We start from the raw sequence: 144,179 nt of genomic DNA, 5'->3' as shown, positions 1-144,179 counted from the left end.
GAACTGACTGAGCCACCCAGGCGCCCCGAGATGGTGCCATTTTTAATCCTTTGGAATTCCTGGGCACCACTTTGGGCGCAGGAAGGATTGAAAATCATTTTGCAACAATAAAATAAAACGTTTGAATTTTCTGCTTTTTCCTAGTTATTGCAATCCCTTGCATCTGGAAAACTTTCACTGATCCAAATGAAAGATATTTCCAAAGAATCATTTGAGGTTGCTGAGATAGTTCATAGCTTAAATACCAAAAAGGAGGGCAGCCAGTGGAAGCAGGTGGGGAGTACCATGGAAGATAGGAAGCCCGTCTTCATGAAGAGCATTACAAGGGTATGGTTAGTACAAAATGATCAGTGCTGATGATGAGCCATCTCCCAAGAGGAAGAAACCATTCTTTTTTATGATCCATGAATAACAAGGCCAATCTGGAACCAGCAGCCTTTTCCACAATTGGTGCAGATGTCTCCGCGTTAGACTCTGGGGCTGGCACGTCTATCGGCAGTGTTTATCTTTCCCTATCATGGAAAAGGGTACCTGTTTCTGGAGCGTGTGAGCCCTCGACTCGTGTGCATTATATTAAGTGATATTTGGCGGCCTGATCTTATGAATAATCCACAGGTATTTGGTGCACAGCTGCTATGTGCCAGGCACCATAAGGTGGCAGGGAAGAAAGCACTGTCTCTCTTCTCAGGGGAGAGACAGATTATAAAGTAACGAACAACTCCATGTGCATGCCATGAACGAGACTTAGGATAATGGGGATGCTACTTTATCAAGGGTGGCCAGGAAAGGTGACCCTGGTGAGTGAGGTGGAATGTGAGCAGGCCTCTGAATGGAGCGAGGCGCAAGTCCTGCCAAATACGTGACTTCCAGGCAAAGGAGGATTTGGAGAAAGAGTAGGCCAGGCAAAGACACCGAGGAACATGCTTCTTGGGTTCAAAGCAATTTGGAATGTTTCTTATTTTATCCTTCGGTGCCGTTGAAGACCTCCCTTTGTTCACACAGAACACTATTTGCTTTGGGTGTTTAATACCTTAGTCCATGATTTGAGATGCCCAACTCAAAGAAGTGAATGTTGAAGAATTTCATTGCACATTATACAGCTGGGGATTCCTCCATTAAAATGACACGGCCATTTGGACAGCTGACTGATCTCTTACTTTGAATAACATTTTCCAAAAAACTTATTGATTGATACTTTCCCCTCAGCATTTTGTATACTTTTTTGTGTGATGCCTGAATCATTAATATAACCAGTACCATTTAGGGGTGCCTGGGTGGCTCAGTCAGTGAAAAGACCGACTTTGGCTCAGGTCATGATCTCATGGTCTATGAGTTCAAGCCCCGTGTCAGGCTCTGTGCTGACAGCTCAGAGCCTAGAGCTGCTTCCAATTCTCTGTGTCTCCTTTTCTCTCTGCCCCTTCCCTGCTCGTGCTCTGTCTCTCTCTCTCTTTTTTTTAAGTTTATTTATTCATTTTGAGAGAGAGAGACAGAGAGAGAGAGTGGGACAGAGACAGGGAGAGAGAGAATCCCAAGCAGACTCCACATCATATCAGCACAGAGTCCAATGCGGGACTCGAACCCACAAACCACGAGATCGTGACCTAAGCAGAAGTTGGACACTTAACTGACTGAGCCACCCAGGCACCCTGCTCTCTCTCTCTTAAAAAATTAAAAAAAAAAAAAAAAAACAACTGTAGTATTTAATTTATAATAGTAAAGCAATCATAGTATTTTAGGTTAGAAAATGTATGACTTTCAGGATTCGTGTCATAGGAAAGAGAAACAGGTAAAGATTAGAAACAGGTAAGCAAAGGAAATATGATTTATGAATGCAGAATTGTTCAGTCAAGATGAAATGCATATATATTGATTTAAAAGCTTTTTAATTTTTTGAAGTTTTTAAGTGAATAGCTCATCTTTCTTAATTCATGCTGTAGCAGTTTCATCTGCTAGATTAGAATTCATAAAAAGAAACTAAATGTCATTAGTATTTCTTTATAATGAGTATCTTGACTAAATGGTAAGGGGCAAGCAACAGTGTCTTCCTGGGCCTTAGCACTGTGGTATGTAAATACACACACACACACACACACACACACACCCCTCCTGTAATTAACAACACAATTGATTAATAACACCACTCTAGGGGCACCTGGGTGGCTCAGTCAGTTGAATGTCCAACTTCGGCTCAGGTCATGATCTCGTGGTTCGTGAGTTGGAACTCACATCGGGCTCCGTGCTGACAGCTCAGAGCCTAGAACCTGCTTTAGATTCTGTGTCTCCTCTCCCTGCCGCTCCCCGACTCATGCTCTGTCTGTCTCTGTCTCTCTCTCTCTCAAAAATACATAAACATTAAAAAATTTTAAAAAAATAACACCACTCTATGCTGACTTTATACTCTTAACCAGACAAGAAGCTTTTCTCTTTTTCCTAATCTAACCCTCAAACAATACCTCTGGGCAATGTCAGTACCATGCCCATGTTATTATCAAATTCTCTTTTTAAAGTAACGTAGACATTCTGAAACATGCTGACTTTGCGTGTGTGTATTCATGTATTCAGTCTAGTCATCAAATATTCATTGAATACCTACATCGTGCCTCTTCCACTCCCATCTGTTCTGCTGAAGGAGAATGATATAAGTACAACTTTTTGCAAATCGCCTTGAGATGGACTTCAAGATGGCTGCCCATTCTTTGTCTTCTCCCATCAAAAAATGGAGGTTATGGGGCGCCTGGGTGGCTCAGTCGGTTGAGTGTCCAACTTTGGCTCAGGTCATGATCTCACAGCTTGTGAGTTCGAGCCCTGTGTCAGGCTCTGTGCTGACAGTTCAGAGCCTGGAGCCTGCTTTGGATTCTGTGTGTGTGTGTCTCTCTCTCTGCCCCTAACCCACTCACATTCTGTCTCTGTCTCAAAAATAAATATACCTTAAAAAAAATTTTTTTAAATGGAGGTTATTTCTCCTTCCTTGAGTCTGCTTTACTGTGACTACTTTAACCAACAGAATGCAGCAGAAGCCAGGCTTTCCCAATTTCAGACCTGGCTTTTCAGAGCACTGCCAGTTACCATTTCCTCCCTCTTGGAACCCCAAAACCACTATGTATGAAGCCCCTCTCCTCTTCTGGAGAGACTGCTTGGAGAAGGCAGTTGGAGAGGAGAGGTACTGAAACTAATTGGCAATCCCAGTCCAGTGTTCCAGCTCAGCCTCCTGATGACTCTAGGCTCGGCATTATCTGACGACAACCATGAGAATTCCCAAGGAAGGCCCACAGAAGAGCTGCATACCTGAGCCCAGTCAACCCAAAGAACTGAGACAGAATGAAAGCGCTGCTGTTTTAAGCCCCTATGTTTAGGGACAGCTTATTATACAGTCATAACTAAACAAGTCTCAGTGGAATTTGAGGGCTCACCCATGGGACACTCCCACACACACACTGCACTTGGAATATTTCTGAGGTCAGTTTTCCAGAAGAGGCAACGTACAGCCAGATGATTGCAAAGGTCCTGCCTTTTTCCAGAAAAGAGGCACTAAAAAGAATTCATTCCCCTCCCTCCAGTCACGAACTGGTCATTCTGGGAGCTAGACAAAGGCAGCCCATTAAATATCCCCTGAGAGGGCGCCGGGGCAACTCACTCGGTGGGAAGAGGCCATGCAATGTCATGGCCAAGGCACTGCCAGTGTCTCTAGAGGTAGATGTTTCCGGTTCAGCTCCACTGCACTGCAGGGCTCACCCATAGCTCATCACCATCCATCTCCCTAAACACAACCAGACCGATAATAACCACCCGATACCCTAGAGAGCCACTAGAGTTGCCTTTCTTTCTGACATACAAATCAGACTGTATCACTTCCATCTTCAAGATCATCAATATTGCCTCTTCCACCCATCCCCCTGCTCCACACTCCTCAGCAAGATAGAACAGACTCTTCATATCCTCATGTATTAGTTTCTTGTAGTGGTCATAACAAATTACCATAAACTTTATGGCTTGAAACAACAGAAATGTATTCTCTCAGTTTCGGAGGCCAGGAGTCTGAAGTAAAGGGAGAACCCTTCTAGGGGAGAATCCTTCCTTGCTTCTTCCAGTTTCTGATATCTCCAGGTATCCCTCAGTTTGTGGCTACATCACTCCAATCTCTGCCTCTGTCTTCACATGGCCTTTTCTGTGTGTCTGTGTTCTCCTCTTCGTTTTTATTTATTGACTTTTCCACCCTCCCCCCATGCCCCTGCTTCTTATAAGGACACTTATTACTGGATGTAGGACCCACCTGGGTAATCCAATATCATCTCATTTCAAAATCCTTCATCTATTCACATCTGCAAAGACCCCTTTTCCAAATAAGGTCAGATCCACATGTTCCAGGTGGAAATATCTCTTGGGGGGGGGGGGCCACCATTTAATCGACTATACGCCACTTCTCCATGTCATTTCTTTCTCCCCATTGTCCCTGGCCCAGGGCATGCTGTGATCTGGACACTCTTTGCCACTTGGACTTCCCATGACACACTGTGTTCATTTGCGTTTCTACATGAGAGTAATAACGTGCCAGTGCCCTTCTGACTAGAATGCCATTGGCTACATGCCTTGGCAGAAGAAAAAGTCTTTGGGGCCAGTTCAGATGTCACCTCTTCCATACAATCTTCTTAATACCTCACAGGCAACATTAGCCACTCCTCACTTTCCACGGCACATTGTCCAGGGTCTTACGTGGGCCTAGCTAAGGGCTTAATAGATACTTACTGAACTAGCTGGGTCGAGCTTAGCTTATGAATGGATGCATATAGGTTCTATCCCCATCTATCAGGTAGGTTACTGGCATTTTATTCCTTTGGGGTTCACAAGGCTTTCTAATCTTTAAAAGTCCTTTTTTAAAACAAATATGTATCTAAAACTTTATGCCACTGTCAGTTAATACCCTGGGGGGTATTACTAACAGCTGGGAGAGAGGACCCTTCTCAGGAAGTAGACATTGAGGATAGATGCTTAAGCAGATGGTGACAAAATGCTCACCAATATTCCCTTTTCTGGGCATTCTGGAAAACTGTATTTCTTTTTTTTTTTTTAATTTTTTTTTTTAACGTTTATTTTTGAGACAGAAAGAGACAGAGCCTGAACGGGGGAGGGTCAGAGAGAGAGGGAGACACAGAATCTGAAACAGGCTCCAGGCTCTGAGCGGTCAGCACAGAGCCCGACGCGGGGCTTGAACTCACGGACCACGAGATCGTGACCTGAGCCGAAGTCGGCCGCTTAACCGACTGAGCCATCCAGGCACCCCTGGAAAACTGTATTTCTAAGCTTTCCTTACATTTAAGTTTGGACCATGAGATTAATTCTCGTCAACAAAAAAGAAGACAAGAGTGATATATTCCATTTCTAGGTCTGTCCACTAAATTCTCCCAAGAAACCATTGGCTTTCTCTTGCCTCCATCTGTACAGCTAGAAATGAGGACAAGATCACAGAACTCTATGATGCAAGGAGCTCAGATTCCTGAGACACTATTTGGAAAGAGAAACATAAAGGAGAGATATCCTTGGGGCGCCTGGGTGGCGCAGTCGGTTAAGCGTCCGACTTCAGCCAGGTCACGATTTCGCGGTCCGTGAGTTCGAGCCCCGCGTCGGGCTCTGGGCTGATGGCTCAGAGCCTGGAGCCTGTTTCCGATTCTGTGTCTCCCTCTCTCTCTGCCCCTCCCCCGTTCATGCTCTGTCTCTCTCTGTCCCAAAAATAAATAAACGTTGAAAAAAAAAAAAAAAAGGAGAGATATCCAACCTGCATTAGACTATAACTGAACAAGAAATACATTTTTTTAAGTTTGTTTATTTTGAGAGAGCGTGTTCGGTTGCACGTGCTTGCCTATGGGGGAGGGGCAGAGAGACAGAGAGAAAATCCCAAGCAGGCTCTGCAATGTTAGCACAGAGCCCAATGTGGGGCTCGATCTCACAGACTGTGAGATCATGACCTGAACTGAAATCAAGAGTTGGACACTTAACCAACAGCCACCCAGGCACCCCAAGAAATACATTTTTATGTTGTTACATGCATCAGCCAGTCTTTGTTAGGTTATGCTGTGGTAACTGCTCCCAAAGTCTCAGTAGCTTACGACAACAGATGTTTATTTATACTTCTTATTACACGATAACTGCTTTTTGGCTATGGCGGTGCTCCTTACATTTTATTTATTTCAGAATCCAGGCTGAAGGAGCCACTCCCATTTGGGAGAAAATGAGCCAACAGCAGAGCTGCCACACAAGGCTCTTCAACCTTCTGCTCAGATGTGGCAGCCATTACATTTGCTTGCATTCCATTGGCCAAAGCTGCTCATGTGGCCAAGCCTCAGTTACCAGGGTGGGAACTCTACTCACCCCTCGTCCCGCAAAACTCATAGGTTGAAGCCGTAACCATCGATGTGACTTTATTTGACCTTTATTATGGCCTTTAAAGAGGTAATTAAGGATAAATGAAGCCATAAAGGCGGGGTCCTAATCTGGTAAGACGGGTGCCCTTATACCAGGCAGAGACACCAGGAGTAGGTCATATGAGGACACAGTGAGAAGGTGGCCACTTGCAAACCAAGGAGAGAGGCCTCAGGGGAACCCAAACTTGCCAGCACCTTGATCTTGGACATCTAACCTCCAGAACTGTGAAACAAATAAATGTCTGTTGTTTAAGCCACTCAATCTGTGGCATTTTGTTGTGGCGGCTCTAGCAACCTAAAACACCCCCACAGAGGGGCATTACAAGTTACATGGTGATGGATGAGCATGACAGTCTTCTTACAAAGTAGGAGACTAAACAAACAATAGGGGACAATTAAACCATCTACTACATCATGCCACTAAAATCACGGGATGTTTGTTAAAGCAGTGAGTTAGTATTACCCTGACTTTTCAAATGCCCCGACAGGTCCAGATCAACACATGGAGAAAGGTAGTTTGGGGGGCACCAACAGCAAAACATTCTTTTCTCCATTTGTCCAGGGCTGACTCTGCTCCTAAACCTTACAGAATGAGCTGCTGTCCCAGTGGAAGAGATGGGTGTCATAGCTATAGCACTTTGTCCCTGGAACCTAATTTCAACTCACTGAGTTCTATTGTGTTTGCCAAATAGGAATAATGCTGCTTCTCAGGGTTGCTGTGAAAGGTAAATGAGAGAAAATCCTACCACACAGTAGGTTTTCAGCAAATGTTATTTTCCTCTCTTCCTACATTCTTCTTAGGAACTGAAGAAATCCATCCTGAAGGGAATTTAAAGCTTAATATGTATCAGTTTTATCAAAAGAGCCATTTTCCTTTGTTCCATAAATCATTATTTCAAATCAGAGCTCATCTTACAGGACTAATTACCGTACAGAAGATACCGTGATTAATTGTTTGGGGACTGGAGAGAGTGGAGATGGGAAAGGAAGAAGGGAGGCTGTTGGAGCCAACCTTCAGGCAAGAAGAAAGGTTCATTGCATTTATTTAATAGGCCACTATGCAGCTGACTGGTGTTTACTTGTCATAACAACACTGGCATTTAAATAAAGATGTTAGCATTAATCATCAATTGTGATTGAAGCCCATAGCTACTGCAAAAGCTGAAAACATGCTTCGCTTTTTTCTCTCCCTTATTTTCCGGCTGGTCTCAGCCATACAGAATCTCAATGGTCCAGAAGAAAAATACTCTGTTTTTATTAGAAACAAAAAGAGGGGGGTGGCTTTGGAAATTATAGGAATATAGATGGTGGGAAGGAGAAGAGTTTGGTGTGTTTGTGTAATGTTTCATAAAATGATGCCAGCTGTATTGTTTTTAATTCAGGAATTATAGGCCTAAAAAGAGATTTACTCACTAATAAATATCCATTTCCTTATTCTTCATTGCCACATTGTCCTTCAGTCATTCAGTACTCATTCCGGGAGAGTTTAATATGTATCCTGCAGAAAGTATGCAAAGCCATCAAGGATCCTGAGCTGTGTACCATGTATGAACAGATAATCTCTGAAGAGAAGCAAGGAGGAGGGAAGGCCTGTCTGAAAAGATGCTCTCTCTGTTCAGGCTTTAAAACCTAGAGAATTGACTAGAGTGATGTGGCTTCAATGACTAGCCTTGAATTAGAAACATGAACTAGTTTTCATGGTGAAATTCCTGACGAGGGTAGCATTTTCTCTGAACAGTCGTCCTCAAATGCAACTCTTGAAGTAGGAAGGAATTGTCGTTGGATCGATCCCTGCAATGGTAACTGTCAAGCATGATTTTATGGAGCCCACTATTGACTCTAACTCCCTAAGAATTCTGTGAAACATTCCAGCCAGACCAATCCTCCCTCCATAGCACCCATGATCTCACCCAGCCCACCTGACCCTTGTGCACAGCCTCCCACCATCCATGGGGGCTCTCCTCCCCACCAACCAATCCATTAGACTGATAGATTCTCAAGGACTCACCAGTAATTCATAACAGATATTTGTGTAGTCTCGATTATTTGCTCTTGAGATTTTGCCATATAACTAAAACATTTGCCTGGAACAGCGATCCTCAACTGGGGGAGAGTTGGCATCTAAGGGGACATATGTAAGACAACACCAATTGAAAGGGGATTTAAAAAGTGGTAGGAGGTGAGAGAAGAAGGGCAGTACCATGTTTGATCCAGGACCTCAACAATATCATGGTAGTCAGCTTCTTTGGTCTATTCAGATTTGCCTCGTTGTGACAGTATGGTGGCCAGAGCTCTGTAACATTTTCACAGAATAATGTCTTAAAGCATTCTGTTTTCCTCCTCTGTTAAACTTTCTCCTCTGTTAAAGAAGAAAGTTTTTGCCCAGACTCAGCTCCAATGGTTCCCTCAGTTCACACTGGCCAGGACTGAATCACTTGCCCACGTCCATGCCTTAGCGGCAAGGGAGGCTGGGAACACAGGTATCTGGTATTTTAGTGGGAGGGTGTGTGTTATATAGCAAGAAAGAGAATGTGGGACGTTCCACAAGAAGGCACAGGACAGTGCTCTCACTGCCTGGTCCTCTCTACGTGGAACTCACAGCCTATTGCAGAGAGAATCCGATTAGCACAGGGTAGCACTGGTGGCTGACAGCAGCTGCCAATTAAAGTTAGAATGTAAGGATGAGTGGAGACACCTGGGTAGCTTAGGCAGTTACGTGTCCAACTTTGGCTCAGCCCATGATCTCATGGTTCGGGAGTTCAAGCCCCACATTGGGCTCTCTTCTGTCAGTGCAGAGCCTGCTTTGGTCCTCTGACACTCTGTCTCAAAAGTAAATAAACATTAAAAAAATTTAAAAAAGAATGTAAGGATGGGGGTTTTGGTCCAACATGACAATATAGGAAGACTCTAAAACCACTTCCTCCACAGAATACACCAAAGTACACCTATATAAAAAAACAATTCCTCCTGCAGAAGGGCTAAGAGCCGACTGAACAGTTTCTGAACAACCAAAGAGAGAGAATAGTTTCTCAAATAAACCACTAAACCAGCCTTACAAGAAACATTAAAGGGACTTCTTAAGTGGAAAAGAAATGTCCATAATTAGACATAAAAAAACTGTGAATGGAAAGATGTAAAATATGACAACATATACGTAAAATGTGGAGGAGAAAGTAAAAAGGGAAAAGAAGAAAAAAACAGAAAGAAAGAAATGTTTTTTCCTTGTATTTTTTCTGTCCTTATTTTTATTTATTTTTTTAGAATGTGTTTGAACTTAAATGACCATCAATTTAATATAGACTGCTATTTACTTAGGATGTTGTATACGAACCACATGGTAACCACAAATCCAAAATTGACAACAGATTCACAAAAAAGAAAGAGAAAGAAAGTCAAATATAACACTATAGACACTCATCAATCACAAAGAAAGAGAGTAAGAAAAGAAGAACAAAGAATTATAAAAACAACCAGAAAACACATAACAAAATGACGATAAGTACATACTTACCAATAATTTTTTTTAATGTCTATTTATTTGAGAGAGAGAGAGTGCAAGCTGGAGAGGGGCAGAGAGAGAGAGGATCCCAAGCAGACTGTGCGCTGTCAGTGCAGAGCCTGATGTGGGGCTCGATCTCATGAACCATGAGATTATGACCTGAGCTGAAGTCAGATGCTTAACCGACTAAGCCACCAAGGCAACCCTCAATACTTATTTAAATGTAAATGGCCTAAATGCTCCAATCAAAAGACACAGGGTAGCAGAATGGATTAAAAACAAGACTCATCTATATGCTGCCTACAGGAGACCCACCTCAGACCTAAAGGCAAGTAAAGACTAAAAAGTGAAGAGAAAGAAAAACTTTCACCATGCAAATGGAAGCAAAAAAAAAAAAAAAAGGTCAAGGTGACAATGTTTATATCAGACAAAATAGATTTTAAAACAAAGACTGTAACAAGAGACAACAAAAGGGGCATTACATAATGAAAAAGGGATCAATCCCACAGGAGGACATGGTAAACTGTAAATATTGTACAATTTACAATTGTAAATATTTATGCACCCAACACTAGAGAACCTAAAAAATAAAACAAATATTAACAGACATAAAGAGAGAAATTGATGGTAAGACAATAATACTTAGGGAACTTTAACACCCCACTTACATCAATGGATAGATCATCTAGACAGAAAATCAATAAGGAAATCATGTCTTTGAATGACACATTGGACCAGATGGACATAACAGATATATATGGAATATTTCATCCAAAAACAACAGAATACACATTCTTTTCAAGTGCACGTGGAACATTCTCCAGAAAAAAATCACATATTAGGTCACAAAACAAGCCTCAATAAATTTAAGAAGACAGAAATCATATGCATCTTTTCTGAACATAATTGTATGAAACTACAAATAAATCACAAGAAAAAACTGGAAAAAACACAAATACATGGAGACTAAACAACATGACACTAAACAACCAACAGGCCAATGAAGCAATCAAAGAAGAAATTAAAAAAAAAATACATGGAGAGAAATGAAAATGGAAACATAACACGTAACAGTCCAAAATCTTTGGGACACAGCAAAAGCATTACTTAGAGGGAAGTATATAGTGATACAGGCTTACCTCAAAATACAAGAAAAAGCTCAATTAAACAATCTAATCTTACACACCTAAATGAACCAGAGAAAGAACAAACAAATCCAAGATGAATAGAAGAAAGTAAATAATAAATATCAGAGCAGAAATAAATGACATCGATACTAAAAAAAAAAAATAAAAATTAATGAAACCTTGGTTGAAAAGATGAAAGCCCTTAACAAGACTTACCAAGAAAAAAAAGAAAAAAGATCCTAATAAATATTTTTAGAAATGAGAGGAAATAATAACTGACATCACAGAAATACAAAGTATAAGAGAATATTATGAAAAATTATATACTAAAAAATTAGACAACCTAGACAAATTGGATAAATTCCTAGAAACATACAATCTTCTAAAAGTGCATTAGAAAGAAATAGAAAATTTGAACAGACTGATTACAACTAACAAAACTGAATTGGTAATCAAAAAAGTACCAAAATATAAAAGTCCAAAACCAAATAGATTCACAGGTGAATTCTACCAAACATATAAAGAAAAGTTAATACCTATTCTGTTTAAACTATACCAAAAAATAGAAAAGGAAAGCTACATTCTACGAGGCCAACAGCATCCTGATACCAAAACCAGACAGACACCACAAAAAAGAAACTATAGACCAATATCCCTGATGAACACAGATGCAAATTCCTTAGCAGAATATCACCAAACCACATACACAATACATTAGAAAGATCATTCACCATGATCAGGTGGGATTTATTCCAGAGATACAAAAAATGTTCAAGATTCACAAATCAATCAACATGATACATCATATCAACAGAACAAAGGATAAAAATCACATGATCATCTCAATAGATGCATAAAAAGCCTCTGACAAAATTCAACATGCATTCATGATAAAAACTCTCAACAAAGTAGAGTGAGAGGAAACATACCTCAACCTAATAAAGGCCATATATGAAAGACCCATAACTACCATCATACTCAACGGTGAAAAATGGAGAGTTTTCTCTCTAAGATTAGGAATAAGACAAGGACATCCACTCTTGCCAATTTTATTCAACAGAGTACTGGAAGTCTTACCCACAGCATTCAGGCAAGAAAACGAAATAAAAGGCATCTATATTGGTAATGAAGAAGTTAAACTGTCACTATATGCAGATGATGTGATACTATACATAGAAAATCCTAGACTCCACCAAGAAACTAATAGAAGTAATAAATGAATTCAGTAAAGATACAGGATACAAATTTAATACTCATAAATAGGTAGCATTTCGATAAACTAATAACAAAGTAGCAGAAAAAGAAATTAAGAAAACAATCCCAGGGGTACCTAGCTGGCTCAGTTGGAGGAACATGCACCTCTTGATTTTGGGGTCATGAATTCAAGCCCCACAATGGGTGTAGAGATTACTAAAAATAAATAAATGAATAAACTTAAAAAAGAAAGAAAGAAAGAAAACAATCCCATTTACAATAGCACCAAAAAGAATAACATACCTAGGAATAAAAACCAAAAATGTGAAAGACCTATACTCTGAAAACTATAATACATTGATGAAAGAAATGGAAGATGACACAAACATATGGAAAGATATTCCACGCTCATGGATTGGAAGAATTTATATTGTTAAAATGTCCATACTACCCAAAGCAATCTACAGATTCAACGCAGTCCCTATCAAAATACCAAATAGCATTTTTCACAGAACTGGAACAAATAATACTAACATTTGTATGGAACCACGGAAGACCCCAAATAGCCAAAGCAATCTTCAGAAAAAAGAACTAAGCTGGAGGTATCACAATTCCAGATATACTACAAAGCTGTAATCATCAAAACAGTATGGTACTGGCAAAAAATATGCACATAGTTCAACAGAACAGAACAGAGAGCCAAGAAATAAACCCACGCTTATATGGTCAATTAATCTATAACAAAGAAGTCAAGAGTATACAATGGGGAAAAGACAGTCTCTTCAATAAATGGTGCTGGGAAAACTGGACAACTACATATAAAAGAATGAAACTGGAGAGCATCTAACACTATACTCAAAAAACAAACTCAAAACGGATTAATGACCTAAATGTATGATCTGAAACCACAAAAATCCTAGAAGAGAACACAGGCAGTAATTTCTCTGACATTGACTATAGCAACATCTTTCTAGATATGTCTGCTAAGGCAAGGGAAATAAAAGCAAAAATAAACTATTGAGACTACATCAAAATAAAAAGTGTTTGCACAGCAAAGGAAACAATAAACAAGACAAAAAGACAACCTACTAAATGGTAGAAGATATTTTCAAATGATATTCGTGATAAGGGGTTAATTTCCAAAATATATAAAGAATTTATACAACCCAACACCAAAAAAAAAAAAAAAATTCTGATTAAAAAGTGGGCAGGGGACCTAAATAGACATTTTCTAAAGAAGACATACAGATGGCCAACAGACACACAAAAAGATGCTCAGTCTCACTAATCATCAGGTAAATGCACATCAGGTAAAACCACAATGAGCTATCACCTTACACCTGTTAGAATAGCTAAAATAGAAAAGACAAGAAATAAAAATTGTTGGCAAGGATGTGGAGAAAAAGGAACCCTTGTGCACTGTTGGTGGGAATATAAATTGGTACAGCCATGGTGGAAAACAGTATGCAGGTTCCTCAAAAAAATAAAAACAGAAATACCATATTATCCAATAATTACACTATTGAGTATTTACCTCTCCAAAATAAAAATGCTAATTCAAAAAGATATGTGCATCCCTATGTTTATTGCACCATTATTTACAATAGCTAACATATGAAAGCAACCTAAATGTCCATAAATAGATGAATGGATAAAGGGGTGCCTGGGTGGCTCAGTTGGTGAAGCATCCAACTTCGGCTGAGGTCATGATCTCACAGTTCGTGGGTTTGAGTCCCACATCAGGCTCTGTGTTGACAGCTCAGAGCCTGGAGCCTGCTTCGGATTCTGTGTCTCCCTCTCTCTTTGCCCCTCCCCTGCTCACACTCTGTCTCTCTCTCTCTCTCAAAAATAAATAAATATTAATAGATGAATGAATAAGAAAGATGTGGGGTATGTGTATGTATATACACATATATTTACATATATACATATAAACATAATGGAATGTTACACAGCCATAAAAAAGGATGAGAACACGCCATTTGAGATGACATGAAAGGACCTAAAGGGTATTACGCTAAGTAAAATAAGTCAGCCTGAGAAAGACAAATACCATATGATTCCACTCATAAGTAGAATCAGAAAAAAATGAATAAACAAAGCAGAATCTGACCTATAAACACAGAAAACAAACTGATGGTCACTGGTGGGTAGGAGGGGAGGTTGGACAAAACAGATGAAGGGGAGTGGGAGATACCACAGCCTTCCAGTTATGGAATGAATAAATCATGGGAATAAAAGGTACAGTATAAGAAATATAGCTGATATTGTAATAGCAATATTTCCAGACAGATGGTAGCTACACTTGTGGTAAACATAGAATGATGTATAAACCTATCAAATCGCTAAGTCGTATACCTGAAACTAATATAATATTGTGCGTCAACTATACACAAATAAAAAAAAATAGGGGTACCTGGCTGGCTCAGTTGGTGGAGCGTGCGACTCTTGATCTTGGGATTGTGGGTTCAAACCCCACATTGGGTGTAGAGATTACTTAAAAATAAAATCCTTAAAAAAGAAGGAAGGAAGGAAGGAAGGAAGGAAGGAAGGAAGGAAGGAAGGAAGGAAGGAAGGAAGGAAGGGGAGAGAAAGAGAAACACAAAACAGGAGCAGTCAGTGCTATCTGGAGAGGTTAAGGAAGGCTTCTTGGAAGATGCATGCCTGACCCCCATCTCCCCACATGTGATTCACCCCCAAGATTTATCAACATCCCTCTCTCCTTTACTTCCAGACTTTCAGCCTTAGTTCACAATTACATCATCTCCCTTTTCCCTTTCTGATTGTTGGACCCTCACTTTAATTCATCTTCCACAATATCACCATACTTATCTTTTCAAAACTTAGATGTGATGTCAAAATCCTTTGTTGGCCCCTTATTTTTAAAAAATATTTATTTATTTTGAGAGGGAGGGAGAGAGAGCGAGTGCATCTGTGAGCAGGGGAGAAGCAGACAGAGAGGGAGAGAGAAGCCCAAGCAGCCCCGTGCTGATAGTGCATAGAGCCTGATGCCACCAGGCTCCACCTCACAGTTGTGACATCATGACCTGAGCTGAAATCAGGAGTCACATGCTTAACTGACTGAGCCACCCAGGTCCCCCTCTTTATTTGTTTTTATAAAATAAAATCTGGCCTCCTTAGTGTGGCATGCAAGGCACACTGCACAGTCTTTCTTCACCTGCCTTCCTAATTTCACCTTCTGCTTTCCCTTTTTCCACACACAAGGTGGGCAATTTGCCATTACTTCAATGTGGCACAAAATTTCATGCCTCCATGCCTTTGCACAGCCTGAATACCCTGCCTCCCCATCCACTTCCCTTCTTCACTTGTTAAAATTGATCACTCTAGGTCCAACTTAACTGCCACCATTTCCATGAAGCTTTCTCAATCTCTGTGTCAGAATTTGCTGCCTCTTCTGGGAGTTCCGAAAGTTCTATTGAACCTCTACTGAGGTTCCTATTGTATACTTCCTGTGGGTGAGGTATTTATAAAAGAATTACATATGATAAACTCATTTAATCCTCACAGCAGCCCTCATAACTATTATCCCCATTTTACAGATGGGGATGCTGAGGCACAGTGATCTTTAGGAACTCTTCTTGGTTTCAAACCCAGTTAGGCTGACTCTAGAGATGAGTTCATGATTTCTACACTAGTGCTGTCCAATGGAACTCTGTGATAATGGACATGGTATATATATCTCTGTTCTCCAACATGGTAGCCACTAACCACATGTGGCTATTAAGCACTTGTAATGGGGCCATTGTGATGAAGGAACTGGAATCTTAATTTTATTTCATTTTAATTAATTTCATTTACATGTAAACAGCCGCATGTGGCTCTTGGTTACCATACTGGACAACACAGTTCTACATCATATTCATCTCCATATGAGGGCAGGGACTACAGCTTGTTCAGAATCCACTTTTGATGTTTGTTAGATTGAAACAGGCCTATTTCCTTTTTGGCCAGAAAAATGTAGGCCAGTTTTTTCTACCCCTACAACTGAGAGACAAGACCATTTTCCCGAGTTCCCATTTTGTAGCGTATGTGGAACAATCCCTATTATTGTAAAATCTGCTCAACCACTCTAACTGAAAATGCTTCTCAAAAAATTGTTTTATTACTTTTGATATTACAAGCAACTTCATGCAGCTTAGAGAAGAATCTGACTTCTGTGTTCACAAATACAATTCCACTTATTGACAATTCTTAGTTATATTTATAGATCAACAATAACATTTATAATGTCAGCACAATGTGCCTCAGAATAGGAAATAAAAGTTAACTACAGTAAAGACAAGCAAATCTTAAAAGCTATTTGTGTTGTGTTGCTATAAAGCTCTTTTTTTCTTTTATCCCTAAAAATACATACAGCCTGGGGCACCTGGGTGGCTCAGTCAGTTGAGTGTCCAACTTTGACTCAGGTCATGATCTCACAGTTTGTGGGTTTGAGCCCCATGTCGGGCTTTAAGCTGATAGCTCAGAGCCTGGAGCCTGCTTCAGATTCTGTGTCTCCCTCTCCCTCTGCCTCTCCTCTGTTCGTGCTCTGTGTCTCTCTCTCAAAAATAAACATTAAAAAAAAAAAAAAACATGCATCCTGGGGCACCTGGGTGATTCAGTCAGTTAAGCATCCGACTCTTGATTCTGGCTCAGGTCATGATCTCACAGTTCCATGGGTTTGAGCCCTGCATCATGCTCTGAGCTGACAATGTGGAGCCTGCTTGGGATTCTCTCTCCCCTCTCTCTATCCCTCCCCCTCTTGTGCACGTGCAGATGCACACACATTCTCTCTCAAAATAAATAAATAAACTTTTAAAAAAGTATAAAAAAAAATATGCCCTATGTAGATGTATGCTTAAAAACTTTGGCAGATATCTGTATCAAGAAGTTACATTAATATAAATTTCTGAACATTATTCACAACTCAGTGTAAAATATCTAAGTGACAAAGGCAATATATATTTTGTCTATATCATGTTATTTAACATATACCTTTTAAAAAGTTTATTTTTCTCCCCCATTTGGCACAGTGTGCAGAGAATGATAATATCCATAGAAATAATTTTCCCATATGTTTAGTCACCAGATGCTACAGTTTAAAGAACACACGGGGTTGTTTGTGTGTTTGGGGTTTTGTTTTCTTTCCCAGGGAGAGAAGAGAGCCTGGCAACAAAGTGGTATATTCAAAGTTGTAAAGAATTTTCAAATAATTCAAGGGATTACAGTCTTAAACCTATACAATATAAGCCCACGACCGGATACTAATTGGTTTTGCTTAGATCAGGGGTTGCAAAGTGGTGGCCCTTGAATGTGTTTTATTCTGCTTACACAATGTTTTTTCAGAAATGTATATTTGAATGCTTTCAGATAGGACTTGCATGTTCAAATATTCCATCGTTCCCATTATCCCTTCTTTTACATCTGCTTGGTATTCCTATCTCCGTTACCTGCCTGGATCCCCATAGACACTGGAGTTTGCAACCCGGGGTTAGGCAGCATTCCACAACAGGAACTCAGAGTGCTCAAGCGCTTTCCAAAATGTCATATTCCTACCTACTTATATTCAAATGACATCATAATTGAAAGACACTGTGCAATGTGCTGTTCACTTTACCATGGTAGATGTATTAATCCCTTAAACAAAAAGGACACATTCCCTTTATGCATCTATGAACCATTTATAAACTTGGAGAAATTAGTTCATCCAGGAAATACTTATGGATTACAGAGCTGTATTTATGGGATACGGAGGTGTAGACCTGTGTTCTTCAAGACAGAGAATTCTAGCAGAACTAGAATTCTAGGGTGTATTAGCAGCTCTCATAATCTACTGTAGTTAAAATGATTATAATTGCCAAATCTAAAAATACTGTCATTCTCTTTCCTCCATATTGGTTTTTCTCCAGAGTTTGGTGAGCATCCCATTGAAATGGGAAACTTGACCTGGGTTCACACCCTGCCTCTGCTCACTCACTCTATCTACCATCTTCAGCCCTGTCTTTCTTCTCCCATTCTATTTCATATCTTTGAGAAAATTCTTGATCTTCATTCTACAGGAAGTGTTGAAACAAAATCAGATTTCACCAGCAAATATTGTATTTCTCCTTATTTGCCAAAAGGAAAATGATATTTAAAATTTTAATTCCAGAAAACCATATATAGTATACTTGGAAGTTTTACTGAATGATGAACAATGCATCCAATATCAACTAGTGTTCCTCTAAGACCTGGTTTTCTGGAAGAGATCTTCAAGTTGGAGAGCCCATGTATTAGTCAGGGTTCTCCAGAGAAACAGAACCAATAGGATACAGAGAGATACATATAAGAGGAGATTTATAATAGGAATTGGTTCATGTGGTTATAGAGGTCAAGAATTTGCCCTTGCTGCACCTTTTTGTTCCATTTAGGCCTCCAGTGGATTGGATGATGCTCACCCTCATTGAGGAAGGCAGATCTTCTTTACTCAGTATACCGGTTTCAACGCAGATCTCTTCCAGAAACACCCCCACAGACGCAATTCAAAATAATGTTTCATTAGCTACCTGAGTATCCCTTAGCCTAGTCAAGTTGACACAAAATTAACTATCACGGCCTAATACCTTACGGAGGAGGAAGGACTATCAGTGATCATGAAATTACTCTAGAAACAGCTAGACCAGAGATTCACAACCCTCACCGTCTGTCAAAATGACCATGACCCAGAGGGGGCAGGGCTTCATTTTTACATACTAATGCCTGGGCCCCACTCCAGAGAATCTGGGGTAAGATGGCAAGCACTGGTACTTTGTCAACTTCCTACATGATCAGTGTGCAGCCAGCATGGACGACCTCAGGTCCAAACCAACACTCCTCCAAGTACTGTGTTCAGACAGTCAGCATTACCATCATAGGGCATGCTTAGAAAATGGGAATTTCTGACTGTACACCCTAAAAAGCAACAGAATTAGGATCTCTGGGGCCAGGGTTCAGGAATCTGCATATTCCCAGCTCCCTCTGAAATATGTAAGCCCAATAAAGACTGTGAGCCACAGGCTAGACAAAAGTACAGCACTACAAGGGCAACTGGCTTTGGAGGCAGATACAGATATTAAGTCCAACTTGGCCATGGGCCCCCTGTAAGTGTCAGTTTCTTAACCTTTAGCATTAGTTTGTTTGTTTGTTTTTTTAAAGTTTATTTATTTATTTATTTATTTTGAGGGGGGAGGGGCATAGGGAGAGAGAGCTGTCAGCACAGAGCCTGATGCAGGGCTCAATCTCATAACCATGAGATCATGACCTGAGCCCAAAATCACAAGTCAGGCATTTAAATGACCGAGCCACCCAGGTGCCCTAGTTTCTTTATCTCTAAAATGGAGTAGTGGTAATGACTTTAGATAGAAATGAAATAATATGAAGTAATAAAACTATAGCACCCAGTCCTATATCTGGGGCAGAATTCATGTTCCATTAATTCCCTTCCCTCTTTTGCTACTATCTAGAAGAAGCCTCTTTTTATTTTATTTTTTTTTTCAACGTTTATTTATTTTTGCGACAGAGAGAGACAGAGCATGAACGGGGGAGGGACAGAGAGAGAGGGAGACACAGAATCGGAAACAGGTTCCAGGCTCTGAGCCATCAGCCCAGAGCCCGACGCGGGGCTCGAACTCACGGACCGCGAGATCGTGACCTGGCTGAAGTCGGACGCTTAACCGACTGCGCCACCCAGGCGCCCCAAGAAGCCTCTTTTTAAAGTAAACTCTATAGATGCTGGAGAGGATGTGGAGAAATGAGAACCCTCTTACACTGTTGGCGGGAATGCAAACTGGTACAGCCGCTCTGGAAAACAGTGTGGAGGTTCCTCAAAAAATTAAAAACAGATCTACCCTATGACCCAGCAATAGCACTGCTAGGAATTTACCCAAGGGATACAAGAGTGCTGATGCATAGGGGCACTTGTACCCCAATGTTTATAGCAGCACTTTCAACAGTAGCCAAACTATGGAAAGAGCCTAAATGTCCATCAATTGATGAATGGATTAAGAAGTTGTGGTTTATATACACAATGGAATACTATTTGGCAATGAGGAAGAATGAAATGTGGCCTTTTGTAGCAACGGTGGATGGAACTGGAGAGTGTTATGCTAAGTGAAATAAGTCAGGCAGAGAAAGACAGATACCATATGTTTTCACTCATATGTGGATCCTGAGAAACTTAACAGAAGACCATGGGGGAGGGGAAAGGGGAAAAAAAGTTACAGAGAGGGAAGGAGGCAAACCATAAGAGACTCTTAAAAACTGAGAATAGGGGCGCCTGGGTGGCGCAGTCGGTTAAGCGTCCGACTTCAGCCAGGTCACGATCTCGCGGTCCGGGAGTTCGAGCCCCGCGTCAGGCTCTGGGCTGATGGCTCAGAGCCTGGAGCCTGTTTCCGATTCTGTGTCTCCCTCTCTCTCTGCCCCTCCCCCGTTCATGCTCTGTCTCTCTCTGTCCCAAAAATAAATAAACGTTGAAAAAAAAATTTAAAAAAAAAAAAAAAAACTGAGAATAAACTGAGGGTTGATGGAGGGTGGGAAGGAGGGGAAAGTGGGTGATGGGCATTGAGGAGGGCACCTGTTGGGATGAGCACTGGATGTTGTATGGAAACCAATTTGACAATAAATTTCATACAAAAAAAAATAATAAAGTAAACTCTACCCTCAACATGGGGCTCGAACTCACGACTCTGAGATCAAGAGTCACATGCTCTACTAACTGAGCCAGCCAGATGCCCCAGAAGCTTCTTGTTTTGTAATCTCATTTATTCTGCTATATCAGAAAATAAGCAATTTGGGGGCACCTGGGTGGCTCAGTCGGTTGAGCGTCTGACTTCGGCTCAGGTCATGATCTCACGGCTCGTGAGTTCGAGCCCCACATCGGCCTCTGTGCTGACAGCTCGGAGCCTGGAGCCTGCTTCGGATTCTGTGTCTCCCTCTCTCTGCCCCTCTTCTGCTCATGCTTTGTCTCTGTCTCTGTCTCTGTCTCTGTCTCTGTCTCTCTCTCTCTCTCAAAAATAAATTAACATTCAAAAAATTAAAAAAAAAAGAATTAAAAAAAAAGAAAGAAAATATGCAATTTGTTGTCATGTCCTACAATTGTGATTGGATAACAGAGTACCTCCACATATAAAAATATTACAAGAATTGATGGGGCATTTTAAAGTAGTGTGTTCGACCAAAAGGAAATCCTCAGGCAGAGTCCCAAATCTTGTTTTGTCATCATGTATACATAGGATTTTTTTTCTCCATAGGTCAGAATAAGTTCACTAGCTTGTCAGGCCAATGGACTCATCTGTCAAGTGGCGTTTTTGTCCTCAGAAGAATCTGAGCCTTTATATTTCTTTTATGTGTTATTATCCCAACAAGCCATTTGCTATGGAACCTACAAGAGCAGCAGTAAACTAAAATTATCTGTTCATTGTATCAGTCATTTAGAGGGAAGACAAGGAGGAAAATATATTTCTGGTAAGTGATCTCCTTTTTGATTTCTTTTTTTTTTTTTTATTTTTTTAATTTTTTTTTTTTTTTCCAACGTTTATTTATTTTTGGGACAGAGAGAGACAGAGCATGAACGGGCGAGGGGCAGAGAGAGAGAGGGAGACACAGAATCCGAAACAGGCTCCAGGCTCTGAGCTGTCAGCACAGAGCCCGACGCGGGGCTCGAACTCACGGACCGCGAGATCGTGACCTGGCTGAAGTCGGACGCTTAACCGACTGCGCCACCCAGGCGCCCCTCCTTTTTGATTTCTGAGAAAAGGACAATACAATTTGTCCTTTTTGTTAAGCAGGAGTTTCCATTTTCGAGGGTAACATCTTAAGGCTAAACTACGTAGAAAGATGTGAGGCCAATCTGGTTTTATTAAAACTTTGAAACTAAGAAGCAAAGAGTAAGACAAGAATCTGGGAGTAGCTCACAGAAACTCACTTTCTCCCTAACTACCAGCTTCAATGGAGAAGGCCAAGGGGCATGTTCTTCCTCTTCTTTGGGAGTTTTCGAGGAGGAAGAATCAGCTCCTGCAGCTCAAATAGCCAGTGAAAGCTTTTCCCTCTCCGTACTGTTAATCTCTTCCTGATAACCAGCCAGTCCGTTAAACCCACAAACGGAGCCCGAATATCTCCTCCGCGCTACCACCAAAAGCACCCTGAGGGAAAGTATATAGGTCTTCCCGGCCCATCTTCTCTTCTCTGGCCAAATCTGGCTGTGGCACCACTTTGCCTCATCTTGGCTCTTCCCTCTTATGGCTTACGTTTCTCCTGGCTCAATAACACTCACTCGTAAAGCAAGTGGACAGAAGTCCCAGCCCTCTCTCCTACCATTATCATCACAGTATCTCTCAGTTCTCAAGAGGATGCTTCCCCCGTGTCCACAAAAATGTCTGCCAGCTATAATCCAACTAAGATATCTACCCCGTCCTTCTTTCTTGTTTTTGTGAACCTGGTCTCCATCCCCTGTCGCCAAAAGTCTCCCTGCTGCCAGCACATATCAGGCCCCACCAAAATTAAACCACAGTCTCTCTCTGGATGCTCTCCAAAGTGCCAGAGTGGAATTGGAGTCCATTCAGAAGGACAGAGAAGTCCTTTGCCACAACACGGTGCCATACTTTGGCAGTTAGCACCCCAAAGCTTCTGCAATTGGGCTCAGGGTCTCCTAAAGTACTTGAATGATTTTGTTAGCCTTGGCATCTATATTGCTTTCACTGCAGGGATTTCAAAACCAGCCCAAGTTGCCATCCTAACCTCTTTCATCCTTCTGTCCTCTCTACCTGTCACCCTCCCTGAACAGTATATCTTCTTCCCTCTCTGTTACCAAATATACGTATGGAGATACACAAAGGCACTGTTTGAATTGAGGGAGGGGAAAGTCGATGTTATTGTCTACAGCAGAGACTGGCAAACCATGGCCCAATAGGCCAAATCAGGCCTACTACCTGTTTCTGTAAATAACGTATCAGAACACACCTGTGCTTATTCCTCCACATATTGTCTATGGTTGCTTTTGCACTACAGCAGCAGACTTGACTGGTTGAGAGAGACCGTAAAGCCTAGCATATTTCCTATTTGTCCCTTTACAGGAAGTGTTTGCTGACCCTTGTGCTAGACTAACAACAAGCCAAAAATATGCTGTTACAACATTTAAACAGAACAGACAGTCCCTCTACAGGGATTCTTGGCAGACTTTATTTGAGGGCTACATTTTCACTTCTTTTTAACAGCAAAATAAACTACATTGCTTTAAAAATAATGATGAAAATGGTTGATTCTGAATGTCTATTATGGATGTTTAATATTAAATAACAAAAGACAAACGCTTAAGTCCTACCAGGCATCACCCTGTGTCTTAACATGTTGCATACCTATGAAGAAGGCTTGATACTTTGGTAGGAGTATCATATTACAAATGCAAAGTTGTGTGTTCTATTACTATATTATTAAATTTGTGTGTTTATGCTTATGCAATGTTGGAAGGTGGGTATTAATGAGATAATACATTTACACAATGGTATATGGTTTACAATCCTCCTTCCTGATTTATCCATTTTAGTGAATACAGCAACCCTCTGAGGTGGGAAGAAAGAGAACTATTAGCATTTTAACCATGAAGAAACTGAGTCCCATGGGCTGAAGGGGTTTGTTTACAATCATGTAATTAATGAGAAGAGAAGCTTCACATCTTTAATATTAAGATTTCTTGAAATGGACATATCAAAAATTACAGTCCCAAGTTTCAAAATTTTTTGTCTTGGAAGTTGAACAGGTAAGCAGAAAATCAGTAGTGACATAAAAGCCTTGACAAACATTATCAACCAGCTTGATAGGATGGCCATTTATAGAACCTTCCATCCAACAACAAAAGGATACACATACTTTTAAAGTATGTAAGAATATTCACCAAAATAGACCATATTCTGGGACACAAGTCTCAGTAATTTTTAGATGATTGATTAAAAAGTATGTTCTCTGACTATGACAAAACAACACTAGAAATCAATAAGATAGATACTGGGAAAATCTCTCACATATTTCGTTAGGCAGCACCATCCCAAATAACTCGTAGGTTGAAGAAAAAAATCACAATGGAGGTCAGAAAATATTTTAAATTAAATTTTGAAAGTGAAGATACAACATATCAAAATTTGTGGGATGAAGCTAAAGCAGTGATTAGAAGGAGAATTGTACCATTAAATAAATACATTAACAAAAGAAGAAAGATCTCAAATCAGTATTGTAAGTTTCCACTCAAGGAAACCTGGCAGTAGAGGGGGAGGGGGGCAGAGAAAAGCAAATGAAACCCAAAGCAAGTAAAAGGAAATAATAAACTAAAAAAGACTGGAAATCAATTAAATAGAAAATAGACAATAAATAAATTCAATGAAACCATTACTGAAAAGTTAAATAAAATTGAAAAAAAGTTAGCCAGACTGATCAAGACAATAAGGGAATACAAATATTAACAATATCAGGAATGAAAAAGGAGATATCACCATAGATCCTACAGACATTAAAGGATATTACAGGATTATCATGACCAATGTTATAGCAATATATTTCAAAACTTGGATAAAATGGAAAAATCCCTTGAAAGACACAAACTACCAAAGCTCACTCAAGACGAAATGGAAGAGCAATTTGTAGTTTAAAAACCTTTGCCAAAAAGAAAGCCTCAGTGGAGGGAATTATAGGAGCCCAGTGCAGGCTTCTCTAAGATGGGCCACTTTGGCATAAAGATTATTTCAAATTGAAAGTAATCAAAACCCAGCAGATTCAGGAAAAGCTCTCTGCTTGCCCCTCAACTGCCTACATTTACATTGGAAAGGAGAACCTGTACTAGGACGTCAGCTATTAACAGACTCTCTCCTTTACCTAAGAGACTTATCTGCATAACAGGGCAAACTTTGTTTTGTAAAACATCTCTCACCTTTCAGTTAATTTCCTAACTCCCCTTTGTATACTCTGACTACACCTCTCCTTAGCTTATATAAGCCTCTTGTTGCCTCATTTTATTCAGAATTTTATGTCTGTGTGATTCCCCACACATATACCTATGAAATTAGATTGTCTCTTGTTTTTTTTTTTTTTAAAGAAACCTTCCCCCCAAATAAACTCTCGACCCAGATAGCTTCAATGGTGACTTCTACCTAATACTTGGAGAAGAAACAAGACAATTACACATGAACTTTTCCAAAAACTAGAAGATAGGGGAATGTTTCCAACTAACTTTTTGAGGTTAACATTACTCTGATACCAAAATAAACAAAGATAGTACAAGAAAAAAAAAACCCCTAGAGACAAATATCACTTATTGTTAGGGAAAAATCTGTTATATGATGGCCAACAGGACTGATAAGGGAATTTCAGTCCCTGCCTGAAGACTTCCCATCTGGGCTCTTCTTCCCACCCTGTATGCCTCAGGAACCAAGTTACTACTGTTGGGAAAGTAAGTAAAGTTCTGTACCATAAGGTGGCTGACAGGACTAAAACAAGCTCTATCTAGTTCCCAGCTTAGAGACTCCTCTTCCGGGTTCTTCCTGCCCTGTTTGCCACGCGCGAAAGCCTCCACGAATGAGGAAGATGACGCTATAAATTACCCTTGCCACCTGCATTCGGGGCTCAGATCTCTAGAGAATGATCTCCTCTGAGCCCACCGGTGTAAAATAAACCTCCTTCCTTCCAAGATCTCTGAGCGCCACTTGGTTCTCCTGCCGGGTGATCCAGACCAGTTTCCGCAATATTATGAACACAGATAGGAGATTCTTAATAAAATGTTAGTAAATCAAATACAGCAATATAAAGAAGTATAACATATCTTGACCAAGTAGGGTTTATTCTAGGAATGTAAGATCTAACATTAAAAAAACTAATCAATGTAAAAGCAAGACCTTCAGTGATAGCACAGTAAAGCAGTCAGCAAATCTCCTCCCAAAATCCAATTAGAAAACTGGACAATTGCCCAGAACAACCATTTTCAAAGCTCTCAAAATCAGTCAAAGGAAGGAAAAAAAATTGAGAGATATTTATTCATGAGAAACTGGTAAACTTTGAGTAGAATAATGGGAGCCATTGGCATTCTTGCCTGGAACGGATCACACACACCCCGATCTACTCATCCAGATTATTAAGCGAGACAGTAATACTCTGTAGTAGTATCAGGTGGGTTTGGTTGTATAAAACAAAACACTTATTGCTAGATGGAGCTGCCTTGATCTGGAGCAGAAGGTGGAAAACCCATGACCAACAGTGGTATTGTCAGTAAAAATTACAAGTATGGTAGGAAACCAAGAAGGAAAGTCCACAGCTATATTACCCTATAAACCCACTGAGAGTGAGTGACAGTCCAGCTGGAAAGCCAGAAATTGAACGGGGAGATCCGAAAAATTAAGGTGCGTAGAGGGGCTAGAATTGTGTACAAGCACGGGGACAATCTAAGTGGGTCTAAGCTCTCCATACATCCCTAGATGACCAGGAAGCTGCTTGCACATGCAGAGAAGGCCTAAGTGGACCCGGCCAAAAATTAAACAAGATTGAAAACTACCTAGACTCTGAAAGTGTTTCCATACGCGCACACATATCCATCAGCAGAAAGTTGAATCCTTACTGACGTAGGTTGTTCTAGCACAATTTCTATCCAATCACTGACTGAAAGCAAAGCTATACAGACAAAAGAGTGACTCATAGGAAGCCAGGTTAAAAATAAATGGGGTGCCCAGGGTGTCCATAGAGCATGCAACTCTTGATGTCAGGGTTGTGAGTTCAAGCCCCACATTGAGCATAAAATAAATAAATATATACATACATACAAAAATTTAGACAAGCATTGGCGAGGATGTGAAGAAAAAGGCACCCTCCTGTTCTGTTGGTGGGAATGCAAACTGGTACAGCCACTGGGGAAAACAGTATGGAGGCTCCTCAAAAAGTTAAAAATAGAATTACCACATGATACAGTAACCATGTTACTGGCTATTTACTAAAAACATTCAAAAACACTAATTCAAAGAGATACATGCACCTCTATATTTATAGCAGCACTATTTACAATAGCCAAATTATGGAAGCACCCATCAATAGATGAATGGATAAAGAAGATGTGGTACATATACACAATGGAATATTATTCAGCCATAAAAAAACAATGAAATCTTGCCATTTACAACAACATGGATGGAGCTACAGAGTGTAATGCTAAGCAAAATAAATCAGTCAGAGAAAAAGAAATACCATATGATTTCACTTGTATGTAGAATGTAAGAACCAAAACAAACGAGCAAAGGAAAAAAGAGTAACAGAAGCCAAGAAACAGACTCTTAACTATTGAGAACTGATGGTTACCACAGAGGAGGTAGGTGGTGGGATGGACACAATAGGTGATGGGGATTAAGGAGTGCACTGAGTGATGTATGGAATTGTTGAGTCACTACATTTTACACCTGAAACTAATATAACATGTTAATGACATTGGAATGAAAATAAAAGTTTTAAAAAAGTAAAATAAAAATAAAAATAAAACTGGGGTGCCTGGGTGGCTCAGCCAATTGAGCGTCTGACTTCGGCTCAGATCATGATGTAATGGTTAGTGGGTTCGAGCCCTGGGTCAGGTTCTGTGCTGACAGCTCAGAGCCTGGAGCCTGCTTCAGATTCTGTGTCTTCCTCTCACTCTGCCCCTTCCCCGCTCATGCTCTGTCTCTCTCTCAAAAATAAATAAACATTTAAAAAATAAAAATAAAAATAAAACTTAGAAGTGAAAAAACAAAACAACAGAGACATTGCAGCCACAAACAAGGGAAATAACAGGGGAGGAAAAGATTCCACAGATCACAGCAAAGCAAGTTACTAAATAAAATAAAGCTAAAAAAGATAAATTAGCAAAAACAAAAACCCTAAGAGCAAAAAATAGGGAACCCATAGTTTCTACAGTATATTACCTAAAACATCTAGCTTCCAATCCAGGCTTCAACAACAACAAAATGAGACCTACAAAGAAATAGGAAAGTATAACCCATACACAGGAAAACAAAAGGAGTTTAAAAAAAGGGGGGTGGGTGGGTTGAGGCTCTGAGTGGGTCCAGATGCTAGATTCAGTGAAGATTTCAAAGCAGTTATTATAAATGTGCTCAGTGAATTAAGAAAAACCATGTTTATTTAAGAATTAAACAAAAATGTAATGACTATGACTCAAAAAATGGGGAATTATCAATATAGCAATAGAAATCATATTAAGAATAACCAAATAAAAACTCTGGAGTTGAAAAGTACAATGACAGAAATGATAAATTTGCTAGATGGTCTTAGCAGCAGACTTGAGATGGCAGAAGAAAGCATTAATAAACTTGAAAATAGATCAGTAGAATTATCCAATCTGAATAAAGAGAGAAAAAAATGGAAGAAAAAATTAGCCAAGTATCAGAGACTTGGGGAACAATATCAAGTGTACCAATGTACATGGAATGGGAGTACCAGAAGGAAACGAAAGAGAGAAATAAATAGAATATTTGAAGAAGTAATTATTGCAACCTTCCCAAAGTTGAAAATACACATTAATCTAGAGACCCAACAAGGTGAACAAAACCCAAATCAGATACAGACAAAGAGATCTGTACCTAAACACACCATAGTCAAACTGTTAAAGGCCACAGAAGAAGAAAAATCTTGAAAGCGGCTAGAGAAAAACAACTCACTAGAGTAGGAATAAAATAACAAAAAGCTGACTTCTTATCATAAATAATGAAGACTAGAAAGCAGTGAGATAATATATTTAAAGTACAAAAAGAAAACTATAAACTAAGAATTCAAATTTGGCAAAATTAACCTTCAAAATGAGAGGGAACTAACCACATTAATTTGACATTCCAGAAAAGGCAAGATCGTGGGGACAAACTGAAAGCCAGTGTTTGCCAGGCTCAGAGGATTTGGGGACAGGATTAATTGCAAGGAACTTTTCAGAGTGATGTACATACTCTGTATCTTGAATTTGATGGCTGTTACACGACTGTACATAAAATGTACATTTAAAATTGGTGAATTTTGTTTGTAAATTATACCTTAATAAAACTTATTTAAAAAGAAAAATCAGCTTCTATTCAGAAGCTTTCTCTGTGCCTTACAAAATAGAGTCCATAATGCCAGCTTTCGCTCCAATAACTTCTAGTCGATACCTCTGTTGTTATACTTGACTCACTGTATCAAAATTATCTATTTAAAGGTGATATCTCCTACTTGTTTCTAAGATCCTTTGTGGTTAAGAGCACATAGTATCAATCTTAACATCCCCAATATGTAGCACAGAATCTGATGAATAGTCAGCATTCAAATATAAGTGTTCTAAGACTAGGGGCGCCTGGGTGGCTCAGTCGGTTAAGTGTCCCACTTCGGCTCAGGTCATGATCTCGCAGTCTATGAGTTTGAGCCCCACGTTGGGCTCTGTGCTGACAGCTCAGAGCCTGGAGCCTGTTTCAGATTCTGTGTCTCCCCTTCTCTCTCTCACCCTTTCCCGTTCATACTCTGTCTCTCTCTGTCTCAAAAATAAATAAACATTAAAAAAAAAAAAAGACTAGAGACCAAGTCTGGGCTAATTCAGGGCTCTCTTTAGTAGGCAAAACTTGCTTCTGCAAAATGGAGTATATGGGTAATTTGCCTGAAGAACACAACAGAAGCTGAATCAATAATAAGAAATGTTTCTTTTTTTTTAATTTTTTTTAAACGTTTATTCATTTTTGAGAGACACAGAGAGACAGAGCGTGAATGGGGGAAGGGCAGAGAGAGAGGGAGACACAGAATCTGAAGCAGGATCCAGGCTCCGAGCTGTCAGCACAGAGCCTGACATGGGGCTCGAACTCACAGACCGTGAGATCATGACTTTAGCTGAAGTCGGAAGCCCAATTGACTGAGCCACCGAGGCAACCCCAATAAGAAATGTTTCTTACTAAGGAAAAGAATTATTAACAATGTGGAAAACAAATATATTTTATTATCTCAAAATAAAGGAAGGCCGGGAGTTGCTGGTTTGCTGCCTTAAATCAACAAAATCACCAAGGTCTCAGGATTATTTTTACTTTTCCATTTCACAATCTTCAGCATTTTCCCTTAGTTTGTAACCTCGTAGTTTCAAGAGGGATGTTGCAAATCCAAGCATCACATAACCACATTCAAGGCAGGAAGAAGGGGGAAAGTGCAGTGCTGAGGAGGTGCTCTTCTAAACTCTCTTTTTTCAGGCAGTAGACTCTCTCCTGGATATCCCTCAGCAGTCTTCCCCGTAAGACTGTCTGCTTGGCCAAAAGTCACAGAACAGCCTAGTTTGCAGGAGGGGGTGGAAAAGGGAGTATTTGTCCAAGGGAAATGGAATGACCATGCACTTATTTAGACCACCAGTTTAGACCACTGGTTTAGATTCATCTTCCAGGGGGTGGGAATGTATATTGCCACCTAAATAAAATCGAGTTGCCGGTGGCAAGAGGAAAGGGGAAACGTGATTATGGGTAGAACTAACTTTGCCACAGAAAGAAATAGGAAAAAAATACAGTCTTGCTATTTGAGGAGCTCCTTCCATTATCACCAAAAATAGATTTATTCTCTACATGTCGATATTATGTTGTATCTTTAAAAATAATCATATTATAAAAGCTCCAGAGCTTATGGGGACAAGGTCAAGACTTCAGAATCCTAACATTAAAGTGAGAACAGTAATCAAAGGTCATTGTTGATATTCCTAAAAGGTGGCTGATGAGTATTGACCTCCCATGGGTCTGGGAAATCAAGGCTGACGCAGTCAATTCCAACTTGCTTCCTGAGAAGGGTGAAAGTGAGGACCAAGACAGGAAATTCGATATTGACTTCAGCTAATTGTGTAAAAACCACTTGACTCAATGATGGTTGGACAGAATTGAATGCTAAATTTAAAACCCAAATCAAGCTCTTATCTTCCTTGCAGCCAACATTTTAACAGTGTCCCTTGCCCTTCAATTGAAAAGGTCAAGGATCAACAGGATTTGGTGAAAGAGACAAATACCCTTCCTTCACCTCAAACTTAGTGGCAAAGTCTCCCCTCAGTTTCCTGAGTTCAGTGGGTAAAGCAGCACTTTATGAAGACTACCTTTCATGATGGAGGGTTCTATCTGCTTTTTCTAGAAAGACACTGTGAGACATAAAAGTGACAATGCTTTAAGCCAGATGATGACTATTTATATCCACCTATTTGAAAACAAAAGACAGAGGGGATAAATGTAACCGTTTCAAAATAAATGAACAATGCTTCTGCAATATCCAGATGTTTCACTTAATAGTCTCAAAATTGGACTCAAAACAGCAGGATATATTAAAACTCAAATAGCATAGGAATTAAAATAACAGTAATTGTTAAAAAGACAACTTGTAGGGCTACAAAGAGAAAATTCTATGGAATTTTGGCTGCAGAACATAAACTCTAAATTTACAACTATGATTCAAGTATTGGGATTCTAATATAATATAATGACTTTTAAATTTGTAACTTAACATTTCTTGGGGCGCCTGGATGGCTCAGTCGGTTAAGCATCCGACTTTGGCTCAGGTCATGATCTCACAGTTCGTGAGTTTGAGCCCCGTGTCGGGCTCTGTGCCGACAGCTCAGAGCCTGGAGCCTGCTTTGGATCCTGTGTCTCCCTCTCTCTCTCTGTCCCTCCCCCGCTCATGCTCTCTCAATCTCTCTCTCTCTCTCTTTCTCTCTCTTTCTCTCTCTCTTAAAAATAAATAAACGTTAAAAAAATTATTTACTTCAAACAAGAAAGCATGGAACTGAAAAGGTGGAACTTGAACAAAATGGAATTGTGATTTGGATTTAAATCGGAGAGGAGGAGGTAGGGCCTTAAAAATGAAGAGTGGGTTTCCAAGTGGTTTATTAATCAGCCTCATTATTTGCTGGATGTTCTGGCTCAAGGACTTTAGACTACATGTAAGCATTGTTTGCTTCAATTTGCTCTTCAAAGTTTGATTCAATTTTTCTTCAAAAAAGTATTATATATTAGCATAAATATTAAAGTTAAAAATATCACAGTTTAGAAAACTAGGGCAATATATTCCATTTTGGGGTTGAAGTCTATGCTCAATACTGACACATAAACACGCACCAGTTATCTTTCCCAGCATTTTTCATTTATTAGAAAGCTTTGGAAAGTGGCCAGTGGTAGATAAGACTAGTAATCACACTCAAAGACTGTAGACAAAATAAAAAATGGCAGCTCTTCCTGCCCAATGCCACTTCATTCTTCCAAATCCTGCCTTTCTCAGTTTCCTTTCTATAGGCCTCCAAGAACACCCTGCCTATTGACTTCATTCTTCCCGTAACTCGGGCCCGAAACTTCAGAGTTACCCTTGACCCACACCATATCTTCACCCCATCAGCAAATCCCATTAGCCCCGTATTTACAACACGTCCAGAATGTACCCATCTCCCGTAAGCTCCCCAGCTAAGCACAGTGGTGTGCCAGTCTGCCTCAGCACTCCCCTGGGTGACTGCAACAACCTCCCAACCAGTCTTCTGGCCCTCACCTTTGCTCTTGGCTCAGCCATTCATTTTCCTTCTGTGAATTCTCCCTCACGGTTGAGTGTGAGAGGAAAGTAAGAGGCTACCACCGTTTCCATGCCAATTCCATTCTAAGAGATAATTTCCCATGCCAAGTGTCAGCAGCCACAGAGCAGATTCCTAGGAATTGTATTTTTCTGAGGGGTGAGTTAAGTAACAGATCTCACTGAAAGGCAATTTGATACTCTGTCAAATTATTACATCTTTCATATAGTATTGCTTACAACTGGATGAAAAAGCAAAAGAGAAACAAGGAACTCAGCTCATGGCAGACCTGAAAGAAAATTGTTCAGAAACCTGGACCCCTGAATCAATGACTATTTTTCCAAAGACCACGCATCTGGATAGTTCTTTAATACCCAACACTTTTATATTATTGTGAGATTGTGATAATAGGAGAAAATGATTCAAGGAAATACGATGCCATGCTGATAGTGAATAACAAAGTGATGGGAAGGAAAGAATATCATCCATTTAGAACTGGGCATTCTATTGTTGGCGCAAAATGACCCAGTAGGCAGTGTAAAAATTCCTTCACATGATAGTCCATTTCAGTGAATGTGTACCTATATTCAAAACTCCTTATAAATATGAAAGTATTATTGGGTAACTCAGCGATCATGGCTAAGTAACCAATATTTATTCTATTACCTATCATTTAAACCTTAGTCCTTAACTCTCATGAGAAGAGAAAGGGGGGTGGCAATAAAAGGCAAAAACAAGAAAGAGAAGGCGGGTGGCCCCACAAAGCGTCAGCTGCAAGTCGACATTGCTCCTGAGTCACAGCAGTTGAAAATAAGATTAGGATTGATGTCAGGTTTTAGTCTACAATAAACCCTTCAACCATTTTCCTCTGTACTAACAAATTATTCTACAACGTTCCTCTTGCTACAGTCACCAGTCACATCCTGAAAAGAAGCAAATACAGTCTCAATCACCCAAGTGCATTCTAGGCATGAAAAATTAGGATGCTACAGAGAGGAATGTAGAGTATATTGCCATTAGCTGCTAGCATCACACAAAATGTCCCACAAATTTATAGTTCCCACATCATGCATTCCTCAATAACCTCTTCAAATCTGCTTTGATGGCAAAGCCACCTGGTAGTTTTTATGAGGCTATTGCACAAACATAAGTCTTTAAGGTAGTTAGATGCTATATTCACTAAAGAGTGGAGGGTATGTCAAGCAACCTTCAAACCCTCACTTGGACACCCAAAGCAGTCTTCCCATTTCAAAGGCAAGTCCATCTTCCTATTTACTCAAGCTTCAACCTTGGAGACATCCTTCACTCACTGGTACTCTCACAGTCCACATACGTTTGGTCAGGAAATCCTGTCGGCCCTACTTTCAACTTATTTCCAGAATTCAACTCTTCTCTCTACCTTGGGAGCTTTCATCTTGTCTGACTCTCCCATAGTCTCTCACTTGGATTAGTGATGGTTATCTCTTAGGCTCCTCCCGGGAGAGGCCGAGGCTGCTGGTCCAGGGAGCACACTTGGGTACTGAGGCTCTAGAGTGTGCTTCAAACTGAAGGATATATGAGAGGAGGAGAGAGACTAGAAAAGAGGAGAGCATCCTTGGCTGTGAATGATAGGATATGGAACCATCTACATGCAGCAAGTGAGAGAAAGCACTGGGGACAGACCAAGCGAGTGAAGTCTCCTGCCTGCCAGCCTCTCTTTCTTCCACCTCTGCCCCCGGGAGTTTGTTCTCAAGACAGCAGTCAGGGTCCTATCACTCATAGCTCAAAACTCTCAGGAGGCTGCCATTTCAGAATGAAAGTCAGTCATTACAGTGACTCATCTGGACCTGTCACCACCCTGATCTTCTTTCTGGCTGTGCCCTCTCCCCACCCCCCATTCAGTCACAAGGGCCTCTTCCTTTTTGCTTCAGTCTCTGGCTGCTCCACCCCGAGGCCTTCTCACTGGTTATTCTTTGCTTAGAATGTTCTCTCCGATCATCTGCATGGGCTAAATCCTTCACTTCCTTCAGGACTTGATGCAAATGAAATCTTCTCAGGAAGGCCTACCCTGAGCACCCAACTCCTCAAGGAGCCCTCACCTGTCTCTCTCACCCTCTTGCCCTGCCACCACTTGTGACCCCTCTTACTCTGTTCTAGTTTTCCCACAGCACTTGGTCTAACATACTAAATAATGTACATATTTATTACCTTAATCAGTCATGGCCTGACTTCTGCACCAGAGTACAAGTAATGTGGCTGTAGGAATTTTTTTGAGCTTCATTCATTGATGTATTCCCATTGCCTAACATAGCGCATGGAACATAGCAGGTGCCCAATGAATCTATGTTGAATGAATGAAAGCAGTCACTGGAGATAAGAACATCTCTTACCTTCGGAAAAGGCATTCATCATGACAGGAAACATCTCAACAGAAAATTGCCTTAAAAAAAAAAGTGTTCTGGTAATATACACACACGCACAGAAGTCGACAACAGTACACTGAAGGCCACATACCCAATATCCAGCTTCAACAATTATCAACACGTGACCACTCTTGTTTTATATACACCTCCACCCATTTCCCCCAGCAGATTATTTTAAAGCCGGTCCCAGGAATCATATCATTCATTTGTAAATATATCAGTATTACCTCTAAAATATAAGGACCATTATCACCTCCAACAAATTAGACAACCCCACCATCACTACCAACCCCAGCCCCAGGAAACCAGTGATCTAATTTATGTCACTCTAGATTAGCTTCATCTGTTCTAGAATTTCATGTAAATAAAATCACACTGTATGTTCTCTTTTGTGTCTAGCTTCCTTTGCTCAGCATAATGTTTTTGCAGTTCCTCCATGGTTCATACCATATCTTAAAGTAGAAAGCTGGAACAATAATTATCAAGGTTTTTGAGGAAAGTAAGGTGGGGTGAATATTAAACAATTTATACTCAGATTAATTCAAATACTGAATTTAGTAGTTTCCAAATCTCCAACCACAAGACCGGTTTAAATCCTCACTACTCCAAGTGTGGTCTGTCCCAGGGACTGGTAACATCAGCATCCCCGTGGAACTTGCTAGAAATGCAGAGTCCCACGTCCTGTCCCAGACTTACTGAATTGGCATCTGCATTTTAACAAAATGCCCAGGCAATTAGTGAGCACCTTCCGGTTTTTGAAGCACCTGTTAAAATACTCTTAGGAGGAGGGGCTCAGTAATGCAGCCGTCACGTCGCACTCTGGCTATTGTGCCCGGGTTCAGCTGGAACACGTTTCACTGCTGCTGGTCACTCGACATAAACTAAGCAACGGCTCCTAATATCAGCTTGGCCTCTTTACAAACATCAGTTTGGCACTAGAAGGTGGAAAGACAAGGAGGGAATACTGCAGTAGAAAGGAACGAATGTAGTCAAGTTTGAATTCCCTTTTTAAAAATTTGTTAATGTTTATTTATTTTTGAGAGGTGGGGAGGGAGAGAGGGAGACACAGAATCCAAACAGGCTCCAGGCTCTGAGCTGTCAGCACAGAGCCCCACGCGGGGCTCGAACTCACAGACTGTGAGATCATGACCTGAGCTGAAGTCAGATGCTTAACCGACTGAGTCACCCAGGCGCCCCTGAATTCCCTCTTAAAAACACACATGCCTCTGAGATCAGGGAAAGCTAATTGGATTATCTAAACTCCAATAGCCTAAAGAGCTCAAGAAGGATATCTGTGCAATTGCACAAGGGAAATCAGTCAGAACCCAATGGCTGGAAGTCCAAAATTGAGAAATCACATCGAAGAGCATCAATAAGGAATAGTTCCTCTAAAAGAGAGGACCCTTCAGCTCTCACGCATTCAACTAAACCAGAAGGGTAGCTTGATTAGAGGGCATTGGAAAATACTGGATCTTGGAACCTAGTGCAACAGCCCTGTGCTAATTTTCAGTCTATTCCAGTGGATCTCCACCAACCAGAGGCAATTTTGTCAGCCAGGGCACATTTGGCAATGTCTGGAGACATTTTTGGTCGTTACAACTAGGGGGTGCTACAGGTGTGGAGAGGACAGAAGCCAAGGATGCCATTCAACATCCTCCAATGCACAGGACAGCCCCACAGCAGAGAATCATCTGTCCCTAAATATCAATTAGTGCCGCTGTTAAGAAACCACGCTCTACTATAATCTGTTATACAAGCAAGGACAAGAATCATCTTGTCCAAATCAACCATTCAGGAATCGTTGCAGTCCTTTGAGTTCATATTTCTGGGGGGAAGCTCTAAGACCTTTCACCAATGAACCTCCCTGAGCCCCCAGCTCTCACATCCAGCCTGGGTCCAGCCATCAGACAGGTGACTCCACTTGCTTGGTCTGTCCCCAGTGCCCTCTCTCACATGCTCCATCTAGACTGCTCCATACCTATTATTCACAGCCAAGAATACCCTGCTCTTTTCTAGTCCCTCTCCTCTTCTCAAATATCCTTCTCTTTGAAGCACACTTAAGAGCCCTGCTCCCCAAATGCAGTCCCTGCACCAACAATATCATAATCCCCGGGGAAGAGCCTCTTACAAGATGCAGAAGCTGTACCCCTACCCAGGTGTACTGAGTTAGAACCTCCATTTTAACACCATGCCCAGGGGAGTCTCACACACATCAAAGTCTGAGATGTGCCGTTCTATGCTAGAGCAGTGATTCTAGAATTTGGCCGTGCACTGGAATCTTGTGGGGAACTTGAAAAACACTGATGCTTGGGCTTCACCTCCACAGAGCCTGATGTAATCAGTCTGGGGTTCACGCCAGGCATTGGGATGTCTACAACTTTCCATAAGATTCTAATGTTTGGCCCAGGTCGAGAACCACTACTCTGGATTAATCATTCTTCTTATGGTTGATACTGACTACTTTCAATTATACATTTCACAACCTGTAGAGGAGTCAGTATAATGTAGCAGTCAAGAGCTTGGCTTGGGGATTAAACTCCCTGGGTTTGAATTCCAACTGTCATTTACTGATTATGTGATCCTGGAAAAGTTATTTAATCTCTTCGTGCTTCGGCTTCTCCAGATGCACATGGGAATAACTACCTCATATGAAAAGGCTTCCCATCAGTCAGGGTTCAATCAGAGAAGCAGAGCCAGTAGGAGATTGTGTGTGTGTGTGTGTGTGTGTGTGTGTGTGTGTGTGTGTGTGTGTGTGTATTTTACAAGGAATTGGTTTATGCAGTTGTGAAGGCTGCTTATGAGGCCCGCTGTCTGTAGTGTAGGCAGTCAGGAAGGGAGGATCATAAGCAGGGTGCAGGCCCACGGGCACAAGCTTCAGCTGGTCCATAACATCTCCGACTCAGGGAAGCATAAGCTCTCTTTTAAAGACCTTCCAGGTGGCTAAGCCAGGCCCACCCAGGATAACTGCCCTTTGATTAACTTAAAATCAACTGATTGTGTGTCTTAATCACATCTTGAAAATCTTTTCACTGCAGCATCGAGACTAGTGTTTGAATAACTGGGATAAGACTTATGTGCTACAAAACAGTCACTGTGTCCCTTTCTTCCTTCGACGCCTTTGAGAATACCCCTGGTAGCCTGCCCTAACCAGAAGTACAATTCCCTTGAAGGGAACCCTTGGACTATAGTGGAGCCTAGCCAAGTTGACACATCTAAAGCTATCACAGAGTTAAATGCCTTACCATATCCAACTCACTGAGGACAGCACCTCATTCATAGCACTCAGTAAGTGATTACTGTCTTTTTTTAAAAATTTTTTTCTTTTTTTTTTTAATGTTTATTTTTGAGAGAGACAGAGCACAAGCAGGGGAGAGGCAGAGAGAGAGGGAGACACAGAATCCAAAGCAGGCTCCAGGCTCTGAGCTGTCAGCACAGAGCCTGACGTGGGGCTCAACCCCAGGAACTGTGAGATCATGACCTGAGCTGAAGTCGGCCGCTTAACGGACTGAGCCACCCAGGTGCCCCGGCCCTTTCTTTAACTGTGAAAAGTCCCTTCAGTTTCACCATCTCGGAACTCAATTATTGAACAGAGTAAATCCATTCTCTGCACAGCAGGTTTTTATGTACTTACTCATTCTTATGGCTCTGGTTGTATCCTAGTGCACATGTGTCTTTGTGCTTATCCTGTCTTCCTTGCAACTCATGTGGGAGTGAAGGAGCGGGTGGTTGTCAGAGCCTCATGGCCTTCAACAGGCCAAGACTGGGAGACGGCTCACAAACCCAAGGAGGACTGCAAAATGATTGCCCTGGCACTTGAATTACAACCGGTAAAAAGAAAATCATGGGCCCAAAATAGTATCACTTAAGGCCCCAAGTCAGTAAACTGAGACTTAATACCTAACCTAAGTCCAGTCTTAACCCCCACGCCCCAGGAATGTAACCTTTAACCCGTCAACATGGAATATTCCAATCAGTACTTGGAAATTTACTGACAGACCCCTTCCGTTCCCCTTAGAAGGGCAACCTTGCCTAACCAATGCATTCCTCACTAATAAATTTCTTTTTTTTTTTTTAATGCCTTCTCTCTGCCTTTAAAAACCTTTCTTTTGGGGCGCCTGGGTGGCGCAGTCGGTTAAGTGTCCGACTTCAGCCAGGTCACGATCTCGCGGTCCGGGAGTTCGAGCCCCGCGTCGGGCTCTGGGCTGATGGCTCAGATCCTGGAGCTTGTTTCCGATTCTGTGTCTCCCTCTCTCTCTGCCCCTCCCCCGTTCATGCTCTGTCTCTCTCTGTCCCAAAAATAAATAAACGTTGAAAAAAAAAAAATTAAAAAAAAAAAAAAAAAAAAAAAAAAAACCTTTCTTTTGTTTAGCTCAGTGGAGGTATCCTCTACTTGCTAAATGGGATGCTGACCAATTCACAAATCATTTAATAAAACAATTAAATTTCCAAATTTACTTGTTTGAATTCTGTTTAACAAAAGCAAGTGAGCACACTGTTGAAAGACCATCATCAGAGCAGAAAGGCTATAGTGTTTCACGTGGCAAAGACCTTGGGTGTACTGTGAGTATGAAAGCTATATATTTCGACAGGTTCTGAGGAAGGATTTTAACACCAAAGCCAAAATAAGAAAGAAAGAAAGAAAGAAAGAAAGAAAGAAAGAAAGAAAGAAAGAAAGAAAGAAAGAAAAAGAAAAAGAGGGGGCAGGTAGGGGGGGAGGGAAAGGAAGGAAGGGAAAAGAAAGGAAAGGAAAAAGAAAGGAAGAGAAGAGAGGAGAAGAGAAGAGGAAAGGAAAAGAAAAGAAGAGAAAAGAAAAGATGAAGCAAGTGCACGTGAGAGTGAGGGCAAGAGTACACAAGTGTGCAAGCATGCAAAGGGAAGAGGGGGACAGGAAGATAGCTATAGCTCCAGAAAAAAAGGGCCGTGTCATTTCTAACTAGGCAGCATCTGAAAAATCTCTATCCCATATACATACATATATACACCTGCTATGTATACATGTGCACAAACACAATCACACTCAACCGTTTACACTTAAAGCCATCGAGTCCTCTGATAAAGCACAAAAATAACTGTTAGACTGTCATAGAATACATTCATTAATTCGCTTAAGTCATCCATTCATTCACTCATTCCTTCATTCATCAAATAATTAACAAGTACCTACTATGTGCCAGAAACTGTTCTGGGAGCTGGGGATATGACAGCGAACAAGACAGTTTCTACCCTCATAAAAATTCTAACATTACCAAATAATATTTATCAAATATGTATTAAATGCCAGTTATTGGGCTATGAATCCCTTTACACGTATTTTCCCATTTACCCCTCACAGCAATCATATGAAGACAGAAAATTATTATTCCCAGTTTCCGGATGACAACCTTGAAACTTATCAAGTAACTTACCCAAAGAAAGCGAAAGCATGTAGATTTTACTCCAGACACGGTAATCACACTACCTAAGCTAGCTCACACTGCACTGTCAGCGTCAGATGGCAAGTGTTAACCTGCCCAGCGGTGGCACGAAGTGCTGACCGGACCAAAGCAAACATAAATATTGCTCTCTTTACTCCAAGATGGAAAGATTCTGGAGCTTTTGTCCTTGGCCCCCTCTTCCCTCAGCCCCCGGGTCTAGGAAGAGGAGTGCCCTTGCCTGCACTTGCTCCTCATTCCTGGAAAGGGAACAGCAAGGAGGAAATTGCCTTTCCATCCCACGCACAGCTGTCGGAAAGGAGCTCCGGCAGGCGCCAAGCTCTCCCGGACGCGGGAATCCAGGAGGAGCCCGGCCCTGTCCCCTGCTCCTTGCTTTGGCTGGCCCGCCTCGGGATGAGCTTCGTCCACATGCCACCTGTTATGTGCGGCTCAAGGTCTGGCCCGGGCTCCCCTTCAGTCCCCGAAGAGCACTCTCTGCTCTGGGTGGAGACCTAGAAGCAGAGGGAAGACAAGTCTAAAAGGGAAAGCAGAAAAAATGCTGGACTGCACTCTCTGAGCAACAGCCCTTGGAGACACTTCAAGAGGCAGCTGCCCAACTGGCAAGGTCTGTGTCAGGCAGCTGTGTGCCCAGGAACAGGGAGCAGGGCACATACGGCAGAGCAGGGTCTCGCCATCTGTCACATGCCCGTGCCAGCCTCTTCACTTTAGGCAAGGTGGGAGTGGGAGGCATCAGGAGAGAAGCAGCCGCTCACCAAGCTGAGCCACATGCCTCGGCTTCCCTCAAACAATCTCTTCCTCTAAACACTTAGACTCCTTCACAGCTGCTATACGGCACTTGCCAGTGTATACGGTCCTGTAATTAAGAGCACGGAGTTTGGAGTCGGAAAACCCTAGGTTTTAATTCAGCCCCACCATGGACGAGTGTGGGTCTCTAAGCATCAGTCTGCTCTTTTATAAAATGTAAATTATAATAATTACCCTTCAGAGCTATTGTGAGAATTAAATTCAATAATAATTTTAAAGAGCTAAGGGAAGTGCTTCAAAAAATATATATAACAGGTATTAAGTAAAACAAAACCTTTGTCGTGCTGAGTCAAGTCTCAGACGGTAAGACATTCTTATTTCATAACTAGGTCTTCTGTTTTCAGTTTTGGAAGTAAAAGGCGCAAAAGATCTTTTCAGCACAATTTGATGTGCATTCAGAGCCCCTGGGGATCCTGGGAAAAGGCAGATTCTGGTTCAACAAATCTGGGGTGGAGCCTGAGAGTCCGCATTTCCGGCGAGCTCCCGGTTTTGATGCTGTCGGTCCAGGGGCCACACTTGGTGTAACAAAGTTCTGGGAAAACAGCTATGGGACCTTGGGCAAGCCATCTCACTTCTCTAGGCTTCAGCTTTCTAAGCTGCAAAAATTTTAAAGTGTATCTGGATCATTTCACACTCCTACCACACTATCCTGTTGCGACAGATTATCTGCAAAAATGGCTGCCAACGATTCCCCCCTCCCTACCTGTCCTTCTGGGGTGTGACTTTGCTGCTGTTCCCAGTGAGAGGTGGAGCCCCTCCCCTTAAATCTGACTTGTCCTGTAACCTGTTCGGACAATGACAATGTGGCAGAAGTAAAGCTATGTGACTTCTAAGTCTAGGACTGAGGAAGCCTGGCAGTTTTCTTTTGTCTTCTTAGAACCCAGCTGCCATGTAAAAAAGGTTGAGCCAAGGGCATCTGGGTAGCTCAGTCGGTTAAGCGACTGACTCTTGATTTTAGCTCAGGTCATGATCTCACAGTTTGTGAGTTCGAGCCCCACACTGGGCTCCACACTGCCACTGCCAGTGTAGAGACTGCTTGGAATTCTCTCTCCTCCCTCTCTCTCTGCCTTTTCCCCATTTGCACTACTTCTCTCAAAATAAATAAATAAACTTAAAAAAAAAAAAAAAAGCTTGAGACAGACTGCTGAGTGGGAAAGAGGGAGAGGACTAGTTAGCCCTCAGCTCTAGGCACTGTAGCTGAGATGCCAGCTGAGATGTGAGCGTATCCATCTTGGACATTCCAGCCCCAGCTGACCTCCTGGCTTTCACAGGTGACCCCAGATAAGAGCTCCTGCAGCCAATGAACCACCGTGCTAAGCCCCGTCCACAGAAATTACAAAAAAAATAATAAGTCTCTGCTGTTTTAAGCTATTACGTTTTGGGTGGTTCATTACACAGCAATTGATAGCAAATATACATGTTCTGCTTGCATAGGAGATAACAGAAATTTTAAAAGCCAAAACACTTGAAAGAACTATTACAGAGGGGTGCCCGGGTGGCTCAGACAGTCAAGCGTCCGACTTCGGCTCAGGTCATGATCTCGCAGTTCACGGATTTGAGGCCTGCGTTGGGCTCCGTGCTGAAAGCTCAGAGCCTGGAGCCTGCTTCAGATTTTGCGTCTTCCTCTCTCTCTGCCCCTCCCTCACTCACACTCTGTCTCTCTCTCTCTCTGTCTCTCAAAAATAATACACATTAAAAAAAATTTTTTAAAGAACTATATAGAAACATGCCTACCAACTAGAAGGCAGAATATATGCAAAATCTGACTCACACATTTGGAGTAGATCTTCTTCATGAAAACCTCTTTTCTGTATTCAATTCCATTTAATACATATTTATTTAGAGCTGGTGGATAAGGTGAGAAAAGTTGGAGACATAATTCTAAGAAACTTGCAATAGATTTGGGAATACTAGTATTTTACAAAGAAAACAACTAGAAAATATGATTCAATCAGTAATAGTGCACTAAGCATATATTTGGGAATCAAAATATTTTAACATCAAAAACAAAATTCTGGGGCACCTGGGTAGCTCTGTCAGTTAAGCATCCAACTTCGGCTCAGGTCATGACCTCATGGTTTGTGAGTTCAAGCTCTGTGTGGGGCTCTGTGCTGACAGCTGGGAGCCTGGAACCTGCTTTGGATTCTGTGTCTCCCTGTTTCTCTGCCCTTCCCCTGCTCACATTCCGTCTCTCTCTCCCTCGAAACTAAATAAACATTAAAAAATTACAAAAACAAATTCTATGGACACCTAGAAAAAGTTCAGTTAGTATATTCTGGAGTTATCAGAGAACAGTCCCATAGAGGAAGTTCAACTTAAACATAGATAAATGGAGAAGTAAAAACAAGTGTGTAATGACTGAGCAATGGTGATCACATCTGGTAGAGAAAACTGAAAAAAGTCAGCCCTACCGATAAATACATCCTAGAAAGTTCTCCAAGTCCTTTATACAGAGGATGACAATTTTAAATAGATTCTTAAAATTATGAATTGCTATGGCACATGGCATATATTATTTCACTAACCTAGTGAATTGGGAGGATCAAGGATATTATAGAATATATTCTCCAGAAAGAGAAACAGTAGAATTTCAGAGATGTCATGGAGGTAAAAATTGTGAAGGTGTAGTGGTAAAGCCAAAAGACGACTACATAGAACTTTGAGGTGAAAGGCGTACACAAACTAGAATTGGGAAATAAAGGATTTGATGTACGTAGTAATCACCTTTAGGCCTCTCATCCACATATCAGTCATAATGTGCTTCATTTGGGAAAATACGCTGTATGAAATGGTTGCTATTTGTCATGTGAAACCTCAGAACTAACATTTTCCAAGAATATTCCAATAAAATGAGTTTAATATTTAAGAATAAGATGCAAGAAAATATAAAATCATACTTATTTTTATCATATTTATAAGCATTTCCTGTAAGGAAATTATACACTTACAAATCATGTTTTAACTTTACTGGATAATCAATCAATCAATCTACTTTTTTAGAACAAGAAATTAATCTTGTAGGCAACTTCTCAAAACTCCATTTATCTATGTTATCATTTTGCTACTTCTTTCCCCATGAAAACTCAAGGGGAAAAAAACACACTCCTGATACACTAGTAATGTGAGACCTCAGAACAGTACCCATTACAGATGAAAGTTTCAATCAAAAATCATAGTTGAGGGGCACCTGGGTGGCTCACTAGGTTGAGCGTCTGACTCTTGATTTCGGCCTGGGTCAGGGTCTCTAAGTTTGTCGGTTTGAGCCTCACATCAGGATCTGTGCTGACACCCCAGAGCCTGCTTGGGATTCTCTCTCTCCCTCTCTGCACCTCCCATGTGCTCTCTCTCTTTCTCAAAATAAATAAATAAACTTAAAAAAAAATCCTAGTCAAGTGTCTACATTTTCACAAAGAGACAGAAGACCAGCTCAGTAATGGTATAATGTTATGGCTCCACTAGCATATAGATCAGTGCCAGGTACAGTGTTAGTCAATAGAGTCATTAAATGAATGAATGTCAACGTGTGCATGCTTTCTCCAAAAAGGAGACATTTGAACACAGACGTGAATGATGAAACATTCCGGAAGAAGGGAACGATTTGCACAAAATGCTGAGTCAGAAAGGAAGGGTGATATTAAGAAATGATTATCACATGACAACAAAAATAGAGAAATAGAATAGTTAAAAATAGAGAAATAGAATAAGCAAAAAAGTAAAAGTAAACAACAAAAAATGAAAGATGTGATTACTGGAGCTGGCATTGTGTGTGAGTGTGCGTGCATGTTCCCTGCTTCGGGGTTTTGAGTTTTGTATTAGAAAGGGGAGACGGTATCCCCCCAGCAAATATATTAAACACACAGAACTTCCAACCCATTAGCCTCAGTCTCCTGGGAGGATTGTGTTCAATCCCATCAGCAATTATCTGTAATACAGGATAACCATCTTTACCTGAGAGTAGGCTCTGAAAGGGCAAAGCACAGTCCTTGTCCGAGAAGGGTCCTTCAAGTACATGTTGAATTGCCTGGAGAAGGACCTTCTGACATCTCTGTTTGCTTTTCAAAGCACTGAGTTTGTCTGTGCTTTGTAACCAGAATAAAAGTGGGGGGGGGGGGCGGTTGTCTAAATCGATCTCCTCTCTGTAATTCCAACATGTTTCCCAGCTGTTTCCTTCTAGAAATCCACTTTACTCAAAGAGTAGAAGACTCCCTAATTACCATCTTTAAAAACCTCAGAAAATAGAAGTGCATACTGGAGGAAAATTATGAATGGGGAGTACAAATCAGTGGGGTTTGAATCATTGATTACTGTTGGATACACCTTCTTGATGTGCATGAGAAAAGCTGAGAAACTAACAAATATGATTTCTCAGGGACGTATGCATCCTGTAGAGTAAGGCACCCTCTAAGCTGAGCATCTCACAAGGGCACTTTGGTTTTATAAGCATTTGGCCATAAATTCATCCCAGCCGCTGAAAGTTCAGATGGAATAATAAATCATGTAAATGAGCCTCAATAAGATGTTTTTTTTTTTCAAAGTAGGCTCCACGCCCAACATGGGGCTAGAACTCATGACTCTGAGATTAAGAGTCGTGTGCTCTACTGACTGAGCCAGCCAAGTGTCCCTCAATAAGATTTTGCTTTATTTGGGTATATATTCAACTCAAAACTTTGAAATAATTGCTTTTGTACATAATTAAGTTTATTGTATAGAGATAATTCATTGAGCAGCACTTCTAAGCCTTTTTGGGCGGGGACGAAGTCATATGCCTCTTTGAAGAACTGAAGAAAGCGATGGGCCCTTTAACGGAGAAGAATTCCCCCCTCCTCCCCCCCCCAGAAGAATTCTTAAATAGATAAGAATCTGCATCAGGGGGCTCCTGAGTGGCTCAGTCAGTTAAACATCTGACTCTTGATTTCAGCTCAGGTCATGATCTCACAGTTTGTGAGTTCAAGCCCTGCATTGGGCTCTGCACTGACAGCACAGAACCTGCTTGGGATTCTCTCTCTCTGCCCCTCCCCAGTGGGTCTTTCTCAAAATAAATAAATAAACTTAAAAAAAAAGACATCAATTCAAAGGAAATTTTTATAATATTAGTAATTCATTAGTAAATGAATTTTATATACAAAGAATGTATGTATTGTAATATAATATATATTAGATCTGTTAGAAATTTATTTGAAGATTTTCTGTGCAATATGGAGCTGAGAATGAATAAAGACAAACACATTCTTCCTCCTCTTTACTCTTAGTGTCCAACATAACACCAGTCAATAAAACTGAGTATACTCAAGAAGTCTTTAAATAGCAGAGGTGTGTATCCCTGAATTATCAAATGGAAAAGGAAATAAGTCACATTTTTAGTTGAGTACGTGTAATTCTTTGTTATATGTAAACAAGTAGAGCCACTGTAATTTTAAAGGTGAAATTAATTGACATGAGATGCAGACCATCCAAGCTGTCATGACAGCTCCAAAAATGAGTGGGCACTCAGCTCAGAATGACCAAAAGTCCTTTATGAGCTGTGGACAATGGTTAGCACGCGATTCCCGGTCATGGGTAGTTTGCCTGCCAGATGGTACCTGAACCTACCCTTTTGCCTCCCCACTTTTGACTCACACCTTATCCCAGACCCACCACAGGGAGATGAGGCCTTACGATGGAGAAAGGACATCCACTTGTTTATTTCCTGGTTGTCAGAACAGTCGGAATTTTAATGTTTTGGTTTGGGGGGCCACGTCAACGTATTCATGGTAGCATGAATACGTACCTGAGTCACAGCAGCTTTAACAACACAGCCGGGTTAAAACTATTTCACTAAAAGAATCTCTTCAAAATACCACGTGCCCATTTATGCTGTCCAAAGTCAAACCCAAGAATTTGGCCTATGTCATTCCAATTATTGCCAGTTCATCGATAACTGGCTTCAGAACATACTCCTTTTGGGGCGCCTGGGTGGCTCAGTCGGTTAAACATCCAACTTCGGCTCAGGCCATGATCTCACAGTCCATGAGTTTGAGCCCCATGTCAGGCACAATGCTGACAGCTCACAGCCTGGAGCCCGCTTCAGATTCTGTGTCTTCCTCTCTCTCTCTCTGCCCCTCCCCCACTCGTACTCTCTCACTCTCTCTCTCTCTCTCTCAAAACTAAATAAACATTAAAAAAATTTTTAAAAAAAAGAACATACTTCTTTTGAAAGTCACTGATGACTGCTTTACAACTCTGCCCGTGTATATATGTACTGTAAGATTCAGCACCCTGAGCCACCCAGAATTTCTATTTGTTTGCTTATGGCCATTCTCAAGCACCATGAGTACTTACAGAGGGTTAAGGAGCTAGCTCTCCCTGTAGACTTTCAGTGTTTTCAGAAGAGGGACCAGGTCTACTCTTTCTTTTCCATCCCCTCCCCATCCTAGAGCTTAGTATAATGTTCCACATGTCAGACACATCTGTTCATTGTAACACAGTCTCTTCTAGAAAGGTTAGAGAACCCTTTGCCAGGATGTCATAAAAAAGGAATCTGGGTGGATGAGCACCCTTGAGATTACAGCATAAGCTAGATGGATCCCTCCTCTTACAGAAGAACAAGTCTTAATGGCAAATCATTGAGAATTTGGGTGAAAAAAATGGGTTTTTTCCAGCTTTATTGAAGTATCAAAAGATGGATTATTCAATCAACTTCTAAGGCTCTGATATCTATCTTTGTACCAGTGACCACCAATTTGAATTTTCAGCTCAGACTGGTCTTTATAGCACGTGTCTACTAGGCATTATTACCTCAGAGCCCCTTTATACTTCAAAACTGTCCAAAGCTTAGCTCATTTAGCCCTGAAAATATCAGCTCCACAAGAGCTGGGACTTGATTTTGTTCACTGTTGGATCCCCGGGACCTAAAATAGTGCCTATCAGGCAGGTGGATGATTTGTTGAATGAATTGGTGGTGAACGAATGAGTGAAAAGATCTTCCCAGGAGGGAGAGTCTGCCATTAATGCTACACATGCTACAAGTGTGTTCTCGAACACTTGACAGTTAAGATCAAACCCTGTACTTCTTCCCATTATCCCACCCCTGCAGCCTCTTCTCGCTTTCATCAAATTGCTGTCTCTGCCGCCTCATCCCCCATGTGCCTCTAAATACGCCCAGAATCCACTATCATAAAACCAAATGTCCTTTTATTATACAAGGCTATCCAGAAATCTGTCCCCGGTCTCGGTTCTCCAGCCACACCTCACACTTCGTACTCTTGTCATCTTGGATACCCTAGAGCCCCCAACTTGTACTCACTTTCTCTCCTCTGTGCCTTTGTCAGGCAACAACTGGCTTGCTGGCTCTGCCTAGCTCTCTCTTTTTTACCCTTTATTCCCACTGCGGGCACCACCTCCCCTATGGAGGTTTCTCGGTACCTTCCTCCTCCCAGGCGACTAAGCAAAGGGGTCTCATCATACCCTAATCCAGGACCCCCCGAGACTTTTTCAGGTCTTGGTACACATAGAAGACGGTTGAGGGTACAGGGACAAGGCTGCACATGGCCATAAACAACTGGCCCGGGCCTCGGGACCCCACAATTCTTGCACAGCAATATCTGGGTACGCTTGTAACCCAGTCACATCAGACCAGTACGGCATGCCACACCAGGTGTTAGCTCTTCTCTCAGCGTGCTGCGATCACTGCATTCACCCCACTGCATTATAAGTATTTGTGTTTGTCCCTCGGTGCACCTATGAACTCCTCAAGGGCCAAAAGCTTGTATTCTCATTTTTCATGTTTTAAATTATCACATAGTAAATTTGACTTTTCGACATACTGTTGCATATAAATGTTATCACATGTATAGGTTCTTATAACCATGACCAAAATTAGGATACAAAATAGCTCCATTACAGAAGGTACTTTCACACACTTCTCCAACCCCTAACCCCTGGCACCCATCGATCTGTTCTCTGTCACTATAGCTTTGTCTTTTTGAGAATGTCATATAAATGGAATCGTACAGTATATAACCTTTTGAAACTGGCTTCCTGCACTCAACATAATGCCTCTGACATTTATCCAAAACTGTTGTGTGTATCAATAGTTTGTTCTTGTTTTTTTGCCGAGTGGTATTTCATTGTGAGGATTTAACACGGTTCGTTTATCCATGCATCCGTTGAAGGACATCTGGGGTGTTTCCGGTTTGGGGCAATTCTGAATACAGCTGCTCTAAACTTTTGTGACAGGTTTTTTCTGTGAACGTGAGTTTTCATTTCTCTAGGGGAAATATCCACGAGTGGGACTGCAGGGGTTTTACGGCAAATGTACATTTAGCTTTAGGAGAAGTTACCAAGTGCTCTCCAAAAGTGGCTCTACCATTTTGCGGGTACATAGTGCGGGCAATCCATGAGAGTTCCGGTCATTCCATACCCTGGCTAGCACTTGGCATTCTCAGTGTTATCCCTGTTTGCCATTCTAGTAGGTGAGGTTCCAAATGAATCCTTTTTCCTACTAGAAGATTAGGATCTTCCTGCCAGAACATATAGCCAAATAACCTATAACTTTCTCTCAAACTTAAACTGAACCTGGAGGCCTGTGATCCAGATTGTTTTTGAAAGGCTCCGCTATCACTGCTACTAATACGAATGCTAAGAATGACCGTCGGTAATCAGATAACTGGCTGAGGCAGGCACTGTGCTAGGAGATGTTCCTACAATAACTAACTTAGCCCTCCATCCCCATGAGGTAGGCATTATCCTCATCTTACAGACATGAGGACTGAGGCTTAATGAAACTGACAAACTTGCCCAAAGCCATATAGGCAATAAATGAAGGCACCAGGGCACACAGCCAGGTCAGACCCGTTCCGGAAACCTGACCATTCTGTGTGGCTGCTCTACTGGGCAACCAGTTGCTCTTTAATCAACAACAAAAACAATCTCAAGTCGCTTTAATTTTAAAGGTTACAAACTTCAGCAAAGTGAACCATTCTCATCCTCACTTCAGTCTTATGATAGCTTCTTCGGATCAGCAATGAGCAACGTGGAGAAGGGCTGCAGGGACCTCCCAGACGAGGGAGCCTGCGCTGCCTGACTGGACGACAGACTAAGGATTTTAGATCGTACTCCTGTGAAAAGTCAGCAGCTCAAATGAGACTCGATTGAGGGAATTGGGCCAGCCTCACTTGTTGCTCTACGAAGACTGTCCCCACCTACTGAATCTTGAACCACATTTACGTGGTTCTATACCTGAGAGCATCGTCCACTGCAGAAATGAGCTGAAGTAATAATAATGGTTGCTTTTTGTGTTGAGTCATAAAAATAAAATAGTATTTTATGTATAAAGTTAAAATTAATAATATATTAACTTGAATCATCTAATGACTAAGCACATCCAGGGATAACACGGAACTTCAGTCTTTAGAGACATATCTAGCACTAATTCTAATAAAACAAGACACACTAGACTTTTCACTGGGTACATGGAGTTAAAAGTATGGCCAACAAACTATCCAACTGGAATTCAGTGGTTTGTCTTTAGTGTTCTGATTTAAAATATTCCTTATCCCTTTCATTATCTATTTTCTCCCAAACCTGCAAACAACATGCTTCAGTGAGCTCGGAGCCGAATCTATTTCGTTTCATGGTACTAATCAGACAAGCAAGAGCCACAAGTCTCAGGATCCTGTCTTAAGCGGCTGTTCTCTTTAGCCTAAGTATATCCAATCATTTCATCTTTCAGGTATGAAATCGGGAAGAAAATGTGTGCACTACAAAGAAAAGCTGTCCAATGAAATTACATCGTAAGCAAACAGTAGTTTTTGGGAGATCACTGTTGCTCGCTCCAAAACATCAGGCTGTTTCGTATATTCTAGTCCCAAAGAATGACAACGTCACTTTCTAAATTTTCCTTACGACGAAAGGAAAGAGGTTTCATTCGCACCCATGCAAACTGTCAAAACTGTTTTAAAACACATAGTGCCACCAAGTGATTACTATTACGGAAAATGATGGCAACTCTAAACACATTTGGCTCAAAGTCCCAAGTGATAAAAGTCCAGGGTAATGAATTCTACCCGTTTGGAGAGCTTCTCTTAACCTGTGGCAGTTCCTTTATAGGTGCCCCTTCACATAATGTTCTTATTGCAATGCTGCAACACTCGATAATCATAGAATCTGCCGAAAGAATATCATTTAAACAAACTCACAAGTACCAGTGATTAATGAGAAAGCATTGAATAGCACAATGACTGGAAACTTTCCAATTTGCATTCCAAAATGCATGCAGCACTGACAAATTTCAAGAATTTCAAAATACTTGAAACTTAGACAAAATCAAGAAAGAATTACATATTTATATAAACCATCAGCCACTCATCAAGGATCTGCACTTTCTGTAAAATAGGTTTCCAAGGGAGAAACACTTATTTATCAAGACCACTGAAGATAAGCAATTAAATACAAACTAATTTGTATAGCCAACATAGCATTTTCCGCTTAACAATGAAAAGTTTTCATCTTGATAGATACATTTGTCATTGAGAAGATACCACTTTCAAAAGAAAATAAACACAGCACAACCCAATTTCTCTTGCAAAAAGTACACAAGTGCAGTCAAAAGTTTACTGTGAGTGATAGCCGATTAGAATACCATATATAAGGATGAGCAGCTAAAATCAGTTTCTCTCTTCCCAAAAGCATGCCTCTGGACATGTAGTCGTGAGGAAATAAACAGCCAGAGTAGTGTATGACGTTATGCTTTTCTTTTGCAGGATATTCCTGCCTCACCTCCAAATATTCTTTTTGTAAAAATTACAGTTACTGAGACAAAACTCAGAAGGATCTCATCGCTTTTCTATCAAAGGCATCATTTTTGTATAATTCTGAGACATGGTTTTCAACCCTTGTCCAAATAAATCCATCCTACTGAAAACCAGGAGCTAATCTCAGGAAGCAATGACAGGACCCCTGCTATTTGTACTTGAGGACTGTTACTCACTGGCATGTATGTCCTCCTTCATCCTCTACTGCCTGGCCGAAGCCCCAGGGAATGGAAAAGGTCTGCCAAGTTTCTCCTTCAAGATCCTCGTCCATGGTAGGAAGGCAAAACAGCCCACCTTTTCCTAAGGATGGAAAGAAAGAACTCTGTTCTTTATTCGTTTATAGGAAGAATGACCGTCTCGTAGCAAACAACTGCTAGGCAAGAAGAGTGAGAGAGGAAGGAGAGGAGGAATCAATGCTGAGAGGCCAATCATATTTCCTCACTCAGCTACTTGGAAACCAGATATGCTTAGACAATCACGTGTTTTGAGAGATTTGAGGATGCAAGAGAGGAGGAGCTCTGTCTTTTGTAAATTATTAACAGGGACTTTTTTTTTCCTGACCATGAGCAAAGATGTACAGGTTACCCATTTAAGAAAAAAGCAATCAGGTTTGCAATAGAGCACACAAACTGGCAAGTCAAGAAACAAGATTTCCGAAGTTTTGCCCACTGACCCCTATTGGCTCAAGACAACCCAGTGCAGTTAGAATCACAGTGGTGTCATACTGGGAAGGAACTGGCACCTTCTGAAGGTCTGAAGAGGTCATAACTGCAGTTTCAGCAATTTGCCTCTGACGAAAATGAGTATTTGCTCTTCCTCATCTGAGAACTCACTATGGGGTATTTTGCGCTATGAGCTGGAATAAAGCCACCTGCACACCATTCACACAGTTCTCTTAGATTTCAAAGTGCCGCTTAACTTCTCTCGTGGCTTTCCTGCATCTCATCCAAATTTGATATGTAACGTGTCTACCTTAATGCAGTTATTCAAAAGTTGCCAATTTTAACACTAGATCCTACCCAGTAATTTAAACTCAGTGGAAAAATCCCGATCTAGAAAGCTTTCAGAAAGCATCGGTTTCTCATGACAAAGACAGGGGACATGTGGGGCATATTGTGTTGAGCAGTGTGGAATGTCTCTTTCTCTCTAGAACAGGATTTCTCAGCCTCAGCATCATTGACATTTTGGGCTGGATACTTCTTTGTTATAGGGCAGCCCTGCACACTGGAGGTTGTTTAGCAGCGTCCTGGCCTCCAACCACTAGAAGCCAATAGCATCTCCCCAGTTGTGATGACCAGAAATGTCTCTGGACATTGCCAAATATCCCCTTGAGGTAGAATCACCCCCGGTTGAAACTGCTGTTCTAGACCCATTGCTTTAGTGAAGTTGTTCAAAAGAGGAGGGATGCCATTTACATTTGAGATAGGCTCATGCCAAAGACCGGTGGCAGGCAAAGTCAAGTCAAAGTGGGTGAGCCACAGGACTCATATGCAGGTGGCCAATTTGATTTGTCCAAATTGACACACATTTTAAGTGGGGAATATCAACTCTCCATGGACTTTCGCTAAACTGCTCACTACCTGTGATGATTAATTCTGTGTCTCCCTGACTGGGCCGTGGGGTGCCCAGATATTTGGTTAAATATCATGTTATGTGTACCTGTGAGTGTGTATCTGAATGGGTTAACATTTGAACTAGTAGATGGAATAAAGGAATTTCCCTCCCCAGGGTGGGTGGGCCTTAGAGAATCCATTGGAGGTCTGAATCGAAAAAAAGGTGGAGGAAGGGAGAATTTGCTCTCTCTGCCTATTTTTGAGCTGGGACATGGGTCTTCTGCACTCTGACTGGAACTTATACCATTGGTTCTCCTGGGTCTCCAGCTTACAGATGGCAGATGATGGGGTTTTCTCAGCCTCCATAATCATGTGAACCAATTCCTCATAAGACAGCTCTATGAACCCTTGTCCAAATATATGTGTGTGTGTGCGTGGATGTATTCTATTGGTTCTGTTTCGAAATAACACACTACTATAGTTTGCAAGTCTCCCACACCTGCTGTTTAAAATACACTAGGGGCGCCTGGGTGGTTTAGTCAGTTAAGCGTCCAGCTTCGACTCAGGTCATGATGTCACGGTCCGTGGGTTCAAGCCCCACGTCGGGCACTGTGCTGACAGCTCAGAGCCTGGAGCCTGCTTGGGATTCTGTGTCTCCCTCTCTCTCTGCCCCTTCTCCACTAGCGCACTCTCTCTCAAAAATAAATAAACATTAAATTTTTTTTAATATGCTAGTTTCTCCTTTGTTACATATTCTTCATTTTACCTCAGTTTCTGTCATCCCATTGCAAGTAGGGTTTGTTCTGGCAAACTATTCTGAGCAGATCTTTGACAGCCAAACAAATCAAGGCAGAGATAATGAGGACATAGATTCCCTGCCTATTTGGGTAACCTTAACCAACCCAGTTGGGATGTTTCCTTATGAGCCTCGTATTAGTGCAAAAAAAAAAAAAAAAAAAGTCTTTTCAACTAAATACAATAACAGCAGTCTATTTAAATTCAACACTGAGAAAATGAGGCACATGGTTTCAAAAGCAAAAGTGCAGTTCAAGTCCACAGGCGATGGCGGACATCTTCTCATTAAGAATGGCATGCCTAAGGGAGAAATCTTACAGACGGAAAGTTGTCTTGGGAGAAAAAACAGTGTTCAGAGCCTCAGAATTTCCTTTCTGAGTAGGAGCGGGTGTGATCCCAAGGAAGGCGAGTTGCTCACATGGTCAACTGTGTCTGCACGGCTGTCTGTCCACTCCAGGGCTTATTTTGGAAATTGGTGTGAAGGGGTCGGCTCCGAAGGGCTCAGGTTTGTGCTCGGAGGTTCCTATGAGAAAGTACTGAATAGGCAGGGAAAGAGAGGTGCATGCCCCATCTACTTTGGGATAGGAAGGAGAAAAAGAGTTTTTAATAAAGCAGAATGGTGTTCGGAATCAGGGAAAACCACGTCCTCCTCTACGGACTGGATTACAGGAGGAGGAAGCTGTCTGCCTTGGGAAATGTCCAGGCTGCTCAATGTGACCTGGATGGGGGAAGGACACTCCAGTTACGCGCTGGGTCCTAGAAGCAGGGGCTTTAAGAAGTAAATCTATTTCTAGCCTATTTCCCATATTTATTGTTTGGCTGTGTGCTGTGGATTTTTCTTTTCTTGGAAGCACTCATTTTTTAATAATGTCAAGAGTTACCACCTAGATTATTGCAGTTTTACATCATCGCTGGAGAGCAAGGATTAAACGCCTACTGAATGGCCTGCACGGTGGCAAACGTGAAAGACTCAGGTCACATGGTGCTACCCTCGAAAAGCTTATATTCTAGGATTATGTAGAAAGATGGTAAATATCCAAGAGCAGCAGATTGGAAAATGTTCATTTCATGTTTTCATTTGCTTTTACATCAAACTGGATTATTTTGCCTGCTTCAAAATACTAAGGTCAATTTAAATTACTTATGAACATAACCATCTCTTTTGACTAGCCAATAGAAAAAGAAGCCTACTATTTTATAGTTGAGAAGATAATTACATAACACTCTAAGGAAGGTGTGGAAAATTATTTCAAGTCGTTCAGATAAAGTCCTTAATTTGGGGTCTGACATTCAAGGTCCGGCATTTCAGCACCACGATTTTCCACCTCCAAACATTTGTGTTTTTCCCTGTCCTCCCATCAACACCAATTGCCTTCTTCCTGACCCAGATCAATCCTTCCTCAAACATGCGATTCACAGCTTACCTCCTATGATGTCTTCTACTTTCTCCAAGAGAATTAATGTCCCCACTTCAGTACTTCTAAAGGACACAGTACCTCTATAAAAGCAGCTATCACGTTCTGCCGTAGGTTAGAGGTACTTGTGTACAATTTTGCTAAACTCACTTATAGTTCGTTCTAGTAGGCTTCTTGTAGATGCTTTAGCATTTTCTACATAGATGATTGTGTAACCTGCACATGAAATCAATTTCGCTTCTTCCTCTCCGAGTCCTTCTCTCCCCACTTCTTCCTCTTGTCTGAATGTACTTGTTGGAACCTCCAGTGCAATGTTGAATAGAAGTGGTGAGAAGGGGAAATCATTCTTAAGTACTAGAAAGAGCTGATAAACAGAACTTTAACAAAGAAATTTTTTTAAAGCCTGGTCTTCAACAGTGTGGGTGCAGAGAAAATATTTTTGTGTTTCTGCAGAGGTGGGGATTTCTGAATAAATCTTGCTGAAAACTTGGGATCCAGAGCTAAGAGCAGCCTTGGGAAGGTAATTTAGAACTGTATAGATAGTGAGAGAACTCTGGAGAGATTCACTTAACTCTGGAGATATGTGTTAACATTTCAAGGGAAAAATGAGGCTCAGGGCCTTGGAGAGCCAGCGACATTCAGGCTTATCTGGTGCTTAAAAAGATTTAATCACATACTAAAAGGTTAGAGTGAGAACCCAGGATCCTTTCATCCCATCCCCAGGAGGCAAAATTTTATTCCCTCTTTTTGAGAGAAGCGAGGAGGCAGCTATCTCATTCTCCAGTATATATGCAGAGAAAATCCATTCTTCTCCATTGCTCACCTATGGATCATCTGGCCCCTCACAGGACAGATTTTTCCACCTGACTTTCATTTTGAGGCCCCAGGGAGTAAGGTCTGGGATAAGAAGGGGCGGTCAAGGCAATGATTGTTATGTAAATAACACTAATGACAGTCTGTCTCTGATTCAGAAACTTCATGGACACAATCAGGATAAAATCAATGAGATGAATATTAAAAACCCAACAAAAAGACTCTGTGCTTTGCTTTCTGTCTCCTGCTGCAGGAGGCTGTGAAGAACAGGTCTTAATTTTCTGAAAATTGGTAAATGCCTTCAGGTCAAAAGCACCTTCTGTGCTCATTTACCTGTCAGGTTTCTCCTTCATTTTTTTTTCCTTCTTTTTTTCTGTGATTAAATATACACAATATTAAATTTGCTGTTTTAACCATTTTTAGATGGACGATTCAGTGACATTAAGTACACTCACAATGCCATGTAGCCATCACCACTATCCATTTCCAGAACTTTTTCATCATTCCCAGAAGAAACTCTGTACCCCTTAAGCAACAACTCCCCAACTCCCCCTCCCCACAGCCCCTGGTTGTCTCTGTTCTACTTGCTGTCTCTATGAAATAGCCTATTCTAGGGATCTGGTATAAGTAAAGCCAGACAGTATTTGTTTTTTAGTGTTTGGCTTATTTTACTCAACAGAATGCCTTCAAAGTTCATCCATGTTGTAACATGTATGAGAATTTCATTCCTTCTTAATTTTTTTTAATGTTTATTTTTTTTTGAGAGAGAGAGAGAGTGTGTGCGCGTGTGGGGGAGAGAGAGGGAGACGCAGAATCCAAACCAGGCTCAAGGCTCTGAGCTGTCAGCACAGAGCCCGACGCGGGGCTTGAACCCATGAACCTTGAGATCACGACCTGAGCCCAAGTCAGACCCTTAATCAAAGGAGCCACCCAGGCGCCCCCCTCATTCCTTTCTGTAGATGAATAATATTCCACGGTATGGACAGACCACATTTTTATCCATTCATCTGCTGACAGACACTTGGGTTGTTTCCATCTTTTGGATATCGTGACAGATGTTGCTATGAATATTGGTGTACAAGTATGTTTGAGTTCCTACTTTCAGTTCTTTTGAATATACACCTAGGAGCGAAATTGCTGGATCATATGGTATTTCTATGTTTAACTTTTTGAGAAACTGCCAAACTGTTTTCCACGGCAGCTACACCATTTTTCATTCCCAAAGCAATGCCCAAGGGTTTCAATTCACCACATCCTGGTCAACGCTTGTTATTTTACATTTTCCTTCACTTTTGTGCTTTGGTCAGCTCTTCAGTAATTTTAAGCTTTCTAAAAAGATTTTATCCAGAGAATTGGTCTGAATAACTGACCCTGCCACTCTCAGAAAGAGGAGACCTCCTTTTACTTCCTCTGCAAACTTCCATGAGAGTACCACACAGATTTGGTAATACACCTCAAAGTAACATCATTGGCTCCCTCAAATACCAAACATACAGTGGAGTAAAACTTAACGATTTAATTGGCTTTACTGAACGATTCATGAATTGGGCAGCATCCCATCTAGTAAGTAGAAAGGAGCCCAAGGAGCTATACAAAATGGAAGGCTTTTATAGACGGAAGGGAGCAGCGATAAAGAGTGAGCAGATTACCTCACCTCCCTTTGGGGGACAGAAGAGGCTCTATGTGGCAGATTACCTCACTGGTACTAACCAGAAAACTCCAGACTGACCCGGTAAGACTACACTCCCAGGGAAGTCGGAAACTGCAGTTATGTTAGGTATTAAGCCCTGATTTGGTGACACGGGCCTAGCACAAGTGACTCCATTTTGGGTTTATGGTTTTCTGTTTTCTTTTCTCTATAGCATCGGAGAAGACTTTTACTTTTGATAGAAAGCTTAGAACAAGTACATCTTTAATTTTACATTAAAATGTATATTATTTTGAATTCCTAGGTGCATTTTTAGTACTTCTCCATATACAGATTTCTGCCCTTCTCATGTGGTTGACACACAGTTAACACAGAATGAGCATATTAACTCTAAAGATACATCATCTACAGAAGAAATGATTTTAAGTTGAAACCACCCTTTGGAGACCAGCCTGCTTATTGTTTCATAAAAACGTTTTCCTTGGGGCGCCTGGGGGGCTCAGTCGGTTGAGCATCCAACTTCGGCTCAGGTCATGATCTCACGGTGCTGACAGCTCAGAGCCTGGAGCCTGCTTCGGATTCTGTGTCTGCCCCCCAACTCTGCCCCACCCCTGCTTGTGCTCTGTCTCTCTCTGTCTTTCAAAAATGAATAAACATTAAAAAAATTTAAAAAAAAAACATTTTTCTCTAGTAACAATAAAAGCTGACTTTAATGAAAATTGAGGATGCGTTAGCACTACTTTTCTATTATCTAAATGCTGACGTTTATTTTTGTATTTCTCTTCATTTTCTCTATCAAAGAGTTAGGAAATATCACATCGCTTGCTGAGGATAAAACCAATCTTTTTCAACTTTGAACTTATAGCTAGAAATAATAGACCTAGGATGAGATTTTATCCTTCCTGCAGAAAGAAAAGGAAATGTCATTAAAAACATAAATTGATTACAATCTTCTGAAATTGAATAGGGAATTTTCATCCCAAACTCTCTGTCAATCTAAATGCTCCAATAATATTGGTCAAGGTTCAGATAAGTTAGCTATTAAGTAAATTAGCTTTGAACATACAAGTGGCATTCAAAAACCCGACTAGCCATGAAAGATTTAAGTTGAATTGTACCTGCAATGAAAAATGAGGAAAGGATTAGAAAAGCTCATTACTTAGAATTCACATAGCAATTCATATTTTCTATGCTTCTATAATCAGATGCAAGTCATTGCTCTAAAAGGCCCTGTGCATTTTTTAGTGGGCACCATTTTCCATAAAGCTCACAATGGCAGAATTTCTTATTTCCACCAATCTTCCTACCCCATCATTCATTTAATGTTTATTGAGCACCCAGAGTGAGCCAGGCACTGTGCGAGGCAATAGGGCTAGAGAAATCGATAACGTCTCGGCAAGTTCGCTGACTTTGGCACCTCCTTCCCCACAATGTTTGAAACTGCAGCTTGCAGTTTTCTTGTACCCCGTTTTTGCCTCCTTGCCCAAGCTCTTTGAATTGATCATTCCTTATCTACCACCTCACACCCATCTACTAGTTGGTACTCAACATGTCTTTATCTCTAAGCATTGCTATTCAGGTCTGCCTCCCTCCCTCCCTCTACGCTCTGTATCTTCGAAGCCAATCCCAATCACCCTCCTTTCCTCAGCCCTGGTGTTGGTCTAGGTGCAATGCCCACTGCTCCCAATGAGAACTGGGATAAGGATGACCAATAAAAGACAGGACTCCCATTATATTTGAATTTCAAGTAAACAATGAATTTTTTTAGTATAAGTATACATTATGTAATATTTGAGATGGGATATACTTGCACTAAGCAATTATTTGACACTATTTGAAATTGAGAAATAACTAGAGTTCCCGTATTTCTATTTGCTAAATCTGGTAACCCTAGTCCGGGTAAACAAGACACATTCCTCAAGGAACTGACCACTGTGAACCAATGCATGTGCTACTAGACGAATCACAATAGGACTTGCTTGGGACTGATCTTAGGGTGGATTCCCCCAGAAGCAAGCCCTGAGATAAGGATCTGATTGCAAGTGGTTCATTTGGGAGGTGATGTAACAGAAGGAAGGGAAGAAGTCAATGCAGTGTACATTAACTAACCAGTTACTGCTTGTGGATAAGCAAGAACCTGCTTGAGAGATGTCTCCCCCAAGGAAAAAGGATGCTGCAATATCCTTCTTCGGTTCGCATTTGGCATTAATTGAGGACCACTCCTGAGGATCTGAATTCCCCAGCATTTGCAGCCAAGCATGTCTCGGCAGCCAGATGAAAGCCTCTGGCAGAGCGATAGTGAAAGCCTGCAGAAACGGTGAGTGCCAAGGGGATATGAACACGCACTGCCGTGACAGCATCTGCTATAGTGATATCTCTGGATCAGGAGCCCTATATAAACTGAGTTAATTTGGGAATCAGATGTAAGTCCAAAAAGCATGGCAAGCAAGAACCGGGAAAGACCTCAAAGATAATCTAGTCCAACTCCCCTATTTCACAAATCAGGGCGTTAAAGCTCAGAGAGTCACTTACCCAAAGGCAGAGTTACCTATTGACAGGTCTAAGATGCGGTTTCTATTATTGCCAGGTCACCATCAAGCACTGGTGGATGATGTGCCAAGAATTTTCACATTTCAGAGATGCCCGTGCAAGCACTCTACACCCAAGGAGGAAGGAGCTCTTTGAGTTTGGTTAGGAGAGGGGGTGTTGGGGAAGCACCAGAGTTATCTGGGAATTCTGCAGGCTCAGAAGGGCCACTCTCACCGTGTGCTGAAAATCCAGCCTCCTGCTTGGGGCTGGAAGACAGAGTAGGGTGGAACTTAGGAATTAGGGCCCTTGTACCTTGTCACTGACCTTTTTCTGCTCCCTACGCTCAGATCAGTGAGATGGAGGTGCCAGGCGTTCGCCAGAGCACAAGATCCCTTCTAAAACAAAACAAAACAAAACAAAACAAAACAAAATCCTCACATGGAGGAGGCCGGAGTTTCTCCAGGCAGTCAGGCTGAGCTCCCATCTCCACTCCCTCACTCCAGTATTCCCACAGAGGGGTCCCACATAAACCTTAGGGGTAGATGGAATCCTTGTTCTGATTCCCTCCCAAAGTCTTGTGTGAGAACCAAGTGGGATCATGGTGTGAAATCTCTAAATTGCTATAGATGTGCAATCTGTGAAAGATAACATATACCTGAGATATTCCAGCTCCTGGTATAGAACTGCCACATAGTACATGGTCAGGAAATGTTGAAAGAGGGAGGGACAGAGTCCCAGAATTGCAATTCATTGCTTATCCTCTCATAAAAGTTCAATGTATTCTATTTTTGTTGTTGTTCAGTCTGTTAGAAAGTCCTGACTACGTGATCTGATGGTGATGCTCATTTTCTGTGATCTGTGATGAAGCGTGCAGTCAACAGTAATTGGAGGAAGGCAAGTGGAAGGCAAGTATGAGGAGAAATACCCATTACAAGTTTCGTGACCTGAACAAAATCTTTGCAGGGCTGATGATCTTTCAAAGGGATCCACGAGGCTTTTATGTACTTAAGCACTTATAATTTAAGCCCAAACAAGAAAACCAATCAAGATAGAGTAATTGATTCTAACTTAACAAAGACAATTTTTGTTTCTTCCCAGACCAGAATTGTTCTCCTTCAACATGTAGCAGTGAATAATTTTCTTATCTGGACCATGAAAGACCTCACAGTAAGCCAAGCTGAGATTTTAATGTTATATTTAACGTTATTTTTTACTTCTTAGCTCAATATACCAGACCCCCACTTAAAGCATTATAGATTGTAAGCAAACCCACTTATCAGTTTCTTTACAAACTCTTGACTTTTACTTCAGCAGAGCCCTTGGCAAAAGCGGTGGGAAGGTACTAAGCAGCATAATACATCTACTCCTCCAAACACTTAAACACCAAACCAGAGAAATGAACTCAACCTGCAACATTCCGTATGTCTTTCAGATAAATGTGGCAAAACCTATATCTCCATTTAATGAAAACACAGCTTCATGAAATCATGTTTTCTAAGAAGACAGTGAGGGTAACCTTAAGTCCATTCACTTTGAGTTTCTTTAGGAACATAGTATCTTACAATCTAGAAAATGTGGATGTAAGCTTTGAGAAGGACCTTGGACATCACTGAGTCCATTCAACTCATTTTATGAATGACAAAATCAGTGCCTGGAGAAGTTAAGTGGCATTCCCCAGCCCAGGGGTCAGCAAACTTTTCCTGTAAATGTCCAGAGGGTAAATATTTTAAGCTTTGTGGGCTATCTCATCTCTGTCACACCTACTCAACTCTGCCACTATAGTGTGAAAGGCAATACTTAAAAAAATGAGCATGACTGTGTTCCAATAAAACTTTATTTATAAAAACTGTGGTGGCCTGGACTTGGCCTATGAACCACAGTTTGTCAGACCCTGATCTAGGTAGCACAGCTGAATAATGTCAGAGCCAGATCAGACCCAACCCCCATGACTATGTTTATTTATTTATTCATCTAACTGATACCTATTAAGGGTCTACTGAGTACCAGACATAAGGCAGGATAGTAGGGAATTTAGGTACAGTTGGTTAACTCCAAATTCAGAGTGTAATATTTTGTCTTCAGGGATAAAATTTAGCAGACTCTATTAATTGTGTCTCAAGAAAACATCTCCAGTTGGAGATCAAGTTTCTGATCGTGGAAATTATCTATGGAACACAAAAATTTGATCTCCTTTAGAGCTAAGAGCATAATTCACCTGCAGTTGTGAAGGTCTCTGTTCTCAGACACATAAGTGGACTAATCACTTCATTACCAGAAATAAGTCATCAGGATTTCCAGGACAAGCATCCCTACCCAATCCTTAGGTCACAAGTATTACTTCCAGGGAGTTCTCACAGCATCCAGCTTACCCTACAATCAACCACCCCATCCTTCCTAATACAGTGTCTCTGCCAACTGATGTCATGGGGAGGAACTGTTTTCAGACACAAATGAAAAAACTAGATCCAAAGGCACAGGTTCAAGTGAGGCAGAGGGACAGGAGAAATGTTGAATCTCTCCATAAATATTTACCAGCCCCCAAAACATCCTGGGGATATGGGGGGTGGACTGTAGAGACAAGATCCCATTCTAGAGGGGCTTAGAATGTATGAGGGGGATTAAACAGATAGTGGTAAGTTCTGTGAAAATAAATAAATCAAAGAGAGCAATAGAACAGAAAGAGAATAGAGAGTAACTGGGGGCTATGGAAAGAGGAGGGGGCTCTGTGAAATACAGTAATCAGGAAGGCCTCTTCAAGAAGGTATCCTTTGAACCAAATCTTGCATCATGACAAAGAGCTAGACTCATAGGGATCATGTCAGGTAAAGAGAACCATTGGTTCAAATGCCCTGAGACAGGAATCTGTTTGGTGTGTTCAGTGTGATTAGGCCAGAGCAGGGACAGTTGTGTGAGATGAGGTCAGAACAGAAGGCAGGGGTGGCTGCCAGTGGACAATGTGCCTACAAAGCAGAGACTGTGCTCCACAGGGTGTGGCCCAACACAATCCACTGGGGTGCAGGATAAAAATATCAGCACTTTTATTTAAATGCATTTTTTTGGTCTAAAATAATAGGAAAGAAATTAAGCTTTGCTAACAGGTCATATAAAGATTGTCAGTGGCACTCTCTCTCAGTGGGGATGTCTAAAGGCCATGAACCTGGTACGTTGCTGGAACTCTCCCGAGGGAAATGAGTTATCAAGGGGTCTGTCAGGCACCCGGAATACTTTTGTTCTGTTGCAGTTGATGTGGACCTTAAGCGGACCTAAGGTCCTAACGTGGACCTAAGTGAATTTACAGATTATATTCTCTACTTGTCAAGGACTGACACTAATGCAAATTACACAAGCATAATTGAAAAGTAAGAAAATAGAGTTTGGGGTGCCTGGGTGGCTCAGTCGGCTAAGCATCCAACTTCAGCTCAGGTTGTGATTTCACAGTTTGTGAGTTTGAGCCCCACATTGGGCTCTCTGCTGTCAGTGCAGAGCCAGCTTCCAATCCTCTGACCCCCTCTCTGCTTGCCCCTCCCCCACTCTGTCTCTCTCTCAAAAATAAATAAACATTAAAAAAACGAAAGAAAATAGGGGCACCTGGGTGGCTCAGTCGGTTAAGTGTCCGACTTCGGCTCTGGTCAGGATTTCATGGTTCCTGAGTTCGAGCCCTGCATCGGGCTCTGCGCTGAAACTGGCTCGAGCCTGTTTCAGATTCTGTGTCTCCCTCTCTCTCTGCCCCTCTCCCACTCGCACTCTGTCTCTCTCTGTCTCTCTCAAGATAAATAAATGTTAATTTTTTTTTTTAAAAACAAGAGAAAATAGTTTACTTTTCTCTGTCACCTAGCATAAGCTCTTTAACAATGACAAGTCCTGAGTAAAAAATAATGATCTAATTCAATATTTTCAAAAGTGTGACTGCCACATTTCACATCCTGATTCAGTATTTAGATATGTATCTATGGACACGTAAGTATTTACAAATATAGAGATATAGGTATATACACGAGATAAGAGTTTCTCAAAACAATACCTCTTAATTACGTACTCTAACATTTTCCCTTCTATTTTATTAAAAACTGGTATTAGTTACTATTACTATTATAACCCATGATAGGTTGTGATATGCAGTATTTGAAAAATACTCATGCAATCAGATCTGAGGAGAATTCAGCTACAGGACATCAAAATTAAAAAGACTCCCTACATAGGAATTAATTAACATCCATTACTGTTAACCATCAATCGCACCACAAAAGTATATTTCTACCTGAGAAATTGGCTAATGGTGGCACAAAGTCATCAAAATTTGTGAAATCTTTTAAAATTAAATATCCAGACTTTAAAAACACACCACTAGCATATTTTTTCAGTAAAAATAAAAACCATGAGGAAGCAGGCTAAGTGTCCATCGATAGATGAATGGATAAAGATGTGGCGGGGGAATATTACTCAGCCATAAAAAAGGAATGAAATCTTGCTGTCTACAATGACATGAGACATGAATAGAACTAAAGAGTGTTACACTAAGCAAAATAAGTCAGAGAAAGACAAATAACATCTGATTTTACTCATATGTGGAATTTAAGAAACAGAACAAAGGAAAAAAAAGAGAGAGAGACAAACCAAGAAACAGCCTCTTAACTACAGAAAACACACCGATGGTCACCAGAGGGGCAGAAGGTGGGGAGGTGCTATGGGGGAACAGGCGATGCAGATTAAGGAGTCCACTTGTGATGAACACTGGGTCGATGCACAGAATCGCCGAATCACTATATTGCACACCTGGAACTAATGTAACACTGTATGTTAAGTATATTGGAATTAAAACTTTTAAAAAACCGTGAGACAACATTCAGTCCATTACTTTACAAAACTTTACTAAACTTGATGCTGTCTGGATTTCCGGGACCCATGAACTGAGAACTACGCTTTTCACCCTGTTTCTCCTGCTATTGCCTAAATTCAATGTTTGCAGTCCTTCATTACTCCAACTACTTGCTTAGAAACTGAACCTTCCTGGTGAAGTCCTTCTTCCAAAAGCAAGTAGTTGATGGACCTAAGATCTCGTAAGACCAGGCCGCATAGTAGTCATTCCTCTGCCAAAGCCTTGTACGAATCAGCGCATTCTGATTCAGCTTCCTCTACAATCTGGATATCCTTTCAGAAGAATCAAATGTGTGAAAGAAGCTGGTGCTTTCCAGTCATCACTCAGTATACCAGTTATACAATCTGCCCTGGTTAAGAGAATTTTCCTTGGAGAGAGATAACAAACCTGGACTCGTTATACCAGATACATGAAGCTCAGCCGGTGTCTTAACCTCTCTATGCCTCAGTTTCCATATTCATAAAATGCTGAAAATAATTCATCTTATTATAAGGATTGATTGGAAAACCTATGGAGCACACCTTAGTACAATGTTCAGCATAGAATGAGTACGCCCTAGGCTGTGACTGTCACCATTACTGTTGTCACAGTCGCCTTTTCTATGCAGACCGAGTTCTGTGTTAGCACACCTTCATATGTCCTGTACAACTACAAAGCACATAGATGTGCTTTGTAATCAAGTCGCTGATGAACGGATAAAGAAGATGTGGTATATACATATATCCATCCCCTCCCACACACACACAATGGAATATTACTCGGCAATCAAAAAGAATGAAATCTTGCCACTTGCAACAAAGTGGATGGAACGAGTGTATTATCCCAAGCAAAATAAGTCAGTCACCGAAAGACAGATGTCCTATGATTTCACTCATATGTGGAATTTAAGAAACACTGCAGATGACCATAGGGGAAGGGAAGGAAAAATAAGATAAAAACAGAGAGGGAGGCAAACCATAAGAGACTCTTAAATACGGAGAACAAACTGAGGGCTGCTGGAGGAGAGGTGGGTAAGGGGTTCGGCTAGACAGGTGAAGGGCATTAAGGAGGGTGCTTGTTGGGAGGAGCACTGGGTGTTGTACATAAGTGATGAATCACTCAATTCTCTTCCTGAAACCAACACTACACTATATGTTAACTTGAATTTCAAAAAACTAAAAATAAATAAATGAATAAATAAAAAATAATCAAGTCGCACATTTCCACATTCATGAATAAGAAAACAATACCATTCTAATTATATTTGCAAGGAAACCAAAAACTTCTTTGACTCACATCTGCACTGCTGTCTTGGCGACTTTGTTTTCACAGCCCCTAGATCAATTTTCAGAATGACTATACTCACCTGTATTTTTCCAAAATGAAGATGAAATAGAAGGGCAGGGTTTGGAGTCTTGCATTTTATTTTCCATTCTCTGGGTAAAGTTAGGTCACCAAGCCACTTATTTTTTTTTCTTGGTCTCTTTTCCATCCACCTATGAGATAAATGATATCTGGTTTTGATTATCTTCTTCATACAAAATGTGTTACACATTTTTAAAGAACAGTATAATCCACTCCCTTTTACTCATGGCAAGAACTCATCTCCTGAAAATGTCACAAACAGATGTTCTTTTGACTTTTCCTATCTCTACTAAATTTAAATAATGATTAACGTTATGAAACTACTCGTAACAATGAATAATAAAGTTTCTTCCACATTTTTCTACACAGGCACAGACATTTACTAGGGAAAAAGTCCATTTTACTACCCAAGGAAACACATTTTACTATAAACAGAACTTAAGAATGCCAACAAAATCAGAGTGAGAAGGTCAATGGAAAATGTCCATTAAACTCTTCAAGTCTGGAATGCAGCTTTGTTCTTAGGGGATTAGCAGATGAATGGAAGTCTCCATGGATAAATGAGGCACTGATTCTCTATAAAGTTCCCAGAGCAACAAAAGAATGACAGGATGGTTTTGCATATAAAGACAATAGGCCTGGCTGCTTTGGCCAAAAGCTCCCAATTCTCCAGTTGTGCACACGACTCAAAAACAATTGGCCATTTTCCCCTCACTTCTACTTACCCTGTTCATGGTCTTGGCTTATTCTTGTGGGGTCTAGTGTCCCGCAGATGGCTTCCTCCGTCCTCGGCCTTCGGCTGTGTCTGACCACCCATTTAGCGCTGCCACTGCAATGGCCTTCAAGGGCCGTCAGTCCTCTCCCAGACTCCTCTCTTCTTCCTCCCTCATTCCTTCATTCTTGTTAACTTTCTGAGCAGTCTTTGTTTATTTATGGCACATATTCCCAGTAGAAGTTATTTTCACAGACTCATGCAATGTGTGCAACATGCCAAGGCCGCGGTATGTGTGGGAATCCAGTTTTCCCTCCCTGCCTCTGCTTGGCAGCCTATTGTCTCCTCCTGTTAGCACCTGCAGCAAAGTCACAGCCTAAAGTTGTGACAGTACCATGATATCCAAGGCAACCAACGGCGAGGTCCTTAACATAGAATTATTTCAATGCCAGACCAAGCATAACCCAAAGCTGAGTAACAGGCAAACAGAGCGCATGCTTTAACACATGTCTTTATTAATACTAAATGGAGTCAAAGTAATTTTTGGCCACCACGAGAGTTCTTTCATGAATTATACAAAGAAAGAACATACAAATTAAGAAATTGCACAGCCATGCCATAATTCCTGACAAAATGTATTAAAAGGATACCGAGGAGAAAAAATAATGGAGAAAATAATTTCTAAGCTGTCTTTGTCAAACACTTAACACGTTAGTTTTTTTTCTAAGTCAGAAACGCTGAACTAGAGGCAAGAATTAGTGTTATTATGTAATAGTAGTTAATGACTGAACTATGAAATAATCTGTGTCACCACTCCTGTAAGTCAAAATGTTTTTTTTAATGTTTATTTATTCATTCTGAGAGAGAGAGAGAGAGAGAGAGAGAAAGCATGAGTTGAGGAAGGGCAGAGAGAGAGGGGGAGAGAGCAAATTCCAAGCAGGCTCTGCACTGTAAGCACAGAGCCTGATGCAGGGCTCAATCCCACGAACCGTTGAGATCATGACCTGAGCTGAAACCAAGAGTCGGTTGCTCAACTGATTGACCCACCACGGTGCCCCAATAAGTCAAAACTATTCAGTGACTCCCACTGCCAACACCCAGGGTAACCTAGGGGGGGTGCTAACAGACCTCTATAATTGCCACCAGTTCCATCAAAGGGTCTTCAAATATCTACGTGATCTAAATAAAAGCAGTGTGCTTGCCATACAAACACATCTTCGAGACAATTTCCCAAGTCCTACACCTCCAACCAGGTTGCTACCCTTAAACACCTTGATTTAGTCCTGGTCCTTTATCTAAGGAGCAGGAATCAAGCCAAGATTAAATATATGAGCATTTTGTTAATAGAAATGCCACGCAAAGGGAAATAACAGATGGGGTCAGGCAAGGTTAAGAGAGCTGACAGACCCACCTTTACTGTCTAAGGAAGCTTCAGCAAAGCTGTCTGGGAGTTCTTAATCCAAGGTCAACCAACAAAAGAGTTTGTCTCCTGAAATAGCATGCTTCAGTGTCCCCACTCAGTCATTGCTGGGGAGCAGCCCATGGGAGGCAAGAGCTACAATGGATTCCAGAGGGCAGAGGCTGGGGTCCTGGGACAATTGTCCCCCCCGCCCCGGCCCCCGTGCAGGAGGCCTATGAGGTGCATTCTCAGGGCCCGTATACCACTGCTACGTAGAAATTCAAAAGTTTATACCTGTGCAAGAAATCTTGAGTTTGGCACCCAAAGTTTCCCTGATCTCCGCGTAACTCATGTGTAACCTTAGTTTCTGGCACTTGCTTTGTTGGCACTTTCACATTAGTCTAAGTAACCCCTTGGTCTTCATATCAGTCCCACTGGTGACCAAAATGCTTTCCTTCATACTATTTCCTCCCTGTAATACTTTTCCCACCTCAAAACCTCTTTTTAAGATCTTACCTACTCTGTAAGGTCATTCTGAAATGCCAACCCAACGTTAAGACCATCTTCAAAACTCCTGCCTCCACCCCATCTACTTAACTGCTACCCTAGTGGAAACGTTCTTTCCCTCCTTAGAACATCCATGGAACTTCATATACTCTTGTACTTAGAGTATTAAGCACTTTCTACTTGCTTTAGTTCTTACAAGTTTTATCTCCATAGCAAATCCCAAGGAGGAATGTCCACATTTCAAGTGTGTCTTCCCATACTATTGTGCAAAAGATAAACTGAAAAAAGCAAATGAATTAACGACAGACAAATTCTGGCCTGGTGCATATCTATTGATCCAGGCCTAAAAATAAGGCTAAAAGACCATTTTTATTTCTTATTTTCATGTTTGTATTGATTATTCATTTGTTTATTTTTAATTTTATTTAAATCCAAGTTAGTTAACATATAGTGTAGTATTGGTTTCAGGAGTAGAATTTAGTGATTCCTCACTTATATACGATACCCAGTGCTCATCACAACAAGTGCCCTCCTTAGTACCCATCACCCATTTAGCCCATCCCTTGTGTTGACTTTAAAAAAAAAAAAAAATTATAGGATAACAGGAACTATCAAACCCAAGGTAATAGTGATTCTAAAACTCAAGGCAAAAAAAAACCCAACTACCTGGGAAAGGACATCATCACTGCTCTACTCATAGAGAATCCACACACTATAATTAGCTGACACAGGAAACTGACCCAATAAATGAATATTTTGTGAGACTGAAACATAAAATCTTATTAAACAAGGAGGCTGTTAAACTGAGGAGGCTCTAATGCCGTGGCCTACAAAAGCAAACCAAAATCTAAGTCTCTAAATGCCTCACAGTTATAAAATCAAAACGCTAAGGATAACCCATCACAAACAGCCACCTAGGCTTAGAGTGACAGCCCATCAATAATTTCCGTACTTTGCTTCCATCTTTTCTTCACAAAAAATCTCTCCCCGAGCTCCTGTGAAAAGAGTGCTTCTAACCACTTCTAGTTTGGTGCAGCGCGATTCAAATTGATTTTTGCTCAAATAAACTCTACGGTGTTTTAATATGCCTCAGTTTATCTTTTACCAGTTCCAGAGCAATGAGAAACCAAACACGGAAAGCAAACCTGAGCCCCTGGAGCATGCTGCTTTCCTGCTGCCTGTGGAGACGGTGAGCAAGTCCTACTCGGATCCTGGATCCAGGTTCCACAGCTTTCGCGTTATGAGCTTTCCCACTTTATTTCAACATTTCTACTTCCGGACTGGGTTCAAAACTGCTGGAAATGGACTGGGTCGGACTGAAAAACTGGACTGGGTCTGGAGTCACACTAGGTCTGACTTAAATGAACCGGTGCCCACGTGAGGCCTCAGGTGAATAAAACTTTCTTTTAAGACTGAACAAGTAGCTTAACCTTACCAAAGATAATCTTCAATTATACTGGCTTCAGTGGGAAACTTTTACCCATTTTAGGTAATCTTATCAATTCACAAGTTGCCCTGATAACAAGGGTCTCAGCCAGACACTCACTATAAAGAGTAGAGGGAAAATTATTCTTCTTCCTCTATAATTTCTGCTGGCCAGGATAAGACCAGCTGGGACACCTCACTCGCAATGCAGCCATGAAGAAGGCATTCTGGGAAAACTGGTAGAAGTCAGCAAAAGGTAAGAATTCTTACCAAAGTCAGCCCTCCCAGATGACTGTCTGTGGTGCCTGGTCAAGATAAGAAGGTAAATTTCACATTTTCCCTTCCTTTCCAAATTTGGATCAGCAGAAAAAAACATGGGTTATCCATCCTTTCTCAAACAAGGATAACTATTGCCTTCTTGTTTGTCTCATTTTGTACCCTGAGAACTTAGCTAGGCAACTGTCAGATTAGGGGCCCCCAAAAGATGGCTGAACATAAATCTGTGTTACACCCTATTTGTGGCCAGATAAGGCTGGGCAGAAATGCGGATGGCATTCCATTTGCAGCTAGGGTCCTACCAACTGTTACAATACCCCAGCAATTGCGGCTCTCAGGGGGACTGTCCAGGTCTTTCTTTCTATTGGGTATTTTTCACAGTAGCTCTGGATTTGGGTAACTAGTATCATCTGCACCTCTTTGAGAACCCCTCTTAGCTCCATGGGGTGGTTCAATACTGCCAGAAATATTTATTGTTTGCTCCAGCTGAAACCTGACAAGATACTCAAAAGGATTTTTTTAAGTAGCTCTGTGGTCATAAATTAGCCAAATTGGAAGCTGATATTCAGAGCCTGATAAGAACTTTTTTTAGGCCTTCTCCCCTAAGCTAAAACGAAACTATTTACCCAGAAGAAAGAAAAGCATTGTAAAGGCACTGTGGAAGGATTTACTAAAATGTTGTAAAGAAACCCAGCTGTAAATCTAGAACATACAAATCGTTTGATTTGTTGCAGATCTTCTCCCTGATACAAAGAAGCAAATGGAGGCTCCGGTACTTTGATGGCTGGGTCAGGGGCTACACATTCAGATTGCAACCTTATTCTTTAAAGAATTAAAAACAAATGTACTCATCTTACAGTATCAGTCTTTCTAAGAACAGACATGCAGCTCTAGAAACAATACAAAGCCCACCTATCCTCTCTACCAATCCCCCTCTATCCATCTCAAAGGCTTGCAGATATTGTAAAAGATTTGGATTCAGACAGCAAAAGCCCTTCTTGGAGAAACTTACATCCTTTCTATGTGCCTTTGAGATGTAGATGTTCCACCTGGTTTTCTCTAGGAACTCAGAGCCATCTTTTTTAACGTTTATTTATTTACTGAGAGACAGAGCGAGAGAGAGCATGAGTGGAGGAGGGGCAGAGAGAGAGGGAGACACAGAATCTGAAGCAGGCTCCAGGCTCTGAGCCGTCAGCACAGAGCCCACCCAACCCAGGGCTCAAACCCATGAACTGCGAGATCATGACCTGAACTTAAGTCAGACACTCAACCCACTGAGCTACCCAGGTGCCCCGGAACTCAGAGCCATCTTAAAATGCAAACTTCAGGAAGATAATTCTAATTAAAGAAAAAAAGAAGAAGCTATTTGATGTCTATCAAGTGATGAATGGATAAAGAAGATGTGGTATAATAGCAGTGAGCCTAGTTGGCTCACTTGGTTAAGCATCCAACTCTTGATACTGACTTGAGTCGTGATCTCACAGTTGTGACATGGCGCCCCCTGTCGGGCTCTGCCTTGAATGTGGAGCCTGCTTGGGATTTTCTCTTTCTCTCCCTCTGCCCCCCTCCCCAGCTCATGTGCTCTCTCTCTCAAAATAAATAAACATTAAAAAAAAAGATGTGGTGCGCGCGTGCGCACGCACACACACACAATTGAATATTACTCAGCCATCAAAAAGAATGAAATCTTGCCATTTGTAACAACATGGATGGAGCTAGAGTGTATTATGTTAAGTGAAATAAGTCAGAGAAAGACAAATACCATGTGATTTCACTCATATGCGGAATTTAAGTAACAGATGAACATGGGAGGTGGGAGAGAGAGGGAAACAAATCATAAGAGACTCTTAATGATAGAGAACAGGGGCACCTGGGTGGCTCAGTCGGTTAAGTGTCCCACTTCAGCTCAGGTCATGATCTCGTGGTTTGTGGGTTCAAGCCCTCTGTTGGGCTCTGTGCTGACAGCTCAGAGCCTGGAGCCTGCTTCGGATTCTGTGTCTCCCTCTGTCTCTGCTCCTCTCCCACTCGGACTCTGTCTCTCAAAAATAAACATTAATAACAATAATAATAATACAGATAGAGAACAAACTGAGGGTTGATGGAGGGAGGTGGGTGGGGGATAGGCTAGATGGGTAATGGGTATTAAGGAGGACACTTGTTATGATGAGCATTGGGTGTTGTCTGTAAGTGATGAATCACTAAATTCTAATCCTGAAACCAATACTGCACTGTAGGTTAACTAACTAGAATTTAAATAAAAATTTGAAAAAAAAAAAAAAGAAGCTATTTGAAAATTAGGTAAATGAAAAATCTTAAAAGTCTTTTTCACAAATATTAGTAAAAGCTTTAGCCACCTGAGCAAACTTATTCTATCTGCCAGAAACACAATTTATATACAACCATTCTTTTATAAAGTTCTGCGTTATCATACCTAATTGCTAAAATGTTATCTTACATTTTTATAGCACCTCTTTTCATCTTTTATTATTTTTATTGTTTCAAATTTTTCTGTATTTTTTTAAAGATTTGTTTTTTTAAGTAATTTCTACACCCAGCGTGGAGCTTGAATTTACAACCCCGAGATCAAGAGTCACACACTCTGCCAACTGAGCCAGCCAGGTGCCCCAAAATTTATCTGTATTTAAAAACAAATTTTTAATGTTTATTTATTTTCAAGAGAGAAAGAGACACAGTGTAAGTGGGGGAGAGGCAGAGAGAGAGGGAGACACAGAATCTGAAGCAGGTTCCAAGCTCTGGCTGTCAGCACAGAGCCCAACGCAGGGCTCTAATTCACAAGCTGTGAGATCATGACCTGAGCTGAAGTCAGATGCTCAACCAACTGAGCCACCCAGGTACCCCATGTATTTTTAATTTAAGTATAGCTGATATATAATATTTCAGGTATACAACATAGTGATATGACAATTATGAACATTATGAAATGCTCACCACAATAAGTGCAGTTACCATCTGTCAGTATACAAAGTTATTACATTGACTAAATTCTGTACCCATAATTTCTATCCTCATGACTAATTTATTTTATAACTGGAAGCTTTATAACTTGGAAGCCCCTAATCTCCTGTACCTATTTCGTCTATTTCCTTCCCTGCCTCCTGCCAACCACCAGTTTGTTCTCTATATTTGTGAATCTGTTTCTATTTTTGTTTTGTTATTGTTTCTTTGTTTTGTTTTTTAGATTCCACATATAAGTGATTTCATATGGTATTTGTCTTTCTCTTACATTTCCCTTAGCACAATACCCTCTAGGTCCATCCATATTGTCACAAATGATAGTATTTTTTTTTTTAATGTTTACTTATTTTTGGGAGACAGAGAGACAGAGTGCAAGCAGGGGAGGGGCAGAGAGAGAGGGACACACAGAATCCGAAGCAGGCTCCAGGCTCCGAGTTGTCAGCACAGAGTCTGATGCGGGGCTTGAACCCACAAAGCACGGGATCATGACCTGGCCTGAAGTCAGACACCCAACCGACTGAGCCAACCTGGTGCCCCATAAATGGCAGTATTTTACTCTTTTTTTGTGGCTGAGTAATATTCCATTGTGTATATACACCATTTCTTCTTTATTCATTTTTTTTAAAGACTTTAAAAGTAATATCTACACCCAATGTGGGGCTCAAACTTACAACCCCAAGATCAAGAGTCACATGCTCTATGCACTGAGCCAGCCAGGCGCCCTATTCATGTTTTAATGGATACTTGGGTTGCTTCCATATCTTGGCTATTATAAATAATGCTGCAATAAACATAGAGGTGTATGTATCTCTTCAAATTAGTGTTTTCATTTTCGTTGGGTAAATACCCAGAAGTGAAATTATTGGACCATATGGTAGGTCTTATTTTTAGTTTTTTATGGAAACTCCATACTGTTTTCCAGAGTAGCTGTGCCAATTTACATTCCCACCAACAGAGGATGAGGGTTCCCTTTTCTCCACATCCTTGCCAGTGTTTGTTATTTCTTGTCTTTTTGGGATTAGCCATTCTGACTGGTGTTAGGTGATATCTCATTATGGTTTTGATTTGCAAATTTCTCTAATGATTGGTGAGGTTGAGCATCTTTGTATGTGTCTGTTGGTCTCATGGCTAAAATTTTTAAAAATGAAAGCTATAAGATTTCTGTGTATGTCTATGTATGTGTGTTACAGATATATGATATTTTTCTACCTCCAGATGATATTGCCAAAATTAATTTGTAAAGGGCTTTATTTAATAGGCTTAAAGTCAAAAAGGTATTTACATAAATCATTATACTCTCAGAAATATAGGAACTAACTCAAATGGTTTTTTTTTTTTTTTAATTTTTTTTTTCAACATTTATTTATTTTTGGGACAGAGAGAGACAGAGCATGAACGGGGGAGGGGCAGAGAGAGAGGGAGACACAGAATCGGAAACAGGCTCCAGGCTCTGAGCCATCAGCCCAGAGCCCGACGCGGGGCTCGAACTCCCGGACCGCGAGATCGTGACCTGGCTGAAGTCGGACGCTTAACCGACTGCGCCACCCAGGCGCCCCTCAAATGGTTTTCAAGTACAAAGTGATCTAGGATAATCTTTGGTAAATAGAAACTAGTTTAAGTGTGTTAGTTTAATTAAAATAAGCACGCCTTTAGAGTCATCAGCGTTAAATATAATACTTTTGTTCTACCTAGGTTTACTAAAAGTGAATAAGCTCATATTAGTTCTGTTACAGAATATGTCAGCAAGAATGATGTTTAGCTGTTTAATGCCTTATAAAATTTTCATAAGTAATTTAAACATAATTAAGAATAAGTAAATTAAATATATGTAAGGAAGATAAAGGTTTATAAATGCACTTTTCAATAATAATTATGCCTAATGATATATCTACCAAAAAACAGCTTCCCAAATCCAAGGGGTGGGAGGATATGCAAAACAGGTGAAGGAGATTAAAAGGTATAAACTTCCAATTATAAAGTAAGACACAGGGATGAAAAGTATGGCATAGGAAATATAGCCAGTAATATTGTGATAATTTTGTATGGCAACAGATTGTAACTACACTTGTGGTGAGCACTTCATAATGTTACTATTGTTGAATCACTGTTGTACTCCTGAAACTAATATTACCTGCCAACAGTACAATTAAAAATAAAAATAGAAAGATGGGGTGCCTGGGTGGCTCAGTCAGTTTGGCGGCTGACTCTGGCTCAGGTCATGATCTCGCGGCTCATGAGTTCGAGCCCTGCATTGGGCTCTGTGCTGTCAGCTCAGGGCCTGGAGCCTGCTTCGGATTCTGTGTCTCCCTTTTTCTCTGCCCCTCCCCCACTCATTCTCTCTCTCTCCCTCTCTCCCTCTCTCTCAATCTCTCTCTCAAAAATAAACACTTAGGGGCGCCTGGGTGGCGCAGTCGGTTGAGCGTCCGACTTCAGCCAGGTCACGATCTCGCGGTCCATGAGTTCGAGCCCCGCGTCAGGCTCTGGGCTGATGGCTCAGAGCCTGGAGCCTGTTTCCGATTCTGTGTCTCCCTCTCTCTCTGCCCCTCCCCCGTTCATGCTCTGTCTCTCTCTGTCCCAAAAATAAATAAAAACGTTGAAAAAATAAATAAATAAAAATAAACACTTAAAAAAATAAAAATAAAAATAAATAAATATAAATAAAAATAAAAAGATAATGCAAACAAATCTATATAGTATATTAAGAAAACAATGAAATGAAGAACTCAAGCCATTTTTATAGTATGAATTGTGGTACAATTTTGTTACGTGTTTTATGCATATATTTTTATTTGCCAAAACTCATCTGTTCTATTACTTTAGTGGTGGAAAAAAATTATTTTTAAGATACAAAACAAATGTAAAATTATGTATATAATTATCAATAATACAGTAAAACCTTGGATTGTAACTTGTTCTGTGAGTGTTCTGCAAGACAAGAAAACATTTCTAATAAATTTTAACTTAATAAATGAGCGATATCTTGCAATACGAGTAGTATGTGACACTGAATGTCACATGATCACAACTGGGCCAATGGTTCTTGAAATTCACTTTGATATACAAGTGTTTTGGATTACAAGCATGTTTCCAAAACAAATTATGCTTGAAAGCTAAGGTTTTACCATATAGGTATTCTTGGCAATTATATATGTATGTTTCTCTGTGGGTTATGTGTGTGTGTGTGTGTGTGTGTATACACGTATGTATTTGTGTGTAGATATATTGGTACACATTTCTTTTTTATTTATTTACACCCAACGTGGGGCTCAAACTCATGACCCTGAGACCAAGAGTCACATGCTCTACCCACTGAGCCAGACAGGCACCCCTAATAGTACATATTTCATAGACTCAATATGAAAATTAAATATAAAGTGCTTGGAACATAAAAAACACTATAGATTTGAGGCACCTGGGTGGCTTAGTCAGTTGAGCGTACAGTTCTGGATCTCAGCTCAGGTCATGATCTCACAGTGTGTGGGTTTGAGCCCCACGTCGGGCTCTACACTGACCGAGTGGAGCCTGCTTGGAATTCTTTCTCCTTCTCTTTCTCTCTGCCCATACCCCATCTGTGCTCTCTCTCTCTCTTTCAAAAATAAATAAATAAACTTAAAAAAAAAACACTGTAGATTTTGTTAATATTATGATTATCAATGATTAATACATTTTGAGGGGTCAAAAAAGATAGTTTTCAAAATCTTTTTAGTAACTCGAAACCTGAAGGTTATACTGAGATAAGCTAAATGAGGGTTATTCACTGACTATCTTAGTCATTCCAAATGATAAAATACTAAAACAGCAAATACTGAACATGGGTTTATCCACTTTTGCCTTTCTTTTACAGAGGAACTAAATATATTGGGATCTATTAGTAAATATCTTTTGTGCCACACTGAAAATTTTACTATGAGAAAGAAGGTACTTCTAGAAATTGTGAAATGTATTTATAAATTTCCCGAATCCATAGAATGCTAGTGTAACAGACAGTCACATCGCTGACTTCTTAGTTTTCACAAGGAATAAAGGATCCTACGGGGTAAGAATTCTAATCAACATAATTAGTAATGACAACTACTTAGGAATAATAAGGGTGCAAGGAAACCACTGGGTCTGTCTGTAACCTGAACCGGGCCCTGAACTCTCCTAGTTTCCTCAAATGTCTGGCTACAACTCTCCAGACTGACATTTCCCATTTTCTCCCACCCTTCTGACTTGGAATCACTAAGCACAAAGACTGCCCTGGAAGCTCCCTGGAAGAAACCATCCCAGGTCCTTCTCACTGCCGACACCACAGCCAAACTTCAGGGACTGGAACCCTGGGTCCACATCTCCCCCATTAAAAAGGGCTCCCCCAGACTCTTGGAACCACACACCGGCTGCAGACCTAAAATTAAAGTTGACTAGGGAGGTTCCTCCCCAGAAGCAGATGGACTTTCTTGCTAAGATGGTTTCAGATAATGGAACTGCTTTAGGTTACTTCTTGGCTGAAATAGGAGGAACTTGTGCCACAGCAAATACCTCCCACAATACCTGGATCAACACCTCTGGTGTTGCAGCAAATATGATAAATTAACACATCAGCCACTTGGCTAAAGCAGGTTGATGTCCCTTCTTTGATTTATCTGATACCAATTGATTTGGCTCATGGGGGCCCTAGTAAGGAGTATACTTCAATCTCTTGGTATTATCCTTATAATAAGTCATCATTTTAGTCCTCTAGTATGCTATTTTCTCTCTAAGGTCTTAAATGCATGTTCACAGCCATCAGCAGTACATCAGATGGTTTCACTGGGCTTAGAGAACCAGAAACAAGATGATTAATGAGATGAATAGCAAAAACATTTCTTTCATGGATCTGAAATCATAACCTAGGGAGTTTCACAGTGAGACAAGAACAACTTAACTCTGATGGTGGTTAAGAATAGTACTAATACTGGGGTGCCTGGGTGGCTCAGTCAGGTAACTGTCAGGCTCTTGATTTTGGCTCAGGTCATGATCTCATAGTTCGTGAGTTTGAGCCCCATGTTGGGCTCCACACTGATAACGCAGGGCCTGCTTGGGATTCTCTTTCTCCCTCTGCCCCTGACCCCCTCTCTCAAGATAAATAAATAAACTGTATATAAAAAAAGTAGCATTAATACCGAGAACCACGTGGCTGGCTAGTTGGTGGAGCATGTGGCTCTTGTTCTCGGGCTCGTGGATTTGAGCCCCGTGTTGGGCGTGGAGTTTACTTCAAAAAGATGTTAAAAACGAAAAAAAAAAGAGTACCACCAATACCAAGACATGTTCAATCTGTCATTCTGAGAGGATGACCAAAAGGAGAAATTGTTACATTAATGAAACAAGGAGGTCATCAGACTGAGGTGGCTGTCATAATGTGGCAGGCTATGGAAGGAAACCAAAATCTAGGCCTATAAAACCAAAACACTAAGGATAACCAAGCACAAACAGCCACTAGGCTTTGAGGTACAGCCATTCAATAATTTCCTTACTTTGCTACGTTGCTTCCTCCTTTGCTCTACAGAAGTACCCCCGCCCCCCCCCACCCCGCCCTGCAAGCTCCTGTTGGCGAAGGGCTCCTAACCACTTTGTTTGGTGCTTCCCAATTCCAACTGATGTTTGCTCAAAGTCTTAAAATTGTTAATATGCCTCAGTTTATCTTTTAACAATCCTACTAAAACCCCTTCAGCTATCTATGTCCTTTTTATCTCTATATCACACATCTTAGCTCTCAGTCTCCATCTTCTGTTGGGCCTTTGGCTCTTGTTCAGCTTTGTACCAAATCCACAATTAATACAAAGAAATAAAATCATTAAATGGCTTGAATTTGCTTAAGAGTCTGAAAGCAAAGATGTAACTGTTGTTGTATTGTTTTTAAAATTAAATCCTTTGAGAAAGTATTTCAGTTGAATTCAAGAGTATCAGACTCAAAAGAAAATCTCCAAATTAATTCTACTCTTCTGTAAATAGAGAACCTTGTAAACTTTTCAATAAAAGAATAATCAGTAGTAACTGAAGATCAATCAATCCTTACCTTCAAGATAACCTTACCTTCCGATAACCAGGAATTTGAGTTTAATAGAAAGCCCTTAAAACTCAGCTCACCATACCTGAAGCAATGAACAAACCATCTATCCCTAACTTGGTTTAGAGAAAATCCAACTGCTTCATAAAATTATCTCTTTCATGCGTTCATTTATAATCAGGTTTCAAGAACCTCATGAGATGCTTTCAAGGCAGAAACGTTTTCTCCAAGAAAATTCGTCTTTTTTAAATATCATTCAAGTGTGATTGTCACAGAGCCCTTAGGGAACTGACACACAGAGGGAAAAGAACACATCACCATTAGCTAGTCAGGTACCAACTGGCTCTAAGTTGCCGACTCTCTTTCCTGGAAAAACCAAGTATGTCTGAGCAAACAGAACATTGATGATTATCGGGAGACATTCTCTGGTATCAATATACTGCTTGCAAGGGATGAATCAGGATTACAAATACCACCTGAGGCATGGAGTGGTTCAAGCACACAGTCCAGATACACTCTGGAAGAAGCTGAACTTTAGACCAACATCCCATAGAAAATCCTCAAACAGAAAGTTCTTCAATCTCAAGAAGGTGATCAACCTGAGAAATAGTAACCACATGTAGTACGTTTGCACAGAATAAAACAGACAGCCCAGAACTACAGCAACACATTCTTGGAGAGAAAACAATAAATTGAGAAACTATTATTTCCACAATATATGCCTATTCTTGTAGCTGTCAGGTGCTCTGGCAAATGTGTTCTTAATTTTACACTGTCCCAAGAAGTATCCTTGTTGCATTTAATTGCTAATTTGAGTCATTAAGTCAACCATAATTCTTGGAAGTTTGCAACACACGAGGCAAAAGTCAAGCAAAGTCAATAGAAGTGACAGTCCAAATCCTTTTGAATATAAAGACCAGACAAAGCACACGGACGATAGGAATATATCTCCAAAGAAGGAGAAGGACGCAGTCAGAGTGAAAACATCAAGAAACAGAAGGGATTATTTCATTTGAAGTGGCAGCAGCAGCAGCTAGCCTAAACTTGATGGTAAGCCAGCTGATGTAACAAGGGCAGACGCAGTGTGGTAGATAACTCCAAAAGCAAAACTCTTAGGGTGCAGTCAGTAGAGGATGTGACTCTTGATCTTGGGGTTGTATGTTTGAGCCCCATGTTGGGTGTACAGATTGCTTAAAAATAAAATCTTTATGGGGCGCCTGGGTGGCACAGTCGGTTAAGCGTCCGACTTCAGCCAGGTCACGATCTCGCGGTCCGTGAGTTCGAGCCCCGCGTCAGGCTCTGGGCTGATGGCTCAGAGCCTGGAGCCTGCTTCCGATTCTGTGTCTCCCTCTCTCTCTGCCCCTCCCCCGTTCATGCTCTGTATCTCTCTGTCTTAAAAATAAATAAAACGTTGGAAAAAAAAATTTTTTTAAATAAAATCTTTATTATTTATTTATTTTTTAAAAATTTTAAAGGTTTATTTATTTCTGAGAGAGAGAGCACGAGCGGGGAAGGGGGAGAGAGAGAGAAAGAGAGACAGAGACAGGATCCGAAAGCAGGGTCCAGGCTCTAAGCTATCAGCACAGAGCCGGACACAGGGCTTGAACCAACAAACTGCAAGATCGTGACCTGAGCTGAAGTTGAACACTCAACCAACTGAGCCACCCAGGCACCCCAATAAACATTTATTTTAAACAAGGAGTTTTGCTGGGGCACCTGGGTGGCTCAGTCGGTTAAGCATCCGACTTGGGCTCAGGTCATGATCTCACGGTTCATGAGTTTGAGCCCCGCATCGGGCTCTGTGCTGCCAGCTCGGAGCCTGGAGCCTGCTTCGGATTCTGTGTCTCCCTCTCCCTCTTCTCCTCCCCTGCTCACACACTGTCTCTCTCTCAAAAGTAAATAAAGATTAAAAATAATTTTTTTAACAAGGGGTTTTGTTTTTAAATTTTTTTAACGTTTATTTATTATTGAAAAACAGAGACAGAGCATGGGCATGGTTCTCAAGAAGCAAAGATAAGGGGAGACACAGAATCCGAAGCAGGCTCCAGGCTCCGAGCTGTCACCACAGAGCCCGACGCGGGGCTCGAACTCACGAGCCGTGAGATCGTGACCTGGGCCGAAGTCGGACGCCCAACCGACTGAGCCACCCAGGTGCCCCATATTTTTGCTTTTTTTAAAAAAAAAAAAAAGATTTTATTATGGGGGCGCCCGGGTGGCTCAGTCGGTTGAGCATCCGACTTCGGCCCAGGTCACGATCTCACGGCTCGTGAGTTCGAGCCCCGCGTCGGGCTCTGTGGTGACAGCTCGGAGCCTGGAGCCTGCTTCGGATTCTGTGTCTCCCTCTGTCTCTACCCGTCCCCTGCTGGTGCTCTGTGTCTGTCTCTCTCTCTCTCCAATGTTTATTTTTGGGAGAGAGAGAGCGCGCGTGCATATTGGAAAGGGGCAGAGAGAGACAGAGACAGAGGATCCGAAGCAGGCTCTGCACTGTCAGTGTAGGGCCCCAAGTGGGGCTCAAACTCACAAACCATGAGATCGTGACTGGAGCCGAAGTTGGACACTGAAACATCAGCTGGGTGACTGAGCCACCCAGGCACCCCAAAATGTTTATTTATTTTGAGAGAGAGCGAGCGAGCATGGGAAGGGCAGAGAGAGAGGGAGACAGAGGATCTGAAGTGGGCTCTGTGCTGACAGCAGAGAGCCTGATGCAGGGCTGGAACTCACGGACCACAAGATCATGACATGAGTCAAAGTCTAATGCTTAACAGACTGAGCTACCCAGGCACCCCAGCAAAACTCTTAAAATACATGGAGAAAACAATTTTAGTAATTCTTCCCTGACCTTCAACATTATTTCTAAAGAAGTGATAAATTGAATAATAAAGCAGTCTAAACTATCTAGCTTCTAAAACATTAAAAGGCAAAAATTCAAAGTCTTATAAAGAGGTCTTCCTTACTTTATGCAAAATGAAGGAATTCTGTTGTCCTAACATGGATTTTATTTTTTGTAATTACTATGGAAAATGTCCACCTCATCTCAAGACTTTATCTGAAAATGATCAATTCCAAGTTCAAAGGAACAAAAGTAAATATATTTTGCAAAATTTTGTCATGTGAAAACCTGAAATTTCTTTTTAACACTGCATGACAAAGCCTCAAAACATTACATAATGCTATGCTTTGCCTCTTTGTGCTTCCTACTTTTACTTATTATCAATTTCATACTGCAGAGAATAAAAATTGATATCCTGGATAATTATGTCCTTGTCTGCCAGTATAGTCTGCCACATTTACTTCCCATGTGCAGTAAATGAATAATTTTTTAATTAAATAAATGTCAAATAGCTTAGTTCAGGCATGGGAATGGCCTTACTAAGCCTCTGTTGTGTACACAAATGTTGAAGAACACTTTGAGGAAGAAATAATATTTTCATACCTTCAACTGTTTATTAAAACCAGGGAGAGGAAAAAATAAATTATTTTGACAGCTACATTTTTAAGGATTTCTGCAAGTATAATATTTGCTTTCATAATAATCTGCATCATAAATATGCATCTCCTTGTTAAATTTACCTTAGGAGAATAGAAAGAAGCCTCATTTACACAAGGGTATCATAAACATTCAAAGTACATTTCACAGGCTACTTTACAGTCTGAATCAACTTCATAAGAGTTTCCTGGTAAGTATTCTTTTAAAGTACATATGAAAAAAAAAGTACACATGAAATATTCCACAGGATAGACTATAGACTGGGCCACCAAATAAGTCACAATAGGGGCACCCGGAGGGCTCAGTTGGTTGGGTGTCTGACTTCGTTCGGCTCAGGTCATGGTCTCCCCATTCGTGAGTTCAAGCCCCGCGTCGGGCTCTGTGCTGACCGCTCAGAGCCTGGAGCCTGCTTCGGATACTGTGTCTCCCTCTCTCTCTGCCCCTCCCCTGCTTGCACTCTGTCTCTCCCTCTCTCAAAAATAATAAACATAAAAAATTTTTTTTAAAGTCACAATAAATTTGAAAAGTGTGAAGGTGTACAAATGGTGTTCTCACCATAGACTCTGAGAAAATGGAGTGGGTCCATTTTACTAATGAAGCCTGGTGATTCCTCCTACTCATATAGAAGTCATTCCCAAATAGAAGGTATAACTATGTGCCCCAAATGGCACGAAATGCCCAAACGAGAATATCCACTTTTCAGGCAACTGGGCTGGCCTCTTATTTTCAGCTAATACGCAATGAAGAAGGAAGTCTTGCAACTGGACCACAACAACTCTTTTCTTAGCCATACCAGATGAAAGGATTTCATTAACTTCCTTGTGATAAAGAATCAGAAGTTGAGAACAGAACCTTACTGTATATCTGTTAGAATTGGGGTTTTTTTTTTATATATTTATACCTGCTATTATAGGTAAACTATATATAATTTGCATTCCAAGGTATGAGTTTAGCCATTCTTGAAAATTTCTACTGTCATCAGTAGAAAGCTAATCCCAAGTATTTCCCCAAATCCTTTGTTAACAAAATCCATAAGAAGAGTTCAAAAATTAAATATTTATTTTTTTAGTTCTTTCTATCCAGAATACATAAAGAACTCTTACAACTCAATAAAAACAAGTCAATTTAAAAACTGAATGAAAGATAGAGGCACATGGGTGGCTCAGTCAGTTCAGTGTCCAACTCTGTTTTTAAATTTTTTTAATGTTCATTTATTTTTGAGAGAGAGAGAGAGAGGGAGAAAGAGAGAGTGGGAGTGGGGGAGGGGCATAGAGAAAGAGGGAGACACAGAATCCAAAGCAGGCTCCAGGCTCCGAGCTGTCAGCACAGAGCCCGACTCGGGGCTTGAACTCACAGACTGTGAGATTATGACCTAAGCCGATGACGGACGCTTAACCGCCCCAAGCTTCCAACTCGTGATCTCAGCTCAGGTCATGATCTCACAGTTCTTGAGATCGAGCCCCGTATTGAGCTCTGTACTGACAACATGGAGCCTGCTTGGGATCTCTCTCTCCCTCTCTCTCTCTCTCAAAATAAATAAACAGAACATTAAACAAAGTAAAAATGAGTAAAAGACATAAATAGTCATTTTACCAAGAAAGACACACAAATAAATAATAAGCACATGAAAGGATGTGCATCACCAGTCACTTGGAGAAACTAGAACACTTATATACTTCTGGGAAGGATAAAAAATGGTACAGCCACTCTGTAAAACAGTTTGGCAGTTTCTTTAAAAATTAAATTTATCATACAAACCAGCAAGCCTACTCCCAGGAATCTACCCAAGAGAAATGAAAACATATGTCCACAGAAACACTTGCAGGTGAATGTTCATAGCAGCGTTCTTCATACTAGTCACAAAGTAAATTAGTGCCCATCAACTGCTGACTCCATGAACGCAATGTGATGCACCCACACAATGGAGTGGTGCTTGGCGATAAAAACAAACTACTGACACATGCTACAATATGGATGAAACTCAAAAATTATGCTAAATAAAAGAAGCAAGATGCAAAAGACTGTATCTTATATGATTCCGTGTATATGAAATTTCAGAAAGGCAACTCCATTCTAGAGATACAAGACAGATCAGTGTTTGCCTGGGCCTGGTTGGGGCGGGGGTGGGGGCATAGGGCTAGGACTTGCCTACTAATGGGCTCAAGGAAAATGTTGAGGGTAATGGGAAAATCCTAAAACAAGATTGGGATAATGGTTATACAACTCTGTAAATTTACTAAAATTAAAAAAGAAAACCACTCGGTCAATTTAATCCAAAATCTTTATTTAAAAATAAGAAAATTGCCTTCTTCGGCCCATAAAAATGTCTGAATATCCTTCTAGTACCTTTGCTTTGTGTCTTGTATTTGAACTCTGATATTGCTTTCTAACTTTTCATGTTGAGGGTCCTATTTCCCATTAGATGAAGTAAATATGAGGCAAGAATTTGTGACAAATTATCGATGAGTTAATTTGAACTAAACTTACTTGGTTTAAGTTCATCAGAATAAGCGTGGTGAAACCGAGCCATTCTCCTGAATCGGATCAAACATAGTGGCTTTTCTACTCCTTAATGACTCAGCTTGTATCGTGAAGAATTCTGCAAACATACACAAGAATACTTATATCCAGGGACAAACAAAAAGTAGACTCTAGGATAAAAACAAGAAACAACCGGTGCCTGGGTGGCTCAGTAGGTTAAGCATCCGACTCTTGATTTCAGCTCCGATCATGATCTCAAGGTTCGTTGGATCGAGCCCCATGTCAGGCTCCACACTGACAGCACAGAGCCTACTTGGGATCTCGCTCTCCCTCTCTGCCTCTCTCTCTCTCTCTAAATAAATAAGTAAATAAAGTTAAAAAAAAGAAACAAAAAAAAAAACAAACGACAAGCTGTAATCTCATTGTGGATTAATATTCATTTCTGCTTTTCATCATTAGCAGCATGGAGAGTTCTACATGTAAAATGAGGGGACATGCCAGGTGAGCTCTAAGCTTCCTTCCAGTTCTAACATAAATCATGACCCCCTATTATTCCTGACTATTATTTATCATTTCTACCCATTATCACCTATTTCTGTAGTAGCTGAGCATAAATCTATTTTTGTCACACTATTCTTTTACCAAGAATAAATCCTTAGGAAAGTAAGATTTTTTTTTTTTCAAATCCAGAATAGAAGAAACAAAATCTCAGCTTTTTAAAAGCTGAATCCAGGAACATTTCAAAATAGCTTTCTCAAAATCCAACATCGACATAAAGATTTGAGATTCCTAACGTAAAGCATTAACCAGTAGGATTTTTTAAAAATAAAACAGAAATGCATTGAAATACAACTCTTTTTTTTTCAGTTTAAAAATGAACTCAAAGATAAACTAAAATATAATTCATAGTCAGAAATAGAATTTATAGTCAGAAATAGAATTCATCGTCAGAAACGTATATCCAGTCCAACATGGCCATGGGCTGGCAGGATGCTTTAATTGTACCCGGAAAGGCTGGGAGAAAAGTCATTTATTATTTTAAGGATTAAAGTTAGGAATTGCTGGGCTCACATCTTTTTATTTGACATCTCCTGGCATTAAGGAGTGAGTAGGACAATAGAAAAATGGAAAAGTGGTTCTCTCTGAGGGATGGAATGGGGGATATTATTGAAACATGGATGTGGATTTCGACTTTTTGCTTTGCTTTTTTGGACTGTCAGACATTTTTGTCATGCACATATACTTCTTTTACGTTTCAAAACCTAGCAAAAATTATTCAAGAACAGAGAACTTTTCCATTTCCTCATATGTATGTCCCTTGAAAGAAAGGAGGGCCATAGCAATAATGAACTTGAAAAAGCCTAATTTCAAATTCCACAGCCCACCAGGTGTGTATTTGTCTTAAGCTTTCACCGGAGCATAATTGTTAGGTTTATCTGTCTCCTCCCTAAACAGTGAGCAACTCTATAATCGGTTCTTAGTCTCATTTATCGCTTTCTCTGTGGTGCCGAACACATGCTTGGTATCTATTAGTTATTCAATACGTGTTGATTAAGCAAAACTAAAGCGTTGATGTTTTGCCTCTCCAGCTCCCATCTTTGTGATCTTTAGTGAGTCAACTTCGCACAGAGTAGGAATGATAGAACTACCTCACAGGGATGTTAATTAAATGACACAGTATGTAGAAAGAACTTAGCACAGTGCCTGCTATATAGCAGTATCCACTCCCCTCGCCTCTTCTTTTAACACAAATTTCTTCTCAATGAGGAAGAGTAATCATTTTTACAAGATAGAAAAAAAAATCAGCAGTCCTTTTTCTGAGTTTTAAATGCCACTTTGAAGGCCACAAAGATGGACCAGATAAAACATTAGCTTTGGTATGTGTTTCAGGAGTCCTAAGACCACTCATACCTTCAGTGATTTGCTAGAAGGACTCACAGGATTCAGAAAGAGTTGCACTCAGGGTTATAGCGTATTACAGCAATCACCAAGGGGGAAGGACTCATCAGGAGGTGTCTAGAGAAATCCGGGCCCACGTTTCCTGCTCACCCCCCAGCAGCGGGAAGGAATGTGTTCCTCTAGCAATGGCATGCAGCGACATGTACCCAGTGTCCCACCCCGTGAAGTCTTCTTGAGACTCAGAGTTCAAGGTCTTCTTGGGAGTTTGTCACATCAGCATAATGACCCAGGACAACTGCCAAACTGCCAGGTTTCCAGAAGGGAGGAGGTGTTTCGTGCCCACCACTTGAGAATGTTCCCAAACGCAAAGTTCCCAGGTGCCAGCCAAGGGCCAGCCTTGGAAAGAAGGCAGCCTCAGGCTTCCTGCACACATGGCAAGTGACAGACTGGGAAAAGAGGGCAGAAGCTTCAGGAAAGAAGAATAGTAAGAACTGGGGAAAGCAGAGAAAGGACAAAATAGGGGAAAGGAAAGAGAGAAAATGAAGTAAAGGAAAGAAGGTGGGAAAAGGAAGAGGGAGGGCAGGAAGAAGCGAAAATAATCCCCAGGCTCACCCCATGTGGCTCCCTGGCTGGGCTCTGCTCCTCCCAAAGCCCCAGCTCACTCTCCACTTCCTCAGATGCCACAATGCTGCCTTGTATATGCTACTTTCATCCCCTGATTTTAGAAATATACATATACATATACATATACATATACGTATATATATACGTGTAAATATAGCTGTTCCCTTTACCCTGCTGGCTTGGTGTAATCTGGCTGCTTTGATAAGGAGAAAAAAGGATGAGGGAGGGAAAGCCCAATAGTGAGAAGATTAAATAGGAAAAGGCATTTGAGTTAAATGGAACAAGATGGCAGTAAGAGGCTCCCAGAGCCCCTCCGAACTTTGAAAGAAATATATAGCCCGTCTGGCTTTAGAAGACAAGAAACACTGGGAAAATATGGCACAATGGGCTCTTTTGAATGCACAGTTGACCCTTGAACAATGTGGGCATCAGAGGCACTGACCCCTCACCATGCAGTAGAAAATCTGTGGATAACTTTTGACTCACTACTAATAACCTGCTGTTGACCAGGAGCCTTACAGATAACATATGTTGATTAACACATAGTTTTCATGTGTCCTGTATACTATATTCTTAAGCTAAAGCAAGCTAGAGAAAAGATAACATTATTAAGAAAATCATAAGGAAAATACATTTATAGTACTGTACTGTAAAATATCTACATATAAGTGGACCCATGCAGCTCAAACGAGTGTTGTTCAAGGGTCAGCTGTACTTGTAAATTATGGTGGCCTCCTTGACTTCTGAGAGGTCATTGGTTACTTCTCTCATTTAAATACCTAGAACAAGTTTTTTTCAAAAAGTTAAAAGACACTAGGGTTTTATTCTTCCAACCCTCCCTTTTTTTTTTTGACTTTATGAGTTCATAAAAAGGAAAAGAAGATAAGCAAGCTATTTCTTGCCCTAGTACTTTTGTAATTGAAAAATATAACAGATCCTTTTCTCCTTTTCTCACATTTTGTATTTTAAAAATTGCTGTCAGACTAAGGCTTTGCCAAGTTTCAACCCTAAGTGAAATCTTACCAAGAAAACTGAAAGATATATAAAAAGCAGATGGATTATAGGTATAATCATACCGCCTACACACATGTTATGGTTTTTTTAAACAAGTTCATCTCTCTTGTGTTAAATGTATAATATTAATTATACTTATGTACTGAAATATATATCCTTCTATCATTCCATTTTCACATTATCAAGGTTTCACTTTCATAAAAATATATATGTATACATCTGGATAAAAACAGATCTTCTACGTAAGAGAAGAAATTAGAAAGAACATGATACCTTTCCATCTTCAGTTACCTAGAAGTCTACCCCATGGAAAAAGAAGAAGATATTTTGACAAGCCCAGAGAATACAGGCTGAACAAATAGAAGACAATTTTCATTAGGCACATTAAACTCACTTAAGGAAAAACTTGGTATCTGCTATCAGTTAGTTCCTCTTAGACAAAGAATGGCTACCCCATTTATAATTGTCAAGTGAAGGGCATTGTCACTGAGAGAGCTCAAGAATGCCGATATTAGTAAGACTCTGAGAAATCAGTGGAGAGCCAATGGAAGGACTGGACAGAAGAGTGAGCAAAGAGATTCCCAAAGAGCCCAAAGACAAAGATTGGCTACAAAGAATGAAATGGGAGACTGGGAAATCTTATTGACATGGGACAGATTCCAAAAGCCTTGTGAGAGGGTCAAGTTGCCCAATATAACTAAAGAGTTCTGAAGTTGAAGTTTAGCATAAACAGAGAAAGGAACTGCAACTGGATGGAGAGAAAGGGATTGAGCCCCAAGAGAAAACTTAAGGGTCGGCAAAGAGAGGACAGGTTAGGCTAGACGATGTGGAAGTAACAAATTAGCCCTGGAATCTTGGTGGTTTAACACAACAAAGTTTATTTTCTGCTCAAAATACACGTTCTAGGGTGCCTGGGTGGCTCAGTCAGTTAAGCATCCAACTCTTGATTTCGGCTCAGGTCACAGTCTCAACGTTCATGGGATCGAGCCCTGCATTGGGCTCTGCGCTGACTCTGTACTGACAGCATGGAGACTGGTCTCTGCCCTGCCCTCCCTCCCTCCCTCTCCCTCTCTCTCTCTGTGTCTCTCAAAATAAATAAACATTACCAAAAAAATACATGTTCCAAAGCAGGTAGGTAGGGAGCTCTGTTTCCCAGAGTAATTCTGAGGTCCAGGCTCACAGAGGTCTGTCTCATGCTTTATAGCTGCTTCCACCGTATCACAGAGGCTCCAATTTCTCTGAATATAAGAAACAGGAAAAGGCAGGAGCACATGGACTCTTAAGTGACCGAGAACTAAAGTGAGGCTTCACTTCTTCTCCTAAGCTCCTTGGAGCTTAGTCATATGCTCCAGCCCAATTATGAGGGAGGCTAGGAAATGCAGGGAAGGAAATGGACTTCAGTGAGCTCAGTTATTGGAGGGTGCACTGCCCACAGCCAAGATAAAACCCTTTCCAGGCAGAGATGCCACACACATTCTTTACCTCAGCTTATTACCTTATAAGGCTTTCCTTGCCAGCCATTAAGTAAGTTCTGAATTTCTGACATGGTGGATTACCATTGTTTGAGCATTCAGACAGAAGCTGGGAAATGGCCAAAACCCAAAACACTGACAACACCACATGTGGGCAAGGATGTGGAGCAACAGGAACTCTCCCATTCATTGCTGGTGGGAATGCAAAATGGTACAGCCACTTTGGAAGACAGCTTGGCAGTTTCGTACAAAATTATAAATACTCTTACCATATAATCCAGCGATTGTGTTCCTTGGTATTTACCCAAATGAATTGAAAACTTATGCCCATACAAAAACCTGCACATAGATGTTTACAGCAGCTTTATCTAAAATTGCTAAAATTGGAAGCAACCAAGATGGCCTTCGGTAGGCGAATGGATCCATAAACAGTAGTATATTCAGACAATGGAATATTACTTGGCACTAAAATGAAAGGAGGTTCTTCCATGGCTTTTTATAGCTGGGTGATAATGATGTATCAATGTAGGTTCATCAATTGTAACAAATGTACCACTCTAGTGGGGGGGTGTTGATAGTGGGTGATGCTATAGAAGTATGCAAGCAGGGGGTATATGGGAATTCTCTGTGCTTTCCCCTCAATTTTTCTGTGAATCTAAAAGGCTCTCAGAAAAGTTTATTAATAAAAAAAGTAGGGATGTTCTTCACCAATAAGGCAGTAGAAGGGATGTATTTATTCGGTACAAAGTGAATCAGATGACCTCTTAAAGTCCCTTCCAACTCTGAGGTTCCCTGATTTCTATGCCCTGTTTGATATTGAGAGACCACTGACTCTCAGGACAAAAAGGGATTTTAAAGGTCATCCAATGGATGAATTCTTTTCTCTGTGGCATGACTGCTGAAAGGTCATCTAATCTATGCTGGACGATCTTCAGAGAATGGAAATTTGGTGCCTCTTTGATTAACTCTTTCAATACCTCCTCAAATCACCCTGAGAGTCATCTTAGCATTGAACCAACCTGTCTCCCCATAATTCCTACTCTTTAGATATATCAACGGGAATCAGAAAGATAGCAGTAAGTAAGTGTCTGGAGGCAAATCTAATATCTATTCAACAGAAATCCCACCAGTAAATGTGAAGCCCTTGCCTTACAGGTAGACTTTTCAAGAAAATGAAGCAGGGATCAGGGAAAACCAGACAGCAAGCTAGACTCACAGTGACCTTGAGGTCCTAAAGGACAGAGGCAGGACCTCACTTTAGGTGCTTGTAAGGTTATCACTGTGTAGGGCCACAGGCAAATGTGGGCAAAGAGCACATTCATTTGTTCTTTGGGAGGGTCATCGTCCTATTGATGACTATTGAGCCTATTTCAACTAAACATTGCTGTATCATTCCTTCTCCAAAAGGTTCTTTTAAATTGATTATAGACAGAAGGATCTATCTTCTAACAAGTTCACAGCCTTACTTAGAAAATATAAAAGAATTTTGCCAAATCAAGGGGATACTGCTCATTCCTTATTTTGCTTGGTATTCCTTAGAAATCTATACTAAATACTCTTGCTTTTGATGCTTTCCTCTTCCTTGCCTTAAAAAAACACTCTCTTAATGTTTATTTATTTTTGAGAGAGAGACAGACAGACAGAGTGTGAGCAGGGTAGAGCAGAGAGAGAGGGTGACACAGAATCCAGAGCAGGCTCGACGTGGGACTCGAGCCCACGAACCGTGAGATCATAACCTGAGCAGAAGTCAGATGCTCAACAAACTAAGCCACCCAGGTGCCCCCCTCCCGCCCCACCTTCCTTGTCTTGACCTTCTTTGTCTCCGGCCTATCTTCTCTCAACCTCCTTCACTGGATTCTCTCCCCTTCCTTCTAACAGTGGTGGTTTTCCCAAAGCCCAGTCCCCAGCCCTAATAAAACACCTTTGCTGAGCAATCTATCCACTCCCATGCCTGTATCTACACTTACATGTTGATGCATCCCAAATGCCTATCTCCCCAAGAGCTTCTCTCCTGCACTCCCAATTCATCTCTACCTAAACAGGGCACGGATGCCAAGAGTATGGGTGCTCACAATGGATCCCATTGTCATTTACTCCCCTGTTCATGCATTTTCAACTTGGCACCATATTTACCCAGTCTCCACACCTGGGAAATCAGAAGTCATCCTGTACTCCTCCCTCTCCATGAACTTTCATAATCCAGGCATGAAGTCCCATCAACTCTATCTTCAGGCAGTTCTAAAATCTGCCTCTTCCTTCCATCCTCATCACCAACAACATGGTTCATCGTCTCTCGCTTGGGACTACTGTAACATCCTGCTTTAACTTTTACATATTTCGTTATACTATACTACAGTTTTAGTGCTTTTATAATGAAAAACAAATTTCTTCACTCGATCTTATCCTGTTCCAGTCTAGCTCCCTACAAGCTGCTAACTGAAACTATTACAGGTATTTGATCATCTGGTAGTTGCCACAGTATCTCTAGATAGTATGCTTTATGTCACAACTTCTTGGTTTATCAAAATAAAATTTCTATTAATTTTCTGCTACTCTAAATGAGATTTAACCTATCTCTCTGACTCCCAAATCTCCAGGAGCCCTTCTTCCCCAAATTCTGTATATACCCAAATATAAGGCAAGATTTTTCCTCAAAATTATCCCATCATAAATAAAGTCCTAAAAAAATAAAATCAAGTCCCTATTAAGATTTTCATATTACAGGCAGTAGGCAGTCTCTCAATTACTCAATTACTTACTTTTGAACAACAAAGTGCTATTTGGGGAAGATACATTAACCTGAAATGACCTCAATCAAACTCAGCTTCAATGCTTATAGAGGTCACTTGACATGATGGGGGAAGGTAAATAAATTTAACACAGATTGAGTCACCATTTCTGGAGAAATGACTTCAAACTGCAGTTCTGGGTACCCCAGCGTATAAGCCTTTTTAAAATATCAGTTTATTACAATACATTAAATGCATACGTTGTGAAGCTTACTACAATGAATGGGTATGTGTGAATCATGATAAACTCTCTAATGGCAGCATCATGCTCAGATTCAAAAAACGCTGCTATCAAACTGAGTGGAAGCGAATATGGCACTGTCTTCAAGTGGCTCTTGATGAAGGAGAAATGAATGTCGATGTGCATATGTGGCGTTTGAGAAAAAATTGTACCATGAAATGTGAGTGAAAAAGAACAGTTCTGTATATTTTATATAGCATGAGATTTAAAACATATATAATTAAAGTTCAATTAAATATTGTCAGTAGACATTTGGCTATTTAAACTCCTTCCCTGATTATTGTATATTCAAGTTAAGGGGCGCCTGCACGACTCAGTTAGTTGAGCATCTGATTTTGGCTCAGGTCATGATCTCACCACAGTTTGTGAGTTCGAGCCCTACATCGGGCTCTGTGTTGACAGCTCAGAGCCTGGAGCCTGCTTTGGATTCTGGGTCTCCCTTTCTCTCTGCCCCTCCCCTGCTTGCTCACTCGCTCTCTCTCTCTCTCAAAAAAGTAAATAAACATAAAAAAATTTTTTAAATATTGTATATTCAAGTTGAAAAAAAAAGAGTTGTTTTCAACTCTCTCATTTGGGAGAAGGATGTTTTCACTTATAATCAGGGCCCACTTAGCTCTGGGCATATATTGCGGTTATACCTCCAGATCAAGACCTCCACTGGTCAGTGCTGCTAGTAAGTACACTTCTGTTTCTCTGTTCCATGTTCTGTCCACCAAAGGCCCCATCACTTGTCTCTTCATTCTGTAAAAGAAGCAGTAACGCCCTCTCCTTTCCCCTCTGCTGATCCTTCACTCTCCCCACCAGCCTGATTCCATAACAAAACTCATCTGTGATTCGCCCAGCAAGCGTCGCAAACTGTTGGCCCCTGAGTGAACAACGACATAGACGTTTTTTCGTTTAATTTAAATGGAAATTTATAAATTAGATTCCTAGTATTTTAAGCTGAGGAATCTCACCTGTAACTGAAGTACTATTTTCTTATTTCTTTTGTGCTTCATTGTTTTGCCTTCTGAATTTCATGACCATCACCTTGGCCTGTTCAGTCATCTAGCTGCCTGGAGACAGACTAGAATTCATTAAAGAAAAAATCTGAAGAGAAAACCCAAGGAAATATTAATCTCCTGGTCTTCAAAATCAGGCTTATAAAGCAGGACACTAATCCTCCAAAACGAGCTCTTTGCTTGAGAGATGATTTTCTAAATTACTTTATGTCCCTCTTTAGTCTGCTAAGGATCAAGCTTTGAGGACCAAGCCTCACAGACTTCTACAGTAGCCTGACAGAAGGCAATCCATCTCAGCCAGCTGGACACGCGCTACGGCAGTCAGAGGACGTTACAAGGAGGGTCACTATACAGCCCAGTTTGGCTTGCACAGTCCCAGGTTACACTTGTCCATTCATCCCACCCACGCAGTGCCTCCTTTCAACTCTCAAATGTGTTCCAGGTCACATGATACATTTTATGGGCCATCCTGGTTCTAATGGAAGTAAAGGGGCAGCCCTCTGTGATGGTTCATTTTATACATCAACTTGACCGGGCCACATGGTGTTCAGCTATTTGGTCCAACGCTATTCTCAGAATTTCTGGGAGGGTGTTTTGGAGCAAGGTTAACACTTAAACTGGTAGACTAAGTACAGCAGATGGCCCTCCTTAATGTGGTTAGGCCTTGTCCAATCAATGCAAGGCTTAAAGACAACAAAAAGGCTGACCCTTCCCCAAGTAAGAGAGAACTCTTCTGGCCTGATAGCTTTCAAACCGGGACATTGGCTTTTTCACGGCTGTGGACTCTAACTGAAACACTGGCTCTTCCTGGGTCTGAGCCTGCTAGCCTTCAGACTGGAACTACACTGTTCATTCTCCTGATTCTTAGTCCTTTGGATTCAGACTTGAACCACATCATTGTCTCTCCTGGGTCTCTAGCCTGCCAAGTCACCCTATAGATCTTGGGATTTGTCAGCCTCCATAATTGCATTAGACAACTCCTTAGAGTAAATATCTTTACACACACACACACACACACACACACACACACACACACACATACACATACACCCTATTGGTTCTGTTTTCCTGAAGAACCCTAACTATTACACCCTCCTGCCTTGTGATCTGAGGAACTGTGAGAAAGAAAGAGAGAAAAAAGCAGGAGAGCCAAGTGCAGAGTTGGGTCTCCTGACTTCTTTATCTTGTGCCTGGCAAAGGAGAGACATCATGGACAAATGTGGGAGAATAGAGAGAATCTACAAGTCTGAGAGGAGGCTTCCTCACCCCACTCTGCAGTGCAATCATATCACCTTGCCTGATAACCAAGTCATGCAAGAGAAGACCCTGAAATTCAGCTTGCTCAAGTTGCCCTGGGTTCCAACATGGAAAACAGCGGAGTATCTAGATGTAGAGTTTGCTAAAGAGAATGGCCGTAGTGGGGGTAAGGTGGTAGCCACTGGAGATTCTATAGAAGACCACTTAAGTCAAGACTGCTACGGTCTCAATGTTTGTGACCTGCCCCCCAAATCATATGTTAAAACCTCAACCCCCAAAGGTGATGGTATTAGGAGGGTCCTTGGGGTGATTAGATCATGAGGCTGGAACCTTTATGAATGAGATTAGTGCCCTTATAAAGAGATCTCACAGGGCTCCCTAGCCTCTGCTACCATGTGAGGATACAATGAGAAGTCTGTGACCCAGAAGAGGACCCTCATGTGACCATACTGGCACCTGTATCTTGGACTTCCAGTTCCCAGAACTGTGAGAAATAAACTTTTGTTGTTATAAGATACCCAGTCTTTGGTATTTTATTAGAGCAGCCCAAATGGACTAAGGGCCAAATGAAAGTCAGGGTCAGACCACAGATGAATCTGCAGTGACAACAGAGGGAGATCTAAGGCCAAAGCAGCCAGAGCCACACAAGACCCTCACGAGCCAAGAGTGGCCACATCACCAATTCTCCCATCAAAGAAGTAAGCCCAGAAGAAGATCCAAAGAGCCTGACTCTTCCCTCCTGCCAGGAGGTTACAAAAGTTACACCCTGCCCCACCAACCTCAGTGCTATTCTAGGGAGAAAAGAAGTAGGAGACTGAGTATTTTTATATTAGTTTGAACCAGAACCACATTAGTTGCCAATTTTCAACCATTTGTTAAAATGGTTGAAATCATCCATAAAATATGATAATAACATATGTTTCAAACTATATAAAAACCTTACAACTCAATAATAAAAAGACCTAACCCATTTTTAAAAGTAGGTAAAGGATTTAAATAGACATTTCTCCAAAGTAGATATACAAATGGCCAATAAGCACATAAGAAGATGTTCAACATAAGCCATGAAGGAAAAAAATCAAAACCACAATAAGATACCACTTCATACTCACTAGGATGGCTATAATCAAAAAGACAATGACAAGAGTTGGCAAAGAGGGGGAGAAACTGGAACCCTCATTCACTGCTGAAGAGAATGTTAATTGGTACAACTGCTTTGAAAAACAGTTGGGCGGCTCCTCAAAAAGTTAAACACAAAGTTCCTATTTCACCCAGCAATTTCACTCCTAGGTATATACCTAAGAGAAGCAAAAAGATATGTCTACATAAAGACTTATATGTGAACATTCATAACAGCATTATTCATAATAGCCAAAAAGTGGAAACAACTCAAATGTCCATCAACTCACAGGTAAACAGGATGTGGTCTAGCCACATACAATGCAATACTATTCTGACATAAAAAAGAATGAAGTATTGATACATGTTACACACGGATAATTGCTAAAAAACACTGTACTAAATGAAAGAAGCCAATCACAAAGAGCCACATACCGCATGATTCCATTTATAGGAAATGTCTAGGGCACACAAATCCATAGACGCAGAAAGTAGATTAGTGGTGGCCAGGGGCTGGGGTGAGGAGAGTGACTACTAATGGGTATGGGTTTTTTGTTTTTTTTTTTTTTTTGAGGTGATGAAATGTTCTAGAATTAGATAGTGGCAATTGTTGTACAACTTTAGGAATATACTAAAAACCACTGAATTATAAGCTTTCAAAGGTGAATTTTATGGCATTTGAATTATACCTTAATACTTTAGAAGAGAAGAAAACAACATTTCCTAAAATTTCAGAGTGCAGTAACACTTACACAAGATTGACGCTCAGGTGTTGCTGGTATCTTCTTATGGTTTTTCCCTAACGAGAGGAAGGAAGTGGGGAGAGGCCAAAATTATGGACTATATAAATAAGCTTAATTTCTTCATATCTACAATGTGGTGTGAAAGGGATTCTCTGACCCTGTGATACACATCAAGATCCAGCTTTCTGGAGTGCCTGGCTGGCTCAGTCGGTGGAGCATGTGACTTCTGATCTCAGGATTGTGAGTTCAAGCCCCACGTTGGGTGCAGAGATTACTTAGAAATAAAATCTACTAAAGAAAAAAAAAAGATCCAGCTTTCTCCTTCTCTTGAAATGTCTTTATCTGGTAACAGGGGTCGGACATCCTGTATGAAAACAACCCTCTTAGTCCAGCAGCAGCCCACTTTAAATTGGCTACTTGCTCTCCAGGTTGTCGTGAGCTCTTTCCTAACCAACATCACTCACTCACATTGCCTATCTAGCTCTGAATATATTTGAATTTGTGATTCCTGGTAAAGTAGTCAATTTTCAGTAAAAAAAATTTTTTAATGTTTATTTTTGAGAGAGAGAGAGGGAGGGAGAGAGACAGACAGAGAGAGAACGAGCAGAGAAGGGGCAGAGAGAAAGGGAGACAGAGGATCTGAAGCAGGCTCTGTGCTAAGAGCAGAGAGCCCAATGTGGGGCTCGAACTCATGAACTGTGAGATCATGACCTGAGCCAAAGTCAGACGCTTAAGCAACTGAGCCACTCCCCTTAAAAAAAATTTTTTGAGAGTAATCTTTACACCCAATGTGGGGCTCAAACTCAAGACCCTGACATCAAGAGTTGCCTGCTTAGCCGACTGAGCCAACCAGGCACCCCTAAATGAGTCAATTTTAAGTGTTATTGAAAGCAGTGTTTACATTTGTTTCAGTTAGGAATATGTTTAGCTGCAAATAACAAACATCTAAATAACAGTACCTTTAACGAATAGGGGTTTTGCCTTTCATAAATCAAGAAGTTTGGAAGTAGGTAGCTGCTCAAGTCGGATCAAAAGCCCAATGACAATGAGATCTCAATGTTCAGAGGCTACTGGCTGTCTACCAAATATCTATTTTCTCTTTTCTGTATTACTTGAACCCTGAGATTATTTGAAGGGATAATGTGACGAGCTAAAAATGACATTTCCTGTTTCCTTTACAACTAGGAGTATTTGAGATAGTCCTGGTCAATGCGATGTAAGTAAAAGTCACTGAAGGGGACTTCTAGGAAGGCAATTTTAGGGGTTTGCATATACCTTCTTTTCTCTTTGCTCTCCCCCTTCTTTATGCCCCAAATGAACATACGACAGCTAGAATTCTGACAGCCCTTTTGAGAACAGGAGGACAAGGATGTCAAAGCACAGAGTCAAAAGGAGTATGGGTCCCTAGTTATATCATGTAACTACCATAACAGTCTTAGACAACCCACTCCGGACTAATAAAGCCATAGTTTAAGCCATCTTTTTATGGGATTTTATTACTAGCGGCTGAATGCAATTTCTGATTCATATACTGTCAATGTACCTATAGCTCCTCTGGCCTTTTCATTAAAGTATTAAAATTGATGCTGCCTTGCTTATTACAAGAATATGGAGAGGGGAAAGGGTCTGTCACAGGCACAGCTTTCCTGTTCAGTTAAAGGAAGGGTAAGCACTGGGGCATTATTCAGAAACTGAATGGACTTCTTAACCAGTTGTGGTTGAGGTCAGGAGTACACTAACTCTTCACTGAATAGGTACTGCCACACTTCCTGTTAAGGAAGAGTTGCTAGTTGGAACAAATAAAGATGGTATCTCTGCAGAACATCCCCTGGAACTCACAATTCGCCACTGATGTTCTAGTTCAGGTTCTTTGTTGTTGTTGTTGTTGTTGTTGTTGTTGTCGTTATTGTTGTTGTTGTTGTTAAGTTTTATGTATCTAGAGAGAGAGAGCACACAGGTGCACGTGCAAGCAGAGGAGGGGCAGAGAGAGAGAGAGAGAGAGAGAATCCCGAGCTCCGGTGGGGCTTGATCTCAAGAATCGTAAGATCATGACCTGAGCTGAAATCAAGAGTCAGACGCTTAACCAACCGAGCCACCCAGATACCCCCTAGTTCAGGTTCTTTGAATTCCATGTTTCCAGCTACCCTGTGCTGTGGAATAAGTCAGTTTTCTTATCCACTTCCCTCTATCCAAACTAAAGCAAAACTCTTGTCTGAATAGTTCATGTGGACATGGTTATTCAACAACATAAAGGTTCATCCAAATCACAATACCAAAGCTATGGAAACAACCTAAATGTCCATGGATGGATGGATGGATAAAGAAAGTGCGGTCGAGGGGCGCCTGGGTGGCTCAGTCGGTTAAGCAGCCGACTTCGGCTCAGGTCACGATCTCGTGGTCCGTGAGTTCGAGCCCCGCGTCGGGCTCTGGGCTGATGGCTCAGAGCCTGGAGCCTGCTTCTGATTCTGTGTCTCCCTCTCTCTCTGCCCCTCCCCCGTTCATGCTCTGTCTCTCTCTGTCTCAAAAATAAATAAAAAAGTTTAAAAAAAAATTAAAAAAAAAAAAAAGAAAGTGCGGTCGATCCATACAATGGAATGTTATTCAGCCTTAAAAAAGAAGAAAATTCTACCATTTGTTACAACATAAATGAACCCGGAGGACATTCTGCTAAGTGAAATGAGCCAGTCACAGAAGGGCAAATACTTTATGATTCCGCTTATATGAGGAACTTAGAGTAGTTAAACTCATAAAAGCAGAGAGTAGAAGAGTGGTTGCCAGGGGCTGGGGGAGGGGGAAATGGCAAAATCCTACTCAACGGGTATAAAGATTCGATTCTGCAAAATGAGTGAGCTCTAGAGACATGCGGTATGACACTGTGCCTACAGTCAACACTACTGCAACGTGCACTTCAAAATTTGTTAAGAGGGTGGATCTCATGTTAAATGTTCTTACTGCAATAAAAGAAAATTTTTCATACACACGCATCCAGAGAACTAGAAAAATTATATATTTACGTGTGCATATGCATACGTATAATTTCCCCCTAACGAAGACACAACCTTTCTACATTCTTGTGGCAAACGACACACTCCAAGAATGCGTGCTTTTGAAGGCCCAGTTTGAGCCATGCTGTCCTACATGGTTAATGACCCCCCTCTTACTCCTTTCTCTGAACCTTGCATGTGCCTCTCTCACCGTGCTTGCCATTTTGTAATGCACTTCTTTGTTTTCTCATCTCTTTCCTACTTGTCTGGGAGCCTTTTAAGGTCAGCAACTGCTCTTCTCTATTTCCTTACAGATAAATCTAATTACTTAACACTGGATAGAATGTTCTATAAATACTGGTTGCTCTGAATGAAGCTCTAGATAAAACTCATCACACTTTGAAGGAGGCCCATCAGTATGACAAATTTGAAATTATCTTTACTTGCAATTTGTACGATACACAAAAAAGGAAAATCCATTAAAAAGTACTCGAGTCTTTAAGAACTTGACTTTGATGGCAAAGAGCAAGGAAAGCATGTTGTTCCCCTTGACAGGTATTTATTATTTATCCTTCCTATCAGAACCCATAGATTTTGTTTATCCTTCCTGCTCAATCACCACCAAGAGGTGTAATGGTTGTGAAAGGTCCCTAATGTCTTTGGCACCCTCCTCTCAGCCTCCTATTTTAGGGTAGAACCGATGAGCTCATTTACAGAAAGGCTTGCCAGGCTCTGCATATGGTTTGTAATATAAATAGATCACATCTCAGGCATATCAGCAAGATAGAGGAGGCTTGCCTTCACCAAAGTCTGCTGAAGTAGAAATTCTCACCTAAAAAAGTACGTAAGCCACCTCTACTTTCTACTTCTCGGGGAATTTAAGGATGTGTTGTGTGAAAATTTCAATCTTTGGCAAACTTAGATGAGTCTTGGACCATCCCAAAATAAAATATTCCAAGACTAAAGGCTAAATGGTAATCCTGTTTAATTTCAGACTTTCACCTGTCATTGGGCTGCATGACTGCATATTTATTAAGATCAATTCAGGTTCACGATCTGGGTTATAACCTATTGCATTAGCCTAAACATACAGTGATTTGATTCTGCTTGGTCATTTATAAATAAAACCTCCTAATTCGGTTTACTCGTGATAGGAGTCTCCATTGAAATAAAAAATAAAATAAAAATGAATCTACGACAAAACAAAAGGATCCAGAGATGTGCAATAGTCACAAACGGGCGCTTTTCAATCTATTTTAAAATCTCATTCTTTGGGGTTTTAATACTTTTTTATTTGACATAGTTTAAGACAAGAAGTTGCAAAAACAATATAGAGTTCTGTGTACCTGCAGCCAGCCAGCTTCCCCAAATGAGAACATCTTCCATAATTATAGTACACTGTCAAAACCAGAAATTGACATTGATAGAATACTGTTAACTAATAACTTTAATTGCATTTCACTCTTTTGCTATCCTGTTTTCGGGGTGGGGATTCAGTGTCTAGTTCTATGTAATTTTATTACATGTTTAGACATGTGTAACCACCACCACAACCAGGATACATGTTATTATTTTAAAACATTTATGAAAGCCCAACTAGGCACTAGACACTGTTAGGCAATTTTACATAATAACCTCATGACGTAAACTTACGATCTCCTTTTTGGAATGAGAACACATATAAAAAAAGGAGAAAGCATACATCTCCCCTTGTTTTGGTCCTTTACCATCAGGCATGTGCCTAACGGGAACTCTTGTCTGATGACATCAACTTCAGTATGAGGGACTGATTTTTAAAATCTTTATATTGGGCCTTCATTAAGTCATAGCTCTTCAATTTTCAAATGTATAAAGAGAAAGTTCACACAAGTTCACACGTCTTCACTTTTTTTTTTTTTTTTTTTTTTTTTTTTTTTTACTACCGTTAGACACGAAGTGAGTGAAGAGATCACAAAACAAAGAGGATCCATCCTGCAGCTCAGGACAGCAAAAGCCCCAGGTCTTAAGTCCCTTTTGCTTTCCCTCAAAACCATAGCAACTCTATTTCTGTTCTTGCTTTTCTCCTGCACCCAGACAATAACATTTTTATCCTCTGAGGATTATTTCTAAAAATAAAATCAGAAAGAAGAAGAAACACAGAAAGGTCTCTATCTTTGGTTTGTAAATGTTACTTTTAACCTGCTATTTAGTTTAGTTCCCCTACCAGAAAACACTCTGTCCACCGCACTGTCTTCAGGCTCCGTGCAGTTAGAAAATGTATGACCTTAATGCTCCATGTGCCCTTGTCCCTTCTACTACCACTGGGGGTCCCAGGAAGGAAACATGGTGGAGCTCAGCGGGGGGCTCAGCCCTGAGCTATGGGCCATTACCTCCACCTCTGCCTTTCATCAACTATTACACCAAGTCCAGCCTAAACAGCTGGGGACTCATAGCTGGGTTTTTATCCTACTTCACTGGCCATTCCTCTCAATCCCTTTTCCCGTCTTGTCCTCTTCTTTCTGACCTCCAAAGCTGTGGACCTTTGGGACCACCCTCAGCCTTTTCCTTAAGACAGTGATTCTCTCTTAACCAAGGGGGATTTTCACCCCACGGGACATGTGGCAGTGTCTGGAGCCATTTTAGGTAGTCACAGCTGGGGGTGGGGTGGGTAGAGGTCAGGGATGCTGCTAAACACCCTACGCTGTAGACTGTAGGATGGGACAGCCCCCACGACAAAGAATTATCCCCATCCCAGGTGTTAATAGTGCCAAGGTTATGAAACTTTGCCCTAAAAGCTCTTACTCAATGCTATGATATACCCAGATCACTGCACATGCCAACCACTTCTAAATACAATCTCTAGTCCTGCCTCGCCCTGCCAATCCCAGGTTCTTACATGCAACTGTCTCCGGTTATGTCTATTACGGCCTCAAACTTAACTTGTCCACAACCAAACTACTGCTGGCATACACGAACGTGCTTCTCCCCCCGTCTTCCCCACGTGGACGGTGGCATCGGCCAAGGAATTGTCTTAGATTTCAATCCCGATTTTATGGAAATCGTTTGGTGCAGGCATACTATGTGTAGAATCAAAGAACAGTGGAGCTGTTAGGGGTATGTCTCATTCAGGAGATGAGGCGAGCAAGACCCAGAAGTTCTTGAGATGTACCTACATATCTACATTAAACTTGATGGCACAGTCAGAATGAGGAGTATCATTTCCTACGGCTTCTGTGTCCTAAAGGATTTAATAACCTTTCCTATAGATGACTTGACTTCCTCAGGTAAAAGACACAGCTCAGTTGCTTCTACTTGTTTTTAGAAGTCATTGCTAGATACACACTTTTGTGGAGGGCAGGGCCCGGCCAACTACAGCCTATGGGCCAAACCTGGGCTGTCTCCTGCTTTGGGCCTTTAGTATGTATGGCCCGTGAACAGAATGACTTTACCATTTTTTAAATAGTTGGGGGGGGAAATTCCAAAGGACAATGATAACTCATGATATGTGAAAATTATGTTAAAAACAAATCTTAGTGGGCGTAAATAAAGTTTTATCAGAGCATGGCATATTCATTTGTTGCCGTATCGTCTATGGCTACCTACGTGCTCCACCAGCAGAAACGAGTAGTTGCAACACATACCATGTGGCCGGCAAACTGAAAATACTATCTGGCCCTTTACAGAAAAAGTTTGCTGACCCCAGCATACTGATACGGGCTCAAATTTTAGAGTTTAGAGACAAATAACATAGATTTCAAGTTCACCTCAGCTGGCAATGTGATGTTTGAATATGATCCAACATGTGTGAGCCTCACGTTGAATGAGAATAATAATACTTTCCTTTAAGGATTGTCAGGAGTATGAGAAGTAATGCCTGTAAAGGTTTGGAGCATAGTAGGAACCACTATATAAATCCAATAAGAAGAAGAAGCAATATTAACACAAACTTTACCCCTCAAAATTCTCCCTTTGATATGCTTTGAGTTCCTATGTCAAATGCCTTTTCCTAAAATCCAGGCAAATACACAACTTGAAACGGCTGTCCTGGTCCCTTTCATCCATTAGTTGGGTGATGACAGAACAAGTTCTCATCACATCATGTTTTGAGAGCAAACTGGAGGAAGGTTAATATCTTAATAATTCAAATGTCATTGTACCCAGTTGTGAATTCCCTGAGTAATTAGTTTCCTGGAAAACTGTCTCCTGAGTGATAAAGGTGACACTATCTGAAAAAGGAAATTATCATGACCTGCCCAATCCTCTCTCCAACTCTGTCTTCCCAAGGATGTCACAAAATAAGTTAACAGAAAATGGGGAACATTAAGTAAGTAATTAGCATGTAGAAACGGCCTCCAAGCTACCAGAACACCACTCTTCCAGATTTCCTGGAAGACACTCAGAGTGGCCACATAAACAAAGAATGGCCTTGATGTTTGATTGGCATCCCCACACGCTTCCAGGAGTAACAGACGGGAGCATGCCTGACACTCACCTTGCCTGTAGCCTCCATCGGGGCCTTGACCTCAGCCCTGGCTGCCTCCAGTCCTTCAGAAGATTCTGCCATCCCGGGTGGCTTTTCGGCCTCACACTTGTCTCCCGGCTTACATCTCATTCCTGGAGTGGAAAAGAGGTCAATTCTAGCTCTTTTTCTTTGTGCGACCCCATCCTTTTGCCCTCTTGCATCCTGCCATTTTCCCCTGCTCTCTAAGGTGGTTTCAGCTAGATAGTCACTTCAGCCTCCTTAGACTTTCTCTTCCTGCTGAACTGCCCTTTCTATGGTACTTTCTGGGATGATCCACATCTCTCACGAGTGACAAGACGTCATTTTGCTAATTAACATATGGCCTAATTATGGCTGTGTTACACTTTAGAAGACAGAATTAAAGTCTGAAGTGACCTAAGTAATTAGGAGGGGTAGACAGAGACAAATGAAAGCAGCAGCTATAACAGTGGGGGTGAGCAATGACTTGGCCATGTCCTAGGAGGCTGAGAACAACTGGCCATGACTCAGGTGCATGGGCACCTTGGGATCGGCTCCAAGCAGGCTTCTGTTGTAAAAAGGGAGCATCCTATCTAGGACAATAGGGGGTTTTCTTTCCTCCTGCTGCTCCTTACCCTCTCCTCCACCATCCCTGGTGCAGCGGTGGTATTCAATAAGAAAGAATATATGAACCAGAAAAAGTCATACCCACAAGGTTGAATTTTCAAATGGTGCTACAGAAGAGACAGGACGGTGGGGGTGGGAGGAATGTGATAGGAGAATTGTTGTTCCTAAGTTGACGTGGCTAGAAAGTGGTCCCTGCTCTGCTCGTAAGTCTGTCCTGGGATCAGCACAAACAAGCATGTGATGTGTGCATTGGGTGGGCTCCCCCAAAACTTCACTTTGGGTCAAGAATGCGAGTATAAGTCATTTCTTTAGGACATTTTGGAAACACTGGCAGGGAGTGAAAGAATGAGACAGGGAAGGGAAAAGAGTTGATAGAAGGTATGTTAGCAAGCAAGCTAGCACTGTGGAGCTCAAGCCAGCTGGGGAACCAGGGGAGACAGAGTACAACAGGGCTTGGCTCAACTTTCCCTGTAAGGGCAGAGAGTGAATATTTCAGGCTTTGGGAGCCACACGTTGTCTGTCACAAAGGCTCAATTCTGCCACTGTAGACCAAAAGCATGGATAATACATAAATGAATGGGTATGGCGGTGTTCCAGTAAAACATTAGTTACAAAACCAGGCAGCCACCCCAACGGCTATAGTTTATCAACTCCTTGCCATAGAATAGCGTTTCTCAAACTCCCATGATGAACTAATTCTTAAAAACTGCCCACTGTCTTTCTTACCGGGTAAGGAGGTTGGAACAGTTATCCACTGATACCCACCCACCATTTTCAAGGGCTGATCCCCCAGATATTGACTCCTGGTCTTTCTAGACTACCTGGCACATGGGCCAAGAACACCTCTGCAGTCTGAGAAGGTGGAGAAGCAAAGGGGCTCTCAATAGGAATCTGTAGGCATGTATGCCACGTATGGGAAGAGTGAGAACCAAGAGGTTGTGGACAAGGCACTGTCAGTGTTGCACCATTTTGATTGATAGGGTAGAAAGACCGCAGGCTTTGGAAGTAGAGAAATCGAGGTGAAAGTCCTGCTTCTGCCACTTAACCTCTGTCTTTCCCTTTCCTTATTCTAAAAATGCATATAATATGGTAAGTGTTGGGTTGAGTTTTGGGGATCTTCTTTGAAGATTTTTTTAGAGTAGTTGTAGGTTCACAGCAAAATTGAGAGGACGCTATAAAGAATTCCCTTATATCCTCTGCCCCACACACGCACAGCCTCCCTCATTTTTAACATCCCCACCAGAGTGGTACATTTGTTACAGATGATGAACTTACACTGACACATCGTCGTCACCCAAAGTCCATAGTTTACCACACAGTTCACCCTTGGTGTCGGACATTCTATAGGTTTTGACAAATGTATAATGACACGTATCTATTACTATAGTATCATACAGAGTAGTTCCACTATCCTAAAAGTTCTCTGTGCTCTGCCTATTCGTTCCCCACCCCCTCTGCCCCACTCCCTGGCAAACACTGACTTTTTTTTTTTACTGTCTCTATAGTTTTGCCTTTTCCAGAGTGTCATATAGTTGGAATCCTACAGTATGGACCCTTTACAGATCAGCTTCTTTCACTTAGTAACGTGCATTGAAGATTCCTCCATAGCTTCTCATGGCTTGATAGCTCATTTCTTTCTAGTGCTGAATAATATTCTATTGTCTGCATGGACTGCTGTTTGTTTATCCATTTGCCTACTGAAAGACGTTTTGGTTGCTTCCAAGTTTGGGCAATTACAAATAAAGCTGCTGTCTATATGTGGTTGCAGGTTTTTGTGTGGACATAAGCTTTCAACTCCTTTGCATAAATACCAACAAATGCAAGTGCTGGATCATATGGTAAGAGTATACTTGATTTTATAAGAAACTGCCAAACTGTCTTCCAAAGTAGCTACAGCCCTTCACATCCCTACCAGTAATGAATGAGAAAGCTCCTGTTGCTCCACATTCTTGCCAGCATTTGGTGTTGCCACTGTTCCAGATTTTGGCCAAAGAGGCCTGTTGTTCTTTTCATTTGTATTTCCCTGATGACATACGATGTAGAGCATCTTTTTATATGTTTAGTTCACCATCTGCACACTGTCTTCAGTGATGTGTCTGTTAAGGTCCTTGGCCCATTTTTTAATTGGGTTGTTTTCTTATTGTTGAGTTTTAAGAGTTCTTTGTATATTTTGGATAGCAGTCCTTTATCAGATATGTCTTTTGCAAATATTTTCTCATTCTGGGTTGAGTTTTAAATGGCACAACAAGCCCTACAATATGTGGAACATTTGGGCACATTAACAAGAGCTCAGTAATAACTCCTTCCCCAGAAAATTCCAAAATCACATAAAAAGTTAGAGCTAAAAGGGATCCAATGGATCATCTCCACGAACCACTATTTTTCTCCCGTATCCTCCATTTTACATCAACTGTACTCACTCACCCAGGTTAAGTGTGGTAAAGGTGGTGAGGATGAGTCACAAAGGAGATGGGGCTGCAACAGGAACCTGGGAAAATGAATGGGAGGATGAGGTCGAAATAGTAAATGTTTAGTAAGCACCTATTATATCCTAGGCTCCATAGGGTATACATTTAAAAAGAATGAACCGTCATTATGTTTCAAGAATTTATGGTTTGGGGGTGGGAGGGAGAGGAGGGTGGGTGATGGGTATTGAGGAGGGCACCTTTTGGGATGAGCACTGGGTGTTGTATGGAAACCAATTTGACAATACATTTCATATATTAAAAAAAAAAGAATTTATGGTTTAATGAGGGTAGACCAAAAAAGTCCTAAGATGAACAGTGATATTCAATTGATGGCCTACTAAGTGGCAGGGATCTTCCTAGATTCTGTGTATACATCAGCTATAATCCAACTGACAACCATGCAAAGAAAACTGTTGACTTCGTTCCAAAGAGGAAAGTGATGCTCAAGGAGACGAGTGACTCACTCCAGGCCATCCAGCTAGTGAGAAGCAGAGCTGAGATTCAAGACCAGGGCTGTCCGATTCCAAAGCTCACGCTCTCGCATACCAAGCTGCTGAGGAAAAGCTTGTAAGACAAATCACACATCACGTCACTGTGAAAAGTGCAACCTGGACTGGGAAAAGGACACACAAAGACTTAAGATCAAAAACAATCAAGCTATGAAAAAAAACAGCGTGAAAAATGGAAATAGGAAAAGTGGGACCACAAGATTGAAGGCTTTGACCGCATGCCTATGGGTTTTGAAGGGCTTTTCCAAGGCAACAGACACCAAAAACTCTCAATGGGATTTCCCCAGGAGCTACAAACAATAAATTAAGACTCATCTGAAAATATTAATTAAAAAAATAAGTGAAAGTATAATAAGTCCAAGAACTAATATAAAGTTGTATGTCAACTATACCTCAAAGGAAAAACAAATTTTTTTTAAAAAAAAAGTTTAAATGTTTAAAGTATGTACTATTTTAAAAAATAGTGTAGGTGCACCTGGCTGGCTGAGTCAGTAGAACATGCAACTCTTGATCTCAGGGTTGTGAGTTTGAGCCCCATGCGGGGTGTAGAGATTTCTTAAAAATAAAATCTTTAGGGGCACCTGGTGGCTCAGTGGGTTAAGCACCTGGCTCTTGATTTCGGCTCAGGTCATGATCTCACAGTTTGGGAGTTCGAGGCCCATGTCGGGCTCTGTGCTGACAGCTCAGAGCCTGGATCCTGCTTCAGATTCTGTGTCTCCCTCCCCTCCCCTTCCTCACATTCTGTCTCTCTCAAAAATAAATAAACATTCAAAATAAATAAATCAGAATGCAAGCTGGTGTAGCCACTCTGGAAAACAGTATGGAGGTTCCTCAAAAAACTAAAAATAGAATCACCCTACGACCCAGCAATTGCACTACAAGGCATTTATCTAAGGGATACAGGTGTGCTGTTTCGAAGGGACACATGCACCCCCATGTTTATAACAGCACTATCAACAATAGCCAAAGTATGGAAAGAGCCCAAATGGCCAATAATGAATGAATGGATAAAAAAGATGTGGTACACACACACACACACACACACACACACACAATGGAGTATTACTCAGCAATCAAAAAGAATGAAATCTTGCCATTTGCAGCTATGTGGATGGAACTAGAGGGTATTATGCTTAGCGAAATTAGTCAGTCAGAGAAAGACAAATATCCTATGACTTCACTCACATGAGGACTTTAAGAGACAGAACAGATGAACATAAGGGAAGGGAAACAAAAATAATATAAAAACAGGGAGGGGGACAAAACAGAAGAGACTCATAAATATGGAGAACAGAGGGTTACTGGAGGGGGTATGAGAGGGGGGATGGGCTAAATGGGGAAGGGGCACTAAGGAATCTACTTCTGAAATCATTGTTGCACTAGATGCTAACTAATTTGGATGTAAATTTTAAAAAATAAAATTAAACAAATAAATAAAAAGTAGAGGAGTTGATGCATAACAAAAAAAATAGATTCGTTTCTGAACTTAAATAAATAAAATCTTTAACAAAAAAAAATATTTTTTAAAGTGTAATAAGGGAGAAGACTAGTCCTCACAGGAACTTAAATGTATTATAAAGCAACAAGAATTCAAGTAGTGCAGCAGTGGTTCAAGAACAGACAAAAGTTAATTAATACAAGAGGAGAATCAGTAGCCCAAAAATGAGCTTTTTTTTTTTTTTTTAATTTTTTTTTCAACGTTTATTTATTTTTGGGACAGAGAGAGACAGAGCATGAACGGGGGAGGGGCAGAGAGAGAGGGAGACACAGAATCGGAAACAGGCTCCAGGCTCCGAGCCATCAGCCCAGAGCCTGACGCGGGGCTCGAACTCCTGGACCACGAGATCGTGACCTGGCTGAAGTCGGACGCTTAACCGACTGCGCCACCCAGGCGCCCCAAAATGAGCTTATTTTTTAATTGAAGATTTAATAATGCATGAAAAACAACAGAAGAGAAAAAATCATGTTACATATACTGCTGGAAAAAATAGATTAGGAAAAAAGTATATTCTTATTTTGTGTCAGCTATCAAGTTAAATTTCATGTGGACTTAGGAGATTTTTTTTTAAGTTAACTACAAAAAAATTTGAAGAAATTCAAAGTCCGAATGTAATTTCTGATACAATAGCCTTAGAAAATAATGAAACCTATGAAAAAGGGAAAATACAGAAAGCATTTCACACATCTGATGTTCAAATGAAGGTGGAGTTAAGGAATGACAGTACTTCAGCCCCAGAGAATAAGATATGCCCATTCAAATAATTATAAAAGCTATAGCAACATAAAAAATATTTAGGCATGATATACTATGAGAAATATGACGTATTAGTTTTCTGTCGCTTCTGTAACACATTACCACAACTCTGCTGCTTGAAATGACACATATTTATTAGCTTACTATTTTGGACTTTAGACGACACAGGTCCTACTGAGCTAAAGTCAAGGTATCCAGCCAGGCTACCTTCTCTTCTGGAGGCTGCACAAGACAATCCATTGGCTTTTCACAACCTCTGGAGGGCACGCACATTCGTTGGCCTGCGGCCCTGCCCTCCTTCAAAGTCAGCAAAGGCCAGTTGAGTATTCCCGTCAAATTGCTCTGACTTCCCTCCAGTCACATTTCCCTCAGAGTCTCCTGCCTCTTTCTTCCACTTTAAAGGACTCTTGTGATTACACTGGACCCACCCAGATAATCCCGGATAATCTCCATATTTAAAGTCAACAATAAGCAGACTTTTTCCTGCTGCAACATTAATTTCCAAATTTTTATGTCACCTGACAAATTACCAGTCTCAAGGAATTAGGACATGAACATCTTTGAGAGTCCATTATTCCGCCAATCACATATGGTTTTCAACAGGTAGAAAAATATACATATATAAATATAACTATATAATAGGGCAGTGGGATGGTGGGTGAATATTTGCTATTCTATTTTCCAAACCCTTTGCATTAATAATACTTCTATAATCTTCTTTTTAATTTTTTTTAGTGTTTACTCATTTTTGAGAGAGAGACAGACAGCATGAGCAGGGGAGGGGCAGAGAGGGAGACAGAGAATCCAAAGCAGGCTTGAGGCTCTGAGTCGTCAGCACCGAGAATGATGCAGGGCTCGAACTCACAAACTGTGAGATCATAACCTGAGCTGAAGTCAGCCGCTTCACCGACTGTGCCACCCAGGCGCCTCTATAATCTTTTGCAGACAAACGAGTGGTGGCTGATGGGGGCAAAATCTGAGAAAGATTGGCTCAATTTCAGCCAGTGTGGTGCTGGGCTAGCACATTAACATGTATTACATTGCTGCAGTCCTTGCTTTCTTTCTGAATGTTTATAGATTCCTCTTGGTCCGGGACCACCAGGTGCAGCCCTGACCCATCAGGGTGGTCAGCGACTCTTGCCAAATAACGTCCCACTATACCCAGCACGGGCACGCGACCGCCATTCATTCTTCTGGGCCATTAAATCTCTGTGTGGAGCCTTCCTGTCACGGTGCCGTGCAGAGGTGATGCTCTGGCCTCCCACATGTTTGCCACAAGACGCTGAGGAAGAGAGCTAGCCAAGGTGGGAGCTGAGGGAAGTGAGTGGGAAGCAGGGAAGCAGGAAGGTAAGCAGATGTTTAGGCATTCGCCTTCTTTACATTTTTTCAGAACGAATGTTCTGGAGCAGAGCCAAGTAGTATTTCCATTCAGGGATGTACAGAGGAATATTTCAAGGCAGGCAAGTCACATTGGGGCAGGGGACGGCACAGAGCAGGTCACTGACTGGCAGGGACCAACCAGCAAGTCAAGGCTCAGGGGGGAGCCAGCTCTAACAGCCGCCATCACCTCCGACAAGACCGGAACAGGAGAAACAACCTCTCAGGGCTATCCGACCTTTGCTATTCACAGTTGGTGGCCCGGGGGCCACGGTGCACCCGTCAGCTGGCACCATGTTAAAATGCAGATTCTGATACAGAGGCCTGCCGTGGGCCTGAGAATCTGTGAGAGTCTGCATTGTTAACAAACTACCAGCTGATGCCGATGCTGTCGGCCCATGGACCACACTCTGAACAGCAAGGTCACCTGGGAATGAGCAAGAGCTACAAAGATTCATGGCCCACCTCCAACCTACAGAATCAGGAACATCCCCAGAGGCATTTTGGGTTTTTGCTTGTTTGTTTATTTTGGTGACCAGAATCTTTAATTCCTCCAAATGGGAAATCTTAATTATTTACCTACAGGGTTTATAAGCCCTTTTGTAAGGAAATAACAAAAACAAAAAATCGACACGTCTCAACCATTTAATTTCGAGCACTGACTATACATTCTGTTTGATACCCGAGTGCGAAACATAAAAGGCCTCCCTCGGCTGTGGCTGGTCCTCATAATTGGCACAGCCATTAGGCTGACGTCTATGACAGGTCTTTTATGGATATATGTGGCTTCCATGAAGGGATCCTGGTAAAACATACCTTGCTTAGAAAGAAGTCCAAGCTTCAGCTACCCAGAGGATGCTTTTGCTCTGAAAGGGCAGCTGCGGACCTCGGAGCTTTCTGACACGCTCTCTCAGACAGGACGGCGGGGGCTGCGGGTGCCGTCATCCTGCAGAGGCAGCTGGACCACCCCTACACAAGCCCGGAGATGCCGAGAGGTAGGAGACACGGGAGGCAAGGCTTAGGAGGGAAACAGCAGAAACAGGGAAAATTATCTTAGTGCGCACAAACCCCTCTCCCAAGAGGAGCATGATCGATGCAAAGATGGCATCTGTAGCTACAGGAATTTCTTCCTTGTTTATGCTCCTTAATATTTGCTTACAATTTCCATATTTACCACCAACATGGTAATAAAGTTGGTACGCATGCATCTGTCTCCCCCTTCGAACTCTAAGAACCCACATCCTCAGAATCTTGTACGTGGGTGGAACTGAATAAGGAACATTCTCAGTATGTATGCCAATCCATAAAATAGGTATTGAAAACATTACACAGGTAAACACATTTCCAGTTCACTTTTCAAAAGGTCTTAACAACTGGGTATGTAAGTGCCCTCCCGTTGAAATGGTGTTAATTTTTTTGTCTTTGCATATACTATTTTCTCTGCTGAAACAAACTGGGAAAAAAACAAACAAGTATTCAACATTTACTAAGAGAAAAACGTGTCTCTCTGGATTCACCTGTCAAGGTGGAAAACTCTATGCAACATTGCATGTTCATCTGCGTCAACGTAAATCATAAATTACAAGTTGCGTTTGCATTTGAGCTAATTTGCATTACTCTGACCTAGTCAGAAAGCTGGGATTCCGTTATGTGAAGCAAAATCATGGCTCTCCTGTTTAGGAGTTTGAGAAATCTATTTTATATCCAAAAGAGCCAATTGCTGACTATTAAATCTGTCCTAAACAATACCTCTGTAGAGGATGATTGATTTAAAATACAGTACAGGGACCGCCTGGGTGGCTATGTTGGTTAAGCCAACTTGATCTTGGCTTAGGTCACGATCTCACAATTTGTGAGTTTGAGCCCCGCATCAGGCTCTGTGCTGACAGTGTGGACCCTGCTTGGGATTCTCTCTCTCCCTCTATCTCTCCCCCTCTCCTTCTCTCTCTCTCTCTCTCTCTCTCTCTCACACACACACACACACTCTAAATAAATAAATAAATAAATAAATAAATAAATAAATAAATAAATAAATTTAAAATTCATGTTTAAAATTCTATGGGCCACCTGACTGGCTCAGTCAGTGGAGCATGTGACTCTTGATCTCAGGGTTGTGGGTTCGAGCCCCTTGCTGGGTGTAGAGATTACTTAAAAACATAAAATGTTTAAATTTTTTTAACATTTATTCACTTTTGAGAGACAGAGTGTGAGTGGGGGAGGGACAGAGAGAGAGGGAGACACAGGATCGGAAGGAGGCTCCATCCAGGCTCTGAGCTGTCAGCACAGAGCCCGAGGTGGGGCTCAAACTCCCGGACCGTGAGATCATGACCTGAGCTGAAGTCGGACGCCCAACCGACTGAGCCACCAGGCATCCCAAAAACATAAAATCTTTAAAATAATCTATTAAAATACTTAACAACTTTAAACTACAAAACTTGTCCTTAAGGAACATCTAATATACATAAATCAAATAATTAACATCACTTAGTAACACAGTTAACAATACTGTCAAGTGTTTGAATTTGAGGCACCCGAATTCGAAACAAGGGGAAAGGCTCCATCATTTGGTGGGAAAACAATTGCATCAGTCTTTTAATTAGACCAGAAGTAACGATACAACATGTATTTTGATAGAGAACCCACAGGTTTCAACAGCTCGGTTAAGCTGGGAAATACAACTGTCGCACTGAGAAAACGCACAGGGGACTGCACTTGTAGCTGCCCTGTTCTTCCCTCCTCCTTCTCCCCAGCTCAGTAAATGGTAACTCCCCGGGGTTTAGGACAAAAAACATGCAGCGATTGCTGATGCTTCCCCTTCTCTCACATCCAAACCTTGAGAAAATTCTGTCACGTCTGTCTTCAGAGTATATCCAGAATGTTCTCCCCAACTTTCTTGCTATCACTCATGATTTCTAGCTTGGATTATTACCATAATATTTAATCCTAAAGTATTCATTCGTTCAAATGTTCATCCATCCACCCGTCCAACAGCTACTGATAAACAATCACTTAAATCAGACATTTGGGTACTTAGGTACACAGAGATTGCCCTTTTGGCCTTTACAAGAGGAATTATTTCTGACCCATCCCGAATCTTCCTATGGTGCATTGTTCTAGGACATAACTGCCAGGTGCTAAACAGTCAATACTGAGAAAATTAATGACTAGGTAGAATCATTTTTCAAGTTGGGATTCTAGTACTTTACTTCTAAACCAGATTAAATTGGAGCATGTAACTGATATGTCATTAAGTTATCCTGATAGATCACTCTAAATGGTGTTTGACATATAACTCAGAAGGAATAAAAAGAATTGGATGACATTACTATATTAAAATTCTTTTTGCTCCTATCAACTTGAATGAACAAGATGTTCTGCCCTTTACATAACTAAAAATAAAAGAGGGGCACCTTGGTGGCTCAGTCGGTTAAGCATCTGACTCTTGATTTCAGCTCAGGTCATGATCTCAGGGTTCATGAGATAGATATGTTGGGCTCTGTGTTGACAGCAGGGAGCCTGCTTGGGATTCTCTCTCTCCCTCTCCCTCTCTCTTTCTGCCCCTCCCCTGCTCACACATGCCCTCACATGCCTGCTCTTTCTCTCTCTCTCAAAATAAGTAAATATTAAAATAATAAATAAAAATAGGGGCGCCTGGGGGGCTCAGTTGGTTAAGCATCTGGCTTCAGCTCAGGTCATGATTTCACAGTTGGTGAGTTTGAGCCCCACACTGGGGTCTGTGCTGACAGCTCAGAGCCTGGAGCCTGCTTCAGATACTGTCTTCCTCTCTCTCTGCTCCCACCCTGCTTGTCTCTCTCTCACAAAAAACAAATAAATATTTAAAATTTTTTTTTTTAAATTTTTTTTTCAACGTTTATTTATTTTTGGGACAGAGAGAGACAGAGCATGAACGGGGGAGGGGCAGAGAGAGAGGGAGACACAGAATCGGAAACAGGCTCCAGGCTCTGAGCCGTCAGCCCAGAGCCTGACGCGGGGCTCGAACTCCCGGACCGCGAGATCGTGACCTGGCTGAAGCCGGACGCTTAACCGACTGCGCCACCCAGGTGCCCCTAAAATATTTTTTAAATAAATAAAAATAAAAGAGAAAGAACTGATGTTGCACTCTTGTCAGATTCTAGCAATGAATACTATCTATCCATGGAAACTTAAGCTAAATGATAAAAAGCCCCATCTCATTAAGAAATACATTGTAATCAAATATTACTTTCATAGTTATTCAAAATTGGGATATTTATACTTTTAATTAGCTATATACTAGTAATAGTTATACAGGTTTCCCTCACTATCCGAAAGTAGAGCATTCCTATGAAACCTTTCATAAGCCGAAAGGGCATAAAGTGAAGAAGCAATTACCATTAATTTACATTGAAAAATTTGTGAGTGCGCCCAGACCCAAAACAACCACTTCTCTTAGGCTTTTCTGATACCTTAGAACATATCTCGCCAATAGATGCACAAAATAGATGAAGATATAGCAGAGTTGCTATTCAAAAGCTATGGCTGCTTGATGCTGAGATGCTGAGTGTTATTCCTGGGGAAGGAGCCTGGTGGCGCCACTCTCCCTTGGCATGAACCCTGCTGGGGGCGGGGAGCTGAGGCTATTTTCTCTTTTCACCTTATTAGTAAAAGCAAAAATCCTCTTGGGATTTCTTTCGGTTAGCAAAAACAAGTGCTAATGTAGGTCTTTTGAAAAGCAAAGTGGCATAACGTACACTTTCAAAAAGCAGAGGATACTTGTAATGATTACAAAAAAATGTTTCTCTGGATTGACTTAACATTTAGAACTTTACGACCGCAAGATATGCAATAAATTTAAATATACACACATTTTTGCTGCAGGAAAGAATGATAACCAGTAAGACTTTCATTCCTGAAACCACACTACATAAGAGTAGAATTCTGTAGGTCAGGGCTTCTCAGCACAGCACTAAGAACGTTTTGGGCTGGTTAATTCCTTGTTGTTGGGGGTTGCCTTATGCACTGTAGGATGTTTTGCAATACCCCTGGCCTCTTCCCACTAGAAGCCAGTAGCCTCCACCCCGTAGTTATGACACCAAAAATGTCTTCAGATATTGCCAAATGTCCCCCAGGAAGCACGAGTCCCTAAATCAGAACCACTGCTATAAAGGATAGAATAGCAATACAATATAAAGCTTTGACTATCTAGTTCGCTTTTTTTAAGTGGATGACAGGCATGAAAATAATTCCGTTGCATACATTTACGCAAGAGGGTAAAATAACATTTTATAATGCACTGGAAATTATGTTATTTGCCATTATTTAAACTTATGGGAAGAACTTTAAATGTTAGCTTCAAATCCATTTGCCAAAAGCATCCTGATTTTAAAAATTAGGTGGGTAAGGTACATTGACATTCACTTACTAATCTTTTTTTGAAACCCTAATAAAGTACTTTAAAACACTCTTCAGTTTATCTCCTATGGCTCTAATCCTTTTTCCCCCCTTAAGGAACATATTAAGTTCTTGAAGGCTACCTTCTTGACAAAAATGTAGAAAACTGAAATGAAAAAAAGTATCAGGGCTTTTCAACAAATGTAAAATATTTAGATACAAAGCAAATATTTTTCAAGATTCAATTTGTATAGACTAGTAACCTTTTTTTTTTACTTCCACTCTCCAAATAACACCTATTCAATTCCAAAGATTTGGAAGAATAGTTTTTAAACACATTTTTTTAATGTTTGTCTATTTTTGAGAGAGAGAGAGAGAGAGAGAGCGAGCAAGCCCTAGGTGGGGCTTGAACTCACTGAACGTGAGATCATGACCTGAACAGAAGTCAGACACTTAACGGACTGAGCCACCCAGGAGCCCACGGAAACAGAATAGTTTAAGAAGTCCAAAGAACTTTTCCATACATCTTTTCCTTAAACCTGTTACACTCACCTAAATAGTGTCTCACTAAGCCCTAATTCTCTCAGCTCAGTTTACTGACAAGAATGCCAATGGAATAATTCATTCTAGCCAAAAAATAAAAATGTATGTAGTGCTTTTATTGTCTTAAAGCGGTTCCACATAAGTTATCTAATATTAATTGAGCCTAACTACAGAACAGGTAGAAAAGATGTTAGGGGTAAGAAATTCGCTTAGTTTGCAATTCAGTAGCGTTTACCAGAGCTGACATCTCCAGACCAATTACACCAAACTCTTCTTCTTCTTCTTTTTTTTTTTTTTTAACGAAATCCTCATCTAAGTTTCTGCTCATAACTTCACAAGGTCTGGAGTTTTGAGGTGCCTGAAGGCAGATTAAATCAACCTACTGCCCAACACGGCAGAAAGTCTTCAGTTGTAGCAGCCAAGTTTCTTAGTCACTTTGTACAAGGCTTTGAACACTAAATCTTCCCATCTATATTCACTGTAATATCATTCAAATCACATTAAAAATCACTTTAATTTTGATATATTATCCAGATGTCCTAAGGTTGTTCTCAAAGTTTGAATCCTTCCATCACGAAGGACACAACATTAACCTCAACAGGGCTTCTCAAAAGGATGGCCCTCCCTTTTACAATCAAATAGCTGTGGACAACCATACAGATAATTGATTTTGATAATCCAATATAGATCCTTCTCATTCAGCGTCAGTAGAGCTGATCTACATGCCAGTTACTAGGGTCGTCTAAAAACCATTGTTGTATCCCTAAAATTAACTCAGTTAAGGCCCAGACAATACCGTGTCAAGAATTACTTGTTCCTCAAAATAACAACTACTCCCATTTTAACTACTGTAGCGCTAAAGTAACAAAATGCGTTGTAATTATATATTCGCAGCTGCTGCTAGAGTCCAGGTCCCCTAAAACTTATACCAGAGCGGGGCGCCGTACTTCAATATTTCTGAGGGTTGGGGTTTTTTTTTTCCTCTTTTTTTTTCCTCAGTGTGGCGTGAATCCGACCTAAACTGGCCGTGTGGAGCGCCAGGCGCCCACGGCTCCTCAAGGCTACCGCCACAGAAAGGGTTCGGGGGCCCGCGGGGCCGGCCGGAACCCGGAAGGCGGGGGCGAGGGGGCGGCGCGGGGGCGCCTGCTGCTCCTCAGGGACCCTCAGGGATCGCGCCGGGAAATTCCCTTCGCCGGAAACAAGGAGCCGGCTGCAGAGCCCGGCTGGGAATGCAGGCGGGGAGAGAAGCAGACCTACACTTGCTTTTTTTCGTGCCCACTGAGGGAAACTTAAGATGTCTCCACGGATACGTCAGACGCCACAACGCATGCCTTTCCCACGCTCTGCGCAGGCTCGTCCTTGACCCAGAGGCTCCGCCCCGCTCCGCCCCGGGCGCAGGCCGTGATGACGTATCCGGCGCAGGAAGGACGTGCCCGCCCGTGCTGCGCGCGCCGGCTGGAGGGGAGGAGCTGCAGGAGACTTCCGCAATTGGCTTCTCTTTTTTACCCCCCTTAAAGGACCCCTGGCCCAATAGTGAGAGACGGGCCCTAGTAAAACTCGAGAATCATAAAAGATTAACTATTACTAAAAGGCATTTCGCCACCAGAGCTCGCGAGTTTATCCCTCCTTCAGAAGCTCGCGCTCCGGTCCCAAGGAGCCGCCCCCCGAGACCGCCCCGCCAACCCGCGCTTTAGCTTTCCGGGCAGCTTCCAAACGCGCGTGCTCCGCCCCGCCTCATCAGCCCAGCCAGCTCGCCCCCTGGCCTCCCTCCCTCTTCCTGGGAAACCGGCGCGTGGGAACTGGGGTGAGCGGCCTCAGGGAGCGCCGGCACCTCCTCTTTCCTAGCTTCCTACACTGTTGCTTTTCGGTGTGAGATCTTCCGGCTTCTCTCTCCTTCCGTGCGTTCCTCCTTCTCTCTCCGTAGAGCGCCTGCTCGCTCAGCAGGCGGCCCTCGCAACTCTCGCTCCCCGCTAATCTCTTTTATAAGCTTTCCAGGTGATTCCGATGCATGCTCAAGTTTGAGAACCACTGGTCTAAGGACCCCGAGCCTTCACAAATCCAACTCCTGTCTCCCCCAACCAGTATCTAGAAGGGGGATCTTGGGACGGACGCCACCGACCCCGTGGCCAAAGGGTGAACACGGAGCAAGAGAGGACAAATGAACCTCCCCTTCTCTCACTCAGGGCCAACGTGCTGTTGGAGCAAGTGCCGAGCAGCAGTTCCCCTCTACAGCACCCCCACATACTGCTGTGTCACTAAAATATTAGAGCAGTTTCGCCATAGCTGTGTAATATAGCCTCACTTCTCCCTCCTCTCCTGTTCGTATAAATCTGGGAAAGAGGTGTGCCATTGGCCACTTCAGAGCATGGAGTGTGTGTGTGAGATTATGTCACATGGGTGATGTGATCAATTTTGGGTGCTCCAAGTGAAAAGGGATTGGGAGCCACTGATCCATAAACAGTGATCCTCCAGCAGGGCAGCTGCTCAGACTTTAATGGGCATATCCCCAGGAGACCTTGTAAAAGTGCAGGTTCTGCTTCAGTAAGTCTGGGGTGGGGCGGAAGATTGTGCATTGTAAATAAACTCCCAGAGGATACTGATACAGTTGGTCCATGGATCACGTTTGAGTAGCAAGGTATTGCAGTACACCCAATTCCCAGTGTTCCTGGCTTTGAGAAAGATACCTGGGTATAGGGTGATCAGCCGTTCTGCTTTGCCTGGGATTGAGGGTGGTGCCAGGATGGTGTTCCTGGTTTTCCTTGCTAAAACCAGGAAAGTTCCAGACAAAACCAGGAAGAATTGGTCCTCCAACCTAGGTGCCTGACAGTCAGTCAGGGAGCAAAAGGCAAGCTGACACCCTGCCAGCAGCAGCCCCCCACCGCCCGCCAGCATTCACATTCCTCAGGTATTCCTGGCCGCCCAAGAACAAAGGAAAGGGAAAAACCAATGTTTAACTGATAAAGATCACAGTCATGCAGGCCAGGAGTCTCCATCCGTTTACAAATATCTTAGTAAATTATAAGAAGACAATCTTATCAATAGCCTAATCTCCAGAAACCTACAGACTCAGTTTCCTGAGCCTTAGCATCACCCTCCCCTCCACAGTGATGCTGGGAACAAAGGCCAGAAGGAAGTGGTAGGTTAAATTAAATTTCCTTACAACCTGCAGCCCATTGACAGATACTTGAGATAGGCCGAGTATAACAGCCTTCCAGGAGTTTCTTACTGTTACAATGTTAATACCTTACCAGAGGGAAAACAACCTTAGCTTGACAATAGTGAGGCCTCAGGTAGCTATAGGAATCCTCTTTAGCATATCAAGGTCCTTTTGGAGGCCTCCCTTTTGCCTTTATCTCTCCCCAAACTCATACTATATAACCGGTCATTCTTCACGACCCCAGTGCTGCTCTTTCTACCTACGGGTCCTGTCCCCACTCTTTAATACAATCACATTTTTGCACCAAAGATGTCTCAAGAATTCTTTCATGGCCATCAGCTCTGGACCCCCACCCCCCAACACCACTCCAAAACCCCATCATCAGGACTGACGTTTACTAGAGAGAACAATTCTTGTCAAGTATACCCTACCCCCGACTAATCTCTAACTGATCACAACTCTTTTTGCCTGTAACAGAGCCTAGACTTGGCCTCCTCAGGATCCTTCTCAACACTGAGTTCCAGCAACCACTACGAAACAATTAACATTGGCAAAGGAAACTGTAAGGGTTAAATTGTAGTGTAGGGCTAACCTGTCGCCTTGAGAAATAACAGCTTTGTTTTGACACTAGGTTAAGAGATTAACAGCCTTGTCCTATCAATCAAGGGAACAAAAGTTCAAGGAAAATCAACTGGATTAGTGTTTGATTGGATTGGGGCAAGGGCATGTCTGAACTGTTTCCACCCCCATCTGGGAACTATTTCTTTGTTCTGTTCCCAGGTGATGATAAGACAATGTGGTCAGCTATAAAAACTCTGTACCCCGGCTGTTCCAGGCCACACTCCGATCAAGAGTGTCGGTCGGCCTTGCCTCTCATTGCAATAAACTTTGTTGTGACTGTCACTGGTGCCCGTAGCATTCTGTTTCAAGAGTTGTGTGGATGCAACAAAACGAAACCTATTTCCAAATATTAAAAGGAAAATCACAGGCCCCAAATGGAGCCACTTAGGCCCAAACACTAAACCATGGCTTAGTACCTAACCTAATTGCAATTTCCACCTCCCCCAGAAATGTAGTCCAAAACTGGTCAGTCAGGAAATTTCCCCATAAGCACCAATGAGGTAATCTGTCACATGGCCCTCTTCATCCCCCACCAAAGATACAGCAGGTAATCTACATGCTAATATCTTCTGGTCTTAACCCTAAGAGAAAGTAGCCTTGCCTGGAATAATGTTTTTTTGTTTGTTTTGCCAATAACTTCCTTGCCTCACCTTCTTTTCCAAGGACAGCTTCCATCTTGTAGAACTACCCTACGACCCAACAATTGCACTACTAGGCATTTATCCACGGGATACAGGTGTGCTGCTTCAAAGGGACACACTGGGGCGCCTGGGTGGCGCAGTCGGTTAAGCGTCCGACTTCAGCCAGGTCACGATCTCGCAGTCCGTGAGTTCGAGCCCCGCGTCAGGCTCTGGGCTGATGGCTCAGAGCCTGGAGCCTGTTTCCGATTCTGTGTCTCCCTCTCTCTCTGCCTCTCCCCCGTTCATGCGCTGTCTCTCTCCCAAAAATAAATAAACGTTAAAAAAAAAAAAAAATTCAAAGGGACACATGCACCCCCATGTTTATAGCAGTGCTATCGACAATAGCCAAAGTATGGAAAGAGCCCAAATGTTCATCGACAGATGAGTGGATAAAGAAGATGTGGTATCTGTGGGGTGTGTGTGTGTGTGTGTGTGTGTGTGTGTATACACACACACACGCCCCATATATATGTATACATATACATACCATATACCATATACATATATACACACACATATATATACATATATGCATATGTATACACATATACATACATACATACATACATACACCCAATGGAGTATTACTCAGCAATCAAAAAGAATGAAATCTTGCCATTTGCAGCTACGTGGATGGAACTAGAGGATATTATGCTAAGCGAAATTAGAGAAAGACAAATACCATATGACTTCACTCATGAGGAATTTAAGATACAAAACAGATGAACGTAAGAGAAGGAAAGCAAAAATATAAAAACAAGGAGGGGGACAAAACATAAGAGACTCTTAAATACAGAGAACAAATTGAGGGTTGCTGGAGGGGTTGTGAGTTGGGGGGGTGGGCTAAATGGCTAAGGGGCACTAAGGAATCTACTCCTGAAATCATTCTTGCACTATATGCTAACTAGTTTGGATGCAAATTAAAAAAGAAACAAACAAAGAAAGAAACCTTCCATTTTGTACATCTCTTCAGAGCAACCCCTCTATTTGCTGGATGGAATGCTGCCCCATTCGTGAATGGTTTCATAAAGCCAACTGGGTCTTCAAATTTACTCCATTGGATTTTTGTTCTTTAGCAACTGAAGTTGGAACTAGAAGTAAAAGAAGGGGTTGCATTGCTTATTGCTCTCTCCACAGAAATGATAGACATGATGATGGTGGTGGTGGTGATAGCTCAGCAAACCTTGGTGTGTATTAAGGGGGAGAGGGGTCATTTTTTATATTTGTGTGGCAGTAAATGGAGGTGGGAATAACTCATCCAGATCACAATGATTGGTTATAAATGCAGCCTGGCATACTGGAAAATTCATATTTAGGAAAACACAGGTTAGGGTCTGAACCAGTGACGTAATTGCCAGGAGCCTCTCCCATCTGAAGGCTTGATGGGGAAGAATCCACCTCCAAGCTTACTCAAGTGATTGTTGACAAGATTTACCTCCTCAAGGGCTGTTGGACGGAGAGCCTCAGGTCATCACTGGCAGTTGGCCAGAGGTCACCCTTTGTTCCTTGCCACTTTGGCCTCATCCAGTTTGCTTCATTCAGAGATGGCCCATGAGGTGAGTCAAAGAGAGTGTGACTATTTTGTAAATAAGTCTTATAATACCAGAAGGACATCCAGTCACTTTTGCTGTATTCTGTTGGTTAGAAGCATATCACTAGGTTCAGCCCATACTCAAAGGGAGGAACTTACACAAAGGCATGACCACCAGGAGCTGGAGATCATTGAAGACATCTTAGAGACCACCTACTACAGGTATCTCTTACTGAAATTACTGTTTCCATTCCTGCTTCTAGAAATGAAAGCACAACTACTCCTCTGTCACACCATTCAAGGAATAAAAAGAAAAGATGATGTGTACTTTATTTGTTGTCATGGTGCCGTATCAAGACAATAAGGTTGTTAGAGTTAAAAAAAAAAAAAAAAAACTAGGGTTGTTAGGGGAGCAACCATGGAAACATCAGTCAGTGTGTAGTTTAGGGAAATGTTTGTAAGTTGGCCTTTTGTCTTTGTTCATGCACAGTCCATGAAACCTCCTCCTCTTAGTTGTTACATAGTCTTCCCTGACTTCCCAACTTTGCTAAAATCTCAACTCCTCTGAAAGTGTTCCATGATTAACCCTCTCCAGTTCCAACCACTCTATTCATTGAATAACTTCAAATAACTCATGAATAATGGTACCTATATGTCAAGAGTCAGCTATGTCGCTTGAGAATGCCTTCTCCCCATGAGTGTAAAATATTTTCATATTATGGACTGTGGCCACCAAAATCATTGGCATTGAAAATAAAAACAGAGTTGGAAAGGATCTTAGGAATTATCTCTTTACTAGTTCTCAACCTTGACCGAATATTTGGAATCACCAAGGGGGACTTTTCAAAATCTTGATGTCCAGTGCACATCCCAAAACAGTTACATTAGAATCTCTAGGGGTAGGACTCAAAACATTAGTGTTTTTAAATCTCCCCAGTACTATAATCAAGATTTAGAACCATTGCTCTATTTTAGAAAACAGATGTCCAGGAGGTAGATTGACTTTTCAAAGATGACACAGCTAAATAGTAGCAGAACCACCAGCACTGTGCTTTCTTTAGAGCTGGTACTAAAGGACTAAATTCTATGCTGGGTATGATCCAAAGCGTGGTCCCAACTTTGGCTGCCTAATAGAGGCACATGGAAGCCTATTAAAATACAAATTCCTGTCCCCACCCCAACAGAGATTCTGATTTAAATTTTTATGAAGACTGCCAGGTGATACCATTTTTTTTAAGATTTTATTTTTAAGTAATCTCTACACCAAATGTGACACTCGAACTCAGAACCCTGAGATCAAAAGTTGCACGCTCCACCAACTGAGCCAGCCAGGTGTCCCTCATCAGGTTATTCTAATGTGTAGCTAGGGTTGAGAACTAATGCTGTAAAATTTTAGCATATGTGTTATATTTCTTAACCACAGACCACAAAGTAGGAGGATGTGTCTCCTTCATGTCCAAAGGACTTTATCAGAATGAAGTCACATCACTGAATTCTTAATATCCAGAAGGAAAATGTGGAATAGACATAATACATTAAAACTATCCCCAACTTATGGGAATTCCTCTCTGAAGAATGAGGAAGAATTCCAACAACATGCTTCATTGTTTAAAGCCTTAATACCAGAAGAAAATATAACACTGATCATGTGAGAATCAATCCAAGGCATAACTTAAGGGAATTTGTGAAACGAATATTATTTTAAATATGAGATGTTCGAAGGTAATGGGAACTGCAGATATGCTCCTAGGAACCTTGAGTGAGTCAGGATGAAGACTTATTAAGGAATGAGGATGTGGAAATGCCCAAATTGGGATTCAACCAAGGAAAGTGTATTAGGTATCTATTGCTACATAGGAAATTACCCTAAAAATAAGCAGTTTAAAAATGTTTATTATCTTACAGTTTCTGTGAGTAAGCAACTTGGAAGCAACTTAGGGGACTGGTTCTGGTTCAAGGTCTCTCATGAGACTGCGGTCATGATATTAGTTGGGATATAGTCATAAGGTCATTTGAAAGTTTCACTGGGGCTGAAGGATCTATTTCCAAAAAGGCTTATATGGTAGACAAGTTGATGCTGGCAACTGGTAGGAGGCCTCAGTTCCTTGCTACATGAACTTCTTCAAAGGGCTGCTTCCATGCCCTTATGACATGACAGTTGCCTTTCTCCAGAATGAGCAATTCAAGAGTGGGCAAGGAGGAAGCCTCAGGCCATTTAATTAATTAACTCATTAATTATTTTAGTTCCAGTATAGTTAACATATGATATTGTATTAGTTTCAAGTGTATAATATAGTGATTCAACAATTCCATTTATTTCCCAGTGCTCATCATAAGTGTGCTCTTTTTTTTATGCTTTTATATATTTTAGATTTTTTTTTATTCTTAAGTAATCTATACCCAACATGGGGCTTGAACTCACAGCCCTGAGATCGGGAGTTGCACGCTCTACTGATTAAGCCAGCTGGGCACCCCACCCCCCCTTTTTAAAATAAGCTCTACACCCAGTGTGGGGCTTGAACTCACAACCCCAAGATCAAGAGCTGCATGCTTGAGACCTATCTATCTATATGCTACATATATAATATAGATAGATAGATAGATAGAAGCAGCCCAAGTGTCCATTGATACACAAATGGATAAAGAGGTTATATATATATATATATATATATATATAATATATATTATATATGTATTATATATATTATATTATAATACATATATATGTATTATATTATATATAATATATATAATATATATTATATATATTTGGCTATTGTAAATAATGCTGCTAATAAACATAGGGTGCATATATTCCTTTGAATTAGTGTTTCTGTATTCTTGGGATAAATACCCAGTAGGGTGATTAGTAGATCATAGGGTAGTCCCATTTTTAAATTTTTGAGGAACCTCCATACTGTCTTCTACAGCAGCTACACAGGTTTGCTTTCCCTCCAAATGTGCACAAAGGTTCCTTCTCCACATCCTCACCAAACACTTGTTGTTTCTTGAGCTTTTGATTTTAGCCATTCTGACAGGTGTGATACCTCATTGTAGTTTTGATTTGCATTTCCCTGATGATGAGTGATGTTGAGCATCTTTTACCCACATGCCTTTTATGATGTAGTCTCAGAAGTCATGTATCATCACTTACACCTTTATTTATTAGAAGCAAGACACTTAGTCAAGGCCACACTCAGGGGAGAGGAATTAGACTCCACTTATTGAATAATGTGTCAAAGAGTTTGTGGACATAGTTTAAATCATCACATAAGGTGGGGTGCCTGGGTGGCTCAGTCGATTGGGCATCTGACTCTTGATTTCAGCTCAGGTCATGATCCCAGGGTCGTGGGTTCGAGCCCCACATCAGGCTTTGCGCTGAGCATGGAAAAGACAAGACTTGGGTTATCCACCATGATGTGGAGAACAAAGGCAAAGGAAAAAATTAAATTTCCTCAAAACTTACAGCCCATTGACAAGTCCTTGAAACAGGCAGAGGAACCTTCCTCTAGGAACTCAACTGCCTCGAGGTTGACACTCTACTAATGGCAAAAGGCAATCTTAACATTATCCCAACCTCCAGGATCCTGTAAGTCTCCTTTAACATATAGAAATTCCTTTGGAAACTCCCTTTATTTCTACTCCCCACGCCCCCACCCCCCCCAAACAAGATGTATGTTAGCAATCATACCCCAAGCATATGGCCCACTGATATACATCTGAAGGGTCTCATGGCTGAGGTTTTACTAAACAGTAATAAATGACCTTTTCCTAACAACAGCTAAGCCCTCAAGGTCCCAGAAACTTTGTTTCCAAATTCTTTAGAGACTTAACTATCCTTTACCTCCTCTCAACCTGAAAGTACATAATCGGCCACCCCTCACAACACCAGTGCAGCTCTTTCTGCCTACGGGTCCTGTCCCCATGCTTTAATGAAACCACCCTTTTGCACCGAAGATGCCTCAAGAATTCTTTCTTGACCATTTGCTCTGAACCTCAACATTTTCACATCACACCACTAGCTATATTTGCTGCCTGGATCTAAGAGAAAGACTCCCATTCCCCCTTTATCATTTCTATTGAAACTAAGGCATAACTTTATGCCTATGGCATATGGTAGACATTGTTTATCTTTAAGTAAGCAGGAGTAGGTATTTTCATTATACGGAGCATTGAATATATATAGTTATTTATGACAAGATTTGTGATAAATGGTATTACTTTTGAAAAATTAGACTTTATTATAAAACATATTGGTTCCAAATAACCTAATTGTCAAATACCCGCTCAATATTATTGTGATGGTGAAATTTTATGTGTCAACTTGTCTAGGCTATTGTCGGTGGACTGGTCAAACACTAGTTTAGTGAAGGTATTTTGTACATGTGATTAACGTCTACAATCGGCTGCCTTTAAGTAAAGGAGATTACTCTTCATAATGTGGGTGGGCCTTATCCAATCAGTTGAAGGCATTAAGACCAAAAACAGGTTTCCCAGAGATGGAATTCTGCCTTAAGACTGTAATAGAGCAGTCTTGCCTGAGTTTCCAGCCTGCTAGTCTGCCATACGCATTTAGAACTTAGGACTACAACATCAACTTCTGAGTTTCCAGCCTGCCCCACAGATTTCAGATTTGCCAAACCCTACAATCACACGGGCCAATTTCTTACAATAAAAATTTTTATTTTTTATTTGAAAGAGAGAGAGAGCACGAGCCAGAGAGAGGGGCAGATAGAGAAGGAGTGAGAGAACCTTAAGCAGGCTCCACGCTCAGCACGGAGCCTGATGCGGGACTTGATCCCATGACCGTGGGATCATGACCTGAGCTGAAATCAAGAGTCAGATGCTCAACTGACTGAGTCACTCAGGTGCCCCTAAAATAAAGTTTTTAAATGTATGTATGTATGTATGTACACATATAGACACACACATATACATATACATACACATATACCCTATCGGTTCTGTTTTTCTGGAAAACCTGACCAATATAGCTACTTATTCACATATATCATGTAGGTAAAAATTAAGAAGAAAATTACGTTTAATGAATGAGAATATCCTTGGTGCTCCTCTTTTTTTTCTATAGCTTTATTTAAAAAAAATTTTTTTAATGTTTATTTATTTTTGAGAAAGAGACAGAGCACGAGCGGGGGAGGGGCAGAGAGAGAGGGAGACACAGAATCCGAAGCAGGCTCCAGGCTCCGAGCGGTCAGCACAGAGCCCGATGCGGGGCTTGAACTCACGAACTGTGACATCATGACCTGAGCCGAAGTCGGACGCTGAACCGACTGAGCCACCCGGGCGCCCCTACTTCATAATTCTTTCTGATGAAGGAAAGAAGGAAGAATAGAGGAAGGAATTTCCATGCGCAAACCGAACTTTTCTGGAGTTTCTGCTTGGAAATAGAGATGGAAGTCATCTATAACAGCTGGCCTTGCTGCTGATAAAGACCGTTCTCAGCACCTCTTGGAGGGTTCACCATGTGCCACTCATAAAAGAAAAGGGCTGATGAGTTCTGCATAGAAGCTGAGGGAAGAGATTTCCAAAACCGGAACTATTTCCAGAGACAATATGCCATTGATAAGAAATTATTTCAAATTGCGAAATGCATCTGTGTAAAAGAAATGCATGTAAAAACCTGCACATTCTTTTGTTAGCAAAACTGAATTCAGCTAGATAGATAATCTTTCCCATATTATTACAAAGCGAGTTTTACATTAATTAGCAAGCTCTCCCAACAGAATGAAAGGCAGCTGATTTTCCAAATCACTTGCTTACTAATACATGATTGCAATTTAATAGGCCACTCTGAATAGCTTATTTTTAGGACATATGTTTTGCATGCCATTATTTTCACAAAGAACTGTTTTGTCATATAAATTGTTTTTCATGTCGCTGACAGATTTGTATATAAGTAGTAAATAAGAAATACCTTCATAGAATCATAGGCCTAAAAGCAAAAACCATAAAAGTTTTTGAAAAATCCAAAGAAAATATCTTCTTGACCTTGTAGCAAGCAAAGATTTCTTTAAACAGGACCCAAAAAGCATTACCCAGAAAACAAAAAGTGATAAATGCGCTTCATCAAAATTAACTGCCTCTGCTCACCAAAAGACACCTTAAAGAAAATGGAAAGGCAAGCCACAAACTTTGATCAGATTTGTAATAGTAATCCGTGAGGAAGTACGTGAATCTACATGATAAAAACAGCGTCAACAAATCAATAACAAAAAGACAAACAACTTAATATTTTAAATACACCTCACAAGAAAAGATAATAGATGGCCAATAAGCATATGAAAAGATACTCAGCATTATTAGTCATTAGGAAATGCAAATTAAAAGCACAATGAGTTACTGCTATAAACTCAATTAAATGGCTTAAATGAGAAGATTGGCATTAATAATAGTGATAGCTAGGGTGTGGAGCAACAGGAATTCTCACATATTGTTGGTGGGGGTGAAAAATGGCGTGTGATATATTTGGAAAACAGTCTTGATGCTTTCTTTTTTCATGACCTGAGCGGAAATCAAGAGTCAGACACCAAACCGACTGGGCCACTCAGGGGCCCCAGTTTTCACACTTTCTTATAAATCTTCCATACTCTTACTCCAAAGTATTCCACTCCTAGGTAGTTTTGCAGTTGAAATGAAAACATATGTTTACACAAAGACATATGTAAATGTTCACAGGAACTTTACTCGTGGTAGCCAAAAACTGGCAACTAACTTCCATCAACAAATGAGTAGATGATCAAATTGCAGTATATTCATACCATGTTATGTTAGTCAGAAATAAAAAGGAACAAACTAATGATACACGCGACAACACGAATGAATTTCAAAATCGGTATGCCGAGTGAACAAAGCCAGATGTGAAAGAGTACATATAGTATGGTTCTTTTTACATCAAGTTCTAGGACAGACAAAGCTCCTATAGTGAAGAAATCAAACAGTGGTCACCTAGGATTGGAGGCAGAAAGCTTGGAGGTAGATCTGGATGGAAAGGGACTGAGGGAACTTTCTGGGGAGACAGAAATATTCCCTCCCCATCTTGACTGAGGATATGGGTACATGGATGTATTCCTTTGTCAAAACTCAGTGAACTGTGCACTTAAGATCTTTGCATTTCACTGCCTGCACATCATGCCTCAGTAGAAATGTCTTCCTCATGGGTAACATACATTGCTGCTTCCATGTTTTCCCCACTCATAAGAAATTTTCCAGAATCTTAGAGTTAAGATTATAGAATGTAAGTTAGATTTTTTCCCCCAAAGGTTCCACATAGAGCAATATCCTAAGAAACTACAGCAAGTGTTCTAGCACTGTTTTACTAACATTTACTTTCCATGAAAGAGGCCAGATGTCATAAGAAGTGGCTAGCATTTTCCACTATTTCTGCGGGGTCTAATAACATGGAGAGTAGCAGGCACAAGGTCACACAAGGAAGAGCAGACAGCCTTCTCTGCAGCTCACCTGTACTCATCAATGTGGTCTCACCAGCCCCACATGTCTTACATCTGTGTTCTATCGTGACAGCTGCACAGCTCTCAATCACCTGCTGTGGGGCTCTGTGGCCAGGTGGCCATGGTCCCCTCTGAAAATGTTGTTGGCTCTGTGGTTCCCTAAGCCTCTCCAGTGACCCCCTCTTTGGACAATCCCAACAGGCCTTACGCAGCACATGGGTGCATTCCATCACTTACAAAAAAGACTCCTACTTTTGGTCCCCTCTCCCCAGAACTGTGACATATGTCCATGAACCGCAACGGGGGGGGGGGGGCAGTTGAGAGCATGCAAGGAACTCTGCTTACAATGGTCTCTCTATTCTGCCTAGTCCTAAATCCCTAATCTTATCCTCACTGGTCTCTGAACTGTGAAGTCTTGACCTCTGCCCAGCCCACCTCTAACCCTTTGGCCCTGCTACTGAAGGGCAACTTCAAGGAGTTTGAACCTCAGCTGCTTCCACGTTGGCTTGGACCTTAAATAAACCATGTGGCTCTCAGCATCCCATGTTCCACCCCACAGATTCCAAACCCCCGTCAGTAGGGGACCAACACTTCACTACCACCCATCACTCTGGACAGAAGTTGAGAGATGATGTGTAACGAGCAGGAACACAGTGATGAGAAAGCTAATATTTGGGAACGGTTCAAAGAACTGAAAGGTTAGCAGGTTTATAAATCACTTTTTCATATTTTTAAAAGCAGTTGAAAAAATTCCTACCTTACATAACAATTTGGGCAGGCAACTCATACTGGAGTTTTGATACACTGAAATCTCTTCATTTCTCAATTTGGTGTTTTGAGGTGTATTTCTGAATGGAAATTTTCTTTACAATTTTTTTTTTTTTAAGTAGGCTCCACACCCAATACGGGGCTTGAACTCATGACCCTGAGATCAAGAGTCACATGCTCTACTGACTGAGCCAGCCAGGCACCCCATGGAAATTTCCTTTAAACTGCTACAATTCTACACACTCAAGCTTAGGAGATAATAATGCATTTTCATAAATAGTGTACTAGATCAGGAAGATGACAAGTTTTTCTGTTATCTGATAAAAGCATTTTCTTTCAGATACACTTATTGACCCTGAACCAACTTACTGTCTAAAAATAAAGAGGCCCTGGGGTACCTGGGTGGCTCAGTCGGATAAGCGTCCAACTTCGGCTCAGGTCATGATCTCGTGGTTTCTGGGTTCGAGCCCCACGTCGGGCTCTGTGCTGACAGCTCGGAGCCTGGAGCCTGCTTCGGATTCTGTGTCTCCCCCTCTCTCTGCCCCTCCTCTGCTCACACTATCTCTCTCAAAAATAAATAAACATTAAAAAAATATTTTTTAATAAATAAAAAGGAAGAGGCCCTGTTTTGGTCTTCTACCCATCTGAGTTTAGGAACTAACTTTAGCTTATAGAAAAGCCAAGTAGCACATCTTCATAGACTGAAGTAGAAAGAATAGTTTCTGCAAAATTAAGTATGCATCACACTTGAAAACCCTGATGTTGAAGAGAAACTTAGACACTCTAAGGAAAGTCTTTTGTCCCAGGCTGAAATGTAACAGACTGAAGTTCAATTTAGAAGGCTGGGACTATAATCTATTACTTTTCACCCTAGCCGCTGCACTGTTAAAATGGAAGATGTGGCTAATCAATTACAGCAGCTGAGGTGGAATACTGCATAGCGTGTAATCTCTGAAGCTTAAAAGAAAATCCGTTTACAAAAATTCAGAGATACATCAAAATGACAAGGGGAATAAAAGTGCCTTCATTTTCAATTAGCACCAGCCAGAGTTTCAGAAAGCTGTAACATCCTTATTCCCCTTTTCTTTACCTCTTCTAACATCTTCCAATTTGATCATAAACATGTCGTGGAAACAGAATTGATGGGATGTTTACAAAACAGATGTTTTCAAGGGATGCTAATAATATATTTAAACCTAAGGTCTACCTTTCCAAAGGGACATAAATTACAAGTGACAGAAAACAAGGTACACGAGAACGCATTAAAACACGTAGCACACGGCAGACAAAATCATGAGAGATATTGTCTAGTGGGTATTTACTGAGCACCCACTGCATGATATAAAGTTCCCAAATTTGTCCTGAAGAATTAATATGCTTTCACTCTGTCAAAGTATGGTCTACCTGTTGAGAAGATGACTCAAAATAAAAGTATAATATGTCACCACGCTCAGAACCAACAGGGGAAGAAACAAGAATATTCAGGATACTATCTTCTTATGAATGAAAGAAGAATCATATATGTGGGCATGCGTGTGTGTGTGTGTGTGTGTGTGTGTGTCTGTGTGTGTATAAATACACACACATCTTAATAATGACAAAGTGCTTTTGCTTAATTTCAATACAGATGAAATATGCGAGTGTCTTCTAGTGTGAGTGCCCTCGGAAAGGGAACTCTGGTTTGCGAGCCGTACAGAGGTCTGACGGTTGTTAATGCTTTGTTCTTCTCTTTTCTTTCTTTGCTTCTCTGCCTGGACCTATTTCTCAGACCAAATACAGATTTTTGACCTAGAACTTCACCCAGCACATAGCAGGAGGCTAATGTTACTGCTTTGGGTAGCCCAGTCTCAGCGTCACTACGGCCACTGGGTCAGTCGGTGGTTCTCGGTCAGGGCTGACCCTATACTGCTAGGGACGTTTGGCAATGTCTGGAGATATTCTGGATGGACCCAACTGGGGGAGGGATGCTATTAGCATGTATTTATTAGAGGCCACAGATGCGGCTAAATTTCCTACTATGCGTAGGCCAGCCCGCCATGACAAAGAATGATCCCGTCCAAAATGCCAGTAGTGCTGAGTCTGAGAAACTCTGCTCTAGTGTCCGTATAACTAGTGAGGGACAACTAGGCCTACTGTGTCACTGGCTCACTGCTAAGCAATCTGATTTTGGGATTTTAGATGCAGAGGGTTGAATTAAGCAACTTCCCCAGTGTATGGCACATTTTCATCATCGAACTTTACAAGGCCTCATTTTATTTATTTTCTATCCCCCTTCCCCTATTCCACCATTCTAATGTATGTGATGTGTATCCTTTTTATTTCGCATATGACCTTATCCAGCAGTGTGTTTGTGTACATGTATTTTATGTTACATGCACTGCATTGGGATCTAGACCCAGAACATTCTCTGACTTTTTTTTTCACGCAGCACTGGTTTTAAGATCTACCCATGTTGCTGTGTGCAAATCCAGCGTGGTCCTGACTGCTAAGAGGTATTCCAGACTATACTTTCATCATGGTTTACTAATAACGCCCCCCCCCCCGCCCCCACCCACGCAACGCCAATGGTGGCATTTCCAATGCTCCTCTACTACAAATGTCATAAGAAACATCTTCTAAAATGCTCCTTATGTATCTGTGGGAGAATTTCCGCGAGACATACATCCAGGGGAGAGATTACTCAGTGCTATTTCAGATATTATCACAATAGATCTTCTAAGAGGTGATGTGAGCTAGGCATCATTGCTTTCCACAGGAGACAGGGAAACCAAAGCTTCGAGGGATTATGTAATTGGCCCGAGGTTACCCAGCAAAGCTAGCATTCAAATGTCTGTATTTTCTGAAGTTCCCACCTTACTTTCTCCTTAGAAACTTCTAGATACAGAAGAGAATGAAGCCCAGAGAAGAACTAGCACTGAGAGAAGGGAGACACATTCTAGAGTCTTCCGCCTTTCCCCAGATGAAGTGTCTTCCTTGCCAGCCTTTTATTTTTCCCCAGGATCTTCAGTAGCAAATCTCAGAAGGTAACGGGGAGGATAACGGGGACTGAAGGCCTGAGGCTCAAGCCCAAAGGAGACTTCACAAAGAAATTCCAAATGTTTCCCAGTGTGTGAAAGTCTTCCCCATGCATTCTTTTATTCATTCTCAAGTATTAATGAATCAGCTACCAAGCAAAACCTATCATCTGGGGGACTCTGTTCCTATGTGTGACTCTCACATCACAAGCAGATAGTGCCTGCGCTCGGAATGCTGGTCCTCAGGGAAAGAAGACAGATAGGAGGGCTGACAGCAGGGCTGGGCTCAGCTTCTGTCCACGAGCCCCCACTGCACAGGACACAGCAAGGACAGCGGGGTGGCTGGGATCCCTCCACTTGACAGCACAACTTCCTGGTCCCCAAACAATACGTCAAAGGAACATGCAACTAAAGCTTAAAAAGTCATCGGAAGATGGAGGGAAGGTTGGTAACCATCATTATTTTCACATATCTTCCTGTTGAATCACGTTTAGAGGCTTCAAAACTGGATATGTCTTTGGACTCAGGCAGGCATAGGTAGAAGAGAGGGCCAGTGCAAAGAGCCCCAGCCTGGGGACCAGGTAACACCAGACTGGGTCCAAGTGCAATTATCGATCTGCTGAGCAATTGTGAGCTGCCCACCTTCTCTTGGGTCTCACCGCCCTCCCCTGAGAATGAGGTGAGGTTTCAGATTATATTCCAGTGTGCCTTAAGGGTCAGCGAGGATCCCTTAGGGGCCCCTTGGGATGAGAGGGGGGTCAGTAATGGGAGCTCCAGTATCTGCCCACTTTGCCCAGTTTTATACATTGACTCTGCCTGTAAGAATTCATCGTTTTACCACAAAGAATTCTAACACTAGAGAAACATTTTGAAAAATAATTATTCATGATGACTTTAAAACTGCTCAGTGCTAGACATTCTCTGCTGCTGTGACTCATTTTACTTCTCTTGACCTTACAGCTCTGGCTTCCCTTAGCTTTCCCTCCCCTATAAAACAAAAAAATTGAAGGAGGAATCATGTTGGAGTGGATAGGACCAACTTCTTCAATAGCCACAGTAAGTCCAGGGCCCACAATATGTTTAGAGGTCCGTGAAAATTATTTTCATTTATTTTGAAAACAGAAGAGGGACACCTGGCTGGCTCAGTCGGTAGAGCATGTGACTCTCGACCTCAGCGTGGTGAATTCAAGCCCCACAATGGGTGTGGAGCCCACTTAAAAAAATGGGGGGCACCTGGCTAGCTCAGTTAGTTGGTGAAGCATGTGATTCTTGGTCTCAGAGTTGTGAGTTCAAGCCCCACGTTGGGTGTAGAGATTACTTAAAGATAAAATATTTTTAAAAATAAGAAGAAAAAATATATAGTAATGTACATATAATAATAAATCCAGCCTGGATTATATATATCTTTATGTCAAAATGATGGTAAAATATAATAATTGTTAATATATACATATATATGTATATATATACACTTTTTTTTTTTTCCGGAGGATGGGGTTCATCAGGGCATCATCAGCTGTGGCAGTGGAAAATACATGGTCTTTGGGAGACAGACAGATCTGGTTGAAATTCCTGCTTTTCCCTTATTGTTATTCGTGGTATTCATGCCTGTGTCTCAATCTCTTCATCTGCTAAATGGGAACAGAGATCCCTCCAGGAGTTGTTGGAAGGCTGAAATGAGCATGTGTATTAGGCTGTGGCTCAGCACATGCTAAACTGACGGCAGTTCTCTCCTCCCATTCTCTCCATACAAGCTCCCAGTCAGATGGCATCGGCAGACATTTCAGGGGGCACTTCATCAAGATTTTCACCTTGACCTTGTTCTAAGCTTCTAAAACTCTCCTCCTTGCTTTGTTCTCTCTGGGTGAGGGATTAAACAGGAATCATATTATGGTCTTAGAGCTAGCTACCTGGGGCTTCTCTGTGGAAAAATCCCAATTTTGACAGAAATAAATTGAGGTTGGGGCGCCTGGGTGGCTCAGTCGGTTAAGCGTCTGACTTCGGCTCAGGTCATGATCTCACGGTAGTGAGTTCGAGCCCCACGTTGGGCTCTGTGCTGACAGCTCAGAGCCTGGAGCCTGCTTCAGATTCTGTGTCTCCCTCTCTTTTTGACCCTCCCCCGTTCATACTCTGTCTCTCTCTGCCTCAAAAATAAATAAGACATTAAAAAAAAATTTTTTTTTAAAGAAATAAATTGAGGTAAACGAATAAGCCACAGCCTGGACCTCACCCTTTCTTCTTTTTATCCCCAACAGTGGAGAGGTAGCCAGACTTGACAAGACAAATAGAAATTAACACAATGTATAGTGTGATTGACATAAAAACTCTGTCCCTAGAAAGGTGCAAATAAATCAAGTTTTCATCGATCAAACTGTGTTTACCTTTCAAATACACACAAAAGCTTATACACTTAAAGATGATTATTTGCTGTTTTAATTAAAAAACAGGAATATAACACTAACAAAACCATTCAAGTTAAAAGCATACTAAAAATAAAGCAGAATTGATAGGAAGCTTTACAGCTATGGAAATACTATGAAGAACTCTAGTCAGAAAGTGAACTAGAATTCACTTTATTGATTGATTGATTAATTGATTGATTGATTTAGAGAAGGAATGCACGTGAACAGGAGGGGCAGAGAGGGAGAGAATCCCAAGCAGGGCTCCACACTGTCATCATGGAGCCCAAGGCAGGGCTCAAACTCACGAACCATGAGATCATGACCTGAGCTGAAACCAAGAGTCAGACGCTTAACCGACTGAGCCACCCTGGTGCCCACCCCCCGCCTGCAGAATTCACTTTAGAAACCGTGCAAATGTGGGGCGCCTGAGTGGCTCAGTCAGTTGAGCATCTGACTTCGGCTCTGGTCATGATGTTACAGTTCATGAGTTCGAGCCCCGTGTTGGGCTCTGTGCTGACAGCTCAGAGCCTGGAGCCTGCTTCAGATTCTGTGTCTCCCTTTCTCTCCATCCCTCCCGTGCTCATGCTCTGCCTCTCTCTCAAAAATAAATAAAAACATTAAAAAAATTTTAAAAATAGAAACCATGTAATAGAAAACATGTCTGTGGGGGGGGTGGGGGGTGGAGAGAGAGAGAAAGAGAGATTAATAGGCACATATACACGTAATCAGTTAAAAAAAATTAGGGTACAAGGATGACCCAGGAACCCACCCCCACTCCCATCTGGGTCACGTGGACTATGAAGTGGTTGGGATCACGGTTTACGTAAAAAGGATGCTTCTGCTCTTTCTCCCGGTGAAAGGGGCGTCACCTCGACTCAGCTTCCCATAGGCCCACTGAAGTTCCCATGGACTCCAAAAGCCTCAGGTCCCAGGTAGCTAGCGTTTCCAGACAAGTCCTGCAAACATCTGGCAATCAAATCTAGACTTCCCAGTGCCAACCTCTGGATTACTCCACCCTTGACACGCTCGCTCTCACACTCTCCCGGAAGAATGAAAACTCACGAGGGGCAGGGTAGTTCCACTAGAACGTGGATCCGATGCATAGACAGCAAGAAGCCTTAACTTGAACATTCCCTTCTGTGGAATATTGGGAGGATGGGGTGCCCATGCCTCTCATCTCTTTTCTTACTTCATACTATGTAACATATAATCTATTCCAAATCTTGACGGATGACCCATAGGCAGCCAAAGGTAATACCTGCATGACAGACGTAAGCTGAAATAGTGCTGTGATCACATCTGGGTGGCAGGGCTGTAGGCAACGGCTATTTTCCTTTTACTATTCTGACTGCAAATTTCCTACGTTACCCTTAGAGCGGAGTGGGGGATGATGGTTATCTCAAATGAACTTGAAGCCACCCAAATAGTTGCCCCTCAAAAGAAACAAATCTACTTGGTGATTTGGTCTGGAATGAACCACTGGTTCCTTTAAAGATGTAATCTATGGGATGCTGACTTTAAGGGAAGCCTAATCTCTGCTCTCAATTTATCACCCTAAATGTTGCCAAAAGCAAAACCAGTGCATGTCTCTTTAGTTTAGAAGGTGACAGTCTCTGTTACAAAGAGTCTTCCTTAGAAAATGTCTTGTTGCATCTTTACAAGGTTGCTTTCCCTCTAGGACGTTCAGGGAAAACTATCCTTGTGAGAAATAATAAATCAAGCTAAATAAAATATGGCCTACAAATGGATTTATACTTCCATTTACGAGAATGGATGGTGGCTGTAGATGAATCAAAGTCACCTCATTTAATTCATTGTCCTAACAAGTATGGTTATCTGCCTTCCCAGCCTACAAGAAATAAAAGGAGCAGGGGCGCCTGGGTGGCTCTGTTGGTTAAGCCTCCCGACTTCAGCTCAGGTCATGACCTCGCGGTTTGTGAATTTGAGCCCCGCGTCGGACTCTGTGCTGACAGTTCAGAGCCCAGAGCCTGCTTCGGATTCTGTGTCTCCCTCTCTCTCTGCCCCTCTCCTGCTCATGCTCTGTCTCTCTCTCTCTCAAAAATAAACATTAAAAACAATTTTCTTTTAAAGAAATAAAAGAAGTAAAATAGGAGACGGATGGAGAGAGAAGGTTCGGAGATGTAGACTGTAAGGCTGGTGGTAGTGGTGGTGAGCAGAGGGAAACCAATGGCTGCCTGACCCAGAGGGTAGAGAAGAAGACATATCAAGAATTGTTTTTAAAGTAGACCTAAAATTTTCAAAATATTCTGAGGTACTATTGGACCGGACCAAAAAAAAAAAAAAAAAGTTGAGTTTTTTTATGAACAGCACCTAACACATAGTAGGCACATTACGAATATTTGTCATACAAGTATTGAATGGATAAATAACACAGATCTCTGACAGGAATCCAGTCAAATGGTGACCAGACTTTGCTGTTGCCAGGAGAAATCATTTTCTTCCTTTCCTTCCTGCCTTCCTTCCTTCCTTTTTTTATTAAACGTTGTATTTTTTAGTAATCTCGATACCCAATGTGGGGCTCAAACTCACAACCCCAAGATCAAGTCTCATGCTCCCCCGATTGAGCCAGTCAGGTGGCCCTACATTTTCTTTTTGGCAAGCAATTTAGAAAAATATATCAAGGCTTAAAAATGCCCATAATTTTGGATTCAGCAATTATAGTTTTATGAATCTGATCTAAAAAATAGTGGCCCAGTCAGTTGAGCGTCCAACTCTTGACCTCAGCTCAGGTTATGATCTCACGGTCGGTTTGTGAGATTGAGCCCCATGTTGGTCTCTGTGCTAATAGTGAGGAGCTTGCTTGGGATTCTCTCTCCTTCTCTCTCTGCCTCTCCCTTCCTCGATGTATGCACACTCTCTCAAAATAAATAAACATTTTTTTAAGTTAAAAATTAAAAAAAAAAAATTTTTTTTTTCAACGTTTATTTATTTTTGGGACAGAGAGAGACAGAGCATGAACGGGGGAGGGGCAGAGAGAGAGGGAGACACAGAATCGGAAACAGGCTCCAGGCTCTGAGCCATCAGCCCAGAGCCCGACGCAGGGCTCGAACTCCCGGACCGCGAGATCGTGACCTGGCTGAAGTCGGACGCTTAACCGACTGCGCCACCCAGGCGCCCCAAAAAAAAAATTTTTAAATAGTCTTGGGGCACATGGGTGGCTCAGTCAGTTAAGCATATGACTTTGGCTCAGGTCATGATCTCAGGGTTCACGAGTTCAAGCCCCACATCTGGCTCTGCACTGACAGCACAGAGGCTGCTTGGGATTCTCTCTCTCTCTCTCTCTCTCTCTCTCTCTCTCTGCCCCTCCCCCACTTGTGTGCGCACTCTCTCGCTCTCTCTCAAAATAAATAAATAAGCTTAAAAAAATAGTCTTAAAGCCATAAAAAGGCTTATTGCAAAAATATTTCCACTTGACAAGCTATTGGGAGTAACATTGTAAAAAATCAAATTTCCAACAAAGAATGGTTACATGAACTCAGTGGAATATTACATAACCAGTAACATGATGTTCAGGACAACTAGTAAAAGTATAAGAAAATGCTCCAAAGTTTTTACACTTATCTGTCCATTCATCCATCTATCTGTACACATATGTATACATATGTGCATGAATGTATATATGAATACAAAAGCCTACATATGATAGGATTATAATTCTGAGTATAAAGAATGACTATTATTTCCTATACCAACTGTACCACAGAGTAATTAAATAGCTGTTAAAGAAAAGTTTCTCTTTATAGAAGTATCCCAGCTAGGGGCACCTGAGTGGCTCAGTCGGTTAAGCGTCCAACTTCAGCTCAGGTCATGATCTCAGTTTGTGGGTTCGAGCCCTGCATCAGGCTCTGTGCTGACAGCTCAGAGTCTGGAGCCTGCTTCCGATTCTGTGTCTCCCTCTCTCTCTGCCCCTCCCCTGTTGATGCTCTGTCTCTGTCTCAAAAATAAGTAAACATTAAAAAAATTAAAAAAAAAAGAAGTATCCCAGCTAATAGATGAAGATCGAATGAAAGAATTAGAATAACACTGAATGAGTCACCTTTGTTGAGTAACAAATCACCCCAGAATATGGAGGCTTAAAACAACACAGTTTCTGTGGATCAAGAATTCAGGAGTGGCTGAGCTAGGGGTTCTGGCTCTGGACCTTCCAGGGGGTGCAGTCAAGATGCCAGCTGGAGCTACAGCCGTCTGAAGACTTGACTTCCAAAGGGCTATTGGCAGAAGGCCTCAGTTCCTTCCCATGTGGTCTTCATGACATGGCTGCCGGCTTTGCTCAAAGTGGCCCAAGTAAGAGGGGGGCAGAAGCTACACTGCTTTTGACGACTTCACCTGAAAAATGGCATACTGTTACTTTTCTCATATTCTATTGGTCATTCACTACAATCCTCCCTGATACAATGCGGGAGGATATCACTTAAGGGCAGGAATACAAGGAGGCAGGGAACACTGGGGGGCGGGGGAGGGTCTTAGAGGCTGGCTACAACAGACACCATCTTCCAACTCCCAATGAGTGAATGGATCTATACCATCATCACCAATGGCTGCTGACATCACAACAAGGAGACAACCAGACCGGGAGTGCCACTTGATATAAGTAACAACAGCAGCTATGAAGTAGTCTTGCCAAGAAATCTGAACTTGAATCTGATTAAGCCTCTGGTTCTGTCTAGTAACGTAAAGGAACTAGAGAGGACAAACGGACATGCTAACCAATATCATGCGAATACAATTAGCAAAATCCAGCCTGTGAGCAATTTTACAAGACAAAGAACGAATTTCTTAAAAAAAATAAATTGCAAGAGGATTAAAAACAAAAAGGAGGGAGAGAGCCTACAGATTAAAGACTAAAGGACAGATCAATAATTACAATGCTTAAATATTATTTCAATTCTGATCCAAACAAATTGTGAAAAAGAAGACTAAGCATATAAATATAAAGGAAAAACTTTAAAGCAGACAAGTACAAAATACGACATTCTGGAATCATTCATTTTCAGGGGGAAGAGAGTCTTACACACCCAATATCTTAAGAAAACATAGTAAAAACACTCATTTACCCATGCAATTAACCAAGGCTTCTTGAGTACCTACCATGACCAAGGCATGTGGTAATTACCCTGGGCCAAAATAGAAAAGGTTATATTATGCTTAATATCCAGTGTTTAAAAACGCAGCAAAATGAAAATTGATATTGAGCCTGGGGTGCCTGGCTGGCTCAGTTGGAAGAGCATGCAACTCTTGATCTCAAGAGTTGTGAGCCCCACTTTGGGTGTGGAGATTACTTAAATAAATAAAA

This window comes from Lynx canadensis, chromosome X, assembly GCF_007474595.2.
Source record: "Lynx canadensis isolate LIC74 chromosome X, mLynCan4.pri.v2, whole genome shotgun sequence".
Lineage (NCBI taxonomy): Eukaryota > Metazoa > Chordata > Mammalia > Carnivora > Felidae > Lynx > Lynx canadensis.
This window is presented reverse-complemented; position numbering follows the sequence as displayed.